Source organism: Citrus clementina, unplaced genomic scaffold (assembly GCF_000493195.1).
Source record: "Citrus clementina cultivar Clemenules unplaced genomic scaffold, Citrus_clementina_v1.0 scaffold_6, whole genome shotgun sequence".
Classification (NCBI taxonomy): Eukaryota; Viridiplantae; Streptophyta; class Magnoliopsida; order Sapindales; family Rutaceae; genus Citrus; species Citrus x clementina.
Window position 1 is genome coordinate 20,023,754 of NW_006262139.1, and position 115,749 is coordinate 20,139,502.

The 115,749-nt window shown below is 34.1% G+C and overlaps 14 protein-coding genes and 3 pseudogenes across 22 annotated transcripts; 9 read left to right on the top strand and 8 right to left on the bottom strand.

The window, feature by feature from the left end:
- Positions 1-611: 611 nt before the first annotated feature.
- LOC18038916 (2-Cys peroxiredoxin BAS1, chloroplastic) lies at positions 612-3,838 on the bottom strand. The gene is made up of 7 exons (XM_006430024.2): positions 3,452-3,838; positions 3,238-3,315; positions 3,052-3,133; positions 2,883-2,962; positions 2,459-2,584; positions 1,189-1,302; positions 612-1,019 (listed from the first exon to the last, which is right to left on the bottom strand). The coding sequence occupies exons 1-7, from the start codon at positions 3,668-3,670 to the stop codon at positions 903-905; spliced, it is 816 nt and encodes a 271-aa protein (XP_006430087.1). The 5' UTR covers positions 3,671-3,838; the 3' UTR covers positions 612-902.
- Positions 3,839-4,012: 174 nt separating this feature from the next.
- LOC18038917 (transcription termination factor MTEF1, chloroplastic) lies at positions 4,013-5,228 on the top strand. The gene has a single exon (XM_006430026.2). The coding sequence runs from the start codon at positions 4,197-4,199 to the stop codon at positions 5,205-5,207; it is 1,011 nt and encodes a 336-aa protein (XP_006430089.1). The 5' UTR covers positions 4,013-4,196; the 3' UTR covers positions 5,208-5,228.
- A 3,664-nt stretch (positions 5,229-8,892) lies between these two features.
- Positions 8,893-13,431, top strand: LOC18038605 (transcription factor E2FA). Of its 3 annotated transcripts, none has more exons than XM_006430028.2 (14): positions 8,893-9,255; positions 9,846-10,062; positions 10,164-10,217; positions 10,304-10,389; positions 10,469-10,557; positions 10,654-10,708; positions 10,949-11,001; positions 11,086-11,136; positions 11,235-11,283; positions 11,390-11,455; positions 11,547-11,623; positions 11,776-12,007; positions 12,593-12,659; positions 12,766-13,431. In XM_006430028.2, the coding sequence occupies exons 1-14, from the start codon at positions 9,049-9,051 to the stop codon at positions 12,897-12,899; spliced, it is 1,437 nt and encodes a 478-aa protein (XP_006430091.1). In that variant the 5' UTR covers positions 8,893-9,048; the 3' UTR covers positions 12,900-13,431. The 3 variants fall into 3 exon arrangements, with proteins under 3 accessions (XP_006430091.1, XP_024038058.1, XP_024038059.1); XM_024182290.1 differs by having other exon boundaries at positions 12,763-13,430; XM_024182291.1 differs by having other exon boundaries at positions 9,846-10,038; positions 12,763-13,430.
- Positions 13,432-16,789: 3,358 nt separating this feature from the next.
- On the bottom strand, positions 16,790-19,284 carry LOC18038606 (putative HVA22-like protein g). Of its 2 annotated transcripts, none has more exons than XM_024181955.1 (7): positions 18,904-19,284; positions 18,589-18,664; positions 18,360-18,458; positions 17,933-17,989; positions 17,776-17,839; positions 17,465-17,680; positions 16,790-17,230 (listed from the first exon to the last, which is right to left on the bottom strand). In XM_024181955.1, exons 2-7 carry the CDS (start codon positions 18,618-18,620, stop codon positions 16,916-16,918), a joined length of 783 nt encoding a protein of 260 aa, XP_024037723.1. In that variant the 5' UTR covers positions 18,621-18,664; positions 18,904-19,284; the 3' UTR covers positions 16,790-16,915. The 2 variants fall into 2 exon arrangements, with proteins under 2 accessions (XP_024037723.1, XP_006430094.1); XM_006430031.2 differs by having other exon boundaries at positions 18,744-19,284.
- Positions 19,285-30,062: 10,778 nt separating this feature from the next.
- LOC18038310 (lipid droplet-associated hydrolase) lies at positions 30,063-35,858 on the top strand. 2 transcript variants are annotated; one of them, XM_024181431.1, is made up of 13 exons: positions 30,063-30,142; positions 30,232-30,315; positions 30,406-30,479; positions 30,576-30,647; positions 30,746-30,774; positions 31,671-31,749; positions 32,103-32,170; positions 32,417-32,476; positions 32,760-32,842; positions 33,153-33,300; positions 33,603-33,653; positions 34,455-34,559; positions 35,341-35,858. In XM_024181431.1, the coding sequence occupies exons 1-13, from the start codon at positions 30,075-30,077 to the stop codon at positions 35,485-35,487; spliced, it is 1,068 nt and encodes a 355-aa protein (XP_024037199.1). In that variant the 5' UTR covers positions 30,063-30,074; the 3' UTR covers positions 35,488-35,858. The 2 variants fall into 2 exon arrangements, with proteins under 2 accessions (XP_024037199.1, XP_024037200.1); XM_024181432.1 differs by having other exon boundaries at positions 31,671-31,721; positions 32,103-32,153; positions 35,341-35,856.
- A 1,640-nt stretch (positions 35,859-37,498) lies between these two features.
- On the top strand, positions 37,499-38,402 carry LOC18038311. Its single transcript, XM_024182259.1, has 2 exons — positions 37,499-38,234; positions 38,359-38,402. Exon 1 carries the CDS (start codon positions 37,603-37,605, stop codon positions 38,215-38,217), a length of 615 nt encoding a protein of 204 aa, XP_024038027.1. The 5' UTR covers positions 37,499-37,602; the 3' UTR covers positions 38,218-38,234; positions 38,359-38,402.
- A 10,738-nt stretch (positions 38,403-49,140) lies between these two features.
- Positions 49,141-50,192, bottom strand: LOC18038436 (transcription repressor OFP15). Its single transcript, XM_006430037.2, has one exon. The coding sequence runs from the start codon at positions 49,992-49,994 to the stop codon at positions 49,188-49,190; it is 807 nt and encodes a 268-aa protein (XP_006430100.1). The 5' UTR covers positions 49,995-50,192; the 3' UTR covers positions 49,141-49,187.
- Positions 50,193-64,979: 14,787 nt separating this feature from the next.
- On the bottom strand, positions 64,980-66,471 carry LOC18038469 (annotated as a pseudogene).
- A 1,778-nt stretch (positions 66,472-68,249) lies between these two features.
- On the bottom strand, positions 68,250-72,265 carry LOC18038470 (ubiquitin-conjugating enzyme E2 variant 1D). The gene is made up of 4 exons (XM_006430041.2): positions 72,015-72,265; positions 69,893-70,032; positions 69,041-69,166; positions 68,250-68,940 (listed from the first exon to the last, which is right to left on the bottom strand). Exons 1-4 carry the CDS (start codon positions 72,046-72,048, stop codon positions 68,800-68,802), a joined length of 441 nt encoding a protein of 146 aa, XP_006430104.1. The 5' UTR covers positions 72,049-72,265; the 3' UTR covers positions 68,250-68,799.
- A 2,639-nt stretch (positions 72,266-74,904) lies between these two features.
- LOC18038471 (serine/arginine-rich splicing factor 4) lies at positions 74,905-82,690 on the top strand. Of its 3 annotated transcripts, none has more exons than XR_002904880.1 (5): positions 74,905-75,049; positions 75,807-78,011; positions 80,187-80,252; positions 82,268-82,350; positions 82,654-82,690. XR_002904880.1 is itself a non-coding variant. In XM_006430042.2 (2 exons), the coding sequence occupies exon 2, from the start codon at positions 75,807-75,809 to the stop codon at positions 77,862-77,864; it is 2,058 nt and encodes a 685-aa protein (XP_006430105.1). In that variant the 5' UTR covers positions 74,905-75,049; the 3' UTR covers positions 77,865-78,271. The 3 variants fall into 3 exon arrangements, 1 of the variants encoding a protein (XP_006430105.1); XR_002904881.1 differs by having other exon boundaries at positions 82,268-82,345; positions 82,654-82,667; XM_006430042.2 differs by lacking the exons at positions 80,187-80,252; positions 82,268-82,350; positions 82,654-82,690 and having other exon boundaries at positions 75,807-78,271.
- Positions 82,613-83,943, bottom strand: LOC18038475. Its single transcript, XM_006430043.2, has 2 exons — positions 83,278-83,943; positions 82,613-83,166 (listed from the first exon to the last, which is right to left on the bottom strand). The coding sequence occupies exon 2, from the start codon at positions 83,125-83,127 to the stop codon at positions 82,780-82,782; it is 348 nt and encodes a 115-aa protein (XP_006430106.1). The 5' UTR covers positions 83,128-83,166; positions 83,278-83,943; the 3' UTR covers positions 82,613-82,779.
- An 11,113-nt stretch (positions 83,944-95,056) lies between these two features.
- On the top strand, positions 95,057-99,664 carry LOC18038485 (TLD domain-containing protein 1). Of its 3 annotated transcripts, none has more exons than XM_024182067.1 (8): positions 95,057-95,315; positions 95,390-95,492; positions 95,623-95,727; positions 95,809-95,894; positions 96,519-96,760; positions 97,205-97,394; positions 97,897-98,080; positions 99,106-99,365. In XM_024182067.1, exons 1-8 carry the CDS (start codon positions 95,263-95,265, stop codon positions 99,268-99,270), a joined length of 1,128 nt encoding a protein of 375 aa, XP_024037835.1. In that variant the 5' UTR covers positions 95,057-95,262; the 3' UTR covers positions 99,271-99,365. The 3 variants fall into 3 exon arrangements, with proteins under 3 accessions (XP_024037835.1, XP_024037834.1, XP_024037836.1); XM_024182066.1 differs by having other exon boundaries at positions 95,058-95,315; positions 99,099-99,664; XM_024182068.1 differs by lacking the exons at positions 95,057-95,315; positions 95,390-95,492 and having other exon boundaries at positions 95,635-95,727; positions 96,524-96,760; positions 99,099-99,664.
- Positions 99,665-100,413: 749 nt separating this feature from the next.
- On the bottom strand, positions 100,414-101,111 carry LOC18038486 (40S ribosomal protein S17). Its single transcript, XM_006430047.2, has one exon. It carries the CDS (start codon positions 100,997-100,999, stop codon positions 100,574-100,576), a length of 426 nt encoding a protein of 141 aa, XP_006430110.1. The 5' UTR covers positions 101,000-101,111; the 3' UTR covers positions 100,414-100,573.
- Positions 101,112-107,278: 6,167 nt separating this feature from the next.
- Positions 107,279-108,730, top strand: LOC18038754 (tropinone reductase-like 1). Its single transcript, XM_006430049.2, has 2 exons — positions 107,279-107,532; positions 107,700-108,730. Exons 1-2 carry the CDS (start codon positions 107,498-107,500, stop codon positions 108,481-108,483), a joined length of 819 nt encoding a protein of 272 aa, XP_006430112.1. The 5' UTR covers positions 107,279-107,497; the 3' UTR covers positions 108,484-108,730.
- Positions 108,731-109,596: 866 nt separating this feature from the next.
- Positions 109,597-110,513, top strand: LOC18038755 (annotated as a pseudogene).
- Positions 110,514-110,792: 279 nt separating this feature from the next.
- LOC18039951 (tropinone reductase-like 1) lies at positions 110,793-113,080 on the top strand. Its single transcript, XM_006430051.2, has 2 exons — positions 110,793-112,073; positions 112,196-113,080. The coding sequence occupies exons 1-2, from the start codon at positions 112,039-112,041 to the stop codon at positions 112,983-112,985; spliced, it is 825 nt and encodes a 274-aa protein (XP_006430114.1). The 5' UTR covers positions 110,793-112,038; the 3' UTR covers positions 112,986-113,080.
- Positions 113,081-113,273: 193 nt separating this feature from the next.
- Positions 113,274-115,749, bottom strand: part of LOC112097400 — a 4,520-nt pseudogene continuing 2,044 nt past the window's right edge.

A 115,749-nucleotide genomic window follows, 5' to 3' on the forward strand; every position in this document is an offset into this window, starting at 1 on the left:
CACCAACCCAATCGATATATTGATTGCTTACAAAACATTTCACATTTAAACCATAAATTATTATTATTATTATTATTAAAAAAAATACAAATGAGAATTTCCTAAACAATCAAACAGCTACACCAAGACACAAAGATGTCAAAGAAGTTCGTCTGTCCATCTCTCGACTGCAAATTCATCGACCATCATATTAAAATTGAATTGATGGAATCTATGTGGGACGCATGATAAGAATAAGATGTTATCTCCAGTTATATTTTGATTACTTTGATCTGCTGTGATCCATCGAAGATTCGCTGTGGTCAACTCATCAATAGTCAATCAATCTAAGGCTAGGATTCAGTTGCAGACAACTTAAAAGAACTTATAATACTACTTCCTATAATTGGCAGGCGTATCTATCTTCACTTACTAGGTGTTGAATCTCAGATTTATTTGATTGGCATGCAAGTCATAAAAAATAGAAGTATGATCCCCACAGCTTAAAAGTAATTTTCCTTATCATATTTCACACGCTTGATACTTTAATTTCAATTTTAACAGCCAATGAATTTGTTTCTCGGCCATGGATAAAAAATCACAATCTACACTTCCAAAGGGATCAGCTTTCATTTTCTTTTAATTTTGTTTATTTATTTATTTATTTTTGCATCCAATTGGCCAACATACGATTCACAGTAACATTGATAACATGAAGAGGACAATAACAAGAGATTGTGTTGTGTCTGCATTACAAAGGAAGTAAAGAGATGGACAAATCCAGTCCAATGCATTTATTCCCCACAGGCTGCTCCGCAAAACTAACAGTAAGTAGCAAAATCACATTACATGGAAAAACAAAACTCATCTACACCTCCCTAATAGACATAGATATGCATACGAGGTTCCAATGCTAACCCCTCTTATATAGCTGCAAAGTACTCCTTGCTGAGTTTTGGGTCTGGCTTCATGGATTTGTCCCCGGGCTTCCATCCTGCTGGGCAAACTTCATCTGGGTTCTCCTGCACGTACTGCAAGGCCTGCAGCGAATTTTTGCCGCAACGGAATCAATTAAAGATCAAATTAAATGTTAGAACACTAATAAAAGAAGATTTTTCTAAGTAATTTTAAGAGGTAAATCTTAAAAAAGATTAGTAAGTTCTACTGATATTAGTCAATCTCAGTCTGTCTTGATCAGATATAGTTTACCTGAAGTGTTCTCAGTGTCTCGTCAACACTCCTACCAATGGCAAGGTTGTTAATGGTTGAGTGCTGGATGACTCCTTCTTTGTCAATAATAAAGAGTCCTCTCAATGCAATTCCCTGTGATAAGACTGAAATGTTAGTAAATAGGCAACAAGGTTCTCTGACTATCTAACCGCAGAAATTGAAGTTACAGTGGGAAGTCCCAAAATTGGAATTGGAACACAGACAGACCTGCTCCGGAAGTAGTCTAATACATCAACAGTTCAACAGGAATCGGAACTAACAGTGTAACTAAAGAAAACCCGGCACTGGTGTTTCCTAGTAAATGACATCTGACAAGTGTCTGGACAGCTTATCCCTCCATTTCTCAATGACCAATATTACTTCATGGATCTTAGAGGAACCCCTCTTGCATAATCATATAGATCATTCAACAAATTTTCTAAGATATCATTCTGATTAAGGGGCATTCAAATTGTTAACTTTACGGCAGCATCTTTAGTGTGCCCTTGATTGAGGGAAGTGTGATTTTTGATAACTAAGTTGAAGATTTCTGTCACGTGTGCTACTGTCGTGGGAAGAGATTTTTCATTTCATAGAAACTATTGTTGCCATTCAGTCTCAGTGCCGCTCACATATAGAAAGAACATTTAGGTGCTGAAACATTTAACGCCAGAAAAAATTAAATGCTGAAAAGTGAAAATGAGCATAGCAAAGGAAATAGTGATCCTTTCTGTTGCTACATCATGTTGTAGCTTGTTGATCAATATAGATTCCCATGTAGAAGAAAATGATGGCTGCTATTGGACAGTGAGACGATAAATAGCTAACACTTGTTTGCACAATAGAACTCAATATGCAGGACAGAGGCAAATCCAGAAAGTCAGGTTTTAGGGTACAACAAGCAAATTCTTTTGCTCATAAGAAAATGTACAAGAAGAATAATACAAAAACTTATTAGAACAAAATCTATCCTGATGGCCATGTCACCTCTCACAAATGGAAATGCAGCATTATGGAAAACTTATTTCCTTGCTCCAATTGGCATGCGATAGAGTAGTAGTAATTGACTCCCATATTCCAACAGCAAGTATAAGCATTTGCTAATATTACTTTTCTAAATCATACAAACGACATTAACCATGACACTAGAGATAGAAAGCTAAATTGATCAATCCACAACTTGGTCATCGCTAGAAATAGTTGATTTAGTTATTTGTAAACTGTTATTTTAGGTTAAAAACCAAGTGAAAATTAGTTATGATTTTTTTACCTGATCAGGGATCAGAATACCATAGGATTTTGAAATTGATTTGGTGATATCAGCAATTAGTGGGTACTTCAAATCACCAAGACCACCTGACTTTCTGTCTGTTTGGACCCATGCCAAGTGTGAAAACTACAAAAAAGATGTAAGAGACCATCAGCATTCAGAAACAATTTCAGACTTTGGTTTAAAAACCAATCTAAGCATTCAGACAAGCATAAATGTCTCGTATCATTATTTTGCTCAAGTACGCAGCAACTACTCACTTAAGGGAAAATCTGTATCCGCTAAACTGCAGTATTACTAGGGAACTCTAATAGTTTTTTATGTATGCAATGAAATATACGCACACAAAAAACTTAATAACTACGAGAAAGCATGCAACCAGCCACCAATTGAGCATTTGATAATTTTTTCGTAGCTAACTTACCACACTGTCAGTTGAGACACCCAATATCTCTGTGTTTAGCTTCTCAAATTCAGCATATCGGTCACTGAAAGCAGTGATTTCTGCATGAAAAAATTCAAAGATCAGAAAATTTTTATTGTCCACTCTCATCTAAGCTTCAACTTCAATCTTGTTCAGAGTTAGAGGAAACCTGTGGGGCAAACAAATGTGAAGTCCAACGGGTAGAAAAAGAGAATCACATATTTCTTCCCAATGTAATCCGAAAGCTTGACCTGAACCAACACTAAAGCAAGTCAAAAAAGGGACAAAATTCAAATTTTCAACTCGTATAACATTCTCATTTCTTTATTATTATTATTATTTTTAAATAATGTACATTGATAAACTCTTGATCGAAAACAGCCTCTGCAGCAAAATCAGGTGCCGTGTTGCCCACCAATGGTGGTATTTCAACCTGTAAAAGGAGGCCATAGGTTGTTACTTCACTAATCTCGTTATTAATTATTATAAAAGGAGAAAGAAACTAATTAAGTCAATAACATTCCATAAAATTTAGAAATTTGAGAACATGTATAATTGGAATGACTTACGGATGCTTTGACAACGAAGGACTTGCGAGAACGGGACCTGCGGGAAAGAGAAACGGGGCGGGGGACCTGGGACTGGAGGGGATTGCGGAGGCCGGAGAAGGAGCGGGGAATGGTTAGGTTTTGAGAAGGGGAGATTGAGGAAGAAGAGAAAGCCTTGGGGTTAGAGGAAATGAGAGCGGCTGTTGCCGTGGCAGCAGCAGAAGCAGCTGAGCAAGCCATTGTTTTTGTTGTTGTATTCTTGTTCAGCTGGAGTCAACGAACGGGGCGAAAACAAAGTGTGGCTATCTGTTGCTCAAAATCATCAGTCTCATGAAGAAGTTAAAGAGATTGAAAATGGTGGGTGAGTGAAAGGATAGGGCTTTTTTGTTTGGGTTTGGTGCCTTGGGTTTCCCCGGCTCCACATGCTTTGGGTTTAACCGGAAATCTAGGTCGCCTTTTGAGCTCTAGGGTATATTCGTCATTTTATGTAGCATCCAATGGGCCGCTAACCGTTCAGCCCATGTAGTAGCAATAATAACTCAAGAACGGTACAAATCATCCACAAACTTCTTGAACCCTCTTCGGATTTTCAGATAGCACTGACAACACGCCCATCTCACTCTCTTCAAATCACATTTCTTGTTGTCTTATCCTTTAAGCAAATCACACTCCCCTCCTCAATATCCCTCTCAACCCGAAAAAGCACAAAACAGAGAGGCTGAAAATATTGATAATACTGACCCTCACAATCCAACATGTAGCAGCAATGCAAGACTCTCACACACTCTGCTCTACATTTTCCCACCCAAAGCTCCATTTTCCCTCCACCCACCATGATTTTCCCTCACTCTCTCGCCCGAGAAACCTCAACTCCCACGTCCACTTCCCCTCACTTTCTACCAAAACAATCACCCCTATCCCTTCTCCTCCTATACCCCCCAAAATTACACAAACACCCTCCATCTCCCCACCCCCAAATAGTCCCCACTCGGAATTCCAAGAAAAAATGCTCTACCTCGACTCCATCGGTGTTGACTTCTTCTCCTTAATCAACGACCACCCTCCGATCGTCTCCACATCTCTGAACGACATCAAATCAACCGTTGACTTAATCACCTCCTTGGACTTCGCTGCTGCCGAGTTCCGCCGAATCGTCTCCATGTGCCCAGAAATTTTAACTTCCCGAGCCTCCGACATCCTCCCTGTCTTCACCTTCCTCCTCAGAGAGGCCAAAGTAAACGGCTCTGATTTGAAAAGGGTTATCAGCAGACGGCCCAGATTACTCGTCAGCGCCGTGAAAACCCGGCTGCGACCCACTTTGTATTTCCTGCAGAGCATGGGAATCGCCGAGGTAAACAAACACACCTACTTACTCTCCTGTAGCGTTGAAGATAAACTCATTCCTCGATTACAGTATTTCCAAAAAATGGGGTTCTCTAAGAGAGAAGCTACGGCGATGTTTCGCCGATTCCCGCAGCTGTTTAATTATAGTGTTAAGGATAATTACGAGCCAAAATTGAATTACTTTGTAGTGGAAATGGGAAGGGATTTGAAAGAGTTGAAGGAATTCCCGCAGTATTTTTCGTTTAGTTTGGAGAATAGGATTAAGCCTAGACACCAAGCTTGTGTAGATAAGGGAGTGTGTTTCCCTCTTAATGTATTGCTAAAGACTAGTGAGGCACAGTTCCATCGCAGATTGGGTGTCTGTTGTAATTCTTCCATGCCCTTGACAAAGTCTCCATTGTCGCCTATAAAATGTCTTATTGATTCAATGTAGAGTAAAAGTTGTTATATTTAATGTTATTGAGCTTTGGTTCATTTTGTATGTTATTTGGTTGTTTCTGAAATTGAATTATTAACTGATTGACTGTTAAATTCGACTACCCAATATGAGTTTCCTGTCTGGACTCTTTCAATGGGAAATTATACAAGTCTCATAGTTGATTAATTGTTAATTTGCTATGTCGTACATTGGCAGTCCCTCGTGTGCTTTTATTTGTTGAAAACTCATGATAGACATATCTTTGATGATGTTTGATCTTTAGAAAATGGAGCCAGTGTTTAAATATTGCGTCATAAGATTGAGACTAGAATGGAGTCTTAATTTTCATGTTTTCAAGTTGGCGACAAATGCAAGAGTACTCATGGGTTCTCCTTTTGACTTTGAGAAATGTGTGTGGTGTTCTTGTAAGTCTAATCGAGTGCTTCCAACTGACAATGAGGAAATCTGTCGTTCTAAATATAGATTGTGGAAAAGTGTTAGGATCTGCTTCTTTCAGTTTTCTGAATTTGATGTTTAAAGAGAGTTTTATACCATGTGCAACCCTGGATTGCAGTCACTAACCCCTATACTCTTATTGGCAAAAAGTTACCCGAGTTTTTCTGTTCGTTCAGCTTTGTACGAACCTTGAGATAGAAAGGTTTCTGTAGAAACTAGAATGTGTGCAAGACAAGGAAAGATCTTTTAAAATTCGCATATGCTTTAATATGTTTTCATGAGACCTAGCTATTTACTTGTATTCTCATATATATGAGTGGTTAACCGGACAGGCAGACAGAAAAGCTTGTTTGAGTCCAACCTGGTCGTTAGTCTCCTTTGCCACTGGTACCTTGTAAGCATTGTATGTTTTTTTGTTGCAATGTCCACAATTTTTTTCATTTCTGACTTTCATTGCAATTTCCAAATTTTAAGCAATAAATCTAAATTAAAACATAGAATCGCGACCATTATGACATGACTGTTACAAAAGGGATTCTACCCACCGCTGCTGTGAGGTAGGTGGAAGTAGGGGTGGGCGTAAACCCACAACTCATGGGTTTATCAAAACCCAAACTAAATTAAATAGTTTGGGTTGGGTAAATCATGAAAATGGATTAGATGTGGATTTTATATAGAAAACTATTTCATTATGGGTTGGGTATGGTTTACCCATGGGTCATGGACAAAACCAAAACACTCAAATTTTTCAAATAAAATAAATGAAAACAAAATAAATAAACACAAATAAGTAAAAGGCTACCATTAAATTTTTTACGGCGTGATAAATTGTCAACAGTTAAAAAATGAAAATAACATGTAAAAATAAATTTAAATTAAATTTAAATTAAATAAATATTGTTGTAAATAACATAATTTTTTTTCTTATTTACAAAAGTAATTCCTCCCACATGGAAGGATCATCATAGAAAGAGCAGGAGACTCTACTAGTGATCAATAATAACTCGGCTTGGACTGGGTCCGATATGTTAGATGACAACTAATTTTTTGTCAATAATTGAATGTAATGCCCATATTAGGCCCTGTACAAAACTTTGCTTATCATATAATAAAATTAGAACATAAAACATACACACTATATAATATCATAATGTAAATAAAATTAAGCATATAAGTAGACAACATAACGTAAAACTACTAAAACGATAAATAAAAACAAATATTGCATAATTAAATAAATAACAAGTGGTAAAATTTATTATTAGATTGTTAATGTCATGTTTGTGAAAGTTTATTATTAAAGTGTATGTTCTTATTTATTGAGAAATAATAATTTTTGTGATTAAACTTTATTTTTATTTTATAGTATTCTTTAATTTAAGGATTAAGTTATTGAAAAATTTATAATTTTTATCCACTATATTTTTTTATATTTTAATATCAATTTAATGATTAATAACAATTAATAATTATTATAATTTTGATATAATTAAATTTTATTAAAATAAAAATTATTTTGATAATAAAATTCAAACCAAACCCAAACCAAACCAAATATTTGGTTTAGATTGAGTTAAAAATATTTGAATTAATTTAGGTTGGATCTAAATTTTTATAATTTAATTTGAATTAAGTTAAAATTCAACTCAAACCAATCCATGCCCACCTTTAGGTGGAAGTGTCTGCTGCCTTTAAAAATCGAATTCCATGGTGAATTTTATGTAACTCTCGCGTGAATTAAAGTGGAGTCAATATGTCTTTGAACCGACGGAGACTTCTTTCTCTGCTTTTGCCAGGAATAAATGGCAACTTTTCAAAACCAAAAAAAAAAAAAATGTATTTATAGCTGGTCAATCCAATATGTCACAGCTGTCATCGTGATTCTTGAGTATCTTTTCTTTTTCATGAACTGAACAAATTTCCCGTATCTATAAAAAATTGAGGTCGTTCTATGATTTCTATTTTTAGTCTATTAACAATATTTTTTTTTTTAAGTGAGCATCGGCGCTCTCTCCTCCACCAGATGACGTGGCAGAGTCATTTAGCTGATCGGACGTGGGGCAGCAAGTCAAGATTAGGCATTTTGCCACTTGTCATGATCCTCGAAGCAGTAGCACCAATATTTCCGTGTGCCGCGTGGTCCCTTAACCATTCTAGGGTTTTGTTGAGACGCGAGGGTGGGATGTTTGGAATAGTGAGTGCCTAATAATCGCACGTGCTTAGGACAAGAAGAAAGGCGCGTATTCGCCGATTCGTTTGTATAATTTTCCCCCTTTTTTTATTATTGTTATTGACCTTTTTTTGTCGTGATTTTGTACGAATTGCCCAAAGTTTTGATTATTTGTAATTATTTCATAATATGCTGATGTTTCTCACTTCCTGCGAAAACATCACATTTTAGCTAATATTTGTGCAACCGTACCCGCAGTTAACAAATCAAATTGTTTTACTTTTTTGAGGTCAACATGTATATCTAATTCGTTTTATTTGTGACAATACCATTAAAAGAAATTGTGAAATTCATCTTAATTTTCTATGAGGTAGTCTAAAACATAAAATTAAGAAGTTAAATTATAAAATTTGTTGAAATATTCAAAAGTAATTTAATGACGCAGTTAATCATCATTTTAAAAGTTGTATATGTATAGTTCTATTTAATATAAAATTTGTCAAATATGATTGTACAAAAGTGCATGGTCAAAGAATCTGATGTATAAACTTTTCAATAGCTAAATAGTTATCCAATCACAAAATCATAACATGAAAACTATCATAATATAATAATTGACACTTACTTATTTTTGAATTACTTCAATTTTAACACGTGTAACTTTTAAAATCATAACATGAAGACTATCTTTTTTTATTTGAAAAATTATTGGTGACAAAAGCGTTAATGTTAAAATATTTAATTTTATTAGCCTCTTAAAAGACCAACAAAAGATGTATAAATAATTACAAATAATGAGAAAATGACCAAAAGAAATATATAATTTTCTCACGTGACGTCAAAGCGAAAGAATTGCATCTCAATCTCAAATATGCGTAAGATCAATAGAAGTTTTCTTTAGTTCAACTTCTTATATCATCACTTAAATTTCTAAAAGAAATAAGAACACAAAAGTAAAGGGGTTACTACAGGATTTCACGAAAATAAGGAGGCAAAAAACCAAAATAAAGAAATAACAAAACAAAATAACGTTAATATTAATATTAATTTTTTTCCGTAAAACTTCCCTCCACATCTATCCGAACTAAAATTCCCTCCTTCCCTCGTTTTCTTCTCTCGTTCTCCCCATCCAAACCCCTCCCTCTCTAGATCTTATTTCTCCCCAGTTTCTCATCCCACTTCCTCTCTTTCTCTCATATTTTCGTTTTCTTCTCGCCATCTCTCATCCCAATGTCCGGCGCATCCCGAGCCCCCTACCGAACCGCGCCGCCACCGCCAAATCCGCCTCGTTCGGGGCCGATCGTCCCACCAATAAAGCGCCACCTTGCTTTTGTCACTACTAAGCCGCCTTTTGTTCCTTCCGATGATTACCATCGCTTCTCGAACACTCGCAGAGCCGCCGATCAGGAACCTGAAGCAATTGTTGTTAGATCTCCTGTCAGTTTTTTTAGCCATTTTAACTTCAATTTACTTTTTTCTCGTTTCCTTTCAGTGGCTTAATTTGTAATTATTGAACGACTTTTTCACTTTTGAACTTATTGCTTGTTCAGTTTGATGTATTGCATAATTGTGTTGATTTGAAGTTTGTTTCGTTTGGCAAAAAAACTCGTGTGCTATAGATTGGTTTTTTTTTTTCAATTTAATTTATCCATACTCAATTTAATACGTTCTTATCTGTTTTCATTCGAGTTGACTATGAGCTAATCATTGACTAGTTTGTGTCGTTGTTAGGATTTCATCTTCAATTTTGTAATTTTAGGTTATCTGCTTGATTACTTACTCAAATTTGTTAGAGCAAGAAAATGCTTGTTTGATTGATTAATTCGAAATGCTATGGGTGCTAATGATAAACAATATGGTTGGCTGTGAAAGTGTCTAAACCATAATTGTCCTGATTTTAACAATGCAAAACTTTCATGACTCAGTCGAATGTTCATCACTTACTCTGAACATTTAAGTAGCTTGTGCTCAAGTGCATCAACTGCCTGTTGTTAGTACAATGCTTGAATTCTGTCTGTGATTCTCAGCAATTAAAGAGGAAGAATGGAATGGAAGACAATGAGGTTGAGACCAGTGAGTGGGTTGGCAGTCCTGGATTGACAAACATATCTAACGGTCCCTTCCACACACCTGTATCTGCAAAAGGGGGAAGGGTAAACAACAGGTCAAAGGGAATAAAGGGAAATAGATCGACTCCTCAGACACCAGTGTCGAATGCTGGTGAGAAAATTTCTTATCATTTAGGTTCTCTCATCTCTTACACCTTACATACATCCTTTGATGTGACTGTTTACCAAACTTAGTCCTTGAAGATGAGCTAAAGCAATTTTCATGTTAATTTGCAGGTTCGCCTTCTGCTCTTACTCCAGCCGGCAGCTGCCGTTATGACAGTTCCTTGGGTAATTCTGAACGTTTTGGCATCTACAATAACTTCTTGTATTCTATATTTTCATGTACGGTAAGGATAACTTGCTTGATTTTTCAGGTCTTCTAACAAAGAAGTTCATTAATCTGATTAAGCATGCTGAAGACGGTATACTTGACCTGAATAAAGCTGCAGAAACTTTAGAGGTGATCATCTGGCTTATTGATCATCTATGTTGTTGAAACACTCCCAATCCTAAGTTCATTCTTTTTTGAATTAAAACAGGTGCAAAAGAGGAGAATATACGACATAACAAATGTATTGGAAGGAATTGGTCTGATTGAAAAGAAGCTCAAGAACAGAATACGTTGGAAGTATGTTTCTGAAAATTTTAAGAATTTGATGTTGTTTCCTTCTATATTAGTTTGTTGTTTCATTAGAACTTATGAAGGATTGGTCAAAATGATTAGGGGACTTGATAATTCAATTCCAGGAGAGGTAGATGCCGATGCCTCCATATTACAGGTATCTGAAAGTAAAAATTTGCTTTGTAAAGCGGCAACAACTTCTTAAGTTTACTATATTATGATTACTATGTTTCTTCTTTCTTCTATCTCAGTTTGTAATGTTGCATAGAATATCTAACAATTGCTGGTGATCCTGTTGTTGAAGCATGGAACAAGGATTGATTAAAAGAGAAATAGGAATCTCTTTTAGTGGCTTTTTCAGATGGACCGTATTTTATCTTATTGTCTTTTCCTGCAGGCTGATATTGATAATCTTTCCATGGAAGAGCTCAGAGTAGACGAACAAACAAGGTCCCTTGTTCTTTTGTTGAAGCAGTAACATTTTGCTGTTTATAATCTTTTCACTAGTGCTGATGCTTCCAGGAAATATTTCAGGGAACTGAGGGAAAGGTTGAGGGAACTAATTGAAAATGAGAACAATCGGAAGTAAACTCTTCTTCCCCACCATGTATTCTGATCCTGTTTATACGTTTAACTGGTATTAATATGCACTCAATGAGATGATTGTGTCTCAATTATTTCAGGTGGCTTTTTGTGACTGAAGAAGATATCAAGAACCTGCATTGCTTCCAGGTTAGTTTGTGCTACATTCTTTTATAATCATATCCCTCCTTGAAACCAATATCAAAGGTTCTTTAGCTTATCTGAAATTACACTTCTTATTCATTGCTTCTGGCAGAATCAGACCCTGATAGCAATCAAAGCTCCACAGGGAACAACTCTTGAAGTCCCTGATCCTGATGAAGTAAGTTGAGCTGAACATTTGAAAGGAAGTTACCGTTGTTTCACTTATCATGCCATTGATGCAAGTTCAATTGTTGGTCCTATGTATACAGGCTGTTGATTACCCTCAGAGGAGATACCGCATAATTCTTAGAAGCACAATGGGTCCCATTGATGTATACCTCGTTAGGTAATTTCCCCTTCCAGTCAGGGTGAAAATATCTGCTATTGCACATATCATTACCTTGACTGCCATCTGATGTTAGAGGATTTGGGATCCCTGCTTTGATATTCTTTAATTTCTCTGTTCTTTGTATTTAAGACACCCCTTTTGGCTTTCAGTCGATTTGAAGAGAAGTTTGAGGAGACGAATAGTGTTGAGCCACCTGCAAGCGTTCCACCTGTTTCCAGTTCAGATTCTAATGAAAACCAAGTGAAGGAGATAATCAATGTGGACAGAGCTGGAAATGAAACTGAAGCTCAGGCACAACAGGCTCATCAAATTTACTCTGATCTTAATTCTTCACAGGAGGTTGTTGGTGGAATGATGAAAATTGTTCCTTCAGATGTTGATGTAAGTGCACTTTTTTTATTACAGTTGTTAGTCCTCGTAACAATAAATTAAAGAAACCGTATATTCGTAAGGGAAAATATTCTTTGGGAGAAGATATTTTATTAGTTCAAGACTTCAAGTAATAAGCAACTAATTATCATTTCAAATAAGGTTCAGGTTTTGAATGAGTTTGCCAATATTCTTCAAATGGTTTTGCATAGGTTTGAAGTCAAGTAGTCAATTTCTGGCTCATGTTAGTTATCTGAAGATGCAGCCCAATGAGGCCACACTTGCCAATGTTTTATGAATGATGCAAGCCTGATGGTGTTCTTAATACTTAATTTGCAGTTGTCTGTCGGTTTCTAAAGTTCCTATATGCCAACTAGGCACTGGATGAATCTAAGTAATCTGGTCATCCTAAAGATATGATGTTTTTTAGTCCCAAATTCTTGCTAACTATGTGTAAGAAGAAAAGGATAAATGAATTTCCAAAAGTTTATTTCTGTGTTTTTTTCTTCACAATTCCTAATATACAAAAGATATGATATTTTGTTACTTTTCTGTAACATTAAATCATCTAACTTAAGTCTGTCATTGTTGTTGCAGAATGATGCTGATTATTGGCTTCTATCAGATGCTGATGTTAGTATCACAGATATGTGGAAGACAGACTGTATCCTTCATCTAAATTTTTGCTCTTCTTTCTTCTATCTGTATCTCTTGTTTCCTTCTTTCGGTTCACAACTTGATTGTTGAATCCCTGACTCAAACCGTAGCAGGTGCTGAATGGGATGGAGTGAATATGTTGCATGCTGAATTTGGAATGTCAGATGCCTGTACCCCAACGCCACAAACTCCCCCATCTAGGATAACAGAAGTTCCATCTACTGACTTTAACCCTATTCACAGATGATATTTATTTGCTAAAATCAAGTGACTCGTGTAGGTGCCCCTTCGGCAACTTTCCATGTCGTTCATTTAAGGGTACCATTGAGTTGCATGACAGTTGTATACTGGAAAGTTGGTAGATGCTGCAGAGGAAGTTACTGCCGTATTGCACAGCTATTGAGTAAAATTTTTGACCCATGGTTTATTTTCAAATAAACTTATTCTTGCTTGGAATTTTGATAAAGTAGCAGATTTCAGGGAGGAAAAAAACAACATATAAAACACAGTAAAACTGCCTGTGGAATATCATTGTAGCAGCATTGATTCTGTGTGGAGAATGAAGTAAGCCACACCTAAATGTCATGAAACAGACATGCAATGGAATTGCTGCCTGGGACAATGTCAGGTCAGTGAAAATTTCTGCCCTGGATTGCCCTAATTGTAAGTTAGCAAACATTTGTTATATCTTTAATGTAATTGATATACCATTATGGTGATAGAGGCTATTGTTTAGTCATTTTTTTAACTCTAATTGAATTTCATGTTTACATTTCCAATGGTTACAGATTCTAATAATGTTTACACTAGGATGTCTGCTTCAGATTTTAGTCTTGATCATATATTAGGATGTGGATGAGCAGAGCTCAGGGCTGCAAAAAAAAAAACCAAAATCAACCTCATTCTCCATTGTTTTTGTCCGCACTTAACTTATCCCCATCTTCCCCCCCCCCCGCGCCCACGCCACCGAGAAGTCGTTTTCATATTAGGACTCCTTTTGACACATTCTCTACAAAGCAGTTCAGTGTTGTCCACCCACGTGGACGAAGTGGACCTAATGTGTATGGTTATCAAACTATTATGGTGTTTGATGATAATATAATATCCAAACGCCGGTATTCTTTGCAACTTGGCTTCCCTGGGAGAGGAATTCTGATACGACCTGTTGATAAGTATTAAATAAGCAACAGGATTAAGAGATAAATATGCTTTTTAGGACCTTTGAATTAAGAGAAGATCATAAGAGTGCGCTTAAAATTAAGGTATTATGGTTTTACCGTTGTTTTTTAATGCAAAATAGCATCACTAGAGAGTGGGTGTTTATTAAACATTTTGGGTGTGTTTAAAATTAAATCGAAGGCACATCAATTAGAGAGTACCAAAAAGACGAGATTAAATATGGATCTCTATTAAGGAATTTTGGCGTGAGAGGTGAATGGAAACGATGGCTCAAGAAATAGAAATAAAATGTGTGTGATTCATGCTACATGTCACGGGGTGAGTATTTTGTGCAGTAAATCTGTGCGGTATTTAAATAACTCTAACACGGAAGTTGATAAATAAACCTATCGAACTTCTTAAACTAGGTAAGTAAGGATGCTTGTAGTAAAACTAAAAAGAAAAGAGAGCAATTAGCTAAAGAGAATTTATTACTCACAAGAGAGTGTACAAGTGTATTCAAGAGAGTTTGTGAGTTTTACAAATATGCTTAAGTTATTTGTCGTGTTGTGTGTCCATAATGATAAGTTCCTCTATTTATAGGGGAGGCTTGTCCATTGAAGAGAATTTCATGCAACTTGAGCAACTTGTTACAAAAATTTAGATATTTCTAAGTATACATAAGTGTGGAAGGTTCTAGATATGATGTGTTAAGAGTGCATTGTAAAATTTTAAAAATTGGGTCAAGCTAGCACACCTTAACTTAAATTTGGGCTCTTAGGCCTAGAATCTTAGGCAGTTGGGTTGGAATTTTAGACGGCCCGTTACATACTGCTGCTTAAGGAATTGAAGGGCATTTTGGAAGTTGCCATTTGGTGTACAGCTTAGTACCGTGAAAGCTTATCTTTCTCCACGTTGGATTCCCAAATATGGTCCTATGTTGTACACACATCACATCACTTTTTAGCACCGTCGCCATTTAAGATAATGCTGAGTTACATTATATGTAAATTATACAAATCTAAAAATTGTATCCAATAATTCAAGTGTTATTTGATTGGACACATTTATTGAGTTATTGAGTACAACTCTTGGACTGAACGTAAATTACAAATAATATAACTTAGCCACAATCTTTTATTTATTATGTTTTTGCTTTTTTATATATATCATAAATAATTTACACAAAAAGTTATATTTTTATAAATTATCATATTATGATTCTTTTATTCGGATACGCGAACCTTTCCTTTTCATTGCCTTGCTTGAGACATCTTTATGATAATGATGCAAGAATCAAGCAAGAAACACATAATAAAAATAATAATGCCGAAAATAATTTTTTAAAAAATATTCGTTGGTGTACGAATTCTATGTAGAACAATTACAACACTTACGAGGCTCAATGAGTTGAATAAATCAACAATATGCGAAAAACAATGAAAGAGAAAGGACAAGTCTATGAGCCCCTCAAGATTGACCAAATCATATATGATGGTATTTGTTTACAAGCTTGGAATAAGTGGCCATCAATTGCGTGATTTGTTTTGTCAAATCCTTTCTTCGTTTCTTTTTTAAGTTATTGTTTTGTATAAATCATTTCTTTCGAGTTTGAAAATACCTCGATCGAAATGAGCAGGAGTGGGCTACCACTCTCTCTCCTCTCTGCACGTGGCTGCATATCACTGGGTTTTCTGATATCAGCACTGAACACTACATTAAAAATAAAAAGAAAAAGGAATTTGCTCTCAGAATACGGTATAATATATAGTATAGCTCAAGCGCTCAAGGTCTTTAATGCTTGTATGATATCTCTAATGGGTTATCTCAGTTGGTCGTTAGTCATCTACTTATACATCATCAAATCACCGTTAATACATTATGTAAACTATTAGATTGTAGTTTTTTTTTTAACAATTATTATAGAATAAAGCAATTTTTTTTTTTAAAAAAAAAAAGGATGGAAGGGAGTCCAAATCCATTAGCATTTCCCTCTGCAAGTGGCCAGTGGGTGAAGATGTGGCTGCCAGAAAACGACGAACTTTCAAGAACATCAGATTTCCGCGTTCTCCATGTGTTAATTTATAAAGTTTATTTAATCTCTTTCCGCTTTTGATATTGTTTTACCACGACGGCGTCATATTCCAAATTATTATAAATATATTAAAAAAAAAAAGTATCATATTCATATTCACTGTCATCTTGTCACCCACTCTTAGTCGAAAAGTTAACTAACTATTACAACTCGTTAACTTATTGATTTATATGTGAGAAATGTCGAGCAATAAATCGATCTGGCACGGTAAATAAGGAGCAAAATCACGCTCCGGTCGGGGCAGCAAGCAGAGAGTAAAGTACATCAATTCGGTGATAAAGAAAGAAGACGAAATAAACAAGAAAACAAAACAAAGACAATGCGAACAAATGGACCAAAAAAACCCGCGTGAACAAAACACAGTGACAACGTCAGCGTATAATAATTGCAACCCCAGACACACAGATTTGCTCTTGTCTCACTTCGCCACTCACCAAAAACCATGGCCTCACCGCCGTCACCGCCACCGTCACTCGGTCGCAGAAACTCCATATCAACCACCGTACCACTCCCCACAAAACTGAGTCTCCCGGCCAAGTCATCAAATTACTCTTACGACGACGTTTCAGCATCATCATTCGAGCTCATATCCTTAAAATCACCCTCCTCGTCATACACTTCCCTCAAGGACCTTCTCCCTTCGTCCGGCTTCAACTCGCCCACCGCCACAGGTTCTGCTGCCAACTCCACCTACGAAATCTCCATCCGCAACCGCCTAGTCAAACAAGCCGCCTGGGCTTACCTCCAGCCCATGTCCGCCTCCCCGGACTCCTCCACCGGCTCCCACTTCCTATGCCGTATCTGGATCAAAATCTCCTCCGCGTGTTTTCAATTAATCAGTCGCATGCTCAGTGTATTCCGTGTAAAAGAAACAGAATTTTGACTAAATAAAAAAATTAACTAATTTTTTATCATTAAAGAAAGAATTGTGGGTTTTTTTTTTCCTTCTTTTTTCATCTGTACAATTGATCAAGCAGAGCAATTGACGTGCAATCTTTTTGGCGCCAATTCTAGTGCTGTGGTTTCTGACGCCGGAGCCTTTGGCGAGCTTGGAGGAGACTTTCGTTGGGCGTGCCTGGCGTGGTGGGCGAGTCTGGGATGTAACCGTCTTCGGGGGAACCGGGTTCCGATGTGACCCGCATGTTGACTTGCGCGAGATTGGATTTCGTCGGCTCCGACACGGCCCGGTTGATTGTGCTGGACCGCGGGGATCCGAATCCGAATTTGGACTTGCCCGGTTTTGGGGTTCTGGGTGAGTTAAACCCGTTTTCCGGTAGCGGCGGCGCGCTCGGTGCATGCTGCTTCTCACCGTTGCGTTTCTGATTCTGCAAATTATTTTAAGTTTGTGTGGTAGTTTTGGTTACAAGTTAAATTGAACACGCAACTTGTGAACTTAACTAACTATCAACACTAGTATTTATTATTGAAGAGTGTAATTCTGGTATTGCGTATGAGAGAACTGACGATAAAATTGTTTGCTTCGTTTTGGGTTGCTTTCACTTGGAAGCATGAACTTGGCTTCGAGTTAGTGATCATTTCCATAATTGTGAAAATTTTACCTCATGGGCAGGGGCGTTAGAGAACCTAGCAGATTGGCCAGCCAAGAACTTGATTATGTCAAAGAATTTCTCTTGACTCAGTTGTGCGCAATTTTGCCAATAGTAAATAGCCAGATCCCACAGTCTTGCTCTCAATTCCAGAATCCTTCTATCAATGTCTGTTTCGTGCTTCGACACGTAAGGCCTCAACACACTTTGATAAACAAACCCAGTTCCCTGCATCATCAAAACCAAAGTTGCCAGTTACAGATATGTTCGCTTTGCTTCTATTTCTTGTATTTACCAGATAGAGTTTGCTGTTTTCTAATAACCTGTGTCTTTGGAGACCACAAGTAGATGAAAAATGCCAGCTTCAGCTCTCCATACATCGGAAACCTTTCACGTGAAACAAGCACAAAGTTGTAAATGTAATTTTCTATTGCGAAAAAAAATGTGCAAGATTTGCAGAGGAGTATCGAGTGTGCATACCATGAAGCAATTGCATCAAGAAACCTCTCAAGAACTGTCAACATTGCCACAAGGATCCTGCAAAATTGTAGAGAAATAAGTCATTTGCCGAAGCCTGAAAGGTGATCTGGGCAAGTTACTCGATTGGATGGTGTCTAATCAATTCATCTCTACTTCCAGCTACATCATAAATTCAGAATATAGTAATAAATTCTTCTTTTGAATTCGTTAACCCGACATGTAAGAAGATGATCAAAAAAATAAATACAATCTGAAATTACCAATCAAAGTTTCCGGTAGAAAAATAATTGCGGAACCTAACTCCCATACTATTCAAGGCATTCTGGCATTGATGGTCTCAACTTCTTTTCATAGAATTAATTATTGACTATTTCTAACAGATTAAGAAGAAGAAAAAAACAAACCAAATACCAAAGATTAATCTTACCAATATTTGCACCAGAACCTGAGTTGGTCTATCTCAACCCTGTTCTTCTCCACAATTTTATAGCATTCAAACGCTGGATATGCGTAACCAAAAACCAATCTGGCATCCAAAAATGATAGTTAAAAAATGAAGTTCCAAGAAATGAATCCCAAAAATAAAAGTATATGGAGAAACAAAAAAATTAAAAACATGATAAAGAAAAAAACTTCAATGAAAGTTCATATATTACATAAGACATCTAGTGATGAAATCTCCCAACATCTTTGATTCTTTGTGTTAACGATTTAATACCCGCCAAAAATTTCCTGAAACAAACAACACAAAATCGTCTTTTTTATATTCAATGCACTTTTTCAAATTAAACCAGAGACAAAAACAAGAAACCTGTGATCTACGGCAGAAACGATCAAAATCTTGAACAAATGGACATTTGACGAGTTCAAACGCCGCGTCCGAATGAAGAAAAAGTAATAACAGTCAAATTCAAGAAACAAAAATGTTGTGAAAGAGATTGGAAAATTCTTTAGAAGAAGCGTTGTTCAACCTTTAAGAGACGGATCCCTGATTCTTCAAAACAGAACAGAGAGCCCAGAAACTTGACATAAAAGTAAAAAAAGTTTATAGGGAATGTGGGTACTTATATATAAATATAATAGGCGACTGCAAGTTATTATCAAAATGCTATTTATTTAATTAATAAAAATGAAGAACTGAATCAGGCACAAACAAAGAAGCGACTGCATTAAAGAGAAATTAAAAAAAATGAAAGAGAGGGGGGATCTTCTTTCTCTTGCACCAGACGCTTCTTTGTTGTTTATTTTATTTTTTTTTACACGCAAATCAGCGAGGAGGGGATTTCTTGGGATTCTTCAAACGGGTTTACCGGTTTGGCAGTTAAAGGGCCTTATAAGGGTATTTGTGTAATTTCGTAACCAATCTTGCGGTAAAAATAATAGTTCGTGGAGGTTGAAGAAGTAAAAGTTGGAACTAACTATTCATACCGGACTCCTGCCTTTGACGCTTGGCTTTCTTCTCTATCTTCTCGCTTTAAGAAAATTTATCTTGTTTTGGTTTTTAATAAGTTTTAAAATTGATTTTGTTTAATAATATATATCTATTTTTATTTTTAGCTTTTCTTAAAGTGGTGTCCTTAATCTATTTTTACATGGGAACATGGAATACTACTTTGGTTTTTCAACTCATTCATATCTTTTTTTTAAGATTTTAAATAAGAGTAAAAGTAATACGTTACATTGGTTAGATTTAAATTTAATTTTATGACATCGATAATATATTATTTATTTTAAAACTAACCAAGCGTATGACGTATGAGGTAATACTCTCAAAATAATTTAAAATATTGTATTGCTTATTCATGGTCTTACGAAGAACCCTTTTGTTGAAAAAGAAATCAGTGCGAGGGCATCAATGATTCGGACGATGATGGTTAAATTAAAGAAGTTTAGCCGCAAGAAAGGGCAATAATTTGTTAACTTTTGTTCTGTTTGCTTTAGTCTGGGACCCAAGCAAAACCTGTTCCTTCAGAGTCTTCCAATAGAGTAAGGGTATAATGGGCATTTAAGATCTCGTTGACCCATTACTTTCTAACACGTCTCCCTTGATGGTTGCGCACACATACGCTTGCTTGCTTAACAAAAAGGTGATGATGCAATATATATACATGTGTGTGTGTGTGCGCGCGCGCGCTCAATTTTACGCGACTTATTAATATAATAAAAAGAAGGGTAAAAGTCTATTTAGTCATTTTATTTTAAGATTAATGTTCTTTTAGTCTCTGTATTTTTTAAAATACCTCAAAACATCTTTGTCGTTAAAGTATTGATACCTATACCATTACTTTTTATTTCTTTTGACTTACTTTTACAATATTATCCTTTTATAATAATTTTTTTGTTTGGACATTAATAAAAAGAAAATAATTAACTTATCAATTTAACCCTAAAAAAATTATATTAATTTTTTTTATAAGCACCATTTGCACACTTGATAGTTTGCATACAATTTTTGACAATTAAAAATTAACACAATTTTTTTTAATTTTTTAGGGTTAAATTAGTAATTTAATTATTTTCTTTTTTTAATGTAAAAAAAAAATTATTATAAAAGAGTAATATTGTAAAAGTAAGTCAAAAGAAATAAAAAATAACAGTAGAGGTATCAATACTTTAACGACATTGACGTTTTGAGGTATTTTTAAAAATATAGGGATTAAATAAACACTAATTTTAAAATATAAGGACTAAATGAGCTTTTACCGTAAAAAGAATTGATATAAACAAATTGTCGAGGCCAAGAAACTTATTTATTTTCTAGCCAAACATGACGATAAGATTAATTTCACTTCCAAAATTTGTGTACAAATCTAAATTTTAAGGGTTTTCTTTCTTTTTTTTTTTTTTTTTTTAAAAACTCGTAAGTGTGTACCATTACATTATAGTACGCCCTAATTTTTAGTTTCATGCTGATATTCAACATACGTGTGTAATTTTAAAATAATAGAAAAAGTACATAATAGTTGTTTATGAATTAATGTTTAGAAACATAATTGAATGTTCTTAGAAACCTCACTTTTAGTCCAGATTCCACGTCTCTCACATTCACTCATTATTTGTGCTGAAGTAAGATTTTTAAGTTGTTCTTATCTCAATTAATTGTAATAAAATAAGATTTTGCTCATATTTCAATGAATTGTGACAAGGTAAAGAATGCATTAGCTAAATTTTGCTCTCTTTCTTTTAGTTCTCTCACATGAGAGGAAGATTTTCCACCTCTTTTATTTTGTTATATTTGAATTCTCAATCTAAAACCAAAATAAAATATTACTTCTCAAAAAAAAAATTATTATAATGTCTTCGGTTAATTTTCTTTTTCTTTTTCTTTTTTAAATACAACAGTTTCCTATTCATTTCCCGTTTGAAATTTATATAAAAAGAGATGTTGTAATCAATGATGTTAACAGTGATAATATCAAACACTTGGGGTCGTTATGTTAGGTCAACCTATTAACCAAATAATTGTCACCATTCATTCTATATATATATATATGTTCTGAATCCATATAAATTCAGTCAACATATAATTGGTCATACTATGATTTTTTTATTATAAAAAAATTAGCTTTTTAATTGGATGATTTGATGAGTGGGTTAAAATAATCTTCTAGTTGGAGTTATTTTATCAAGAAAATTAAAATAATCTTTAGTTGGGGTTAGTTTAAAAGAAAATTATAATTTGATTGACAAAATAACCACAAAACTTTGACGATGAATTGGACAGCAAAAGATTAGTCAACTAATCTCGGTGGTCTTAAAGGAGGAAAAATAAAAAATAAAAAAAGCATCGTCTGAGTTCTGGAAGAGTGATTAAAATTTCTAATATCATGAGATCATTTTATTGAAGAGTTTTCAACATCACGTAAATAGAATGAAATTTCGCAGTAAATTTCAAAGCATTTGCGATCACTGCTTGCGTCTCGGTATGTAATTAAGCTTATGCTCATTTTATTTGAAGAAGTCAATTAAATTACTCTCTTTTTTTTAACAAAAATGTTACATTTATTACCTTGATCTAAACATGCTTCCTTGAACAAATATATAGCAGGAGACCATGTGTAGTTTCTAGTTTATCCCATTTCTCCACTTAAATTCTCTTTTATCATAAATCATACATGTCTTTTTGGCTTTTATCCAACCCACATGAATCAGAGAATAATATACTTCATGTGTAGAGGACTTTAGGTCATAGAGTTGAGACTTCTTGTGATGGGCCTAGCCAACAACATCTACAGGTTAATAAGTACTAGACTTACTTATTAAATTATAAAATGGTAATATTTGACTTACTTATTTTATCTTGTCAATTCTATTTTTTAGTAAATTTTATTTATTTTTAAAATTATCTTCATTCATCACAATCAATAAATACCCATCTAAAAGAAAGTTTGTAAAAAATAATATTAAAGAAAAAAAGAAAACTGATGAATATGTTTGTAATTTTCAAATTTATAAATTATAATTGCGATAACAAATCTGGAATCCCCCTTCTATATCCTTATTATATGAATTGAAAACAACCATTAACTCTTATTATATGAAATGAAAACAACCATTAACTCTTGCAACACTGAAGATATACAAATACCCTCATTCTAGGGGGAAATAATAATAATAATTGTTGATGCAAATTTTTGCTCAATGTACAACGATTGATTTGTGTTTCGGGCTTTCTTCTAAATCGAATTCTGTGGCTTATTTTTTTTCTTGAGGCGCGTGTCTCAAATTACGTGTCTCCTTGTCGTTAATTGTTCTGCAAAAAGAAACAATTATCAAAGGGTGCTGGGGTTGCTGGCAATAATCCTTCAACGCTCAAGTTAGCCTTTTAAATTTGATTGTAGAGAGAGAATTTAGATAGAGAAGGATAACATTTCCTTTAAATGGAGAGTCTTAGTCTTTATATAGGCAATTTGATCCGTGAGGTGGAGGTGTCATAATGACACGTGGCATTGTCTTAGTGACAAGTGTCTGCAAAACTCATGCATAAAGACACCTGACACTATGTATCAAGCTTGTTCATGACAAGTCTTCTTTGAACATTTGTTCTTGATTTTGAGCTCTTGGCCTTCATCAGCGTTGAGCACTTCGGCTCTTGTGTTGGTTCCCTATAAAGAGGATTGGTTTTGTGGTATTTCACATGTATGCAACTTTTGTATAATATTACTTTCAAGCAGTGGCTGATTATCTAGGCCATTATTTGTAAAAAAAAATGGACCTAGGTCATTCCTTATAAAGAATGGACATATGTCGCTCTTTGTAGAAATATGTTTTTGGCGCTTTGTTGAAAACTCGCCCTTTTGGCATTTTACTTAGAATAAACCTAGGTCATTCTTTATAAAGAGTGGGCCTAAGTCGCTTTCTGTAGAAAAAATGCTTTGACGCTTTGTCGAAAACTCACCCTTTGGGCGTTTTACTTATAATAGGCATAGGTTCTTCTTTATAAATAATGGACTTTTGTCTCTCTTTGTAGAAACACTCATTTACGTTTTGCCGAAAAACCGCCCTTTGGGCATTTACTTAGAATAGATCTAGGTCATTTTTATAGAAAATGGATCTAGGTCTTTCTTCGTAGAAACACTCATTTATGTTTTGTCAGAGAACCACCCCTTGGGCATTTACTTAGAATGGACCTAAGTCAATTTATTCTTTATAAAGAATGAGCCTTGGTTACTTTTTATTGCGCCTATATTTTTCGTGGGTTTTAGGCCTTTCATAATTTGGTCTAACATAGGCTCCCAAAGTCTTACTTTTCAATTTTGAGAAGTGAGACTTTTTTTGTACTTTTTATTAGACTTTTCTTGGGGTTTTCTTATTACGAATTAAATTTCGAGGTTTAAAATTTCTTTAAAGCACCTAGCTCAGTAAAATTGGTCTATAACCAACTTCACATACTTCATTTAATGCTTTGTAGCTCTCTACAATCTATCTTAATTTAACAATTATTGAAAATCATAAAAATAAGGAGTTAGTAAAAGTACCTTTTTAATAGAAATACTTGACTTTCTAAATGGTATGTGAGAATTTTCTTACAGTTCTTTGGCGAGCTACTGCCGAAGCTCTTCGAGTGCTCATCGATCTGATAAGCAATATCAAATCTTTTCTAGAAAGGTCATCCTTTAAAATTGAATTGCTCCAATGGTAAATAATTTTGTAGATAGTGACCCTAATCAATTCTCATAGATACTTGCCCTTAGGCATTTTGGTTGAGATCAACCAAAGCTTTAAACACTCATCCTTAGATGTTTTAGTCAACATTCGCTCTTGGGAGATTTAGTCAATAGTTGCCTTCAAGCTTTTATCGTAATTCGGTTGTGGGCAGTCTCATTTGAAAACTAATTTTAAGTGATTAGACCTAGGTCATTCTTTAAAAGAAAGGACCTAGGTCATTTTATCATAATTTGCTCATGGGCAGTTTCCTTTGAAAACTAATTTTAAGTGATTAGACCTAGGTTGTTCTTTAAAAGAAATGACTTAGGTCCTTTTATCATAATTCGCCCCGTGGGCAATTTAGTAGAACTTCGCCTGTAGGTGCTCTCCTTAGAATGATTTTTCTAAGAATTGGACCTAGGTCATTTTGCACAAGAATAAACTTAGGTCTTTTATTAAAATTCACATGTGGGCACTTTCTATAGAAAATTAATTCCAAGTGATTAAACCTGGATCATTCTTTAAAAGAAATGACCTAGGTCTTTTTATCATAATCTGTCCGTATGTGTTTTCCTTAGAAAATTAATTCTAAATAATTGAATTTAGGTCTATTTTATCGTAATATGCCCGTAGGTGTTTTCTTTAGAAAATTAATTCTAAGTAATTGAACCTAAGTCTCTTTTACCATAATCCGCCCGTAAGCGTTTTCCTTAGAAAATTATATCTAAGTAATTGAACCTATGTCTCTTTTACGATAATCTGCCCGTAGGCATTTTCTTTAAAAAATTAATTCTAAGTAATTGAACCTATGTCTCTTTTACGATAATCCGCACATAGGCATTTTCCTTAGAAAATTAATTCTAAGTAATTGAACCTAGGTCTCTTTTATCATAATCCGCTCGTAGGCGTTTTCCTTAGAAAATTAATTCTAAATAATTGAATCTAGGTCTCTTTTACGATAATCTGCCCGTAGGCGTTTTCCTTATAAAATTAATTCTAAGTATTTGGACTTAGGTCTCTTTTTATCGTAATTCGCTCGTAGACGCTTTCTTTAAAAAATTAATTTCAATTAATTAGACCTAGGTCATTCATGTGTAATGAATTATGCCCTGGCGTTTTGTCGACAACTCGCCATTTGGGTGTTTTACTTAGAACTTTCTTCTAAGAACCTAGGTCACTTTTGTGAAAACGGACCTATGCGTTCATGAATTATGCCTTGGCGTTTTATCTACGACTCACTATTTAGGCTTTTTACTCAGAAATTTCTTATAAGGACGTAGGTCAGTCTTGTGAAAATAGACCTAGGTCGTTTATGTATTATGAATCACACCCTAACATTTTGCTTAGACTCGCCTTTTGGGCATTTTATTTAAAAATTTCTTTTAAGGACCTAGTCACTTTCGCGAAAATTGACCTAGGTCATTTCATATTTTTTTAAGTCACGCCCTTGGCGTTTTGTCGAAAACTTGCCTTTCTAACGCTTTACTTAAAAGTTTCTTCTAAAGACCTAAGTCACTTTTATGAAAATTGACCTCAGTCATTTTTTTTAAGTTGCGCCCTTAGCTTTTTGTCGAAGATTCACCTTTTCGATGTTTTATTTAGAAATTTCTTCTAATGACCTAGGTCACTTTTGTGAAAATTAACCTAGGTCTTTTTTTTTTAAGTCACGCCCTCGACGTTTCGTTGAAAACTCGCATTTTGGGCGCCCTAAGCGTTTTGACGAAAACTCGCATTTTGGACACTTTACTTAAAAATTTCTTCTAACGACCTAAGCTATTTTTGTGAAAATTGACTTAGGCCATTTTTTTTTCCAATCGCGCCCTCAGCGTTTTGACGAAGACTCACCTTTTGGGCACTTTATTTAGAAATTTCTTCTAAGGACCTAGGTCACTTTCGTGAAAATCGACCTTGGTGTTTTATTTTTAAGTCATGTTGTCGGCGTTTTGTCAAATACTCGCCTTTTGGGCGCTTTACTTAGAAATTTCTTCCAAAGACCTATGTCATTTTGTAAGAATTGACCTAGGTCACTTTCTTTTTTGTTTTTGTTTTTAAGTTGCACCCTCGGCGTTTTATTAAAGAGTCGCACTTTGTGCGTTTTAATTAGAAATTTTTTCTAAGTATCTGGGTCTTTTTTGTAAGAATTGACCAAAGTCATTTTTTTTTTTAATTTACGCCTTTGGCGTTTTATCGAAGACTTGTCTTTTAGGTGTTTTGTTTATAAATTTCTTCTAAGGACCTAGGCCACTTTCGTGAAAATTGATGTAGTTCATTTTTTTTTCTAAGTCACACCCTCGGTGTTTTATCGAAAACTCACCTTTTGGGCGCTTTATTTAGAAATTTCTTCGAAGGACCAATCATTTTTGTGAAAATTGATGTATGTCATTTTTTTAAGTCACGCCCTCAGCATTTTGTTAAAGATTCGCCTTTTGGGCATTGTATTTAGAAATTTCTTCTAAGGACCTAGGTCACTTTCGTTAAAATTGATGTAGATCATTTTTTTTAAAGTCACACCCTTGGCATTTTGTTAAAAATTCACCTTTTGGGCGTTGTATTTAGAAATTTCTTCTAAATACCAAGGTCACTTTCGTTAAAATTGACCTATGTCATTTTTTTTAAGTCATGCCCTTGGCGTTTTGTCGAAAACTCACCTTTTGGGCACTTTACTTAGAAATTTCTTCTAAGAACCTATGTAATTTTTGTGAAAAATTGCCTATGTCATTTTTTTCTAATTCGCCCCCTCGGCGTTTTGTCGAAGACTCAATCTTTGGGTATCTTATTTAGAATTTTCTTCTAAGGACCTAGGTCATTTATGTGAAAATTGACCTAAGTCATTTTTTTTCAAGTCATGCCCTTGGCGTTTTTTCGAAGACTCAACCTTTGGGTGTTTTACTTAGAATTTTCTTCTAAGGACCTATGTCATTTATGTGAAAATTGACATATGTCTTTTTTTTTTTTTAAGTCACGTCCTTGGCGTTTTGTTTAGAAATTTCTTCTAAACACTTAGGTTACTTTCGTGAAAATTGACCTCAGTCATTTTTTTTTCTAAGTCACGCCTTCATTGTTTTGTCGAAGACTCACATTTTGGACGCTTTATGTAGAAATTTCTTCTAAGGACCATTCGTTTTTGTGAAAATTAATGTAGGTCATTTTTTTTAAAGTCACGCCCTCAGCATTTTGTTAAAAATTTACCTTTTAGGCGTTGTATTTAGAAATTTCTTCTAAGGACCTAGGTCACTTTCATGAAAATTGACATGTGTCATTTTTTTTAGGTTACGCCCTCGACGTTTTGTCAAAAACGCGCCTTTTGGGCGCTTTACTTAGAAATTTCTTCTAAGGACCTAGGTCATTTTTATGAAAATTGACCTATGTCATTTTTTTCCAATTCGCGCCCTCGATGTTTTGTCAAAAACTTAACTTTTGGGTGTTTTGCTTAGAATTTTCTTCTAAGGACCTAGGTTATTTATGTGAAAATTGACCTAGGTCATTTTTTTTCTTCAAGTCACGCCCTTGGCGTTTTCTCGAAGACTCAACCTTTGGGTGTCTTACTTAGAATTTTCTTCTAAGGACCTAGGTCATTTATGTGAAAATTGACCTAGGTCATTTTTTTCAGGTCCCGCACTTAGCGTTTTGTCGAAGACTCACCATTCAGGTGATATAACGAGACACACTCTTAAGCATTTTGTCAAGACACTCTATTTCAATGATGAAACCGATTGCTGGCCACCGGTACAATTACAACATAAGTTTTTTCTTGAGTCGGGTGAATGTCAAAATTAGTTGTACATCTTTTTATAATTTGTGGCCAACCTCTCCCTTTGTCGTTAAAGTTAGGTTACATAACTATACTTTTCATGTTGTGTAGAAAGATTTAAGTTTTGCCGGCGGTGGAAATTGCAATGCAATTATCGATTCACTACTCAACTCAATCCAGAATTCTTTTTGTTGCAAATAGATCTTCACCTCCTTTAAACTTTTATAATTAGCCAGAAGATCAGAGTCGTTGTAGTTAACATCGACGCCCAAGATAAACCATTTTGGCTTTTTGTTCAAGTCCCCACAGACGGCGCTGATTGTTGATGCAAATTTTTGCTTAATGTACAGCAATTGATTTGTGTCTCGAACTTTCTTCCAAATTGAGTTATGTGGCTTATTTTTTCCTTGAGGTGAGTGTCTCAAATTACGTGTCTTCTTATCGTTAATTGTTCTGCAAAAAGAATCAATTATCAAAGGGTGCCGAAGTTGCCGGCAATAACCCTCCGACGCTCAAGTCAGCCTTTTAAATTTGATTGTAGAGAGAGAATTTAGAGAGAGAAGGACAACATTTCATTACCCTTTTTTTCTTTTACCTTCAAATGGGGAGTCTTAGTCTTTATGTAGACAATTTAATCCGTGGGGTGGAGGTGCCATCATGACACGTGGCATTGTCTTAGTGACAAGTGTCTGCAAAACTCATGCATAAAGACACCTGACACTATGTGTCAAGCTTGTTCATGACAAGTCTTCTTTGAACATTTGTCTTGATATCGAGTTCTTGGCCTTCATCATCGTTGAGCACTTCGGTTCTTGTGTTGGTTCCCTATAAAGAGGATTGGTTTGAGAAATGCAGGTTTATGAGATAAATTGACTGGATCGAATATCATTACTCAAAATTATGCCTCAGGGTGATACTTACAAAAATGTATTGTGGGTTTGGGGTTCTCCATTTAAAGATATTCAAATACTAAAGAGTTGTGCTTGTCTTAGCTATGTACATATAACATGCAGCAAATCATGAGTTTAAGAATTGCTTAAATAAGTGAAGAGGTGGTAAAACAAATAAACAAATCAAATTCGACTCGAATCTTAAAATGAAATAGGTCAAAATTTTGCTGGTTTGAATTCAATTTGCTTATTAAATGAATTTTTAATTTGATTCGTTTAATTTATTTAGTATAATTAATGAACGAGTCGAAACACATCTAGATTCCTTTTCAATCCATCTAATTCATTTATCCTATAATAAACGAATCGAATTGAATATGGATTCGTTTACAATTCTTTTATAAAAATATTAATTTATAAAAAATTTAAAAAAAAACTACAAATTCAACATCCTACAAATTACAAATAATCCAAATCAAATTCTAATAAGTTTAAAACATGTAGTCATCCAAACACCAAGTTATACATCCTTTAAGAATACAAATAACGATAATTAAAATTTAATTTGAATTCATTCATTTATTAAATGAATTATAAATTAACAAAAGAACTAGTGACTTTAAACTCGAATTCGACTCATTTGTTTAGCGAATCCAATTAAATTTATCAATTCATTAAACGAATCAATATTTTCAAATCTAAATCCATTTAATTTATATCGAATTAAATTAAATAAACAAACTTTGATCAAGATTGACACTCGAATTAATAAACCTTTTAACCTTTATTTATGATATTGTACTATATCGTAGTCACTGGCTCGAAGTTGAGAATGATTATACACTTCGGTCGTTGTAAGTTACATCCTTCCATCCTATTTGGAAAATGTTGAAATACTTTCTTTTGGATGCACAAATTTCAACAAAATCACTACAAAGTAAAGACAATTTTTTTATACACTACAAGATAATATCACGTGCATTAATTAGTTTTCTTCTCAAATTGAATTACCTTATTTATTTTTATCAAATTTTGTGTTCATATAGTATTACTCCTTTTTCTTCATCTCTGTATTTTTAACCCGACGAGAGGAGAGAGCTCTAAAGAGAGGAGACCAATTTTCAGAAGTAGTTCAAAGAACGATAAATGCTATCTATATAATGAAGCCCAAATTTGCACGCATTAATTTTAAAATTGATGACAAAAATGACTTTCGATAATATATGTTCCTGTGAGTTGTGTGACAAGTGGACTGGATCACTGGATATTTCGCAAGGACTGAGACCGAGTCCAAAAGATATAAAAGGAATTTCAGTTGCATAGATAATAATTAAATAATGCTGGCAGATTTAAAATGCTACGTGGCCTTGTTTTTTCAACACCCCGACTCCTCAGTCGCTCAAAAATCTCCCATAATTACAGGTACTAATAAATTAGATGGCTCACTAACAAGTTAAGCTGAGTGAGAGGATCCATTTGATTTTCTCTGTGATTTTCTTACTCTGTTTCAGGGCGAGTAGTGGTGATATGGGTTCTGAAAATCTGCTCTCTCAATCTAACAAGTCTGTCAATTTGCGGCTTTCCAATGTGTCCATGTATGAATTTCATCAGACATCAATACCCACTCCCCCCAAAGAAAAGAATTTGTGTTGATAACTGCATTTTGATTTTTGTTTCCTGGCCAGTTACACAGCTGAAGTACTAGAGATTGAAGCTGATGATCCCAAATTGCATGTTTTATTTGTTCCCGGAAACCCAGGTTTGTTTTTGTTCTTGTTGCTGCTGCTGTTGATTCAGTTGTCATAATTAATTAATTCATTAGAATGTAGGACTTAGGTTGGTGGGTGTTTCGCAGGTGTTATTACATTTTATAAGGATTTTGTGCAATCATTATATGAGCATCTTGGAGGAAATGCGTCAATTTCAGGCAAGACTTAATAAGTGTTTCTTTGTCATGATATAGTCTTTCTTTCTTTAACTTTTGGGATATGATTTTTATGCTAATTTGTGATGCATTTAGTACAGCTATTGGGAGTGCAGCTCAAACGAAAAAGGTATATAATTCTTATAATCTTAACTTAAGAATTCTTGATAATGTAAAATGGAAGAAGTATTTACTTGATATTAGTTAACATGAAATCTCTGCATTTTTTATTCATGCGTCTAAGCTGCTGCTAGTTATGCTGATATGTTGAGAAACATACATGGAGCTGGAATTTTGATAACGAAAATGTTTTTGAGATTTTGGTGAAAGTTCTATATTTGGTTCCTCGATTATGCCTTGTCTTACTAGTGATTGTGTTGTGTTAGGAGTATTATTTCAGATTTATTTCCATAATTTAGTGACAAAATTAACCGAAGACAATATGTTTCTCTATGGGCTATGAACTAATCTCTTCATTTAATGATTGCTTGGAAGCTAGAGTACCGACGTAAATACTTTTTTATGAAAGTATCTTTTTTGAATCTCTCTTAAAAACAAAATTGGTAATATGGCATATTTGATAATTTGTCTACATTTTGCTCTGGGGTTTCTAAGTAATCTAAATAAGTAGTGGAGATCACCTATAGTATACGAGTACTATCTGTTTCAGTTTCAAAACAAACTCAGAAACTCTGTCAATCAAGAGATGGTATTGGCGATAAATTTGGTAGAGAGGTTACCAAAACCACTTGAATGTTTTCTTTGTGATCATAATAGTGTAGGCTGCAACCTTCCGGAGATGAAATTTCTCTTCTTTTACTAGTGTATTTTCTTAATGGAAAGAAATAGAGAAAGCTTCATAAATTTAACAACAGTGAGCCGCTTCATCAAAAGAAGCATTAATAGGCAGTTGCAAAGGAATTATATGCAATTCAACTTGTTTTTGTTACTTTGCTTGTTTGATTGGTAGTGCAGCTACCCTTCTAGAACTTGATCTTATATCCTTTTCTTTCACCTTCTTGTCAGAACTATGATCATGGAAGGCTGTTTTCTCTTGACGAACAAGTAGAGCATAAGGTAGCCTTCTGCTTGCCATACCAGCCTGGTAATAGTGACTACTAGTTCATTGCAGTTGCAAATTTATCATTTGTTTGCTAAAAATAATGTTCTGTGGTGGTTAATTGTGAGGACTGTTGCTTTTACAAAATTAAATTTGGACTTTGTTAATTTGTTTGCATGAGTTAGAACAAGTTACTCGCTGATAGTAAGTATTGAGGTACTTTTTGCTCCATGTCTCTAGCTAAATATTTCCCTAAAAATTTGATTAGATCATGTTTGTCTATCTTATTACCTCTAGATGCTTTTCCATTACTCACTTTCTTAGTACTTTTGAGTTGTTCGGTGTAACTCTTCATTATATGGCACTATAATCTCCATTTGATCTTATACTTTTTGCAGATGGACTTCATCAGACAGGAATTACAGAATACAGAAGTTCCTATAGTACTGGTGTGACCATTTATACTGTAATTCATTTTATAGTTCTATACAATGCTGACTTTTTGAATCTATCTTGTCATCTATAAAAGATGACAGTAAAAGGTCAATGCTATTGTAGGATCATGTTAATAGTCTTTCAGCTAAATTGGCTTTAATTAACAATTTTCTGGGTGATTTCACTTAAACACTAACTATATAAAAGAGTTTTTTGTAGTCTAGTTTGGTTTGGTTTTTCAATATTTGGTAGCTGACTTACAGTTCTGTCTCTGAAGGTTGGGCATTCTATCGGTGCATATGTAGCTCTTGAAATGCTAAAGAGGTCTTCAGAAAAGGTGATGATCATATTCAATGAAATTTGATGTTTCAATACACATCATCCTGCTTCGCACATCATGGGGGCATGGGAGGGGGAGGGGAACTGCACAATGAATGATTTTTAAATATATTGTTATTTATAAACAATTTTGGCCCTAAAATTGTATTTTGGAACTTTGGCTCCCTTATTTTGTTGCCTTTTACACCTTCTAACCCCAATTCTAGTTTCCGATTTATCCTTGTCTTACGTGTTTCTAACTTTTAAAACCTTTTCGTGACTACTTAATTTTGCTGCAATAGGTGATATATTACATTGGACTGTATCCATTTTTGGCGCTAATCCGACCATCAGTAACACAATCGATTATTGGGAGAGTTGCAGCGTAATGTTCTTCATCATTATGAGTAACATTACTTCCCCCTATTTACATGCTGTAGTTGTGTGGAGGCTTCCTTTGTGTTTTATAAGCACTAGAGTATTTGTTAATGCATATGTGTTCCTAGTGTGTGTCCATTTTCCACCTCTCACTTTGGGTTCACTTATTGGAACTTTGGGCTGGTACAAGTGATTGGATTGCTGCCTTTATGAATGAGTTTTTATTTGACATTCTCTATGAAAACTTAATGGTCCTTATTCTTCTGAGTTGTTGACCTGACACTAATCTGTGATAAAACAAAATTTGTGAGTTGCAGGTCTAACATTGCATCAACTGCTCTTAGTTACATTATAGCATCTTTGGGAATATTACCTAGTAAAGCATTAAGATTTCTTGTATCTAACTCTTTGGGAAGGTCATGGTCAGCTACTGCAGTAGAGGCTGCTTGCACTCACTTATCACAGGTGAGGTTATTTCAAAAGATTAAAGAGTTGGCTTTTTATCTTGCAAAAACACTGCTCAAGAGAATTTAAATGTTATGTTTTTCTCATTTCTTTTACTGCATTATTAAATCTTTATATGCCTAATAGCTACTTGTCTGTCTCGAAGGACCTTCTAATTATCATCTAATAGAAATGTGATTCCTTCTTAGTTATAATAAAATAATAGATATTTGTGCAGAAGATTAAACTTTAGGTATTTGATCGTAAATGTATTCTACTTCTTGAATTCAAAATAACTTGTTTCAAATTTCATTTCTTTTCAGTATCATGTTATGAGGAATGTACTCTTTATGACAATGACAGAGTTTAAACAGGTAAAATCTTGATTTAGGGATATATTAATTGTACGAGGTAATGATGCGGTATTTTCTTACTATTCAACAATATTTATTTTCATCCTCCATTTTTATGGCCGTGTTCTTCTATGTAGACCATTGTATAAACAACACCATCTTTCTCCAATGACGTTTTACAAATTTTCCATTGTTGCACCACAGATGTTTTACAAATTTGCCAAGTTTTACCCAAAAGTATCTGAAGTTCAATTCTTTTGCTTACTTGTATATTGCATGGTAAAAGATGTCAAAATCCCTACATAGTTCGAATTCAGAAATCGAAGTTGGTACTAGGAAAACCAGTATGTGGGCTTCGATGAAGTCTGCAATGCATATATGGACTCAATGTCCTCTTCCCACTTGGCTTTCATCATGTATAATACTTATAGTTAATTGGCCATGTACATCTCATTCTAACTGTAACCCAGTTCAGTCAAAGTGTTACATTTGAATGCTTATATGACATTTTTTTCAACTCAGTGAATCAGTGAGGAAGAAATATTGAACTCGTAGCTAGTGATAATGTTACTCTTTTGCATAAATGTTATTCTTTTAGTGTGACATTATCTAATAGGATTTCATTAATCGAAACATACATTCATTTAAACTGGTAAAAAGATTAAAATTCTCCTCCTTTTGTGCTTAGTTTTGTGTTATTTTTGCCATGGGTGTTTTCCTGTCATGCAATTTACTTTATTTCTGCAATATGACTGTTTATCAACTTATGAGTAAACAATTTAGATAATAATGCTGTGCTGACTATTGTTCATTGTTTGTTAGCTAACAAAAACTCCAGATTGGGCATTTATGAGAGAAAATCAGAGTAAAATTGCATTTTTGTTTGGTGTTGATGATCACTGGGGTCCACAAGAGCTATATGAAGAGGTAACGATGAATTCATCAATTTTTTTTTTCTTTTCCTTTTTCAAAGATCATTTTATTATGTGAAAAGCTTCATATGCTTTTCATGTATTTAGCACCTTAATATACAAGTAGGAGGAAGTAATATGCATGCAGATTAGATTGAATAGTAGCTTACGTGTTTGACTATGGCCTTGCAATGATACCTCCTCACGTCTTCCCTCCCACCCTCAACCTTTAGCAGTTCATAAGCGACTTGAAGTCTTGAATAACTTATAGTTTGGATAGTACTCAAGGCACTTCTTCATCAAGAAGGGCATTCTAGTTAACCTCATATTTTCACTCACCCCGGTTTTGGGGCATGGCAGCTTGGTATACACTGATGTAATTACTGCTAGATGAGTGGTAACTCACAATGAGTATTTTTCTTACAATAACATTAACTAGTGCTGCATCAATGATATATTGAAAATGTTTGAAGGTATTGCTCGAGCAGTACAATTATAGTGAGAATCCTGATTGTGATGCCACTTATATTTTCACAGTGAAAGTTGTGTATACCGATATGGAGTCCTTCCTTTTCATTTCTTCTCTAAACCGGGAGTACTTGTCGTCCATATGCCTCATCAAATAACATTTTTATTTTGAATACCAGACACATGGTATGATTTTATTGCATGGGCATATTAGAATCGTCCGACCTAAGACTTTTGCTTGATGAGCATGAAATATTGTTCTTTCTTCTAGCATTCTCCCGATGATTGTCTAGGCTCTCTCATTTTTAAGCCTCACTTGGTGCTCACAGATCTCCAAGCAAGTCCCTGATGTTCCTCTAGCAATTGAAAGGCATGGCCACACTCATAATTTTTGTTGCTCCGAGGCTGGTTCAGCATGGGTTGCTTCTCATGTAGCTGGCTTGATAAAGAATAAAATTCCAAGTCTAAGCAAGTAAGGTCAGACTGTTTATTTGCTGCGTATTTCGTTGTCCATGGTTACATTTCTCAAATTGTATTCACTTTGCCAGTAAGTTTCAATTTCCTTCACAGTAAGATTCAATTTTCATAAAATCTATGGACCTTCGCCATGCCATATCATCTCTATAATCATACATTACTATCGATACCATGGTAACAGACAAACATGAACGTTTATACATAAAATCTTAATGAGTGTGAATTGTTACTATGGTATTCGTACCCTGTGGTACAGTTGCCAATTTGATGTTAGAGGCAAACCCAAAGTTATAATTACTTGAGCTCGATCTCTATATCATAAGATTATAGTTGCTCTGCAGGATGAGATCGAGATCAATGATGATGATGTTTGTGCTTGTAATAGAATTATCCTCTAATAATTTTTAAAATCCTCTTATAATTTTTTAATTATTAGAAAGCAGAAACAACAAAGAATGCCAGCAGTATCACAAGTTTTCTGGCAGGAGACTTGGCCACGTTAGCTTTGTAGTTAGTGTCCCGTGACTCTTGGTTTTTTGGACCTAAATAGTTTGTTAATAAAATCCCGAATCGATTACTTTAACACTAATCTTGCTAAAATTATCAACATTGAGGACAAAATGGCGTGCCAGCGTGGGGCGATGATATCATTTTTAACAATTTTCATATTCTTGGTACAATATTAAATGGACAGAAATAATTGCTTAATCAATTATCATTGCATCAGCTAACATAATCCAAAATTCCAGAGTGCAGGATGACGGCAAGATTATTGTAACAAAGATTTGTAACTAATAGAATAATTCTTGAACTTGGGGGATTCGTTGGTTAATTCGCCAGCGAGTCTTTTTGAGCAAATTTCCACGATAACTTTTACGGGACCCAAATTTGTGTGCCTTCAAACGTAACATGTGCGGGGGTGAGTAATTTAGTGACACCCCCCCCACCCCGACCTTTATTAATTTATTTACAAGAACGGCTTTCTTCTTAAGTAGTTAAATGATTCAAAGGGGGAGGGGGGGGGGGGGGGGGGGGGGGGGGGGGGGGGAGAAGAGGGGAAAGAAAAGAGAAAAATTAGAAGAAGATCCATCCAAATTTTGATACTCGGTATTCCTGCACGTTGTGGATACCCGCGTACGGTTAATGGCGGGGGATCCGTTTTGTAAGATCTGAACCGTTGAGAAAAATCCAATGGCTCATAAATAATATTATGATTATACGGACAAATCCATAATCATTCTTGCTGTCACCAATGTCAGTGTAAATGTGTAATTTTCAGGTAACCCCCCCATCAGACCTTACGTTTTTTTTTTTTTTTTTAATTCTTCAATAAATACTTTATCTTAATTTGTTCAACGTGGGAAACATTATTGTGTGTCCCATGGATCATACATTCGTAATATGAATCACCTAAGGGATAAATGACAAGTGGATCCCTCATCCTTTTAAAATTTGCAAATAAAAGTATAATATTTTTATTTATCATATGAGTCCCTAAATCTAAATATCTAAATTTCTCTTGTTCAATTGAATCTTCACCTACACAATGTAAGAGTAAAGAGTTTATAATATAACACATCACTAGAATATGATATGTTAATTAAAGATAGGGAATGACATTCGTCCCACTCCCCAAGATTACGTTAAGAGAGCTGAGAAAGAAAATTTTAAAAGCAAGAAGAAATGAGAAGCTTAACCTCATCTTTAAGGTGCAGTTAAAATACATCTCCTAGGTTTTTTATGTGGGTCTTGATGTGACTTCAGCACTTATCATGAAGGTTATGACTTGTTTGGTTCAAATGGAATAACTGTGCACTTTTTTTTAGAAAAATCATGAATGTTTAGGGATCCAAATGCTGTACTCATCAGTCATGAGGGAATGATCAAAGAGAATCAGAAGAAAATGTGCGGCTGAGATCGAATTGTCATAATTAAAAAAATCGTAGACTAGTCATATATATAATTTATCCATTAGGGACGCTCTGAGCTCACATGCAGAATTTATAGAGACTCTTTCTTTTCCCATTCGTTCCCGTCAGTCAAATACTCAAAATAGCCTTAGCACTTAGCAGCCTCTCTTAAACTCTCTCTCTCTCTCTCTTTCAGTATTGACAATGGCATCAACAACAAGAACAAGGAAGAAGCTAATCGTCAACACAGTTGCTGTGAGCTTAGGTTGCAGCAGCAGCTGCAGGAGGCCAAAGCTCTCATTCCTCTTCCACCCACGACCAAAACCCAAGAAGCAAATTTACCAGCAACACCCTCACCCTCACCCTCACAGCACTAGTAGCGTTTACAACTCATCTTCAAGCTCACGCGAATATTATAATTACGACAGCGCCACCACATTCTCTCCCAACACGGACGATCACGTCGGCGTCGCTGATCATCATTACAGCTGGGACACGACGGTAGTCGAGAAGACACGACCCGTTCGAGGGTTCGGTCGGGTCGGGGGGGAGAGCGTGGCGGTGGAGAAAGACTCCGACGACCCGTATTTGGACTTCAGGCAGTCGATGCTGCAGATGATATTGGAGAAGGAGCTATACTCCAAGGATGATCTGAAAGAGCTGTTGAACTGTTTCTTGCAACTCAACGCACCGTCCCATCATGAGATTATCGTTAGGGCTTTTACTGAGATCTGGAATGGTGTCTTTTCGGTCAGCAAGTCAGCACCAGCTGTCTCTGCTTCGTCCTCCAATTTCGATTACGGATTCAACTGCCGATGAATGTCACGTGAGTTCTGGTCGGTACTGCACGTGTCGCTTTCTTTTTTGTGCTTAATTAGTATGAATGAAGATGATTGCACATATGTGTAGTATGACGAATCGGAATGTCTCTTGACAAATAAAATCTTGTCATCTTTGTAGTGTTGTTATGCAGGCCCTGCCACCGCAAACGGGGGTCGTCTCTACTTACCAGGCGTATTTCTCTAGCTCTAGTTTTTTTTTTTCCTGTTTTAGTATAATGATATATATATTAGTGTATGTATGTACAAAGATTTTGGTGCAAATGTCATTGCAAAAGATCATAGGATATTAAGCTGCTGTTAGTTTCTTCTTAATTAACGACGATTTGGTAAAATTTTTATGGGGAAAGCTGGGTAATGGGTTGGTCAAAATCTTGGGGAGCTCCACTTGCAAGACAAATTTTGGCTGGTGGGAAAAGATAGGTATTGGGATTTGTTTTGACAGTATAGCTTTGGGACCCCCTTGTTATTTATTTATTTATTTATTATTGTAATTACTCATAATCTACGTACCATGGAAATAGAATATTTGAAATTTAAAAACGGTTGGGGAATTATTAATTGGAATTTATTTATTTATTATGGCGTATTAATTAATGTGAGAAATTAATTAAATTAAATGGAAATAAAAGAAATTAAGTGACCAGTTCTGCGTCTGCGGGCACTTTGACATTGTGCATTTTCCAAGGCAAGACTGTAGCAACTGATACCTTGTAATGATAGTTTCCAGTTTACTCAGTACCCTCTTCTGCAAGTCACAACTTACAAATGAGGGGGGACTTTGACCTTTCTCTATTTGCGTCTCTCTTTGGATCTCCTGACTTGGTATAATTTGCTTGCCATACTCCAAAGTAATCTAGTTACTATATATATATATATATGTATGTATATTTCGTAGTCCCCCTCTCATGAGTCTGACGTTTTCTATTTTTTATTTTTGGATACCCTGAAGTGGCTGAGAATTAAATCAAACTAATTTTATATATAGACAATACATTCCTTAAAAGAAAAGTCACGAGTGTGTAATCTTATTAAATTGAAAATATTATATGCAGAGGGGTAATAGCATGATCCTACTGACAAAAATGACAAAGCATACGTGAATCCAAGGACGAGTTACAATTCGGATTTCATATATTTATATCCTCTTTTTATTCTCCCCTTTTGTTTATCCTTTTTTTTTTGAAAAAAAATTATATTTTTCATTAAATAAAGAATCAACAGTACAATGAGTTGCAGTACATTGTCAATACATATTCCAAAGATCTTTAAGAGTAATCAATTAGACTAACCCATATAATCTCACTGAAAAATAAGAAAAAATATGCGTACCCACGAAGTAAAAACTTCCATTCACAGTACGCAAACTAGTCAGGATTCCCTAGCTCTTTTGACATAATCTCCATCATTATAATTAGACTTTTCAACTGATACCAAAATAAATTTATTGTAGAAATTGATCTTACACGGCAATCTTCCTCACAGTCAAAGGAGAAAAAAAAATTGAAGCTGATCTTCCATCCTCGCACCAGAAAGTGAAGGAGGCCAGAACAAAACTACCATCCTCAATCCAAAAAGATGAAGAGGCTGCAACAAAGAAACAAGAAGGACAAGGAAAGGCCACTGGAGAAGGAGAGAAAGAGCTCCTTCTCCAGGGATTGAATGAGGAAAAGATGAGGGAGCAGGAAAGTGTTATGGAAGGATCCTTGATTTAAGAATAACCTAAACAAATATTAAAATATGAATAATCAAAATTTAGTTGCCAAAACATTAATATTTTTCGTTAATTCTTTGCAGATTGGAGGTTATATTCATTTCAAGTTAAATGCGATGTTTCACTACGGCTTTTAATAGAAAACTTGAGAACTTATAAAAGACAGTTAAGAAACCACACATTAGTAGGGAGGGAAAACTGTTTGGTGATCGAAGTCCCTTGCGTTAGATCACGACGTTTTAGATACCATACAGACAAATATTTAGATTATTACAAAAAATATAGAGTTTTTTTGGGTATCATTCTGTCAATAAATTTGATTTGTTAGTCATCGATTGGTAATATTTATTTGATATACAAATTTTGTATCTTTATTTAGAAATATATGATTATTCATATGTGTTATTAGTAGTAGAAGAATGTGAAATATAGTTTAGTAATGTAACACACTTTCGTATACATTGTCTGATATCTAAAATTTTAAATGGACAATTGTCATGAATTCAATTATATATATATATATATATATATGTATGTATGTATGTATGTATGTATGTATGTATGTATGTATGTATGTATGTATGTTTGTATGTATACACACAAATAATTCTCAAGTGCGGACGACCGCTTTTTTTTTTAATGCGGACACTTTTAAATCGTGCGGTTTAAAAGAGTTAATTTTTTAATTAACTATAAAACCGTGGGGTTTAAGAAAGTTAAAAACTAACTCTCTTAAATCCTATAGTTTTAAAGTGTATCGGCATGAAAATAAAATGAGAATACCTGCACTAAAAAATTACTAATATATATATATATAGAGAAAGAGGACATCCTCACTTTTTTAACATATTAAAAATTATATTTTTTGTCTACTAATATATTAAAATCTATATATATATATATATATATATATATATATATATATATATATATATATATATATATATATATATATATATATATATATAATATTGATTACAACTAATTTACAAACATGTTATGCAACGAAGTCTTACAACGTCTCCTATCATTTATTAGATTGAATTTAATGTTGGATTGACGAACGTTAATAAAAAAATTGACCTCGTCCCCAAGTTAGATCATGTTCTTGCGGGAGAGCAAAATAAATTGTTTCGATGAAGATTAAATATAAACAATAGAAGAAGAAACGGATGATGAGTGATGAGTGATGAGTGATGAGTGATGAGTGATGAGTGATGAGTGATGAGTGATGAGAGAGGCGAAGCATTCAATACACAGTCCAATATAGTAAGATTTCGAATTCAGTTTCAATCTATATCGATCTCTCTCTTTCTCCATAACTATTTCATAAATGTGTGTCTGATAAATTAATTATAAAAGAAAAATGAATATGACCTGCTTTGGAGGGTTAAGTCAAAATCAAATCAAAATACACAGAAACCAGGCGATAGGGAATCTTGCTACATGCAAGTTAGCTTCGCTAGTGGAAAACACAAGGGGCCTTCCATTGAAAATGAGAAGCCGATCAGAAATTAACTCTCATTCATTATGACTTGTTATATAAGATCGATGCAACATAAATTGCAAGTCAGTCCAGCTCACACTCTCCTTAAATACTCTGCCTTAAGAACTAATTGGGTTTTGCCCTGTACCTTTGGCTTTGCTTCTTGTATTTGACTTTTTGTGGACATAAAATAATTTTAATTGCTTTTCAATTATGTCATGTTAAGTCTCAATAAGCTGAGACACAAGGGCAATCTTTATCTAATCCATTAACACCTTTCTTTTTATAGTGGGAGACATCAGACATCTCGTTGCTTTTATACGCTGGAAAATAGCGAATTGAAAGTATGATAAGTGAGAAAAATAGAAGTAAATGAAAAAAAAAATGTCATGAAAGATTCCCCTCCTCCCTCCACTTTTAAAGAACAAGATCTGATTCAGCCAACAAAATTAATGGTGCGATAACAGCTTTAACATGAAAGATCAATTTACAGATTATAATAAACAACCGGTTATTGATAAAATATGAGGAACCTAGAAATATCTTCGTCAGTATACAATCGGTTAAGAATATGTGCACCAATAAACTAGAACTACATATAAAGTCACAATTTATGGCCAAAGTTGGCTTTTGCGACTGATACAGTGATGAATCTTTTATAAAAAAAATGATCTTTTACCGCCCGAAAATTTTCATATATGAGCATTGAGAGTTTCAAAATCACCAAAACTTAATATAACTCTCGTCGTCAAATAATGGGCAAAAAGTTGATTCCCAGTAACAACCCATATAAGATAGAAGACTGAGAGTGTATGAAAAAAGGTTACAAATTGAACACGTATATATATATATATATGTAAGAACTAAGGTGCTGAGGGCCATAAGCCATGCATGCAAGAGCCAAGCATGTTACAAGGCACAAAATGATTAAACGTACTGTTCCAGAAAAACAATGATACAAGAAACAAGAAATGATGGAACAATTCGATGTGGGAACACAGATATTGGATATATATGTCTCGACTTGTTGTTCTTTCCAGTTTCTCTTCAGTCAATTTTAAGACTACATGGTATTATTTGATAGAGATGAGGCAAATGATAAAGGTCTGAAGATAAAACTCGAAACTGAAAGTACTTTAACACAGTGAAGTGATCAGGGTCCGCAGCCAAAGCATGGGGGCCTTGAGGCAACGTGTTGCCCAATGATCTGAAACATTTTAATCTGGAGAGTCTTTTCTTTAGCTTGAAGTTTTTTGAGCTCAAGAGCTGAAACTGCACAATGAGTACAACAAAACCCAGTTTTGCAATTTTGTCTCTCCAAAATTTCTATGCCCTAAAGTTGCCTTATTTTTTTTAATGTTCAATTTTATTCCTAATGTATGCTTCTTTCTTTTTTGGCACAGTACAACTTACAAGGCACTTTAGGGCTGGGGAGCGCCTTTCAACCAACAGTATCACGCGGGCCCCTTTTGGCTATGCCAATAGGAGACAAGTGCACAACAAAAGTATGCTACAAATGTTGATAATTTAGCTTTTCACAAAGCATATATTGCTCATCCAAAAGGAAAATATATTTAATTTTTTCGTTCCTTTCGCATAAAATTACATAAGATTGATGATTAGTATCAATTTATGTCATAATAAACTAGTAAAAATTAGGAGTAATCCACATTCCTCAAGTTGCAGTCTCCCTTGTCTTTCAACTCATTATTAAACTAATCTAATAGTTGGGCCTTAGACCATTTTGGGCCTGATATCTTGCTAGATAGGGCCCAATTGTTGATGAGCTTACCCAATTTTTTACCTTCAAAACTTGTGGACAAATTTTTGTGAAGGCAATCAGATCAGAGCCTCGTCGAACCACTTCAAATATCTCACGACTACCAAGGGAGACGTGTTACAGAACACAAATTTTGTAAGTCAGAATGCAAAAAGGATGCAAAAATTTTTAACGTAAATTATAAATTTGTAAGATAAGTAATGATAAATATGTTATGCTGTCTTTTCTTTTCGAGCATAACCCTAAAACTGTTTCAAGGGTGCTCGAAAAAGTGAAAAAAAACGTAATAGCAGCAAAATTTAAATGTTGCTGCAACTGCAGTCTGCAGAGAAGTCATCATTTGGGATGAGACATAGCTTTAGCTTGGAGAACCATATGATGCATGTAGCAATATCAGAATAATTGCTCCTAATGCTGAGTTGTTACATCAAAATAAAAGTTAAAGATCTCACAACGGCCCATAGGTAATGGTGCCGGGCAGTGAGGTTGGTGGACTATATAATGCAAGAATGCATTAATTGGGAAAGAAAATAATGTAATAAAAAAATCTTATCTCCAAAGTTACACGAAAATGACAGCTACCAACACAAACATCAACAATGTTTAATGATCATCACTATGGTAAGTGGTAACTAAGTCACAAACCACAATATCTCATAGCAAGTTAATTAATAACATGAACTCGCCACTTCGGCTTTGGTCGAAGTGGTAGGCTGCTGCCCTTACGAATTTATGAGGATTTTTGTGGGGTTAAATGTTCTTAATATTTAAAAATTATTTTTTTTTTATAAAATACGAGTGAAGTATGGATATCTCTCTTCTGTGAGAGATTATTATAAATATCAGTGTAATATATATTTACTATAATAGTAATTATTGTAAATATTTATATAATACAGTAATATAATGTCTAATCAGTATTAAAAAAAAATAAATAATATGAACTCAGAGTGAGTGAGGGAGAGTCACTATCTTTACCCTATTCCAAAATCAAGAAGATCATATTGGGATCAAGACAAGATTTGCTGCTATTTTTCACTCTTTTTTGTCCCCCCCCCCCCCCCCCCCCCCTACCCAAAAAAAAAAGATCTTGTAAAGGGTAAAAGGAGACACACAAAAAAATAATAAAAAAAAATTTCACTTGCAAAGAAAAATACAGACAAATTAAAGCAATAGTGCAAGGGAGAGTGAAGCTAAGGCTTAAAGCCAATGTACTGATTGATCATTATTGATGGATGCGTACGCCGTGGTCTGTATTCAATAACGCTGTCAATTGAAGTTTCGTAAAGACAATGTCTTGGTGAGCTTACCTAGGGCAAAATTTCTAGTTTCTGTCATTTAACCAATGAGATTTGATTTCTTTTAATATCTTGTCTCTTTTCTTTCTTTCTTTCTTTCTTTTTTCCCTTTCTGAAATAATATCCTCTTTGTAATTCCGGTTTGATTTATGTTCTCAGAGAAATTATCTAATTGATAATCTTTTAAGAGTTTATAACTCATGTTTGACATATCATTTTCACGGGTCTAATTGGATTTTATTTTTTATTCGAATGAACAAGTATTATACATAAAACAAACACAGCACTGATTGTCTTACATTTATTGTGTTATTTTGACACATCTAAGATAAATGTTACTTTAGAAAAACTCATAAATAAAGCTACTCATAAAGAAATTATTGAAATTTTTGCTTTCTTATATTTTGAATAATCCAAACCACAATGACTGTAAGTTCATAGATGGTTCTTACAAGTTGATTACTAAAAACAGCAGTACTCTTTTAATTCCGAAAACTAAGAATAAAATAAAACCACGGCAAAGCTGAATGCTGGCTGATGTGATTTAAAAATTTAGTTTACAAACACCATTTCAACGTTACCCATGCTGATCATTAAACGCACGCACGCAGCAGCCTCTGTAAACGAAATTGTCTTCTCGGCCCACGTTACGCGTTAAATGCAAAGCTCAAACAAAGCTGAGATAATTACTAGACCGACACCAACTTCAGTACCGTTTGGTTAAAATTTTCGTGCAATTTCATTTTTTTTTCTTTTTCTCGGACAATGAGGATGCAATTAATGGGTCATTATCTCAATAATTATCATGCCAATTTTTTTTTTTTTTTGGGAGAAATGTTTATTAAGCCTGCAGAGTAATAGAGCCACGGGGTGGGTTTGTTTGTTTGTCTGGGAAAGGAAATTATTTAAACATAGCTCGGTGCTATTTTTAACTTTGTGACCCATTGGCTGATGTCACAAAAACCGTGGACCGACAACTTGAGGCTTTTTTTTTTTTTTAATTTTTAATTTGCTTGTTACTAATTTAGAATGCTTCTCCGGCGCCGCTGCATAAGGGAGGGCGTGGGTTTGAATTTTTGAGAACCATCGATTGGGTTCGGTTGTTGTTTCGCTGCCAATTAATCCGAATTGAATTCGGAAAATGCTCAAATAAAAATTCATTTAAAATGGTGTTGTTTTGCGTTATTTTTTTATCACTCCGTACGAAAATTAGCGATCCTCTAATAAATGGATGGAAATCAATAACAAAACCAATCAAATTTAATTTGATCTTAAATATAGGTTCAAGATCAGTCCATAATTTTGCATGGTCCTGTCCACATCGACTTTTACAATCTTTGCTAATATTGTCTAACCTAAAAATTTTGCATATATATAGTATTTTACTGTTATTCTCACTTTCCTCAGGAGAGAAGAAGAAGAAGAAGAAGAAGAAGAATCATTATTATATTTATGTGAGTACGTGTGGGAACTAGAGAAAGTGTTGTACGTAAAAATTTTCCCATTTATAGTTTTCTACGAGTAAGAAATTGCTGATTATTTTCGCAGGTAAGAAAATTGCTTTACTTCAGGCCGTGTAGAGTTGGCATATAAAAAAGGGTGGAGTAAGGTTTGATTCATTGATTGAGAGTGACCAAATGGAAAAAGCCATTGCTAGAAATTTTGGGGCAGGGCACTTAATTACATCGCTAAAGCTAGATTAAACCAACTAATTAAGAACCCTATAAGGGTAAGTATTTCAATTTGCATTATCTTTCTTTAACATTTTTTAAGCTATTTCCCACAAGGTACCGATTCATCAAATCACATCAAACATAGAAACCGCAATATAATTTACAGAAAATAGAAACCCTAGCCTCGTTATTTAGTTGTTTTTCTGCGATAAAAGCCCTAGCTTATAATCCGATTGGAGTTGCTTGATTATAGTATAATTAATTAAACTGTGACGCTGCATTAATTAAATTACATCGATCGTTATCTCTTCATAGTTAATTGTAAAATTGAATTTAAAACAGAAGTGGCACAAGGTTTAGAAGCTTCGCTGCTCGAACAAGAATCTTAACTTAGAAATTGACGCCGAGGCATCTATGCAGAGACAATTATCTTGAACATAGAGCGTTGAAAATATTATAATATATAATTTCGATTTTATGCAATGCAAATTGCAACTTTTTGTTATCTCGATCTATTTTTACGTAATATTAATTCATTCATATGTTATTTAATTACCAGTAAAACGATATCAAACTACCTATGTTGACCCTTGACACTACGAAAATTGTTGCTTTGGGGATAGAATTTTTAATTAAATTAACGCCAGATCTTATACCATAAATTGCGGGGAAAAAAAAAATATGATTCATTGTAACATTAGTTCAATCTTTTTTTTTTAATGGTTTGTTTAGATTACTCTAAACAAGAATATGAAAAATATTCCCAAACCATGTTTAGCAAAATCTTAACTTAACTGTGTTTAATGTAACCCATCCTTGGAAACAACTTTTGCTGCTCATTTTTAAAAGCATCTATTCAACAATCAGCATGATAATGCAATGATTTTATATTTTTGCCTAAAAAAATTAAAATAATAATAGTTGTAGTAGTAAATAATAAAATAAATATATGATTTAATATCCCAACGGTCCCTCTTTGCACCACTCAATTAATTTCTGGAAGTGACAATCTGCTGACCCACCAAAGAATATATCATTTATTTCTTGTTTTTCCTCGTAGCATTTAGCTTCTTTGATAGAGAAAGAGAGAGGATAAATAATAATAAGGGAAATTATCATTGGTATACCTTATATTTATTTTGTTATAAAAAATATTATAATATTTTGAGGGTGTATCAATCGTCTATCCTTAGTTGACAAAATGTAACAGCCGACCACCAAACCGTTAGTTGCCGTTTAAGTATGATGACGTCAGAAGGATAATTTGATCTTTTCATATGATACAAGTGATAATTTAAGGGTATACAAGTGATAAAAAGAGAATTTAAAGACATACAAGTGATAATTTTTAAGGGTAAAATCATTAATTCATTGTAATTCCGTTAACTTTCAAATGGCAACTAACGGTTTGGTGGTCAGCTGATATATTTTGTCAACTTAGGATGGACAATTGATACACTCTCAAAGTATTGTAGTATTTTTGATAATAGAGAAAACTAAGGGTATACAAATGATAATTTCCCTAATGATAATAACTGTGAGGATTCAAATTCAGAAGTCAGAACTCTTATGGCCATGGGCACACTATGTTGATAAGGTGATGCCCTAACAATTATTTTCAAATATTCTTGCAGGAAAACAAAGGAGCTTTTTATTTGTTTTATCTGTAATATCTTTAAAGCCAATTCAGAGCTACATGATTAATTTGCAGATATGGGTTTGTTCATATTCTCAACTTTCAGCCATTTTTACTCTCAAAAACTATGAAAAATATCCATGTTTCAGCACAAAATCTAATATGAGTTTTGTTTTTATTTTTATTTTTTATATTTCTTTTTACTTTCTGGGTCTATCACGGTTATTGCAAAAAGACCAAGCCAAAATTCTGCGCTGGAATTGTAGCTATCATGATAAGGACTGTCAAATTCAAAACCTACGGCTACGATCACTTGATCATTGGAAAGGATTTGCAGAGATGTACTTCCAGGTGAAGCATATCTAGTGGTGGATACTACTCCATCACAGTGGATACACGTGCACGTAGGTGATTTGAGTTGCATGAGATCGAGTTTTGATTATTAAAATTGATTTCTCATTAGTTATCCACATGAAAATTAACTCAATAGCATGTCACTACAAGAGAACGCCGTTTAAGCAACCTTTTTAGTTTTTTATTCCCCGTTTGGCATTAGCTTTTGCTTCTAGTTAAGTTGTTAATTTGTCTTATTCAACCCATTTTTATTTTTGAGTTTTCATAGATAAATTCACAATTATCCATTTTTAACAAACTGGTCTCTGACCAGTGACTCCCAATTTCATTTTTAATGGCAACATTGAGAATGTATTCTTCGCCAATGTAGCGGAACTTGAAACCCCAAAAATATTATTCAATCCATGAATTTTTATAAATTTAATTTTTTTCTTTAAACCTTATTTTTTTTTTTCTAAAATAAGTTTTTTAAAATAAAAATATAATAAGATTCCGTCTCTCATAATCAGTTGACACTGTTTATGAGTTGCATATTCTTACGAGAAATGGTCAAATATTAATCCTGGTTATCTTTTCTTAAGATACACACTCTTACAAGAGATAGTAAACATCACCAATCTTGTAGCTGAGTAACTTGGTTTCATCAAGATAGGTGACAAGTTAGGGACCTATTTATGTATACTGTATCTTTGTTTGTCAAAACTTAAAATATAGGGACCCAAAAGTAATTTTTTTTTCTAAAAAAGGAAAAAAAAGTACATAAAACAAAATTTCCCGAAATCCACAATTGTTAAACCCTAACATGATCGCGCGTGTGCATTCCCTACACACGTACAACTGTTTTCTAAGCCCACAGACACACAGAGGGAGGGAGGGAGAGAGGGAAAGAGAGAGAGAGTCATCAAAATCTTTTTTATTCTTTTTTTTTCTTTTTAACTATCATTCATTGCTAAAAACTACTGATAATATACACGATATTAATTTCATAGAACCAAAAAACTTGTAACAATTAAGATGAAGAAGCATCATCATCTTTTTGTCGCTTTTTAATCTCATCATCATCTTCAGCTTCGAATAATGAAGATAAGCAGCAAGGGATTGAAGAAGAATCATCATCATCAGAAGAAGAAGAAGTGTAAAAAGACAAAGGAGATGAAGGAGAACAAGAACGAGAAGCTAATGAAGATGATGAACAGGTAATAAAATCACTGCTAGTACTAGTAGAATTAGCAAAAGCTAAAGCAACAAGTAGGTCGACGAAAGCACCGACAATGTACCCATGATTGCTTTTCCCGTTCATTCTCAAATACCAACACAAAAGCTCTTCAAGATCTTCCCAATCTTTAAGCCCATGAGCTTCCACCATTTCCACCATTGACTTCTTGAAATCAACATAAGGATCTTGTGACTCCATTGAACAAACCAAGCTCTCTTTGTAAGGGAACCCACTTGTTTTAGCTTCTTCAAGAATTGAACTTGTCTCTCCAGGCTCAAAAAACAGCCTCTCTGATCTTAAACCTCGAATGACAGTCTCTACTGGATCCCCGTTTGAGCACTCCTCCGACGCCGTCGAGAAGCTTGCTGTTGCTGACTCTGATGATGTGTTTGTAAACAATGATGACTCAGTCGTTTCAGCATCTAAGTAGGCTAAGTTAATAGTCTTGAACATGGCGCCGTTGGTGCTGTTATTATCATTATAGTTTCTAAAAGAGAGGGTTCTTGTTTGGTGACAAGAAGGCCAAGGCCACGATGATGATGATTTTGCTAACGTGTGTGTGTTTTTGGAGAGAAAAGGAAGCTTCATTTTCTTGCCCATGTTGTGGTTTGATTTGGAAGATTGTAGAAATGAAAATGTTTTGGGTGTTTTAAGCTAGAAGCTATTGTTGATGTTACAAGAGAATTAAATGTTGAGCCAGAAAGGGTTGTGGCTTGTGGTGAAGTGATTTCTGCAGGAGTGGTGTGGTGAGAATAGATAGATTATAGATAGGTGGAGGGAAGTTGGAGTAAGAAGAAGAAAAATGGAGATGGGTACATGGGGTAAAGGGGTTGGTGGGGTCTTTTTCTTTTTATAAAATATCGGTATTAAATTTTGAGCTACTAAATTAAATGCAGTTCAGCTGAGCTCATTCAATATTATAGCTGTTACTTCTGCCCCATTTTCAATTTTTTTTTTTTTTTTACCAGTTATTGTTCGAACAACTCTCTGTCATTTCACCTCTCTATTTCTTTCTTTATTTATTACTAAGTATAGCCAATTAATGTGTTTGTCCTAGGAAAAACTTTGGAAAATTTTTATATTTGACACTTTCCAACTTTTAATATAAAAAATTATTTTACTTCAATTTTTCTTCCAATAACAACTACTTATAAAGTTCTAGGATCAAACTACCCCTAAATTTTCAAAACAAAACACACAAACATTTCGCCCAATATTCACCTAAAAACATCGCCCGAAATATGTTCACATAAAGTTCCTTCACTTCCGGTGTTTCTTGAGTTTCGCCGAGTTCCTTTACTTCCAGCGGCGATTTCCTTCACTTCCAGTAGCATGTGTGAGTTATTTTGCTTTCAACAAGATTCTTTACATACGGTTTCCGTTCCTTAGGTACTTTCTTGATTTTTTTCATGAATTTAGAATAAATTTTTGTTAAAATTGTCTGCTTGGTTCATCATTGATCATAGTTAATCACTAGGATGTATATTGTGTATGAAAATATGAGAGTTTTTTTAAGATTAAGATATCTAATAAATGGCACACCAAGTCTTTGTTTAAATATCTCTAAGAAATTATTGATCTAAACTTACAATTATTTTGAGGTTAAAGAGAAGATTGGTGTATTGGTCAATCAAGAACGTGGATGTTGCTCGTGTTGCTCGTGTTGCCTAAAATTTGGTCATGTTAAGCTTGGGCAAGGCGGGTGGCTTCTCCCCATCACCCAACCAAATGGCCATGCATGGCGTGGGAGGTTGAGCAACGCGGGTGACACGCTTGCGTCGCCCAGCCATGTAAATAGGTGACAACATGATTTAGTTGGGCGATATGTGTTGTTGCCCATGTACCTGCGTCACCCGCTTTCAAGGCGACAACAATTGAATCTGGGCAACAAAATTGTGTCGCTCATGTATCGGACGACGTAGGTACATGAGCAACAACAACTGAATTTGGGCGATAGCATGCTGTCGCCCGAGTTTTTCGATTGTTTCAATTTTATTTTTTTCTTTAAAAATTTATGCTAATGCTGTCCTAATTTATTGTTTAGATATGTCCGACAAGCAGATGCATCCCTAGTCACTGAAGATACCAATCGATTATCATTTCCTATGTTGTGTTTCAAATTTAACGAGATTTACTTTTGTCACTACGCATATACAGACTAAGTTAACTGATACTCAATTTGGGCTATTCAAAAAGTCAATTTTTGGTCATTTTCTAGCCATGGGGGATCCTGGATTTAACGGCAATCTTGTACACTATTTGTTGCTCAGACTAGTCGTAAAACCTAATTTTAGCTATTGTTGAGATTTGCTTAGGAAGAAGATTGCTATGGATATCTTTATGGATGAGATTTTGCAAAAAGAAATATTATTAAACACATACTATTAAGTTGTCTTATTTTATATTCTTATTGTCAATTGATATTTTCAACAGCCACCAAAATCGAGCAATATGCAACTCTCTGGAAAATTGGGCGACACAGTCTGTCGCTCAGGCGACACAACCTGTTACCTAATTTTCCCGAGACTTACATAATGCTTAACTAAACCAAGCAATAGACATTTGTCTGAAAAATCGCGCGACACAGCCTGTTATATGTTTCTGCATGCATATTATATATATATGTATTGACAACATTGTCATCAATAGGATTCTTATGGGAGCGGAATGGGGAGTAGTGTTCAAATGCTGAAGTTTGAATTGATGGCATCAAAGGAAGCTCTCTCGGAACTTTAGGAGTTGCCGTCACATAAATATGAGTGCATCCATAATTAATTGGATTAGAGTTCATACGCATAATCACTCTCACTATTTCATCGTCCATTATGTCTATAGGTAGTGAATCAATAGATTGCGTCGGATGAGTTGATTTCACATTTGTCTTTACTGTGAGGGAATACTCATATAGATTTTTCTTCAGAATTCCATATAACCTTACAATAAATTGTTCAAATGTTGCATCCTTTTAGAAAAAAAATGCATTAACTTTTCCATTCTCATACTTCATACGACCATCCTCCAAAGTCTCCCACGCTCCATCAAAATACATCTTAAGAACTACCGACTCCATTAACCTGATGCAAAATAATAATATTACTTTATTAAAAATACTGCAAACAATAACATTACTGTACTAAATAAATAACTAATTATCAACAAATTTGGGTGATCCAGGTTACAACATTATCTCGCAAGCAACAATATTGTATATTAATACGTCACCCGGGTGACGAATACCAAAATCCAGGCGACATGTACCTGTCGTCCGGGCGACAAGTCATTCGAAGCTTGGGCGACCGTTTTGTCGCTTGGATTTTGGGTTTCGTCTTTAACATCATTCAAAACTCATTTTCATAAGATTTTGCCAAAAATTTACTAATTTATAAACTTATGATCTCATATTAACCATTTAATGTACTCACATTGTAATAAAATGAACAACAGATCTTTTGTATAAACCCAACCAAAAAAATAAGAGATAAAAATTGAAGAAATATTAACCTTTAACTTTTTATTATTCTTTAGTTTGTTGCTTAATTTTGTATTCAATACTTGGATAAATATATTAGTTTGATGAATGTGAGATAAATAAAAGGGAGGTTGAGTGATAGTTGAATAATGTGGGAGAGGTGAAATGAGGAGTGTTTTGGTGGTGTGTGTTAGATGTTCGGCTGTTGGTTAGGAGTTGAATAATATTGGGCGAAATGTTTGTGTGTTTTATTTTGAGAATTTAAGGGTAGTTTAGTCCCAGAACTTTGTAAGTGGTTGCTATTGTAAGAAAAATTAAAGTGATGTCATTTTTTATATTAAAAGTTGGAAAGTGGTCAAATGAGAAAATTTCCCAAAAACTTTGGAGCCATTGGGTGATGTCTATACAGCGCACACATATTTTTCAAAGAATTGTTTGGTAAATTGAAGAAAAACGAGATACCATATATTAAAACTATACTTTCTTTAGAATAAAATATCTCATAATGCATTTGTTAAATCATGAAAATATGTTGTCACTAATTAATTAGAATATAAAAGGACTCTTGAAGAAATCAATTGTATTGAGTATTAATTTGTCATTTTGAAAATAGTTTAATAGTTCTTCAGTCTAATATTAATTTTGAGAGCGCTAATTCGTTTTGTAGATGCAAGATTTAGCATGTTCCTCCTGTGATTCTTTAGAAGATATGATTGTTTAGTCTATGCCTAAGAATTTTTTTTTTTTCCCGGGTAATTTTGCTCCTTTTGCTTCAATGTAATTATTGCTTTAGATCTTAGTACTTGGTAGCTCTTTGGATTGTATTATAGTGTTTAAATTATTCGTAATTCAATGGTTCTAAATTATAATGCTTGAGATAACACGTGACACATCAATTTAGAATAAAAAAACGAACAAGGCTCTTTTCAAAAAAAAAAAAAAAAAAGGATCAAGGCCATAGACCTATCAAATCCTTGATTCTTAGCGAACGCAGTTGCTATATTTCTTTTTTCTCTATCTGATCAAATTATTTTGCAGATAGCGAAGTCCTTATCAACCCTTAAAAGGAAAAATTGTGACTCACAAACCTATAGAAGAAAATGGCAACCACAACACCTGAAATGAAATCAGGCAAAGATTAGACGTGAACGTTTTTTTTTTTTTTTCTTTTTAATGCTAATTTATAATTATAAATCTATTAATTAGACCGCAGAGATGACCAACGCTCTTGAAAATTGACTAAATATAAGAAGTTATATAAACCAACTTTTCTTCTTCTTAAGTTGGGTAAACTAATATTATAATTAACTTGTAAATTTTGATTACCCTTAAAAACTTGTCAAATGTAGTAATTAATTCAGTTGGAACTGCTAGTGATTATAACTTTTTAGTCGCTTAATTTCTACTTAATTTCATCAACTACACAAACCTCTTTTGCTAAGTAAATAGGTGAGTTAAGACATAAGATAAGTATGACGTGTATCTTGAAAGTACGTACTAATATTTTTTTAGATAAAAATTCTCGAAAGTATAAAAATGTTTTGTGTTTGATATGACCGAGAGTTAATTGTAATAGGTATTTATGTCTAATATGACGAAAAAGGAGTTTTAAATAGGATTAAACATTTTAGATTGTGGTATGATAGACTTAATCTAATACAAGTCCTAGTATATATCCGACTAACCATTACTAATTTAAATTGACTAAAAAAGAAAATAAGAATCGCAACTTAATAGAGAGTTTTTGAGAAAATCAAATCTATATGCTAAGAAGACAATACAATTTGGAGGGAAAAGAATAGAATTCAAAACCCAAATCCAAAATCAAACAAGAACAATTAATCAACACACGAGGATGAAACCATCAGTAAGTATTTACGACTGAGAGATCACGTGCCTCCCCAAGCAATCCAGTTAAGAGATTGAGACTTTTATTTGTTTGTTCCCTATTTGATGGGTTAATAAGACTGGATTTTTGTCCACAGTGTTTACGGAAGAAGAGAACCTACTCCACTGGATTCAGTTTGCGCTCTTCATATTTAATGGCTTGTTTGGTATGTACTAAAATTCCAAATCCCCAATCACATTCCTAATTCAAAATCATCTCTTCGTTGTTCGCCAACTGGGCATGTGGCTGGGCAATTTTTTGAGAGCATGATTTTGAGATTCAATTTAATATCATCTAGTTGTGCATTATAAAAGGGGACCATATTTATTGAATCTTTTAGATGGCCCATGCTCTGGTACTTGTACATATCCATAACAATTTTGAAGTTTCCAAATATTTTAATTCATTTATTTAAAGATTGTGAGCACACATACACAGTAATAACGTAATATGTACAGGGGTACACAATCGTTGTAGCTCATGGCTCTGGGGGAAATATTTCATCGAGTAATTTGGAGCACAGCAAAAGCTAGCCTCTATTTTTATCAATTGTTGCAATATAGCGTCGCATTTGCTAAAAGGGAATGAGAAAAAATTAATAATTTAATTTGTGTGAATGGGGTCCGCCTATGTTACAACTGTTGTACGGTGCAACAGTTGTTTGTCCTTATTCAATGTAACCATTCGATTTAAAACTAACCGATCGAATGCTTCAGAGATGGCCACGTTTGTGTTAGAGAATACGGGAGAAGTCGGTTAAGAAAAGGTAAGTTACTTGCATCTGAAAACGCACGTGACTGTTATGTTAAAGGAGTTTGACGAAAAAGAAAGGAGATGATGGTCGAAAGAAGCCCCTGGCAAAAGGCCAAATGGATGAAGGAATCGATTCCCAGAGGTGATTCCTTCATCGGAGAAAGAAAAAATTGGCGAGTCGAAGCTTGAGACATTTTGTGAAGAGGGCTGAAGCGAATGCTATACTGTCACACACTTTTGGCTGGATTCGTCGGAGATTGCAAAAAAGGACTGAAAAGTTTTATCTTTTATCAATTATCACTCGTCCACTCTCTTCTGATCTGTATCTAGGGTTTCTTTGTTTCCCCCCCTCATTTTCTCCTCTTTTTCTTTCTCTCTTATTCTAAATCACAATCCCCATATCTATTCAAATTTCAATATTCCATTTTTCAACTCAAATCAACTCGCCGGGTCTACACAGCCCACCAAGTGAGTCACTCTCATTCTCCTTTTTTCTTTCAAACAAATCATTTCACCCTGTTGTTTTTTTTTTCTTTTGGGCGGTTGTAGTTGTTGATTTTCTTTTAATTTTTATTTTTCTGGTTAAAATAAAAGTCTTTTTGTTTGGTTTTGATTTAGTCCACGACTTGGTCAAACCAAACACTTGACGATCACGAACCATGAAGATGATTTCTTCCTACACGAGCCCCGGTTAGCTTCCGAAGAGAAAATCTATTAGATCAAATTTATATATTAGCAGAATATATAAATTACCACCAACACAATAATGAATGAACGAGGGCATTTAGCTCGGCCAATCTTATCTCTCTCTATTCTTAGCAACAGCAAATGAGACTTTTAGAATTTATGGTCTGCTTCTGCAAAATAGTATCCTCTTCCCTCTTTATGCTTTTTATTTTATTTATTCTCTTTGTATGAATTTATGTTGTTGGTTTGGGCGAAAATCGAAGTTGAGTACAATCGATCTAATTATTGTTACTAGATTCGCGAAGTATTTTAACTTGATAATAAGAAAACAGTGAGATTTTGAATCTGGTGTTGGAGCTTTTTATAATTTAGATGTGTTTAGTTAATTGAGAAAGAATAGACAAAGAACAAATGGATAGAAGGCAAACGAGAAAGAGCGAGATTTAGAGATAACAATAAATCTGCGGAGAAGGCAAAAACCAATAAGAAATCGAGAAAAAATGAATGACTCAAATGAGAAACAAGAAGATAAAAGAAGGGCAACGATAACAACATAGTCAGTGCAAATGAACTCTCAAACGATGGAGGTTTTTGCAGCAGCGGATTTAGCGGCAATCAAAATGGAAAATAGAGACTGGGTCTGCGATTTTGGAGAATTGAATTGAGGGTTTAAGTGATTCGATCAGCACAAGAATTACAACCGGCCACAACGGTTGTAAGTAGCTGGATCAATTATGTAATAATTAATTTCAGCCATTAGATCTGATAAGGAGGCATCCAACGGCTTTGTTGAATTAAAACAAAAACTGTTGCACCATACAACAGTTGTAACATAGGCGGACCCGTGTGAATGACATGACCTACTTCTTGCCAGTTATATAGTAGGACACTTGTAATTTGCAGGGGGTCCTTTTGACAAAAATTTGATTGAAGGAACTTGTACTTCCGAAACACAGTTGAAGTTGATTATTGAAAAGCGAGCTTTTTGTCACGGGACGAGAGGTTTCGAGCCCGTGTGGCACTTCCCCATCTCATACTATGAGAGTAAGTCTAGTGGAAGTAGCATAATATCGACTGGTTTCACCCTATCCTAGACTCACCAAGAGAACGGCTCCAGTTTCCAACCAGTGTGTGTAGGGCTTCGTCTAGACCCCTCTTCAATGTTAAGTTCTCGACTAGTGATAAGCTCTCCAAACTCAACCTGATTGGCCTACCTGAACGCACACCCTTGAAGCATGTCTCCAACATCAACACAACTATTATCGATACTAGCGTACAAACACATATCTTGAGTGTCACGATTGCGATCCGTGACATTTTGCTTTAAAAGTGTATGTGAATGTGATGGACATAAAAATATTAAAATAGTTATATGACATGGAATTGAAGAGAAGGGCCACCTCATCATGTTCTTTTCTTAGCTCGATATGGAATCCCACATCTTAATCTAGAACACTTGGTAACCACGTGCAACTGTTAAGTTAATGGCCAATAAAGAGGAGTCACTTGAAACTCTTCACTCATGGTTGGATTTTTTGAATTAGAATATTAGATACCTAAATGTTTTTAGTGATAAATCCTAACACTTGAAATGTGGTGGAACAATGTGGGTTGGACGAAAGGATCAAAGTCTAATGGTAATTTCATTCGGGAGAAAAATTAATGAGTTGTATTCTACATTGATTAAAAAGAAAAATCACTCGTGTTTCCGAATAAAGTGAAAACTTCTTACTAAATAATTTTTATTTTTTTTAATGTTAGATATACGTGTATCAACGGCCCAACGGCCCAACGGCCCAACCCCACTACAACATGATTTAAAAATTAAATTATTTAATGAAAATCTTAAATTAGTGTTACCATTTGGTAAAAAACTTTAAAAGTCAAATTTAATAAACATTATCAACTTACTATACGTGTCAATACCAAGAGAGCCCATCTTCCTTCATTCTTTCCCCGGAAGCACCTGCCAGAACCAGATCACAATGAAGTTGTTGCAAGTCTTTGATACTAATTGGTTCAATAAAGGTAAAATGTCTTGGGAATAAAAGAGATTAACCTTCAAATGTTGGTTACGAAGGATCGGGCTTGTTACCAATGCCGGTAGCATATTCATTCGTACCACATATGCAAGTGCGCACGTGGTCCATTGACCTTGTTAATTTGGAATTTATAATTAATTAGCAGAGAAATCCATGATTGAAGAAGCAACCAAATCCATCGTTTGGTCAAATAAGAATGTCCGCTTAATTAGTAATTTCTTTGCAGTTTCCTTCTCCCAGTGCAAAAGTCCATAAACTCAATTAAACAAAATTGGTCTTTTGTTGAGGGTACAACATCAACAAAATTCACACAGAAGAAACAAAAAACAGTTCTTAAGTTGCCATCAGACGAGAGATTAGCTATTGAAAACACATTCTTGGAGTTGGAGGCCCACCTCCAAACAGAGGCCATCTGTGAAATGGACCACTGTTATCAGTCTGGGGTACCAACTTGTGAGCCCGTTGCATCACGAAACTCACATTGAAAGAGACCATCACATGCTCAGCTGTGGCTCTGCTTATTTAAACAATTAAATGAAAAAGATCAACGCATCCAAGTCTATTATAACATTACTTCGTACCAATTAAGGCCGTAAGAACGGTATTATATTTGTTTCCCAGGTGTAAACCATGAACTTCAAAATTAGACTTGAAATCATATACCAGGATTTGGATGCACATTGCAGTAGCTCCATCAAGAGGGGAAAAAAAATTCAAAAATCACGACCGTTTTTCCCCCATAACACAATATCCAGCCTTTCGATATTCACAAGTTCTAATAATTGCAATTAGTTGCTCTCAAAATATCTTTCCTTTAAATATGGGAGCAAGTACAAAGATGAGCCAAAGCAGTAAAGGCCTTGTGCCATCCAACTATGCTTATGTGCAAGGGTGCTCTGGCAGGGACCCATACAATGGCTGCTGAAATCATAATCCTGCAAGCAGTTGGTCATGTAGCTATCACAATGAATTTCATCAATCCAACCAGTAAACACAACTTGAGGAACATTTCAGCTCAAGTGGCTTGCATCCACTATAATTTTGGAATTGACAAATCATCAATAGTGATAATTCATCAACTACAAGAAGATTATCAGATTTTGTCCTTAAGCGGCTAAAGTTCATAGATGCTACATACATGCTAGCAACAGTGCCTCGGCCACTGCTATATTTTGATCCATCGAATGCATAATTTCTGTAGGAACTCTTCAGCATTATCATTCCAATTAAAGCCACCATGAAGATTTGATTTCACCCAATAAGGCAATAACACACAAGACTAGACAAAACTTTATCAAACTTTTGGAAACAAACTCAGGAAAATCTAAAGGGTTAAAACAGAAATGGTTATACATAATTTCAGCTGTGCTCTTGAAAATACAATAAAATGAGAAGGTTCCAAAAACATTAGATCAGCACAAAAGATAGGAAACAAGTTCCATCTGTAAATTGACAGGGTAAATGGTCCAATCATATCAACCCCGCACACCTGTATGGTACTCAAAACGGTGAACCAAACTTGGGACTCAGTACCATGTGTAAGCAAGGCCCACCTGCTCTTTTCTATTCTCAATGAGATCTTATCTCTCATCCATTTCATAAGGAAAATGACATGTGGTATTGGAGAAAATGAAAAAGAGATGGGAAGTGTAAATCTCACTCATAAGAAATACTAGGCTTACAACGTTGAGATACAAAATTTGTATTATAAATGAAGCGCACTTGATGTGTCATTCATTGACTGCTGCTCTAAATCTAAAATATTAGATTAATGATGGAGTAAAAGAGTCAGCTATTTCCTAACAAGCAGCAGTCAATGGTTGATAACGCATATTTAGTTTGTGTTACAAAAGTCAGCTATTTCCTAACAAGCAGCTGTCAATGATTGCTAATGCATATTTAGTTTGTGTTACAACGTTATAAGCACTAGCATTTTAGTGATTCCATTCAACAATTAAAGATAAAAATATCAAATTACATAAAATGTTCGAATTTCTTAATTTCCAATCACTGTCATCATAAATTGCCTTATTTACATTTCTAATCATAAGTAATTAAATGTTTAGCATAACATTCAAGCAATAATGTAATTTATTGACAAGAAAAAAATGCAAATCATTCACCATTGAAATGTATTCAGCATCCCCCCCCCCCAAAAAAAAAATGTCTAAGATAAGCAGCTAGAACAGTGAAGCTGTTGACTGTTGAACTTTTTCTTCTGGTTGAGGACTACTAGCTTAAAATCATGACATTCGACTAATATGGTACATAGGATAAATCTAGGAAAAACACTTAGTATTCACATAAAGCTTAACATCCTATAACTAAAATATTTAGGGAAACAACTAGAACATTTAAGTTTTCCAATTTTCCTTCATTGCTTTAGTTCTTCTGTTCATTAAAGAATGCCAAAGAAAATAAGTGAGTCATATAATAAACCAAGCTAAGGTAGAAAATAATTGAGTAATATAACAAACCAAGGTAAGATAGGCCCTACATGCTAATAGAAAGCTCAGAGGATCCTCAAACTAGATAAAGCCTCCAGTCCTAGAAGCATTCAGAGCCCTTGCACTTGCATGAGAAGATCATACTTTCCATTAGTAATTCTCTTCGAAATGACAGTGCGACTAATAAACAATTGTAGGTAAAGAACAGGAAAGATCTTACAGTGGTGTCAGACAAATACATTTCAGGTATAAAGATTACCTTCAAATCTCCAAACAAGGCATCCCACAAAACAGTAAAATTCTTGGTAATGCTCAAAATATCTATGTTAACCTCAAACAGGAATTTATATGCTTACACTCAGCCAATCAAACTCCAGATTTCATTTGTGCTTACCCCACTCTGCCAGGCCACCTGACAAAGGTCATCAACACTAATGCATCTAAACCGTTAGAACAAGTAAAAACTAAAATATTTGTATTATATTATGGTGTCCAACTACAGGCAACAATTTAAGCTTGAAGATGGTTTTCAGATATCTGGGTTTGGAGGCGAGCACAAGTTGGGTTAGTACTCAACCTAACCCCACCATGGGCAAGTTGAGAATTTTCTACCCGTACCATCCCACCAAACCAAAGTATCGGGTTGTGAAAAATTAAAACTAACCTATCCAAATTATTTTGCTCAACTCAAACCCACCTTGAACTGATCCAAGTGGGTTGATGGGGGTTGACTAGGTTGCCAAGTTTTTGTCTGCTATCTGATTTAATATTTCCAACAGAGATGTACCTCAACAAGATATATATGGCCAAGATCAAGTACAACCAGCAAGTTTGGTCATGGAAGCTAATTAGTATGAATGTACATAATCTGAGTTAGCATTTAAACACTAATAATGATTAAATAACTCAAGTAACAGGTACTATAGAGAATTGACAAGTAATTAGGAGTACACAGGTAAAATGCTCTTTGGAACTTAATCAACAAAATGTTCCACACAAACTTCATAAAAACAACAGACCTATCCTTCTTTTAAAGCAAGTATCTTTAAGGCATATAAAGATAACAGAATCCAGCAAAGAGGTAGAATTGACAATCAAAGAAGAAGCTTCCTCCACAAAACGTGACACACACATAAGTCCATTTTTGACAACTAAAAAGCCAGTGGTCCTTACCAGAACCATTAAAGCACACGAAACAGCAGTGAAGCCTGGAGCATAGATCCCACAAGTCAATAACTAGAGAAAGCCATATTTAACTGCCATTGGCATGACGAATATGTAATCACCAAATCATTTGATTAATTCAAGAAAATCTTGATAACACCTGAGAACAATAAAATTAAACATGACAACTCTATCTTCTGCTCCTCTTATTATTAATTCTTGTATTGCTAGGAGCACAGTTCAGAAGCAGATAGATAATATGAAAGTTATGTATTTAAACAATTACAAGTGAGACAGCCAGGATAAAAATGATGAGCAATCAAGAATTAAAGATACCATACAGAGCCTATTACAGAAAATGGAAATAAATTGAATACAACTTGATGAAATCAGCTTATATTAAATTAAAAAATATATACCCTCCAATAATAGGATTGTTTGAGGGAAATAAGATCATTATTGCCAAATTTGAGCCCTCTAAAACTATGCTCAATGTTCATCAAACAAACTTACAAATATAATTTAAACCATCAAAAGAGGCTGAGTCAAGGTACTTTGCTCTTTATTCTTGACAAACACATACTCTAGATGCTATGATAATGAACAATAAAAAATACACTCAGTGTGTGTTATGCACGTTTGATGAAATGATCAACTAGATTTAGCATAAAATGCATCGTTTATGGAACATAAATCCAAGAACAAATGTGGCTTTAAAGTATTCATTTAAGTGACACAAACTTTATTCTGTTATGCACACAACCAGCAGCACCATCATTTAGAATGCCATCATATCATCAATAACCTTCTTTTAATGATTACCAATTTCTGCAACCTTAATTTAACGAAGGCAATTTCAAGGAAAATAACACTTTCCACATGATTTTCTGATATTGAAAACCAGAAAAAAAATTACTAGAAAAATTGTTGTAATGACCAATGATAAATGTTATCAAACAATGATAGACAGCAACTGGGCCAGAGACATGGTCAATAATAGTTCATGATTAGTTACAGTCATGGATCACTGTCGATATTGATTGTGCCCAAAAATGTTGTTGATGATTGTAAGGACAAAATGTGGAATCAATAATGTCACAGATCAATAATAATCACTATTGATGGTGGATATTAATAAAATTCACTAACATTGACCAAAATGATGATGATTGAATGGGAACAACAATGACCACCAGCGGTTATTTGGCAACTATAAGAGTTTCTAATACAATTTCAAAAATAGGTTGTATATTTGCAGAAATCTGACTGGAATTTAAGCATTGATATTTCGTTGACTCTCAAATATTTATTTCCCATGTAGCACCAGAAAAAAACAAAATATATTCTCTCATGCAAATCAGTTAGAGTGAAATAAACAGAACATTAATTCTATTTATTTTACCATTTCCCTTACCACCACTGCTGCCGCCACAGCCAACATCACCAAAGCGCAAAACCATTAGACTTCACTAATCCTACATCCCAGTTATAATCACTAACGTTTTATGCCACTCAACCCATTGGAACTCAAAAAAACTCATCTACAAAGAAAATCAAGAACAACACAATTCCCATCCATGATGCTTTAATCCTATAGTGGAGTTTCTCATACAAATGGTAGTTTTCTAACCAATAATTTTATGATTACAAGGCGATTGAAATCTAGATATTTCACAAGCTTCAACATATATATTTAGGAAAGTCTTGAAAAGGAGAAAATTTCAGTCCCTAATGCTAGGTTCTCCACTCATATCACACAATATCAAGTTCTAAAACTTTAAACGGTAAGTGGCAGATATGTACAAAAAATAGCAATTCAGCTGAAAAGCTACCAGTCATTTTCTGAGAAGATGCTCTCACACAGCTTAGGGAATTGAAACCACAAACAAGTTTTCGACCTTAGGGATTTATCAATAGTTTGTAACTAACCCCAAAAAGACATTTGTTGATGAGTGTTTTTATAAAACTTAGCTTAAGATCTATTTCTGTTATACTAGGAAATCCTCTTGGTCTCACTAGCTGGTCAGTGAGTTTGGACCTCTCACCTCCTGGTTGGAAATCAAGAGTATTCCCCATCGAGCCAACCTAAGATTAATATGAAGATCTACTACTGGCATGTTCTTCATTTTTCCTTGTAACCCCTCCATTTTTGTTAACTTAACCAACTATGTTCTGGAACTATAACATTATAGACGAACCCATACAAAATGAGTTGCTAGAGTTGGATTTTGGAATGCACATTGATGTAGAAAATCTTCTCATCAGTCAGTTTCCCGTTTTGAAGATAACGTGACAGAAGCCCACCATCACAATTACCGAAATATCAACTCTCATCCTGATTCTTTTGAAAAAGAACTCTAAGAAATTTCTTTTAGTTGCTCATTCTAGAAGGCACTTCAAAGTATTGGTTCCGAGCATCACACATACAATCATACTCAATTCGATGGAAGGTAATTTCTAACTATAATTCCGTAGCTCCTAATTGTAAAACCCATGTCGATGAAGGATACCCTATTCCCACATATCTCACACACAGGTAATGGGTTTCATGCTCTCCAAACTCTCCAGAAACATTTCCTGATTGGTGTCTGCAAAAATAATGAATCACAAACCAGATACAATCATTTCCTAAATAAAATTGGTGTCTCCCCTCATTCTAATCATAAGTAATTAAATGTTTAGCATAACCAGATACAATTTCCAATTTCCTGATTGGTGTCTCCCCTCATTCTCAACCGTAACCGCAACCATTTCCTAAATAATTCATGGTGGAATATGAATGCCAATCCAGGAAATACAATCAAGCAAGAAAGTACATTCCAAGTCCACCTTCTATCGTTTACCTACACTCAAGAGACCAATTAAGTGTCATTTGTCTTGTGGATCCACATACCGTGCGCTTCTTGCTAACAAATAAGGAGCTGTGATCCTAGGTCCCCAACTCAGGGCAGGTAGAACTTCTAAAAACCTGAACTTTTTTATTTCACTAGTCCACAGATTTCATGTATACATTCCCTAGATCCAAAAATGAACTAATCATTAGTTTTCAATTCAGGCACATAACAAAATATTGAATGGAAGAAAACATTAAAGGAATGAACTTTGTAGGGCACATGATATAGGTTATAAAGAGAATTAAACTGAACTAAATTTTAATATTGATAATCACCCGAAATGTATACAGAACAGGAACATTATCAACATATGAAAGAAACTATCAACATTCAAGCAGTTCTAAACCATGCAAGACATTAGCGTACTTTTGGAGCTCATAATCGTTCCAAAATGCTTATCTTTAATCTTCAAGAACGCATGCAATGTCAGCAGGCTATCCGATCCGGCTTGGTGGCTCTTCCCAACGACCCGCTCCACACCCAATGCCTTGCAACCCGATCCAATCCCCCATATAAGCCCGTACAAAACCTAATCAAATGCTTCACATCATATACTTTCTCCCCAAAAAACACGCCCACTCGAGTCACAAACTCACTCAATTTCTCAGGCAAGACCCGCTGTGTCAAGCATTTAACCAAATACCCGAAATCATAGGCGCTGTGGAAGGTCACCCATGTAACGTCCTTGTTTAACACAAGCCCTGACGACATCAACAATTCAGCAAATCTTACCGAGTCGATTCCAAATTCACGATTCTTTTCAAAATCAATACCTTGTCGTTTCAACAGCTCAACCGAATCGAGAGCGTGGGCGTGACGCGCGATATCGAAGTCCTTAAAATTGAACTCCCAAATATAATACGTAGAACCCGACCCGAGATCCGGAAGATTCCCTTCCTCGTCCGATAAGGTTAAACCTATTTGGATCAGATTTAACAGATCCACATTTGCCTTGAGTCCATTGTAATTCGCAGCCGGGTCACGGTGACGGATGTTCGAATCGGGTCGGACCACGACGCCAGGGAACTCCGTGTCCATTGAGATTATCGGATATCTGTCAATTAAAGCTCTGATCCTTTCGAACTCGGAGATCAAGTTAAACTCAAATACCTCTCGGATCACGATCCAAGACTTCGGAGGCTGCGGCGGCGGTACGTCTGACATGGCAAGAAATCTTGTCGGATCCTGATCCAATTGATTCAATTCTTGAAAAGGCTTTAATTTTATTTTTTTTTTAGATTTTTTATTTTTTAATAATTTCTAGGGTTTGGTCTCGAGTTTGAGGAAATTCGCAGGAAGTGAAGAGACTACTTTTTTTATAAAGAGAGATGGCGACGTTGGGGGTGGGCCGGTTTAATTTTCAAAGGAGGTAATTTGGGGTAAATAGTAACTTGTGTTTTCTGGTGAGGGAAGGTATAAATGTCGTATTGCGATAAGTACAAGTAAATGAAGCGTTGATGTGCGGTGTTTTTGCCACTAATCCACTGGGTGCCTGTTTTTAATATTGTTATTCTTGCGCGAATTTGGGAGGAGGAGGTGGAGTGGAGCCCACAATTCTCGATGTCGAATTACGCTAATGCCGGTGGCTATCTGAGTGGGTTGTTCGGCTCTTTTTGGGTTTTTCAGCTTAGAGTAATTATGCTGATTGGTTGCAACTAGAATCCAAATTAAATCAAAAGAAGTTAAATAGCAGACTGCAGGCTAGGTGTTTGTTAAATTGATTGACTGAGGATTTACGCAATTGGGTTAATAATGTTTGAAATGAGATAAAGATTATAATATAACAAATTGTTTGATATATAGTTCTTACATTGGGCAAAAGCTATGCTACCCTCTTTATATTTGTATTGGCATGAAATGAAACATCTCCTTGTTTTTACCTTTAAATTGGGTCTAGTCGTGATAGAGTTGGACATGTGATAAAACCTTCAATGACGTAAAATAACAACTAGTACTCATATATTATTTAAGTGCATCACCTAAATTTGTGTTATTATCTTTCAATAGTGTTAAGAAGTGTACGACGGTTCACATAATAGAAGATATTTTACCATCTTCTATTTAATTTTCTCTCTCTTTTGTGGGTTTTTTTTTTTCTTTTTCAGAATTATGAACAAGATGATTCAATTTTGGTTGCAATTTTTAATAATAAAGAAAATAGAATTTTCTACAATTTAAAAAATATTCTGAATTCCATTAACGAAGAGTGTGGTAGAACCCAAAAACGAAAAAAAAAAAAAGAATCAAAAAAATTTTTTTTTGCCATTTAATATGTATGAAAAGCGGCAGAATGGCCACTTGCGGATGCTTTTAGATGTTTTTGTAATAAATTCATAATCCTGTTCAAACATGCAATGAATGCATGCAAGAGCCAAAATTTAGAGTAGTGATAAATTAAAAATTATATGCTAGTTAAAAAAAAAAAATTTAACACTTATTAAACATTGAAAAAGAAAAATTACAAGTATGATGTTTAAATATTATAAAAGGTACATATGATAATTAATAATAGGGTCAGTCTACCTTGCAGATTATATAACTTATCAGATTATACTCACGGTCATGCCGTTGGATCCAAAAACAAATACCTCTATAAACACTAACTAAAACAGTGAGCTAAAATGTTGTGGGCAAAGCCGCTGAAGGAAGTGCTTGAGAAGCGATAAATTTCGTTTGTTTTTGTTCTCTTAAACTAAAAAAAAATACTTCAGTTGTTTCGTAACGTGAAAACGCATGCGGTTGTAAGCTCGTTTTGTTGTGTTTTAAGATAGGGATGAACAAAAATAGTGAGGTGTCAGCCAGTCACTTGATAGGAAAGAACGAAAATCGATGACGAAATTGAGAACGGATGAGGTTGAAGCAAAAGTAAAAGTTCGGCGATGCCGCGGCGGAACCTGTTATTGTTTGTGGCGACTTGTTTTGAGTTTACACATACAATATACATATGCAAAGCGTATTTTTAGAACTGCCTTGGCATCATCTGGTCATATTCAAGCTTATTTTCAAACTTTTCATCTCAAGTCATTGTCGGTCGATTGTCACAAAGCCTTCAATCCGGTGACTTTGACACGATAGACCCAAATAAGTAAATGACTAATGAATTATGAATTACGACTTATGATTGAAACTGAGTCGTATACTTTTCAAACCGTACTGCCCCCTGTTTACTTTTTATCATCAAGGAGCCAACTCAAATAATAGTGATCAGCTGCATCATATCCCATTGGGGGATCAGTGTTACGGATTCCACAGCCCCCCAAAATGAGAGCTCCCCACACACCCACTGGACCAGCCTCTCAACTCAAATAAGCATACACATCCATGTAATGGGGTCCTGTAAGTTACAGTGTCAGTAACTTGCAATGACCCCACGCATGCACAAGTCAAATAAACTCACTAAAATTTGACAAAAGATTCTCTGAGTTGCCTTCATGAAAAATAAATTTTGGGCAACAATGAATAGCATGACAATTGGCTTTCAATCAAATTGAGGCATGTAAGAAGCTGGCAATTGGTCAATTAAAGTACCCTCATTCATATCAACTGGGACAAAAACCTTACTACATTCAGAACATAAACACGGTACTAGTAGTATGCCACTTAGGCATGATGTTCCATGGCACATTACAGGAATAGGAAGGCTTATGCTTGCCGGTAGCATTCCGTAGCAATGTATAAAGCAACAATTTTAATAATGCAAGCATCCAGTGGAGGGGCGGAAGGAAAAAAGGAAAAAAAAAAAAAAGAAGAAGAAGAAGAAAAGACTTCTATACAGAAGCGCAATTAGACCTTAAATACTACTAATGATGGATTTTTCTATTTTTAAATATTTGACACACAGAAAATCCCATTAATCAAACAGCATCCTTCCATTACAGTTTGAAAAAAGAAAAAGAAAGAGACAAAACGATGATGAAGCCATGGAGATGTAATTGGAAAAGGCCCTTTCAGGCATTTCCTTCTATGTTCTTAACATCAACAGGATGAACACAGGAATACAATCTATATATTGCATATTGTAATATGCAATAAGCCCCATGATACCTATATGATCTTAGAAGCTAGAAGTAGGTACCCTCAGGAGGTTGAACCAGCTTCCGATTGTGTGGGGCTGCCATCTCCTTTTTCAGTTGTGTGAGTATATCCTCCATGGTGTACTCTCGCTGCCAATTCACAAGAAGTCCAAACTTTTTAGGTTCCACCTGCAGCAATTGCATTTCAACAAATTCCCACCTTACAACCAAATTATCCAGAAGCTAAAAAAACCAAATGAACAGAATTCAGATCAAATAAGAACAATACCACTCCAGTTTCATGGTTAACACAAGTCATGTTGATTCGTGAATGAAAACGAACACTTGGTGGCTTCTCTGGATAATCTTTATCACAGAACAGCTTCAACTGATAAATTCTACCTTCATGTACAGTCTGGGGCCCAGAAAAGAAAAAAGGAAAGTAATTAACCATGCAAGCTATTGAAACATGACAAATACTCCAAAAAAAATAAATAAATAACAACGCTATCTCGCTTTGGGACAGGTTTTAGATTACAAAAAATTTTCAACAACACAACTGTATAGACAAATGCAGAGTTTCCGACATATTTACTGAATGGGTTGTGCTTTTCTCCAAGTTCGGTAATTTGCAATACTTCAAAAGCACTGACCACACTTTATCTCATGAATAGACAACCAGAACAACAGACTTTTCAATATCTGCCACAGAGTAAGAATTTTTTCTTTCATGTGTACTGTCAGTGTGGCATAACTCAAAACCTATATTACATGCCAACGCCGAGCCACCATTTACAAGGATACTTGAAACTCTGAGGACCCAGGATAAAGATGGCTAAATATAACAATTGGAGTTGCCATGAAAAGAGTAATATGGACCTCATCGATTGTGACCACTCATCCTTTGTACTTCCAAGAACATCAAATATTGAGGCCTTAATGACCTACACATATACCAGTTAGAAGCCACATTCCTTGCCTGTTTGAGTGAAGCCCAGGAGCTCATGTACTGTACATCAATGTACAAGGCATACTGCCTTAAATAGTCTATGTATGTAAATTATGGTCATAGATGCAAAGTTTTGTCTGATGGAAAAACTTAGGACATACGTAACCACCAACTAAACGAAACTATAATTACATTGTGAGGACCGATAATGGTGCCAGTCCAAGAGCGCATGTAAATGTCATCTCCATCATCCATTCCATAGCTGACAGTGCCATCTCCAATACCCTTTTCTCCGCGTTCAAGTTCCTCCAACAATCTGAAGTTCCGAGGGACTGCACAAAAATCTTCAATAGTTAGTAACACCAATAGTGTGCAGTGATAATACACCAGGAAATTTTTATGGAAGTCCTAAATTGTCAAGTGCTTTCAGTCATTAATAATAATAACAAAATGCATATGGTCCAGAGTTCAAGAATTTTATACAACGTCATTAGAGAAATAAAATGTACATGGTTCGGTTTATAAGTGAAAACCACCAAAACATAGAGAAATTTGTGTAGCAGTGAGAAATTGCCCATCCCATACAATGCAGCTGTTCAGGAAGTTATAACTAAAAAACACGTCACAGAAAATCCTATTAAATAAGCACCTGAAATGATTCTTCAAAGATTTACTTGATTATGAGAAAGTAAATGCAAAGATAAGAAGAAGAACATACTAATAAGAATCCATTTGAGCTCAGCCATAGATACATGATAGCCTGGTCACTTTAACCAAAACACCATTATGTTACAGCCCTTTGGAGTTCTTATCTAACTCTTTATCATTTTTGAAGTGCAAAAGTAATATAATATGTAAGATCAAACATCAGCTTGAGACACAAGCTTTCTGTAACACAGACCCATCTATTTTAGCAAACTTCAATTATTTCAATCAACAAGTAACACACATTTTGTTTATTTGGCTTCCTCAAAATACTAATCAAACATCATGACCACCTAATTATCAAAATTTACAAAATTATCCAATGAAGCTTTATAGCATTTAATCATCCAACTGCAAATACTGGCATTTATAATACAAGAGGAAATCATTCACTAGTCAACCTACAATGGTTAACAAGTGTAGAGGTCAAAAACGCAGTTACTTTTTACTTAGATAGAGACCTAGAAAAAAATACATACAGGAGAAAGCTTCAACTGCAAAGACCCAGAAAGTGAATAACTTCATAGGACATAGCACATGGATACTGTTCTCTATTACAATGAGAATAAATATCACTTCCAATTAAGTATCTTATCCTCTAGAATCAAATCAACAAACCACAAAGTAAGCACACGTACGAGTTACATGATCTTTCCATATGGTGGCCACATATTTTATGGGCATGTCTAGGTATGCCACCTATATGAGTAAACTCTCCCAAACTCAAAAGGAACAAGTCACCATCAAGCTTCATTATCAAACTACAAGATATCAAATAAGCTGGATGTATTGCTAACTTCAAACACATATAAATAAACATTAAGATCATCTACGTGTTATATGATCTTTCCACAAAATGACTAATAGGACCAATCTCATATGAGCATGTATTGATCAGCAACCAACAGCAGTACGGGCAAAATCATCCAAAATCAAACAGGAACAAGTCATCATAAAGACTCATCTCAAAGTTACAAGATTGCAAACTTCCAAAGAACCTGTTTTAAGAACAACTTGAAAATCTTAATACACAGCATATGTGCAGACTTCAAATAAAAAAAATCAAAATGAATGCCAACAGACATACACACACATAAGCAAAACAAAATTACAATGAAACCATAAGCTTTAACATTTTACGAACCATCGCATACAAGATTTGATAAAGGCCCTGTCAAAAGAATTTCTTCAACTGACTAAACATACTAATTTTCTTTTAGTAAGCGAAGCAACACTTTTCTAAGCAAAGCCATTTCATCAAGTTAACATTGTAAACGCTTATCAAGTTATTAGTTAGGCGACAATAATCAAATAACATTAAACATATTAACTCAATTTCACCATAAACGTATTAGGTCCATTTAACAATCAAACGTACCAAACCCAGATGCATTTATGCTAAAAAAACAAAAAAAAAAGTTCATAAGACTCCACAAAACCACCCAAAATAAAATTTAAAAAATAATAAAAGCAGTAGTTACGACCCACATGTGAATCAGACAACAAGAACAAAAACCCAGTACAAGAAACACAACAAAACAAGGAGAATAAGTCAATCAAGTGCATAAATAGATTGAACAAAAAGGGCAAGATCAGAGAAGAAACTGACCCACGACACTGGATCCTCCTGAGCCTAGCGTCATGGTTGCGATTTTGATGATGGGTAAGCTGAGATCTAAGAGAGAAAGAAAGGGGGAGAGGGGTCGGAGGAAGAGAAGAGAATCTTTGAGGAAAAGATGAAGGCAAGCAAAGACGAGAATAAAGAGGGGAAATTGAGGGCAATTCAACTGGTGCTCAGTTGCAATATATTATTATTTAAGATATTTGGTTGGGTTGATGGGTCTTGGGTTGTATTTTGGATTGCACTGATAACGTTTTCATCCCTCAAATTTCCTTTTATCTCAAAACTAAGCGCATAACGCGTCCATTTCTATCACGTAGGTCCCTCTTTTTCCTATTAACACGTCAACTTGTCAAATCATTCCACTTTATAGATTAGATGGAATATGGGAATAATTGAACAAGAGTTGATTAAACGGTATACTTCAATTTACTCTTAGTTACAAAGATAATTTTTAATTTATTTCTTAAGAGTGTGAGAATATAATTTATCTCCGTTTATTGTTAAGGAAATAAAGAAATTAATCAACTCACCCCTATTTATCATTATCTTTTGAATAAAAATAAATGATAAATTGGGCATTACATATTTCAAAATAAATTAAAAATTACCATTCTATTTTCGTGATGAATTGAAGTTTTTCCTCAATTAAATTTTAATCTATCCTATAGAAAAGTAGGCTTTATGTAGATAGCTCACGGTTGGACTACTGTTGATGGGCTTAATTTTAGCTATGCTAGGCTTTACGTAAAGTAATAATATTTCATGTGCCCTTGAGGATGATACATTGACACTAAAAATTTAATATCATCAATTCTTTATTAATTTTTAACGTTTATAGATATTTACATTATTTTAGTTGTAATATATCCCACCCCTTCCTATTTCAAATTTAATATATCTTTTAAATTTAACCAATTGAATTCACGACCTATAACTCTTTGAAGATCACATGTTTAGAGGTATATTTGGTTGATAAATTAGTTCATGTAGGCACATGTCTTTCCTCCTAATACTTAGTAGAACACCTCTCTCTATATATTTATACAAAATTTATACCTTGAGCACACACAATGGAGCTGTAGGTAGTCAAGTGAAATATAATCCATAAAATAATTTGATCTATGGATAGTACCAAAGTCATGTACTTTCTATCTTGTGATTGTATGAATATTCATAATTATTATTTTTACAAGGTGTTTATATTTTTTCTCTAATCTTTTGACAGTTCACTTTTAGGTTATATATTTTGTTATACTTTTTACTATTATTTTTTCATCAATTATTTAAAGTTTTGTTTAAAGAAGAATGTTAAAAAATGTTATTATTCTATGAAAAGTCTAAATACGTGCGATGATAGTATAATATGAAAGCATAATGATTAATTTACTTTGTTTTACATGAAAAAATATATATGTTAAAATACCTTCAGAAGGTTTTTCAAATGAGATTGACATTTTCTTCCTTTAATATCGAAAAATGATTTCTCCTTCTTCAAATAACGTCATATTATTTTTATCTCATTATTATTGAAGAGAGTGGAATATTATAACTACAATATTAAAAAAATGGACGGTAGTTACATTTGATAAGAGAAGAATTTGATTAAAATAAAATAAGTTTATTTATATTTAAAGAGTTTTTTGGAATAGAATTTTTTTTTTAATTTTTATATATCACATAAATAAGTAAATAAACATTTGAAGAATAAAATCAAATTGAGTCTTTTTGAAATATTATAGTATTTATTATGTCGAACCTAAAGATAAAAAGGACGAATGGAAGTAAGCATTTATCTTGCCAGATGGGTTCTCATATCTATTCGTTTTAAAATGATTGAAATTCCGTTTGTTAATTGCAGTGCGCTAAATGACGGTCAAAAGTCAATATTGGAGGATACTTACTTTGGTTGTAGCTTCTTAGCTCGGGACTTAATTTGTATAGATGAATAAACTATGTCATTATTTAATAAAATATAGAAAAATAAGGACTTATTGCCTCAAATTAGAATCTTCATTTTTTTTTTAATTTTGTATTTTTTTCTTCATTAAATAGTCTTTTCCAATTATTGGTGGGTTAAAAATTAAACATGGTTCGGTGACGGTCTGGTGGTAGACAGTGCTAAATGACCTCAACAAAATCGTTAAGCGGCCCCTGATGTAGTTGGTGCACCCTAAATAATTTAGTTGATAAATGGATACTTTCTCATCTCTAGTTGAACGCTTATGAGAATATATTTTCGAGTGAATATTTTATATGTAGATTTTTAATTAGGCTTCTGTAGACCTATCTGTAATGTACATATTATTATAATTTTTATAAAAAAAAAAAGTCAAATTATATTGATAATGAAGGATTATTCTTTTGAAAAGAAAATATTAAGGCGCAAGGCCAATAATGAACAGGTGTGGGCATTCTTTGAAACTCGTATGTTTTTTTTTTTTTTTGTCTTTTCAAAAAAATTATTAGAATATGAATAAATTTCTCACTAATATTAATAGTGAGAGTAAAATTCGGAACTAGTCTCGAGAAATTTATGATTTGTATTATAAGTACAGTTATTTTATTTGGAGTCTCATAGCTGATTTCAAATTTATAATAGGAGTAAATATTCAATCTAATCTCAGTAAAATTTTGGTTTCTGTATTTGTATTTAGACTAATGTGAGATGCCGTTAATCAATAATATGTCCGTGGAGTAATTTCTCCTTAGTAAGAAATAATTTCATCAATGATCGTACGGCTACAAAGAGTCCAGACGTGCCACGTGCACATACACACCATCGTCCGATAAGCTAAACAAACTTCTTCCCGAAGGAATGCGTCGAAGGTTATAAGGAACCAAGTTCCGCCAGTTGACCATAAGGCCAGAACAACGACCAAAAGAGTGAGCTAAAACTGTTAACACAAAGGCTGAAAATAGTTCATCTTCAAATCACACTGCTATTGGCCTATTGATATTTCCTGAAATCATTTTACTGGAATATAGGTATAGGGTTCCTGAAATCTGGGAGGGATCTTCAGGTTTGTAATTTCTGTTATCAAAATATCTGTATTGTCATTTGGCTATATTTTTATGCAGATCATCTGTTTGATAAAATTCGTAAGAGAATCAAGTAAAAGAAAAACGAACACTTTCTGCAACATGTATGTATACAGAGATTAAAAACTTTATGGGTACTTTTTCCTTATGGAATTGTTAAAATATTCGACTCTTGTTGCTTTCTTTGATTAAAAAAAAAAAAAATAGCTGCAAATTTCCAAGCACGATTAGTTTCAATGTCAAATGTATTCCATAAGTGATTCATTGAACTGATATTTTTTGGGGCTTGCTCCTGTTGGTATGTGAATCTGCTTGACTAGATCGTTCCCAGCATGGATGCTAATAATAACATTTAGTTGGGTACACTTAGTTTTTCAATTGGAAAAATGAAGACTAAGTAATTAGCTGTAATTGTTGTTGGAATGAGCTGCATTTGCATTATAATTGCAGTGTTAGAGAGATGAATGGTGCATCTTCCAAGTTTGCTACTTCATTAAAAAAAAATATGCATATGTACATATTAGCTGCTAGAATAGAGAGAATCATGCCCTATGATGAAAGAAGGCTATAATTATTTTTTTAGTGTGTTTGTTTTGTAGAAAATGAAGTGTAATTTTTTTTATACTGTGATTAAAATATTCAAGAATCACTTTAGTTTTCTCACACTATTTCTAGATTTTTGGGTCTGCTTGTGGGTAAAACAAGTGAATTTTTTCTTCCAAAATGTTTTGGTTGCAGATGTCTTTGTATATTGGTAATTTATCATCTCACACTTGTAGAGGTGAACTTGAAAGAGTCTTCCAAAGGTTTGGATACTGTAATGTCCGGGTGAAAGATGGATATGGGTTTGTGGTATATGAATCTGCTCCAAATGCAGAGAAAGCTTTGATCACACTACAGGGAAGGGATATCTGTGGGCAGCCATTAACTCTTATGTGGTCTAATAAACAGCCCAGGCCTTATAAAAGATTTTCAAAGGCTGCTAGGTCCTATGAGCCACTATATGGAAGGAGTTCTAATAGACGAGAAGATTATACTGATAGAAGATTGCATTCAAACAGCCGAAAATACTACAAATTTGGTAGAAGGGTTAATTCTGCTGATATGCTTGATGGAGACACTAGCTACCATCAGGACAATATTAAAGATTACATCCAGGAAGAGCATTGTGAATACAGAGAAGATTTGCCTGATGAAGGTGTGAATGATAAACCTAAACCGGTGGACAATGACAGATGGGCTGGACAATTACAGGACCAACCTAATGGCAACAGCATTGAAAATGGTATGGAACTAGACCGGTATGAATGTTACCGTGGATCTGATAGGAGGGATGAGCACAAAATCCATCACATTGCCTATTCTGATGGTTCTCATGTTCAACAAAGCTCTCAGGATGTATTGACGAGGGGTCATCTTTCTGAGGCACCTTTAGACCCTTCTAATCATTCAAAACCCCAGCTAACTTGCTACAGTTGTGGAGGCTCAGGCCACAAAATGCGAAATTGTCCCAGGCAAATTACCTCACAAAGAAAGTTCAAGAGGCTTGGGCATAGGCATGATGATGACATTAAAAGAAGCTGTAGAGCTGAAAGCAATTTGGAAAGATATGAAGCAGGTTCTCAGAGAGAGCAGCGGCCTTATAGGGACTCTATATCAGTTAGTGGACTTGGGGATGAGGGGAAAGCTTCTGGTTCTGGAAGGCATCAAAGGCTGATAAAGAATAGGAGCTCCAGTGAGGCAAAGGAAGGTGTGAGGGCCAGAAAGGACCATGAAGCGAAGAAGCGAAGGAGGAATTTTGGATCTCCAAACAAACACAGTGAAAAGAAAGCAAAAAGGTCAGTTTCATTGTCTCTTCACTCTGACTATGCTGAATCCGGATCACACTCGACTTCTCGTTCTCCGAAACCTGTTCCAAAGTTTGGTTTGCGCTCTAGATCGAGATTGGCATCTTCTAGATCATATTCTTTTACTTCTAATTCAAGGTCCAGTTCAACACCTCACTATTCTAGATCCACCAGCTCTAAGTCTAGATCAAGATCGGACTCCCATAAATCCTTGCCTTTATCTGAGTCCCTTGGCGAGCCTTTACCATCCTCACCAAATAAGGAGCAGTCTAATCTGAAAGGAACTTCAGCTAAGACTGTTATTCCTGAATCTAAGGAAATTCTAGTTGAGCAAGCTCTACCTTGTGACGTTTCAGAGACTGCTGAACTGGAAAATAACACATTGGTGGCGAAAAGTGATAAGGTGGTTTCATCCTCCGAAGTGGAAAATGATATGGATAAAAACCAGCATATGCAGAGGGATTGGAATGACAACCTGATGATTTCAACGTCACTGCTTGACATAGCTAATCACAGTACACATCCGTCTGAGAAAGACACACTTAATGCTAGAAGTCTGTCTTCAGAAACCTTGAAAGAGACAATGGAACATCAAAATTCTGATGTATCGGAGATCGTGCATAAGCCATCATCAATTAAGAACTCTAATTCAGAAGCTCCTGTCAGTTTGCACTCTGCCTGTTCAACAAGCATATCCTCTGATGAGATGTACATGGTTCTGAAGCATTATGGCCTGGAACTTGATGAAAATGAAAGGAATTTACCTCCACAGGCTTATTTTGGTTCTGCTCGCTTATGGCCTTGGGAGATAATCTACTATAGGAGGTTGAAGAAGGGCCCTATATCAATTGAGAATTATGCCAGGCGAGTTGCTCAGAATCAGGAATTTGGAATTGTTGATAAGTATGTAAGAAGCAGTAGTGGATGGGGAGAACTTGGTCAGGACTAATACTTGAAAGATTTTATGTATGATAGCATCTTAGGTTTTTGCTCGACCAGACTCTGAGTATGTTTGGAACCATCTTGCATTTGGAATTGTATTTTTTGGACTTCACATGCTATATTTCTGGTGGATTCTCAAGGAAGCTTTTAACAGGTAACGTTGCAGATGCAGAGTATATTCTATATGGTTATAGTCCTTCGCAAACTGTTTGAATTATGTGAAAAAGCTCTAGTCCTATACTGAATCTTGAGCAGTGTACAAATTCTTAATTACATGAACTTGAGGGGGAAAAAAGAGAAATTTGTTTTACTGTTTTGAGACTACTTTTAAGTTTATTATCTATCTTAATTGCTGCAATTGTTTATTAGCTGACAGGAATTTTTCATATTAATGAAAGCAACTTATCTGCTCAATGCTCAACATATTTGCCTACATGGTTCTCAGTGTTTGTGACTGTGTCTTATTTTCAAAAACATTTTGTGTAGAAATATCATTTGAAGAAAATGTGCCTTCAATAATTTGATATCTTAACCACCATGAACATTGGACTTAAATCTGTCTGTTGCAAACTTCTTGCTGACTCTATTTATTAATTGATAAAAGTTGCTTTGGCTTAGCTTTTTATATGTTGTGTCATGTGCTTTTGATGTGGCATGTATCTAATGAGTGGAGTAGACCATCAAAATATTAACAAAAAAACCAAGGACAATAATTATTGATTTATTAGGTTTCTCTTATTGATTTTACTATTAAAGAGGTTCGTAAAAAGTTGTGATTTTTAATATAGCATGAGGTATATATGCATATTGTATCCGATCTTACAATTTTGTATAAATATTCTTCAATTTCATTGATCTAGCAATAATTCGGAGTCAAGCTGTGTGACGAAATTCATACACAATAATGAAGTTTTTCTTGTATGTGGGATACCACTTGATAATTTTAACAGTAAGGGAAGTACATTATTTAGTAAGAGAGGTTGAACATAAGAAGAAACATTGAAATGAAAAAGGAAAATAGCTTTCATCATGTTGCCAGTAGTAAAGCAAAAGAAGATTCAATACTTAGCACTTATAAGTTTTGACCCATGTGCCTGAGTGTCAACAAATTTTCATCTTCACTATATATATATATATATATATATAATTTTTTTTTGTTCCTCAGAACTTTTTTAGTCCTGTTTCTCTGTTCCCCTCTCTCTGGGGTTGTAAGGTTCTGTTTGGTAACTGGTTGCTCTTTGATTTCGGTGACATGCTAATTCCATGGTTGTATAGGTGAAGCAAAAAAGCATTCAACTTATTGCTTCTGTGTGGGTATGGATTCATTTGAGAGTCTTTGCTCAACTTCTTCAAAAGCTGAGGGTTGATCAAATAGTCATTTGACTTACATCCTGTAATAACTATTTTAGCTGTCATATGAAAAATTTGGGGGTAGAGGTTATCAGCTGCCAGAGACTTTCACTAGATAAATGACATTGATTTAAATAATTAGGTCAACTTAAGCTACATTGATTTAAATAATTGGGTCAACTTAACCTATGTAATTCTTTTCATCTGTTCTATGGTTTTGAAAATTATGTTAGCCAGAGATGAGAAAGAACCCTGAATTGAAGCCCCAGGTATAAATTGATAAAATTGCTTCATATTTTGTGGTTCATGCAATGGTCAAGGAAACTGCCATCTGATGTACAATAAAAGACAGTGTGGCTCAGTATTTTGCAGCTGCAAATGACCTCCATAGAAATTGATTTTAGTTTCATTCTTGTGATGCTGTGGTGACTTGTTTAGAGGATGAATGTACTACTTCATCACAGACAGGGGGTTTGAAAAGTTACCGTTCAATAATGCACATGGCATTTATCTTAAGATTTTCAAGATCTGGTGATGTGATGCAGCAGGAAACAGTAACATCTTTATTGGGTTTTGGGGTTGAAAGACATTTGCATAACCTGAAACCAGTACAGGAATGATTAATGTTGTTTAATTGATGTCCTTTATGGGGATTTTCCCACTTCATGCAATTGACTCTGAATTTATTTTCGAGCCTCTTAATTGATTGCTTCTGTGAGATATTCTAATTGAGCAACTGATGCTGGTTTTGTTTACTTGTTATATGTGTGTATTCTAGATTAAGGGAGTTTGGCGTGATTACTTAGTAGCTGCACTCTGCTGCAGGTTGACAATTGGACAAAGGAAAAAGTAGCATAGCCTTCTATTGTTTCTTATCTGACTTAGATAAATATATTATTACTGTATGTTCTATTTTTCAGTCTCGTGCCTTTCTGACTCAATTGATCATTTGCGGGCCTTCTGGTTGTGTGTCTATCAGGAAAGTTATGGCTTTGCTGGACAGTTAAATACATGACTCGCAGATCAATATATGGGCTCATACAAGGTAGAATCTTTTCTAAACCTTATGTTATCCTTTCTTTTTCTTCTCCCTAAATAAAAGAGTTTGATGTGAAAACTCGAATGTTAACGAGGCATATCGTTTTAGTAACATTATGTCAATCGAATTGATCATGAAACTTAATTAGTCTTATCTATTTTTAAGTAATGTACAGCCTTGATTGAAAAAGATGTAAGTGGAAGGCAGTCTTGGTAAAATATACACCTAGATACTCGCAAATGGTAAAGAGGATTGCAGGTTGTATGCTATATCTTGTTGATAATGATTTGTTGCAGTGTGGAGTATGTCCATAATATATATATATATTTTTTCTTTTTTTGAAAGGAGTGTGTTCATAATTGAGCATGAATGAATATACTCAAACTGATTAAGTATAGAATGATTGTGACTGGCTTAATATTTTTATGCAAGTATCTTGCACTGAAAATCTTCTAGGATTGATTTATATGAACGGTGTCTCTTTTCCTGAGAGCATTTTGTTTAGGCATTTGGCGGTATTGGTTAATTAGCGTTCAAGAAGAGGGGGAGAAAAAGAGAACAAGAGGGGGGGGGGGGGGGGGGGGGAAGGGGGACATAATATAAATTTATATTATTCTAAATTTAGTTGACAAGATTGCCCCAACTTAGTTTCATAATATGCACACTTTTATCCCTCTAATTTCTTTTGAAGAATGCCCCCTTTCTTTTATTTCGCGCTCTTTATGTCTGCTAGTGTCTGTCTGCATGAACTTACAAAGGTTCTGACAAATCACTGGTTCTTTGAGTCCTCATGTGTGCATGTGAGAACATATGTTGTATGCTTTTCATTGTTTTATGAAGTTTATTTGAACTTACATTACAGCATTTATATAAACAACATAGACAATTAAACATCTGTCTATTATTTATTGTCGTTTTCGTTTGTTCTGCTTAAGTATCAGTATAATGTCATGAGGTCTTTTTTTTTTAAAAAAAAAATCTTCCTTATGCTTTTAAGTATGAAATTGCAGACCTAATGATGTATATGTTTGTATGAAAGAGAGAGAAAAGGAGGCATGTGGTGTGAGTGAAGATAGGGGTTGGAAAGAACGCAAAAGACTAAAACAGAATTGAATGGGGAGAAGATGGACAAATGTGATAGAATAGAGAAGAGAAGCACTTACCAATATAGAGATGGCACCAGAAAGGTGGCTTTTAGTGAATGATGAGAAGAGACTGTGAAAAGGAAGGCAAAATAAAGATTCAAAAATACAAGGGGGTTGAAGGGGGAATTTAATTTTGTATTTATCATCTGACGTAATGCTCTCATTATTCTCAACCGTCTCAATTACTCTTGCATTTATGTGTTATTAATTGTCTTTCAATCTAATATAGTCCCCCTTTTTCAATGCATGAACTACCCAACTCTCTTCCCCTTAGTTTACGTATTTACCCCTATGCTTTTCCTAAATATAACTTCTTTGACCTATGTGTAAAATATTTTCCATTTATATATTTTTATATCATTAGATGTTAATGGAAATTAGATTCTTTTTATATGTTCTTAGATAATTTTAGTGATATCTATCTAGTTCTGCCAAGACCGTTACTGTTGTAGATACATTGTGCTTGTAGTCTGAAATTGGTTCTCTCTTGTGAAGGCATTTCCAAACTCACCCTTGATATATATTTAATTTACTTTGTTGACATTGGAATAGAAAATCTATGTGCTTATGATTATACACATTTCAACTGAGTTGTCATTTCTAGTGAGCGGTTCCTGATGCAGAAAAAAATGAGTTTTAAGGTAGCTTCACAGCCATTTGATTTTGACATTTCATAGTCTTTTGGTGGAATGTATGAGTCAAAATAGTTTGGTCCTTGTTACCCTTGTTCTATATGCCAAGCATGTGTGGGCCAAAGCCATCCCAATGCCATCTTATATAACTGCCTTTTTTTAGTACTTCTGTGACAGATTTTACCCATATTTTGGGATCAGGTAAATTCTCTGATTCTTCACTTTTCTTTTTTTGTACTTTCAGTTTCAGTTTGAAGTTTGAACCGAACTTTGTGGGACTGTTGCAGCAGCTGGTATGGCTGGCTGGTCAAATGAAATGGATGTAAGGTAGTTCTTACCCACAAAATAGAACTGGAACCAGAAATCAGCTAACTTGCTCATCAGAAAATTTGGGCAGCTGCAGTTAAACCAGTTTTCATAAACTTATGCTAAAGGGAAGGAAACTTAACCTAGAGATTAAAACATACTCCATTCACCGTGCCCATATGGCCATATTCTACTCTATATGATTAGCAGAAAGGGATAAAAACAGAATAACAGTGCTATTTCGACTCCATCTATTTGCTCTTGTAATATTCTTATTTATAGATTTTTTTTTCCCAACTTCTTTTTTGGTTTTTTTTTCCCCAGCAATTAGAGCAAGAAAAAATGGTGGGGAAATAGCACACTACCTAGACCAAAGAAAGTAAGACAAAAGATTATAGTAAATCCTAGCAAGAACGATATAATTAGCTGAAGACACTGAGACCTCCTACTTCAGCTCCTCCTTGTCACGCGGGTATTGTTGTTGCTGTTGTTGTTTTTATCATGGAGAAAGTCCAGCAAGACAGTGCTCTTGCATTTTGGGCATTTGGGATCATCCTCTGACAGCATCACATACATAAGGCACCTGGGGCAACCTACCAGCACCATGGACGTGGCCTCAGGGCTGTTTGAGTATTGAAGCATGTCTTCTTGGTTCTCTGACGACACGCAGGAGCTTGGCGGGGAGGTTGGCGACACTGTAGCCGATTGGCTTGGTGACTCCATGTGTGGGTTTCCCCTTGGAGGTGACAGGTTCAGCTTCAGGTCTAGTTTTGGCACGTTTCCATTTCTGCGACTCATCTTTGCAGTATGCACACACCTGTATATCCCACCACCTGCCTGCAAGGAGAAAAAAAACAAAACAAAAAAAAAAGGTTGTCAATGATCATTCGGTGACAAGTCAGTGTCAAAGCAGAGTAACTCAAAACCAAAAAGTGTTTTTCTTATTACCTTAAGGTAAAAACTGAAAAGTGCTTTTGCCAACCTGGGGTGGGGGAAAGGAAGAAAAGGGTTCTTAGTCTTCTAAGAAATATGAAGGGAAAACAAGAGTTGGCTAAAAGCTTAAACCAGCACCATTCATAAACAAAATAGTTTTGTTGGTGTTGGTGGGATGAAGCTGAAAATGGGATTATATATAGTGGGGAATTGAAAGGAGAGAGATGGGCTTTCTTTAAAGCTTAATTTAATTATAATGAAGAGGTGGAGGGTGAATGGAAGAGAGAGAAGGAAAAAAAATAAAGAAAAAAGATAATTGAATTGAGGTATTGGTAGAAGAAGAGTGAAAATTTGAGGCCAGGAAATGTATTAATGGTGGGCAAAAATCCCTAGGAGTATGCAGGAGGAGCAAGAGAAAATTGGGTAAGTGAAAAAAATATTATTGCAATTACAAAGTGCAGCAAAAGCATTCATTCATTCATTGCTTTAGGAGTCGGTGTTTATTGTTTTGTTTCAAGTATGTGAGTGAACCCAACGGCTTTTATGGCTAATACCCAGATTTTAAAAATACCAACACCAGCTAAGAATTTAATATCAAACACCAACAATTTAATTGCAACCAATCAAAAGTTGTATAGCAATTAAACCCCTGCAATTTAAATGCCCAACTATAAGCCTTCTCAGCAAAATTGAAATTGAAATTGAAATGGCAACTCACTTAACAGAAGTTAAGTGTCATCGAAAAGAAAACACAACAATCACTGTAGAATCAAAACCATTGGAACACTTTTTTCTTCCTCTTAATGAGAGTCCTGTGTGACATTTAATATTTTTGAAGTTAATTAAAGGCTCAGTGATATTATTTGTTAATTACCATTGACTTTTAATTAGGTGACCATGCAATCAGCATCACTTATACTGCCCATGTGGGAATATTAATTGTATTTAGAAGAGCGTTTCATTTGACATTTATGATTTGATACTGAATTGAATTTATAATTAGATGGTGCCAAAGTTTTTCAACTCTTCTGATTAATTTGATTGCTTTACAGCTACCAAGGGTTTTGAGGTTATTATTGATAAACTAAGAAAATTTTTTTGGGGGATTTCTCGACCTTACGCGCTTCATATTTATTTTGTAGTAACTCAACATTGAATTTCTGTGGGTCAGAGTTGAGAACGTATTTTGTAACATGTTTTACATATTTTAAAATATAAAATATATCATCTTAATGAAGTCTCCATCACCTTTAATCCTGTAAATAGAAATAAAATCGGCATGCATATCAAAATTTGGCAAGCAATCTGGTTGCCCAAAATCATGGTGTCGATTACTCTCTGGCTTTTTAAAGATTGCCCTTGTTCTTAAGAGGGATCAAATCATAAATTAAATCTCCCAACACGGAAGAAACAAATTTTCTTTCTCAATTCTGGTTCTGGCCTAAAAATGACTTGGCCTAGTCCTTACGTTTTTGTTTGGCAGAACCAGACAATGACAAGGATAAATTTTTTTTTTAAAAGAAAAAAATCATATATATATTTGTAAAAGTCTATGAGTCCACGTGGCGAAAAAGATAACAAAAAAATAATAATAATAAAACACAGAATATCAAGAAAAAAAAAAATTGGAAATTCCCTGCTTTGTCATTTTCAATTAAAGTATCCACAGAGAGAAACTCAAAGTCTACGATCGGTTCTCAACTAGGTTTGATTGTAACAAAGGTATATTTCTGAATTCTGAAAAAAGGCATGTACTCGGATACTCTTTGCTTTCATGCTGACACGTGTATATTTTTATATTTTGGTATTTTTATTATTTTCTCTCTCAATGAGGGTCCCCAACAAATTTGCTAAAATACCATTTTTATTTTTTATTATTTATTTTTTGGAGAGCTAGGTTTGATTCGTTTGAAAGAAGAATTTGTTAACCCACCCACCTCAGCAAATTTTATTGCCATGCTGCCCATGCATGCATGCATCATGGCGTGAAGGCAGTAATGACATAATGAATTATTTTAAAAAAAAAAAAACCTTTTTATTAATATGAAATTGTTAGTCAGGTGTCTATCGAAATCTTGTGGGAACTAGTTAGGGGGTGATATTCAAGTTCGATCATGATGCTTTTTAATTAAAATAAAATTAAGTTTGATTATGAAGCTGTTAGCCTTCTAGAGAAGCACTTAAGTGGGCAGATTATGAGGGGTCTAATTGGAGATTTTATCGGTCATTAAATAGGATTAAACCCATGTGTTTTGTTTCATAATGGACCCAAATTCCCATCCGCCGTGCATTAAAATTATTTTCTAATTGTCAATTAATAAAAATATAATTAGTGTTAAGTGTATGTTCGGTATAACTTGTCTAACAGTCAAAATTATTTATTTAATCTTATAAACTCTTTCTAAAATTTTTAATATTTATTTAGTTATATTTCTAATAGATTTTTTGAGAATTAAACAAAGTATTTTGTCTCTACTAACAAAACTTTTAACTTAACGTTTTTGGAAGTAAGGGGTTGTATAGCTTATTTAAAGAGTCTCAATTTATTTCACTATCTTATTTTGTTCTTTTCATAACATAACTTTAAAAATTTTATCCATTAAAATAATTTTATAATACTTAAATAAAAGTTCTCATTAATAATTAAACAACTAAAATATTTTTAGTAAAAGCCTCCATTTATATAAGCAGCACTACTCAAATAAGCTCTATTTAAAAAAGTATACCAAACGAAACATAGCTTAATGATTCCTTATTAAATTATTTGTACTAGAGAATAAATAAAATATTAAATTATTATTACATTAATGGCTTTTTGAATGGTTGAAATTCCATGTAAGCGCCATTTTTAGAGGGCATTCATGATTCATGTGTCAGATTTAATATCAATTGTTGAAACTTAATAACTGATCGATGACCTAAAATTTCTATCGCAATTTACGCAAACTAATTGCAAGTTAATAAATATCTCAACTATAATGTGATATTTATTTATGGCAAGTAGTACCTAATGTGATGAGGGACGTGACATTCTTAGAAGCAATTATTATTACCATTTTTCTTTTTTTTGGGAGAAAGCAATTAAGTTGGTTTTATGATTTGAGCAACAGTTTTATCTTCTAGGCCAGAAAAGCATTTCTTGGAAATTCATTTTCTCCTGTCAAATAAGCAAATTAAGTCCCTTTTCTTAAAGAGGGAAAAAAAAAGTTGAAAATTTTTGAATTAATGAAGGGCTTCAGCTCTTTTTGGTTAATATATAATAAATAGTAAGCTGCTTTCAGTTAATAGCTTTTATGAGGCGCCACCATAAGGCCAAAATCTTCGTTAGAGCTCATCTATCATCATTCTATTTTTAATTTCGAAGCCAGCTTTGGATGAGTATGTATTTATATCAGCTTACTGGTAACATGCCAAAAATCATTGAAATTCGAAATACAAATTAAATTTTTTGCAGGTTATGCTCATGATGCTTTTATGTTAATAAAGAAATTCTAACAAACAGTATAAATTTAGAAAATTTCCGTTGTAAGAGTTCAATTCATTTGGTTTTCAGCCATAAACTTTTGTGATCTGGCTGACTATTTTTCTGATTTTATTTTTAGTAGAATTGAATTTGAAGAAAAAAAGAGAGAGATAGAGGGATATGGAGATAAGATTCATCTCCTCATCTAAGTAAGACCTTCTTCAATAAAAATATTTATATAGTTATCTTAATTTTGACTAAAATGATTACATTGGATATACTTATTTATATCACTTTCAGTTATTGAATCGATTATGGATTAAAGTTGGTCAAACTCTTCAATGTGAGAAATCTTTTCGGTGTTTGCGCATTATTTTTTATATTGAATTTTTGTCACACATATATTGATTTTTTCATGTAATAGATTAATAGGTGTATGTGACAAGAATGGATAAAGAATCAAAGATCTTCTCATGATCTGAGTTCTCATGAGCTTTTAAAGATCTTGTGACATAAGATCAGATGAGGAGAGAATACTAATCCGACAAAAATATTAAAGAGACTGGTTTATAGCTAGGGATGACAATGGGGCAGATATGGGTTGGATCTACTCTGCTCCATATGTAGATCCATAATAAAAAGCAACAAAAAAGAAATAAATATCTATATCTGCTCCAAATCCGAAAAAAAAATTAAAATCCAAATATACTCTAGATCCGTCATGAATTCTAAAACTCAGCAATACAAAAGTAATACTTTTTTAGAATGAAAATTGAAGGCTAAAATGTTTTGATAACAAATAAATTATATAATTTATCTCAAAATATAATAAATATTGTAGTTTATACTTTTACACCAAAACAACAAATAAGAAAGATAATAAAATATTCTTCAAAAGTAATTGCAAGAGTAAGTCAATTTAATATTATATTGTCTCCTTCATCATTCTAATATCCACACACACCCACCCTCATTCTTACAACATTAGATAATGACATATAAATTAAATATGGTTTATATTCAGTGTTTTATTATTTTTATTATGGTCATATTTGACTAAATATATGAATAATTATATTCCTTAAAAATTATTTGGCCAATATAGTAAAATAAATTACCAAGTTGTATTACTTGGCTTGCAATTTGAATATTGCATATACATGCTTTGGGGCTGGTTGACCTTTAAATTTACAAAACTAATCTTTAAGTTTTAAGAGTTTAAATGCATGGTAAATACCACTAATATGCTATGAATAAAATTTATTATCATTATAATTCTACAATTGTTAAGAGACTTTTAAAATAAAATAAAATTAAAAAATGGGTGGATACGGATATGGATTTAGATATTAGGATAGATCCAGACCTGCTCCAGATCCATCTTAGATCCGCACATCAATATCCAAATCTGATTCAAATTCATTTTAAACCGACCCAAATATAATCCGATTGAATTTGGATCACGTGGATCTTGGATAAGATCCAATCCATTGCCATCCCTATTTATACCCCAAAGACACCCAAAAATTTTCTTCATTAATTAAGCTGTGAGAAAATAAATCATTTAAATTAAATAAATAAAAAGAAAAGAAATGTTCGAAATTATTTTGCTCATTAATTTTTCAAGGAAGAGTTGACCCTAATTTTCGGGATCTTCCATTAATTCATACATACATCGATATCGAGCTTTAGCAAAACCTTCTATGGCTATTTAATCAACGTTCATCACATAATCAAATCCATTCACTGCAACCAAAATTTCCAACCATTTTTCAACATGCAACTCATTATTAACTAGTACATGGAAACTAAAATTTATCTTCCTTAACTTCTTAATGAGACTAAAAACTTTTTACACTAAAAAAAAAAATCGATTATCGATGTAGCAATAATTATGTCCGTAAGTACAAGTATATATCCAGATATTACATCTTTTTCTACTCTTTTTTTTTTTTTACATTTATTAAGATTTTTCAGTGTAAAAGGAGATCAACATCAATTCGTGGCAGATGCTGATAAATTTGAAAGGCAAAAGGACACCGTTCGAGAGTTGCATTTTAATCTTAAATTCAGGCATTAATTCTTTTTACAATGGTGTGGTGAATTTATTCGGAAGACTGATGATTCTGATATGTAGTACTGTCGTGCGTTTAAATTTTGGGTGGCAACATTGAGTGAGTGAGACCGTTCCTTATAAAAGACTGAGAGAATTATTAAATTTTTATCAGCTAATAGAATTAATAATTTTGAGAGCCTACACTTTTCTTTCATCAACTACCGATCGAGTACTTAAGCAACTTGAAACATGCGCACTTACTGAATTTAATTTCTTGTTTTGATTATATATATATATATATAAATTACTTATACGGAGCTTAATTACAATTTCGGCTGACGAAATTGAAATGACCTATTCGGTATTCTTAATTTTCAGAAAGTCAATGGTGGATTTACAAAATAAAATATTTTGAGATCAAATTATCACCCATTAAGGGAGCCACTTATAATTTAATCTCTTCCTGCATTTTGCTCACCTTAAGTGCCATTATTGTGGGGAGATATCATACCACATGGCAAAGTGGAAGATTGTGCTGGGTTCTTAATAGCAGAATCAAATTAAAAGCTTCCTCAAAGAAATCAAAACGGGGGAAATTATGTAATTATAATATATATATTTTATTGGGTTTTGAATGCCCAAAATTAAAAAAAGAAAAAAAGAACTACTTGTTTCAATATTTTATGTCACTCTTTTTAAGTTACATATAATTAATAAATACTCCCTTCAGGTTTTGTGCGGTTTCTTTAATACTTCGCAGTAGCTACTAGCTAGCTAGTGAAAATAAACATAAATAATATTATGTTTCTCAAGAAGCATTCCACTTGTTCATTCCAAGTGAGATAGTTTCCATTCATTAATCGATACCAAGGATAGATAAATAATTCTATAAATTATTCAATTGATTTGTTTAACAGATGACCCCAGTACTTAGATTGAAAATAATAGCTGGGAAACTATTATTGAAAAAATATGGTAATACTCAATAAACAGTACAACAGTTATGAAAAATGCAACTTGTTTAATTTATAGAGAGCCAACTCATGCAGATTCAATAGCTATAATGGAGAATATGTACATTGGTTTAATATCATTAATTGTGAACCCAACTGCATTATTCAAGTTCTCAACCCTTCCAACAGACACCAGGAGTTATTGTGTTTTATTTATTTCCCTTGTACACAGTTTGAAGGGTTTTGAACCAGTAACCTTGGACAGGTTAATTATGTGATTTTACATGGTGTACACCATGTTATCTGGCTATTATTTATTGCAGCCTAACACTCAACTAATTTTTAAATTAAATGATTTACTATTAACATGTTATCTTGATTTCACCAGGTACTAGGAAATTATATATTGGATGCAGATATGATATGAAACCATATATTTTTCTTGACTTTAATATAAGTATATATCGGGTCCATGATCAAGTTGTGTTGCCTAACTTTACCAGAAGAGATTCAATTTTCTCTAGCGAAAAATGTCCAAACCTAAATTCCAATGTTAAATATATGGTTCCGGATTCTCTTACAATCACTTATTCTCGCAATCATATAATTAAATGGAGGTAGATACCTCACCTTTTAGTATAAGTAGAGTAGATATCTCTTAAAGATTTTGTGATGATAAAAATTTGTGCTGTATTTCATAGACTTGATCTAGGATGGTGTCATTCTGATTATAAACATGAGTAGTATTCTATAACCCAACTTATATTTAGTGGAGTTAGATATCTATTTAATATGGTAAAGCATGTATAAAGTGATGCTTTATATAAAAATAACCAAATTTGGATTAATTATAAATAATCATAAACTCTACATTGTAATAAGTTATAATTTTTCTACATCGCTTTTTAATCTATAAAAAAAGTTAACTAACAAATTAACCAATAATTACTTATTAGCAAATCAAGAAATAAATATCAGTATGAAAAACTACTATTTTGTAGTATTGCAACAATCTTGCTAATTATTATTTATAAATAAAATAATATCGACCAATTTAAAGCAATTTAATATTCTTGCAACGATCTTACAAATAATTTTTTTGGTGAAATATGAATTTGCCAAATTAATCATAAAAATAAATAATTTTAATTAGTTTTTATTTTATTTTTAAGGCTAATTTGATAAAATTATTTTTTCATTAATAACTCCAAGAATATTATTGCATGGATATTATTGTAAAAGCAAGAAAAGACAAGGGTAGGATTCTTATATAATTACTAGCAAGAGTACTTTGAGACATTTTTTTTAAAATATAAAGAATAAATAGTCGCTTAACTAAAAAAATATGGATTAAATGAGCATTTACCCAATGCAAAATATATATGTTGTATTACACTAAAGATTTACGACGTGATAAAATATTTTCTAAAGTTTTTATGGACAATGATATATTCTTTAAAATTATAACTCAAGTGTTGTACAGTAATTATAGAATTTATATTGAGAGAAAAACATTAAAGATATTGCAAATGTTTAAACTTGACCTTACACATTCCTAATATTATAGAAAAATATGTGTACGAGTTTTTTAAAACTATATCTTTCTCTTTTATCATGTCTATATATGGGATTTGACACGTTACACACTCCAGTAATTAATTATTAATATAATTCATACATTACTTTTATATCACCTGTGTTAAGGTAACTAAGTTAAAACAATAATTTTTACAACTTTACCTCTATTAAATTATAACCTTTTCAAAGTAATAAATTAATTTGATTCCAGCATTATGAAAATATAAAAATTTTACTCTATGTGTGTGTGTGTATAGTGTGCCCGGACATGGTAAATTTTAGGGCATATTAAAAACTATATTTATGCTAAAATATGTCATCATTTTAAAATTTTGATGTCGACTAGACTTAATTTTTACCTGTATATTATACGTATAATTAACATTGAAATTCTTGTGCTTGAAGTTCATGATAATTGTACTACCTGTCTCTGTATTTTTCCTTTTTTTCTTACCAACAAAGCTCCTCGTGTACTTGCAGTGCATGTGTACTTATGTGGTAAAAGATACAAACAGGATAAATGTTAATAATTTCTTAATGTTTATTTCTGATCGATCTTAAGCCCCAGAAGTATCGGTGAAAAGGATATTTCATTGTTCTTTAAGATATCCATTTGCATTTGTATGAAAAAAAATTATTATTATTTTTTTTGAAGATATGAAATTTTTATACTTTATAATTTATAGATGAAACCTTGAATTAAATTTCTCAGCCTATTCCTTATAAATACATGCATTGCATTTACTGACATCCCTACTCTTAATTTAGCCGTTCAATATGGAGAAACAGAAGCATTGAAGAAACGCCATTAACGGATCAACTTCATGCGCCAACAAACCCAGCCAAAAAGGAAAAATAATAATAATTAACATGCGAGAATTCAAATGCATAACTGCTATTAATATGAACATTCAAGTTTTCTGCAGTAGATTTTAATTGTTATTTATTTTTACACTGTGTTTCACTTTAAATGAAATCAGAGAGTTTAATGATGGTTTCAAAGTTTTTAAAGCAACACACACATATAAGTGGAAAACCCAGTTGCATTTTCCTGTGAGATCTTTTAATGTTTCCATTAAAAAGTTTTGAACACCTAGCTATATATTATTTTACCATGCATTTTGAAAATTAACCCATTTGATTTCTTGTACTTGTGATTGAATTATTCTACGTTTGAATGGTCAATATTTAAGCTTCTATATGTACTAAGAAGGGTCCCAATGCCTCACAATTAAGTTGGTATAAAAAAAAAGTACTTATTTTCATTTGTACAGCGATCGATTATGGATATGATATATTTAAGATATTGTACTGATGTTCGTATAACATGATAAAGATAAATTATTTTTAACAACGGCTTTGAGTACTTGACAACTAAATTGTCGGATTTTTTTGTTCTTAATTTAACTCTTTGTGATCAAATGATGATGTCACTTTTACAGATTTAAACTTGCGTATTCAAACCAAGGTAGAAAATTTAATAAAATAGTGGAAGTCAAAAAACTATAAATTAAATAACTTAGAATGAATCATACGATGGTGCAAAAGTATTTTATTTCAAGAACAAAAAAAAAATGAAAATGGCTATCATATTAAGGTGTGCACAATGTAATTTGATTGCAAAAAGATTGATATATATAACTAAATGTTATGACTTAAACATCCTTTTGGATTATTAATATTACCATTATTAATGTAGTAAGTAACTCTAACCAAAGTCTCTGTACTAGTAGAACATTTTTAATTACAAACTATTCTAATAAAATTATGACACAACTGTTAAATTTTCTTTAACATATTGACTTCAAATTGAATACATATGTAATGGGATTTTATTAGATATTCTGTGCATGTTAAGAAAACACCTCCCCATACAACTTTCTGAAGAATCCCACTTAGATTTCAACATGTTTATGGCAGAAGCGTACGTTTGACATGGTTAAGAAGATAATCCATGTTTGATTGCTTGCTTGTAATGGGGATGTGTTTGATCAATTATCACAAAAAAAAATAAAAAAAAAAAAATTCCTCCATTTAAAACTACATCAAATGGATTTATGCACACGTAACGGCACTTGATAGAATATCATCCAACAAATCTTTAAATATATTTAGTGTAGAATCCTAAACTTTATTAAAATTTGAAAAATTTATAAGTTTTAAATAGTATAATGTCATTATACTATTAAACTATGTGATTTAATAACTTTTATGGTCATTACATTATTAAACCATACATTTTAATAAATTTTCCAAAATGCATGGTAAAAAAGATACACGTACACACACTAACAGTTTGGTGGCTTCGTAGAATATTTTTTTTTTTTTTATTACATGAGACTATTGCTCAGATTACAACTCATATTACATGAGAATATAACTGATATGTACAAATCAGACTATAACTGGGACCAACATACATCAAATCTAATGGAGCGCTGCCCAGATTTTAATCCTCTCAAATATTCGAGGGATGTTTACTCCTCGCACTGGGGCAAGGAAGCAGACTGCCTTCACTCAATTTTTATTTGAGGAAGGAAACACCCCCACATGCATTGTGGAGGTTCGAACTGCTGCTCTCCAAGTTGGAGAGCAGCAGCTCTCACCACTCGGCCAAAGGTGAGAGTAGGTTAGGTAAGCTACAAGAATTCCAGTTTGGTAACATTTTAATTTTATTACTGGTTAATTGAGGGATGTTCTTAAATATCAGAATAACCAAAAGAATACAACAACATTTACTAATTGAAATTAATAATTCCGAATAAAGGTTGTTGAAGATATAACTATATATTCACCTTCAAACTTTTAATTCGAAGAATCCTTGAACTTTAATTCCCTCTTCAATTGAGGATTTATTAAGTATGGGTAGTTAATTTATGTTGGGCATGCAAAAAATCTTTAATATTGACAGGCCAAATTCAATGAGCCAAATAAATACACGTGTGAGCCCTACAGAAACAGTATTCATCATGATTAAGTTCATTCATGTAGAGTTGGTTTGCCACATTTCTTTTAGATAAACAAATTTCCAGAGATTGGAAAGCCAGCTTCCTCCTGGCCTTCAATTGCTTAATGTTTCACAAGAATTTACTGCCGAATTTATAGGCTGTTAAATTCGAGGCACCATGAATATTGGTGGATTTAGAAAATTAATTTATTCAGAGTAAAACTACTAATAAAAATTAATAATTTATAAAATTAAATATGAAAAATAAATAATTTTTTGGTTGAGCAGGATCAATTGCCCACACTAGCTTTTATATATGCACATAATTGAAGACAAGAAGTTGGATAACACTACGTGGAAGTAAAATTGTTTATATTAAAAAATTAACTTTAAAGCAGCAACAAGCCCATAAGAGGAAAGCCGACGCTCAAGATTTCAAGCCCAAATGATGAGCCCAATCCGGAGCCTCCTAATGGGCCTCGTGTATGATTTTCAATTCTGCATATGACTTGAATCAACGAATTGTAAGAACGACATTTAAAAGACACGCAATAAACGGTAAGAAATCAGTATAGACAACGAAAGAATAGATTTTCGATTTAGACATTAAGACTAGATATTCGTATTTGCCCTAGAAGGCTAGAACAAAGCAATTCAGGTAGGGGGACATATTTTTTTATTATTATAACGTTACACTGTAATAAGATATTATTAGAAAAAAAGGAGGAGAAAAAGCACACATAAAATGGACTTAGCGTTTAATTATATTTAAATAAAGACGACTTGTCGTCTACAATTTTGAGATATACTACCTGTCCAAAAATATACGAATAGTCGGCTGGGGATTCTTCTAAGAGACGATTTGTTGTCCAAAAATATTTTACGTAGATGATGTGCCTTTTTACTAATATTCAATTTCATCGAATTCTCGCTCGCTTTCACGCAATTGCCGTAAATAATTGAATCATCCTCTCGAAATAGCGAAGAGCCAACGAGGAGCAGAATGGGCAACTCTCAGCCACCTCCTGCAAATCCTTGCTTCGTTTCAGCCTCCAGGTTTCTCGCTTACTTCCTCTCTATCTAAAGAATCTTTACATTTCTTCCCATAAATGTTGATCAATATTTTGTAGATCATTCGCTCAACATGAACTCGAAGACCTCAAGTCACTGTTTAAATCACTGGCCGCTCAGTCACAGAGCAATGGCCGATACATATCTCCGTCAATTTTTCAGGTTCTTTTTTATAACCCCACTTGCTTTTCTTTTTTTCTTTTTTTTTTCCCTTCAATTTCACACCTACGCAGCTACCCTTTTTCTGTCTTTGAGTAATTAATAGTTTTAAGTTGATGTAATCTTGGTTTAGGCATATTTTGGACTCAGTGGTGCTCTTGGGGAGAGAATGTTCAATTTGGTTACGCTGAAACGAAATGATCACAAACTCACCTTCGAAGACCTCGTTGTTGCTAAAGTAAGTCCTTTTGATTATATTGACTTCATAGAATGAACTGTTGATAGGATTGTAAATTATGTTTCTTGTTGTTTGTTGCAGGCTACTTATGAGAAAGGGACAAAAGATGAAATTGAAGAGTTTATATATCAACTATTAGACGTTAACGATGATGGAGTCTTGGGGAGGTAAAAATATAACCAGTTGTCCTCTCTAGTTATTAGAAAAGCCTTATGATTCTGTAAACTGTTATAGGTGGTCTTTGCATATGATTAGTTTTTGAACATGCATCCAGATTGATGTAAAAGGAACTTTTTTTTCGTTAGTGTTAGCGTAGAGAAGAAAAGATATAATTTTCCTGTGGCTAGAAAAAGTTTCCCAGATAGCACAAGTGGAAAAAAAGTTGGTAATGACACAAAATAGAGAAATGAATGATATGAGAAGAGTTTACAGGATGTTATGTTCGTGGTTCTTATTTTATGTTTATTTCTTAATTTTTTGAAAGACTAGGGTAAAATGTAGAGGTTTATGGGATAATTTGGACTAAATTTCACAAAAAAAGTAAATGTAGTCTTCTTACTATTTTTAGATTTAAGCTAGCTTTTGAGAACTCCCAGTTATGCACATGTTCTTAAGATTCTGTATTCATGTTTTCAGAAACAAAGACTTCTTTGCAGATTAGATATCCATCACTTCCTCTATGATTTAATTGTTTTTTTTTTTAATTTTGTGTAAGGTATTTCTTGTTTGTTTGGGTTTCTCTCATTATTTTCTTTTATGATGGATGTGAAATTTTTGGAATCTGATGTCAGGTCAGATCTGGAATCTGTTGTAATTGCAATGTTGGAAATTATATTTTCCATGAAAATTTCTGAACGTGGATCGAATTCCCATCAGGACATTGTAGATGTATTGCTAAATGCTGCAACATTTTCAAAGAATGGTGAAGGAAGCAGTAACAAAAGTATGTCTTTTGAGGATTTTAGGAGTTGGTGTACTCTTATTCCTTCTGCAAGGAAATTCCTTGGAGGCTTATTGACGCCACCAGATCCAGGTTCTTTGCTTCTTCTCAGTTATTAGTGCCCATGCTTATTACTTTATCTATTCATTGCTTCTATCATAGGGTGTACCTAAGTAAGCTATAGGCACACCAACTCCACTTGAACATAAATAATTATAGTACTATTAATAATGTGATGACAGCTTCTAATTTCATCCATTTGCTTCAATCAGCGGCCTCCTGTATGCTTGGTGATATGTAATGCTTCTTTCCCACTGGGCACATTACTTATTTTTTCGCAGGTTTCTGTCTATTTCCTTTATAGTGAATACAGTGCTGCTTGTCTAACTTACAAAAGTGATTATGATTATTGTTTTAGTGTGCTATGGTATGGCCGAAAGATGTTGTATTAACCGGCATTCTAACTTTTATGTATTTGGGACATCTAATCTTAAGTGTGATTGGTTAGTCCTATTTAAATCATTACTTGTTGTGTAGGGAGACCTGGATGTCAAGTTCCTCGATTGCTGTGTTCAGAGAATGTTCATTCCAGTATGTTATTATTGAGGAAGGAATATGCGTGGCATATAGGAGGAGCTCTTTCTCCACATGAGTTGGAAGAATGGAAGCTTTTGTATCATAGTGCTATGAATGGCTTAAGTTTCAACACATTCTTGGGCAGCATTTCGTGAGTGGCTTTCTTTGTTCATGCAATCATCTGATAGCAATACAGATGCCATTAGTTTCTGATTTTGAGTAGTCTATTGTACTGAGCCTTTTGAAGGAATATGCTTTCATGGACCTATTTATCTCAAGTACCTTCTACCTTTTTACTGAATTATCTTGGAAAGTTCTCTATCAATTCTTGACCGCTCATAACCTGCATTTTTTTATGTCCTTGGGGATATGCTAACTTGCTAAGCGATTGGTGGGATGCTATAGTAAGAAGGTATTGGATGCAAAAGTTCTGTAGACAATATCAACAATGCATGTGTATGACTTTTTATGGGTCAAAATAATAATACTATTTTGAAACATTTTTATTTTTATGTTTCTTTATATAATTTTCCCCTTTTCAGCCTAGAAAATAGAAATGCTAAATAAATTCATATGTATGCTAAATACTTTCTAAATAGTATTTTGGAATTTTTTAAATTGGAGTGGATGATAACTGTATGATTGAACTGCAGAAATGATGAAGGGTCAACTGTGTTGATTATTAAGGACAAAGAAGGACACATATATGGAGGTTATGCTTCGCAGCCGTGGGAGAGACATGGTGATTTCTATGGAGACATGAAGTCTTTTCTTTTTCAGCTCTATCCAAAGTTAGCTATTTACAGGCCTACTGGAGCAAACAGTAATCTACAATGGGTATATGTCTACTTGTTCTCATAGATGATGGAAAAGCTTAAATTTAAATTGTGTGTTTCTAGGACTTGCAGTTTATAGTGGCTTTACTTTTGATGTTCAATAGAATAGTCCATCCAGTAATTGAAATGAAGCTTTGCTGGCAGCGATTCACCAGATAGATTCATTGTCTTTTAATAATGGTGCACTATTTGGATAAGACTTTTGGGAACATAGCGATCTCATTTACCTAGGAAGAAATTCTGCATGTTTGGAAAAATGTTATTATTCAGCTGCTTTACATTGTCTACTCTGGAGGAATTTATGATGAGATTGATTATGGCTAGCATTTGTTGTGAAAAAATCAACTGGTTAAAGGGCTTTGCAGTCTGTAATGTAAATCTGCAGCAACTCATTCATTAGAGATATACATGACTGGGTCAAATATCTTTAGTTTCAGATACTTGCTGAAACTTGTGTGTCACAGGAACACTTTATATTATTTTTTGCTAGGAGTGTTACTAGTGTTGTCAGAAATAAGAGTCTGCCTTTCCAACTAATGGGTTCTTAAGTATTATAAAACGTCCTTCCCACTGAAAACAAACTCCACTTCAAGAAATTGAGGCTTCTATAAATTATACCACCAAACACAGGTAATATGAGGATAACTTGTGAAGACAGGTCAGTTATCTCTAATATTATTGGAGAGCTAGATGGTTTTGCCACTTTCTTCTTTCCACATTTTGACGCCCCTTACTGAATGTTCTTAAGCAAATTTTTGGTAGATCTAGTTTTCTAGTAGTGAATTTTTCACATTACAAAAGCCCCATTTTAAAGAACAGGTCCAGGAACATTTCTTTGTCAACCCTTAAATGGGTTATTAAATGCAAGGCCTTATTTCATTTTATTAGTGAAAACGCACCTGTTTAACATTTTGTTATTTGATTGTGTAATGAAATTGCTTAGTCAAGTTTGCACATATGCAGCTGACTTTGCTGTGTGTTCCCAATTATTTATGTTGCTATCAACCTTGTATTGTCAGTGTGCAGCAAATTTCAGTTCAGAGAGCATCCCAAATGGCATTGGTTTTGGTGGACGTGTTAATCACTTTGGTCTTTTCCTCTCGGCAAGCTTTGATAAGGGGCATACGTTCACCAATACCACATTTGGCAACCCTTGTCTTTCCAAGACCAGCCAAATATATCCAGAAGTGATCGAATGCTGGGGAGTTATTAAGAGAGCACAGCAGGAGAGGCAAGATGCTCTCAAGGGTACTGTACTAGAGAGATTTAAGGAGGACCGCCATATGCTCAACATGGTTGGGCTTGCAAATTCAAGTGAGTAATGTTGGAAGGTTTTCAACATTGTATAATTGGGATATCCCACTTTGAATTTGTTCCTCAATGATCAGAAGTCATCTTCTGGATGCCGTCTGGCCTTTTAAACCTTATAGATATCTGCATGTAACTTGTCTCTGGTTTTTTTCATTGGCTACAGTTTCAGATAGATTTCACTATATATTTGCTCTGGTGAAAAACTATGTTCTCTATTAGGAGGTCAATGATTGGTTACCTCTTTGCGCCCTTCTTTTGGGTGGCGCGGGGCACATGCACTGATGTATAGTTTACTTCTGTAATAAAAAGAAAACGAGGGGTGAATATATGATGTTTGATTTGACAATTATCTCCTTGTACACATAACACACTGCAGCAGTTGACATACCATTTTCAAAGATAGTGTTACAACTTCTCACTACACTTCCATTGAGAGCGAGGTTTTTAATATTTTGCTATTGTTGGAAGAAAATGTAAAGATAGAATTACCAATTTACCATCTTTGCTTGTGACTTGCGTGTTTTCAGTGCTAATTTTTTAGCAAACAGCTCTGAATACACAGAATCGAATTTGATGATTGATTTTCTAGCTTCCATCATCATAAAAGGCTACCGTTTTACTTGAATACCATGGCATTACAAGCAACATGGATCCAAAATCATCAACCGCTGAGTGCAAAAACTGCAAAAAGGCTGTTAAGAGTGATAATTCCCCAAAAGAAAGGTAGCATTATCTCACAACAAGCTTTTCACCGCCATGCCCACACAGCATCAAAGTATGTCATTCATAGGACTGACCGGTAAATAATCCCAATGCTACAATAATATGGCAGAGATGAGACACCATTGTACTTTTGCAGCGATGCGATCAACTGAACTGAACCTAGTCTTGATGGAGGTTACAGCACAACCAAACCAATCAATTAAAATTCAATCCCAAGAATAACAAGAGGATATTAGAGGCTAATTCCAGCGTAGTTATTCCTAGATTGTGCAAACTAACAATATCAATAAATAACGCACGTAAGATCAAAAATAGCTGAGGCACAATGTACCCATTCAATATAACATCAAAATTGTTCCAACAAAGACAAAATTAACCATGAACAAATTCGCCAAAATCAAAACATCAAATTAAGTCTTTAAAAATGAAATCTAACAAACACCAACCAAAACCCAACTCTCTAAAACCTCCTCCTGGCTCCGGCAAAGCCGCCGCGTCCGAACTCAACTCCTGGAGCAACCGGGTCGACCCGAACAAGACCCGGGATCTCATTCATACCAAGAGCCTCAAGCATGTCAAGAGTCTCCTTATCGACCTCAATTTGATCAGTCTTGATGGCACTCTCGTCCGGGACAAAGTCCATGCGGCGCTCGCGCTCCTCCTCTTGGAGCTTCAACGAGATGCCGCGAACCGGACCCTTCTGGATCCGTTTCATCAAGTGGGTCGAGAACCCGGCGATCTTGTTACGTAGCCGTTTTGATGGGATGATCGCCACTTCCTCGAGGATCTTCTTGTTCGTGTGGAAGTCAAGGGTCATGCGTGAATAGTAACGCTCGATCACTTGGCGCGAAGATTTCTTCACTGTCTTTGTTCGGACTCGACCCATTTTGGTTGTGCTGCTGAGAGATTGACAATGGCGAATAAGAGAAAGAGAGCTCTGTGCCTGTGCGTGCTTTGTTAGCGTTGCCCAGGTCGGTTAGGGTTAGGGTTTTTGGTGGGTATTTATTACTTATAGGGCGTCTGTTTCGAATGGGCTGTGCTGAAGGTGATTAACACCCAAGATGAGAATATTGGGCCTCGGCCATAAGGTAATGGTGCCCAATCGAGGATGAATGATTTCGATCCGTTTACATTTTTAAGGAGATTTTGACACGTAGCGAGCATCATTTTGTACGAATATGATTAGGAATTTTAGTTTTTTTTTTTTTTTTTAACAAGTTTTGGTAGCGTGACATATATTATGATAGGTTAATTTGAAAATGAAAAAAAAAAATGGAATGACATATATTAAACCTCTACTTATGCCAATATATATAGGATATCGATTTTCTGAGTAATTATAGGATATCGTTGCCAAGTCTTTGAAGGGGACAAAAAGATTTGACTTTGGAGTTAATGCTCTAAATACGGCTTGAAGTAAGCCCGTTGGATACGAAATGTTTGACACCTATCGACAGATTTCAAATTTTTGAATTTGGAGTTTATTATTCAAAGATTAATGTGTAATGAAGTAACGTTTATTATTTGGTCCTCCAAAAAAAAAAAAAAAGTAATCGACGTTTGTTGTTGCCTTATTCTTCATCGTTTGTTTATGGGAAAAAAAGAATGGCGATTTTTATTATTTGTATCTATTTATATTTCTTTAAAATCTAACTATTTTTTGGGCCAACTTTGGTTCTCGGCTCAAACTAGGCTTGGGAAAATAAAAATTTAGATTTTTTCCATTAAAATTATATTTGCACCATAAAAAGCATCCTAATGAATTTTTATTATTTGTATCTATTTATATTTCTTTAAAATCTAACTATTTTTTGGGCCAACTTTGGTTCTCGGCTCAAACTAGGCTTGGGAAAATAAAAATTTAGATTTTTTCCATTAAAATTATATTTGCACCATAAAAAGCATCCTAATGAATTTTAAATCAATTCAACAAGTTCTCCTAATTTTTTATTTTTAGAAAATTTTCAAAAGTTCATAAAGATTTTTTGATCCTCCAAATCGACTCCATTTTTTCTATGGTTTAGTTTTATTAATAGCTACATGTGTGCAAAAAAAATAATTTGTAGTTCAACTCCATTGCGCAATCATCATTTAAAAACCCAATATTATAGTGCCTTCAATTCTAGATCCGATAAAAAAAGATTAGGTTTTTTCCACCAAAACTATATTTGGGCCATAAAATACCCTCCTAAAGTATTTTACATCAATTCATCAAGTTCTCTTAATTTTTCAAAAAAAAATTAAAATTTCATAAAAATTATTTCAGGCCTCCAAATTGACTCTCGTCTTTTCCTATGATTGATTTTCACTATCTACACGCATACAAAAAATAGCTTGAAATTCAACACCATTATGAGATCACTTTTTAAAGTGCCAAAAGTGTTGGCTGTAACCTTGGTTTTCAGCCCAAATTGGGCTCGAACAAAAAAATTAAGTTTTTCTTCCACTAAAAATCCTCTATGGATCATAAAAAAGTCTCTTAAAGACTTTTACATGAATCTAACAACTTTTTCCTAATCTTTCATGATTATTTTAATTTTTCAATTTTTTTTTTTTGAAAGTTGGTGGAAACTATTTCAGGCCTCCAAATCGACTTCTATTTTTTCTATGGTTTAGTTTCATTGTTCTATTAAATGGCAGAACATCAATGAGTTATCTCACCATCTCATCATATTGATGTGGCGGACAATTTCAATCACTCACACACTAGCACGCACGGGAGATAACTCGTTGATGTTTTGCCATTTAATATAGGAATGGGTTCATTAGGTCACCGTCAAATTTATTTTTTTAAAAATTAGTATAACTAAGCCTTAGTGGGTTGTCTTACCACCTTAACATGTTGAATTGGTATGATAATCCCACATAAGTTTTTCTCCCATTGGAGTTATCTTATGTGGCTTAAATGAGAAAGAAAAAATTTTAAAATATATTAGTGGTAATATAACCAATTTGATGTATATATAACATGTGTATTTAAATTTTATGTAACTAACAATTGCATATTAGTACTTCAAAACATATACATATATGACATAACATGTTTGTTGTATGATTGACATGATACTTTAGAAGTATGTTAGAATTTTTTATTATTCCTAAAAAAAATCAATTATCAGTAGTTTTTCCAATAGTTAGAGGATACTTACTTAATTAACTGAAAAAGAGTTTGTAAAACAACTTGCTCATCTTTGATAATGCTTTTTTTCCCTCGATTAATTAATTAGATGTAGTTGTCTTTATTGACTCAACTGACTTTTGATTAAATTTGGTTAAATATTGTACATTAGCTAAAGGTCCTAGCAAGTGTCGATTCTTAGAGACTTTGATAATCATTTTGTGAGGTTGTGAGCTGGTTGAGTATTTGGACTCAAGTGGCAGTTTTGAAGAATTGTAGGGAGTGAAGTGCAGTATGACTTCTGTTCGGGGGTGCTGGTGATATTTGCGTGCTGAGGTGGCAAAAGTTGTTATGTTCGTTATTTCGATTCCTGCTTCAGCAGTATAAAACCAGCTGATCAACAGCCTCTGATATAATTCCTTTTTCTTTTTCAATTCTTTATGGAATGAGCTGAAATTTGCTTCGTTCATTTGCTTGTAATCACTTCTAGATCTTTCGTTGTATTTGATTCATTGTGATTAATAAAGTGAAGCACATTTTTCTTTCTAATCTGGTTCCTTGGTGCTGTTCATTGGTTCTTGGTGTTTGTTCTGGGTTTCTGGTTCTTGGATTGTTCTCGGTTCCAATTGTTATAATTGTTCAAGATTCGTTGTAATTCACGTGTAAAGGCTTTGAAACATCTAACACATTCAACTGAAAATAAGGAGCTCTTCTTCAGTGACTCCAATTGCCAAAAGGTTTTAGCCGTAGTCTTGCCAAAGCCGCTTGTCCCTCTCCCTCCGGTGATTATCGCCACATGCATTCTAACCCGAAAAATTCACAAAATGAAATTCAATGAACTAATTAATTAAGGAGTATTTATCCAACACGGAGCTAAAGTCATCATAGCTGTTGTTCAATACGATCTTTGCCGAGCACTTTGTAAGGAATTTGATTCAGATGAACTAATTTCTTATGTTTGTTGCAATGTCACGAGTGATTCGAATGTTAAAAATATTTTTGATTTTACCAAGTTTGGCAAGCTAGACATTATGTTCAACAACGCTGGCATCATAAGTAATATGGATCGAACAACTTTGGACACCGATAATGAAAAATTAAAAAGGGTTATGATTATAGTTGTTTTTTGGGGTGCAAAGCATACTGCTAGGGTTATGATTTCAGCTAAAATTAAAAGGTGTGCTTCTCTTCACTGCTAATCTTGCTACCGAGACTATTGGCGAGGCTCTGTATGATTATCTCATGTCTAAATATGCAGTGTTAGGGCTTATAAAGAACTTGTGTGTGGAGCTAGGGCAGTATGGCATTAGGGTCAATAGCATTGCTCCTATTGTCAGTGCGACACCATTTTTCCGTAATGCAATGGGCATAGACAAGAAGACGTTTGAAGAACTGCTTTATGCATCGGCTAATCTAAAAGGAGTAGTGTCGAAGGCAGCGGATGTGTGGCGGAGATAGCATTATATTTGAGTAGTGATGAGTCTAAGCCTGTGAGTGGACTTAATAATGTGGTTGATGGAGGTTATAGCATCACCAATGGGAAATTTACGATGCAATCAAAAATTTCTTTTCTTAAGTCAAAGTTTGTACCTAAAAGTAATCGTCCAATAATCGTGCCTTCAACAGCTATCCAACACGGTAGCATGCGGGTTCACTAGTGGACCGAATATATGAACTTTGTTTGTTCTTGACGATATAAAATAATTTGGTATTATTATCTATTTTCTAGTTTTTTATACTTCTATTTTTTTTTCTCCTTCTCTTTTGGATATATAATTTCTTTCTATCTATTAGTTCATAATTTACTATGTTACGTTTTAAGTAGAGAAAGTGAATTTCCTTCCATTAAAGAAGATCTTTGGGTATTCTAAGAGCGCTGCTTCTCATTCTTTTGTATTATTAGCTACATGTGTATGCATATTATTGTGATTTTAATATGATTTGTTGTAGCGTATACTTGACTAGAAGTAAATGAAAAAGGAATAGTGCAAATAATTAAGTATTACATTAATTAAATTCTTTCTCAATGTTTGTGCAATTTTATCTTTTCATTTTTGTTTTTCTAAAGAAAGAATCATCATTTGTCTGTTACAAAAGATGACATGAGTAGCTTCTAGTTTGAATTCAAACGGAAAATCTAACAAAAGAAAAATGTTAAAGAAATTAAAGGCTAATAGAGTGTAGACAAGATAACAATATAGCAATTCAGAATTATTTCATTACTGGTCAATTAACACTATAGTCCCAATTGAATTTACTAATTTTTTCATCGTTGTGTTAAATTTTATTGTTTAACACTTTTAACTATCATTGCTGCTGCCCCTGCCACTACTACTAATAATAATAATAAGCATCCACTTCAAATTGCAAATTTCAAATGAAATGAACAGAAAATCCTAATACAAGAACTAAGAGATGAGACAATAAGTGTTGATTTTTCCATCCGAAGGGTGCTTATTGTTAGGTAGGAACAATATTAATCCTTGCATTGGCCCAACAGTTTTGGACCATCTTATTGTTAGGCATCAAGCCCAATGGGCAAGCCCGAAATTAGAAAAACAAACTTTTGTTTTCTTAAATCTTAAAAATATAAAATATTTTACTGAAATTAATAATAAATTTAAAGTAACCTTTTCAGAGATACCTTTCTACAACTAAACTAAGCTAGGAATTCGAGACAGAGATAGAGGAAATTTTGATATTTAAACTTAAAGCATGTTCGATATCTTGACTGAAATCTTACTTTAACTTAAATTCGTTAAATATTTTAAATTGTTATTTTTTTTAGTTTAATGAGATTATTTTAGTTTTGTGGCGTTTTTATTAAATATAAATAGACTGAATAAAATTTCTAAATTATATTTTTAAAAAAAATATCTTTGTCTAATTAAACTAAGTAATGATACTCACCATATGGCTAAAACCCACTTGAGTCCCACTGAAGTCAAAATAATTTGTTTTAAAGCATAAATAATTAGCATAAATGGGGTTCAAGTAAAATTGAATTTGTTGGTAGAGGGAGTATCATTTCTCAATTATTTTAGTCAGGCCCATAATTTTCCCTAAGTTAAACACAAATTGAGTTGATTATTGCAACAGATGTAAATGTCAAGGAATCGATTCCCTTCACACCAATCACCAATCTTGGAAAAGGTATTTCTTCTGTTTGCATGAATGGGTTTGGGTAGGGTTAAGGTGTGTTAAAAAAAGTATATATGACGTCTTCCTCTCCTATTACTTTAATCAAAGAATTTTTATTTGTATTAATTCTTTATTCTTAATAAAAAAAAATATTTTATTCTTTCTTATAATAGTGTTAACTGTTTTTATGGTGCTCTAACCATTAAAATTTAGATTTCGATAACATCCCTTAATTTTGAGTATATTTATTGAAATTATCATTTTTTTCGGGAAATTATTTGGCACTGAATCAGGGTAGTCCGGAAGAACAGGTTGTTCCGACTCAATACCGTCAAGAGTTTCTGACTATTGCGTGGGAAGAGGTTCATCTTCGAAGTATTTTTTCCTTCCAATATTTTTCTATTGGGGCTTCCCTCATTCCTTTTATCGAGCATAATGATGCGAATCGAGGCTCTAAAAGCTATATTGTCATTTGATCAAACCAGCTCACTTCTTCACTTACCTAATTTTCTTTTACCTGGTGTCATCAAATTTCCCCAAACAATTATAAAGCAACGCAAGTCAAAAACAGCCACCTATACAAATAATCGGAAGAATTCATCCACCTAATTAAAGGCTGGCCTTTCTGCACTATGGTGGAAGTCGCTTTCATGTGCAGTGTTTAAACACGAGTCAAACAAAGCCAGCCATATGTTACGTCGCACGACATGCCCCATAAAGGTAATATTTCACAAATATACTCAACAACAGTTTTGGTATTTTAGTTCAAATCGCAAAAAATGACAATGAAGATGATTAAGAGGACTGATATCCGGCTAAAAAAATCAGATAAGATGGCTGTAAATCATTAAGAGGACTGTCGATTGAGTTAGGTTTATTCATTTAAGTTATAATAAAATAATATTGATCATATTTTAAACTGTCGCCATCTTATCGCTCTTGCGTCCATTTATCATTTTTCAATTGCAAAGTTTCCCCTGAGATTTTAAAAAATTAATTAGAAAGTTCTTAGTTTTCTATAAATACCACATAAAGAATCGAGGAATTACCCCCATAAGCCATACCTAGTTTCTTGTTCCTAACACCCTCTCTGCTTTTAATTAGTTTCAGGTTTTTGAAGAAAAGATGAACGGCCCTTCTTCTGCAGCTCCCTTCAAAAGGTAATTGGCTACCACTTCCAGGATTTTGTACCCTGCAAAAAAAAAAAATACTAAAACAGCATTTGCGTTCTTTTTTCTTTTTTTTTCTTTTTTGGTTCTTGCTATCAAAAAAATGGTTGTCACTCAATCTTTTACAACATTTTGCAATTGTAATATTCCAATTTTAGGTTAGAAGGCAAAGTGGCAATCATCACCGGAGGAGCAAGCGGCATCGGAGCAATGGCGGTTGAACTCTTCCATGAAAATGGCGCCAAAGTTGTTATTGCCGATGTCCAGGATAAGCTTGGCGAAGACCTTGCTGATAAGCTGGGCCAAGATGTTTGCTACATCCATTGTGATATCTCAAATGAAGATGAAGTCATCAATCTCGTTGATACCGCCGTTTCTAAATTTGGAAAGCTCGATATCATGTACAACAATGCAGGAATTCTTGACCGCAGCTTTGGGAGCATTTTGGACACTCCAAAGTCTGATCTAGAACGCTTAATTAATGTAAACACTATAGGTGGTTTCTTAGGAGCCAAGCATGCTGCAAGAGTCATGGTGCCACAGCAAAAAGGTTGCATACTGTTTACAGCTAGTGCTTGTACAGAAATTGCAGGGCTTGGCTCCCCTGCTTATACAATATCCAAATATGGGATTTTAGGACTAGTAAAGTGCTTGTCAGCAGAGCTTGGACAGCATGGAATAAGAGTAAATTGCGTCTCGCCTTATGGTTTGGCGACAGGAATGTCGATGAAAGGTGGAGTCGATCCGGCTCTAATAGAATCATCAATGAGCCAGATGGGTAATCTAAAAGGGCAATTTCTAAAAACTGATGGCATTGCAAATGCTGCCCTCTATTTGGCTAGTGATGAATCAAGTTATGTGAGCGGGCAAAATCTTGTTGTGGATGGAGGATTCAGCGTGGTGAATCCTACAATTATGAGGGCTTACGGTCTTATCAAGTAATCAATTGGAGCTTTAATTTCTAGATGATGGAGGATGCCGTACTCTGCTGCGTACGTGTAATAATGCATTCATTCTGAAAAATAATTCACAAATTTGCTTCCAATTATCATATTTGAAACCACATTTACAATAGTTCAGTTTCCGGCAAATCCATTACTACTTCGGCTAGTTTGGTCTACTATTATGAAAAGAGCTCTATTTTGTTATGTGTATGTCTATTGGAAATCTTATTTGAAGATATCACGGACTCTCTGTGCACTAATACTTCTTGCCATTTGTCAGTAGGCCTATGGTTTGGCCACATGTTTTGACATTAGAGGGAATGCATGGACGTATTTTTTTAAATTTTGGGATTCTACCATTGTATTATTTTCTATTGGAGATGAAATTAAATTTATGTTTTAACGACTAAGAAAATATAACCACTCAAAACAGCAACAATCTTTGTTAAAAAAAGAAAGACTGTTGTATCCTGGCCCTGCTATAAGCAGGACTAAAAGTGAATTTGTATGAAAATTATGATTCCAACTTTTTTTTTCCTACGGAAATATATATAATTAATAGAGATATAATTAATAACAAAATTAAATTAGAATATCATTGTGTTGGAAGCAAGTAAACAACTTCCCAGACCACGTGTATATCCCTTAAAGCATTCAATCTCTGAATTAGTCAAGCCAACTTATCGTTTGGTTCCATGATTCAACCTTCAATCAATTCAATTTCTGTATTTTAGTCTTCTACGAAATTTCTAGGAAATTTCCCTACCCACGAGCTGCGGTCTTCGTCATCCACCAATCTCAAAGTCCTCAGATTGACAAAAGTCAGTATATTCATTTTTTTTTCCCTATAAATTCAGGACAAGAGTGAAGGAAATAATCACACTGCCAAGTGAAGGAAATAATCACAAGCCAAACCTTTTCTTTTAACAATCTTGATTGAGTTTCAGGTTTTTGAGGAAATTTTTTTACACAGGCTTGTAGTACTACTGCAGCAGCACCCTGCGAAAGGTATCAACTAAGCATTCGGTAAGAATTTACTTCAGCATTGTTTAATTCCCCCTGTTTGTTTGTCTGTCTATTGCGCTACTGCTGTATATCTGGAGAATCAAAAATGGTTTTCAAATGTTTGTCCCTCAAAATAGACAATAATATATTGCCAACGTTGTCATCCTACTATAGGTTACAAGGCAGAGTGGCAATCATTACTGGCGGAGCAAGCGGGATCGGAGCATCTGCGGCTCAGCTTTTCCACAAAAATGGAGCCAAAGTTGTCATAGCCGATGTGCAAGATAATCTTGGCCAAGCCCTAGCCGATAAGCTAGGCCACCAGGATGTCTGCTACATCCATTGTGATGTATCAAATGAAAGGGAAGTCATCAATCTTGTTGATACCACCGTTGCTAAATTCGGAAAGCTCGACATCCTGGTCAATAGCGGATGCAATCTTGAGTATCGTGGCTTCGTGAGCATTTTGGACACCCCAAAGTCCGATCTAGAACGTTTACTGGCTGTGAACACAATTGGTGGTTTCTTAGTAGCCAAGCATGCTGCAAGAGTCATGGTGCCACGCCGCAGAGGTTGCATATTGTATACAACGGGTACAGGCACTACTGCTTGTACGGAAATTGAAGGTTTGTGCAATATTCCAGCTAATTATTATGGAGTGTCAAAATTTGGGATCTTGGGACTTGTCAAGAGCTTAGCGGCAGAGCTTGGACGGTATGGAATAAGAGTAGATTGCGTATCGCATACTTATGGCTTGGCAATGGCTGAAGCGATAGCATCAATAGCAAACGCTGCGCTTTACAATATGGCTAAAGTTGATGATACCAGTTATGTGGGTAAGCAAAATCTTCTTGTCAATGGAGGATTCAGATGAGAGTTGTGAATCCGACCCTTTAAGAGAGCTTTCAATCGATGAAAAAAGTTTCTGAGTTTTTTAGCTTCATTTTTCTCATATGTCAATTCAAAATTATGTGAGAATTGAATGATATAATTTTGTAACTCAATCTCTGTTTTTTTTTTTTTTTGGATTTAAGTAGCATTATTAGTTTGGTAAGTTGGGTAATTGCATTTATTAGAAAAGTTAGTGAGTGAAGCTCTTAATTTCTAACACACGTTTTAATTTAAAAAATGAAAAAAAAAAACAATGAAATCCCACTTTTTATATTTGTTGCTCTTCCTGAATGAAAATTACAAAAAAAAAAAAATGATAGTAAAGAAGAACCAAAGAATCTTCATTTAATATCATAAAAAAACTAAAAAAAATTGTAAACATAATTTTTTCACAATAAAGTTTTAATTATTAAATAATTTATTGTTTCATTATCTGCTTATTAGGAGTTTAATTGAAGATATTAAAGTTTATGATTTTCCAGTGTAAAGAAATTTTATTTTGGTTAAATGTTTGTCCTTTTATATAATTTCTTATATTAGAACCATCCTATAAAACCACAAGGCGTGTGAAAAGCACTACTGATAAAGATTTTCAATGCATTAAAAAAAACTGTAGTGTTAGAAGGGTCATGTACAGCCCTTCTTAAAAACCATTAGTACCCCACTTGTTCCTTGACTAAATGCGTTCCTAAAATTATTTACAAAATACTGAGACACAATGTAACATGCTAAGCTGTATTTTGATAAATTCTGTATGCCATTTTGATTCCCTCCCTCCTTCAAACCTATATTATGCCCTTGTTATGTCGAAATATCATTTCTTTTTTAAAAGAAAAGAAACAAAATTGAAATTCTAGATGAATTTTAAGTTTTAATTCTATCAACAATATGGATAATCAATCAAGCTGCTGGTTTTGAAGAGAATGGAAAAAAAAGACAGTGAACAGTTTGTGTGATCTGGGCTTACTGTTGTTATTGTTAAGAAAAAAGCAAATAGTAAGCAAATCAATTTTAGGCATACAATAGCTAATGGGCTTGTAGCCCACTGGTAGCCCATATTTTAAGTGTATGAATTTGATTTTAACATGTGTTGAGATTCTATTTCTTTCTCAATTTTAAAAATTAGTTAAACGTAGACCTCTTTCTCATTAATGTCAATAGTGGATTAGATTCTTTTCAGATTTTACAGGGGTGAAAATTTAGGTTGTGAATTAGAAAGATCTGTGCAAAATATAATTATATTTTATTCACCTCGGCTGGTTTGATTAAATTGAAATGAATGTAAGCGGACTCCATAAGGGAATAGGATCATTTCTTGATTTGATCTCTACTGAGTTTTTTAATATTTTTTTTTATGTGTCTTTTAGTGATAGTATATGAGTAAAATTTAATTTTTTTTATTTTTTTAATTTATTAACAATCAATTAGTAATTGAATTATTTACTCAGGATATGATTAGATCAAGAGAGAATCTTGATCACTCCATCAGATGATATGACTTATAGGGCATTTGACTTTTATTTTTAAATTCCTATTCGAATTTCTAATTCATTTCTCTTAACGCTATAAATCCATGCAAGAATGAAGGGAGAAGGCAGCCCTTTCCCCAGCTTTTACTTCACTCTCAAACTTTCACCTTTGGGTTTTTGAGGAAAATATGGACGGTGTACTCTCCGCGGCACCCCCTAGAAGGTAACTAATTAGTATTCCTTTACAGTTTATGGTCTAAGACCTCAAATAATCCTGAGAGAAATCAATCCGGGTCTCTGGTTCTTAAGAATGATTTGGTCTTGTTAATTGTCATTCGATTTCAGGTTAGAAGGCAAGGTGGCAATAATCACCGGTGGGGCAAGTGGAATTGGAGCAACGACGGTTCAACTTTTCCACGAAAATGGAGCCAAAGTTGTTATAGCAGATGTCCAAGATAGCCTCGGCCAAGCCCTTGCTTATAAGCTAGGCGACAGTGTTTGTTACATCCATTGCGATGTATCAAAGGAAGATGAGATCACCAATCTTGTTGACGCAACAGTGGCTAAATACGGAAAGCTCGATATCATGTACAACAATGCAGGCATCGTTGGCCGTGCTTTTGGGAGCATTTTGGACACTCCAAAGTCTGATCTAGAGCGCATACTGGCCGTTAACACAACTGGTGCTTTCTTAGGAGCCAAACATGCTGCGAGAGTCATGGTGCCGCAGCACAAAGGTTGCATTCTGTTTACAGCTAGTTCTTGTACAGAAACTGCAGGGCTTGGCTCCCCTGCTTATGCAGTGTCCAAATATGGGATTGTAGGACTAGTAAAGTGCTTGGCGGCAGAGCTTGGACAGCATGGAATTAGAGTAAACTGTATCTCACCACATGCCGTGGTGACTCGAATCTCAGATCTCTTTGACCGAGTGGATCCAACAGTGATGGAGGCACAATTGAGGGAGATGGGCAATTTAAAAGGGCAGGTTCTGAAAACTGAGGGCATTGCGAACGCTGCTATCTACCTGGCTAGTGATGAAGCAAATTATGTGAATGGGATTAACCTTGTGGTGGATGGAGGATATAGTGTTGTCAATCCTACCATTCTGAATATGTTGAATGATGCCAATAAGTAATTGTGGTCTAAACCTTGCAGCCGGTTAAGTTGGCTTTGCTCTGTAATTTTATCAATTTGACCCAGGAAGGATTAATAAAGTTGCTCAACTTTGAATTTTTTTTTTTTTAAAAAGGACGGAAAGTAATTGATGAGTTGCATGGCGATGGAATTGAAGATGCAATACTCACCATATTTAATAAACACATTATTAGGTCTAATTTTTTTGAATTATTCAGAAAGGATACAAGTCAAGTGAAGCGTACTATTGATGAATTTATTAAGCACAGCAAGAAACGAAGCTTCATCGTCAAGGTGTTCCAACTACTGGATTAAAGTTAGGTGCCCCCATAATTGTAGGATTCACGACACTGAACCCACAATCAAGTACAAGGTTTCCACCACTCACAGGGAAGTCGCTTTTATTGGAAGAATTTATGCCTTTCGGTTTGAACAGAGACTTTTAATTTAGATTATAGTACGAACTTAAAAGTGCTTTCTACAATTGGGACTTTCTCCAAAAAAACTCGTGGTAAAAAAAAAATAATAATAATAAAGAAAGAGCAGATTTTGCAACACCATCGGCTTTCAGAACTTGTCCTTTTAAATTACCCGTGGCACTCCATTCATTAAACTAAACATTATTCATCTCTGTCACCAACGAAAAGGGGGCCACGCAATTTACTCTTACACCTTGCTGTCCGAGCTCAACTGCCAACCGTTTAACCATTGGTACAATATTATACCATTGCCATGCCCCATAATAATAGGCAGTTGCCATGCATTTAAATATCATCCATTAAAAAATTAAGAATACTGGTGGTAAGTTAGGTGTTTTTACTAACCTTTTAGAAGATACAATTGATAATTATTGGATGAAAATATAAAATTAATTAAATTTTAATTATATATTGCTATACATGCACGTGTGGTAGAAGTTGATTTTTTTTTTTTATGTTATATATATCACGTTATGGAGAAATTTTATAATACATTAAATGTGTCATTTTAGTTATAACAAGCAAATGATGTTATGACATATGTACATTTAGTTTAAAAAACCACCATGCAGGTGTTTCATTTTTTGCTTCTTTACTCTCGGATGTAAGAAGAATAAAAAGACTGAAGAATAAAAGACTTCAATCTCAAATTAATTTACAGTTGATATGTGCTCAAACTTCATTTTCAAATTGATCTGCAATGAATCTTTTATTTATTTATTATTATTATCTTGAACAAATCTTTCTCAAATTTCGGGTGTTAAAATCGTGCCATTTATCATTGCCTCAGTTTCTATTTAATGAATTTCAAATTATTTGCACCAAGAAATATAATTTATGAATAAAGGAATAAATTAAATTGGCCAGAATAATATTTTGTGCATTTTTTAACATTATTTTGTGAATTTAATAGTGAACCAACTTGTAGAATGAATTAACTAGCATCTAAGATAAAAAAGAGGCTAGAAAATGATCAACAGGGAACATGCACGTTACAGATCATTAATGAAGATTATGATTCATCCATAATCTAAATTTTGAATAAACTCAATTCGGTTAATCTGCACAATGTCTGTTCTAGATCTTGTAAGTTTAATAAAAGTAGAAATTGCATTTTTATGTTTCTCCTCACGCAGCGAGTGTGAGAGAGAGAGCAACAAAAGAGAAGCATTTTTTTTTTTAAAGAAGAATGGAGAAAATATTTTTTTTATTATTATGGGACTCACGCTAATTAATTAATTTAAAAATATTTTATGCCAGTTTTAATCACAACATTTAATAAGTACCTCTAATTTAGTAGTTAAATGTCTCAAATTAGGTTCAATATTGTTATCTTCAAACCTGTCCCTTTACTTTTATGTCGCCCATTCTCGATGGGCAGTGCTATCAACACTCGCTTATACGAGCGACTGTTGCAGTCGCTGCCTCAGCTGGCAACACATGTCCCGTTGTTTAAATATCTGTGTCAATTTATCAAGTTAAGAAAACAGTCATCATTGTTCATTTTATTACAATATTTACCATCTACTTGAATGACCAAAGTTACCATAATACCCTTATCCTCTCCACTCTTAGATACCCAGACCAACATTTGCCGATATTGTTTAAATATCTGGTAACATTTGTTCTGTTTAACAGTTACTGTGAAAATATGTTTTAGGAAATAAACAAATAAAATATACTCACAGCTTAAGAGATCCTTGAGCTTGCATGATTTCAATAATAGAATGGGTTTGTTTTGACTTCACCAAGCAGCTTCTCTTCATTCCATTTTTCTGAATAAATTTTGGGCGATTTTCTAAACAGCGCTAAATTGCATCCGAAAAGAAGGAAAAAAGATTCAGTGCTTTGGTTCTTCAGATTCTTGGCAAGAGGTAGAGAATGGTAATTTCGTTTCCAAAAGGGCGTGCAATTTTAAAATAGAAGTAAAATGTGATTCATGTTTTCTTAATTAATTAAAAAAAACGATTGAAACGAAATGGAGAGGCTAGGCTTTTTTAATAGATGAATTGATCTCGTTGAAAGGGCAATAACGAGCAATGGAGAGGTTAGGTTTTTTAATAAGATGGATTGATCTCGCTATGGATTGTATAACCACCTCCTCATTTTATGTTATCATAAATAGCCTAGCCCCTTAGCAGTTCCATTTATGATAACATAAAATGAGAAGGTGTTATACAGCCATAGCGAGAATCAATCCATCTACTTTATTACCAATGTTCTTACTTTTTTCCCTTTTATTAATTTTTAAATTTGTATATCTTTATACATATTTTTATCTTTTTA

Excerpts from the sequence above, each read along its gene's own strand:
- LOC18038916 (XM_006430024.2), bottom strand. The coding sequence starts at position 3,670 with ATGGCTTGCTCAGCTGCTTCTGCTGCTGCCACGGCAACAGCCGCTCTC. Across the intron at positions 3,316-3,451 it reads CCTTCGTTGTCAAAGCATCC|GTTGAAATACCACCATTGGT; the intron begins GTAAGTCATTCC and ends CTCCTTTTACAG. Across the intron at positions 2,585-2,882 it reads GTGTCTCAACTGACAGTGTG|TTTTCACACTTGGCATGGGT; the intron begins GTAAGTTAGCTA and ends TCTTTTTTGTAG.
- LOC18038917 (XM_006430026.2), top strand. The coding sequence starts at position 4,197 with ATGCAAGACTCTCACACACTCTGCTCTACATTTTCCCACCCAAAGCTC.
- LOC18038605 (XM_024182290.1), top strand. The coding sequence starts at position 9,049 with ATGTCCGGCGCATCCCGAGCCCCCTACCGAACCGCGCCGCCACCGCCA. Across the intron at positions 10,558-10,653 it reads AAGAACAGAATACGTTGGAA|GGGACTTGATAATTCAATTC; the intron begins GTATGTTTCTGA and ends CAAAATGATTAG. Across the intron at positions 11,284-11,389 it reads AGAACCTGCATTGCTTCCAG|AATCAGACCCTGATAGCAAT; the intron begins GTTAGTTTGTGC and ends TGCTTCTGGCAG.
- LOC18038606 (XM_024181955.1), bottom strand. The coding sequence starts at position 18,620 with ATGTTGGGAGATTTCATCACTAGATGTCTTAT. Across the intron at positions 17,840-17,932 it reads CTTGATGCAATTGCTTCATG|GTTTCCGATGTATGGAGAGC; the intron begins GTATGCACACTC and ends TTCACGTGAAAG. Across the intron at positions 17,231-17,464 it reads CTAACGCCCCTGCCCATGAG|AATCAGAAACGCAACGGTGA; the intron begins GTAAAATTTTCA and ends AATAATTTGCAG.
- LOC18038310 (XM_024181431.1), top strand. The coding sequence starts at position 30,075 with ATGCTACGTGGCCTTGTTTTTTCAACACCCCGACTCCTCAGTCGCTCA. Across the intron at positions 30,480-30,575 it reads ATTTGTTCCCGGAAACCCAG|GTGTTATTACATTTTATAAG; the intron begins GTTTGTTTTTGT and ends GGTGTTTCGCAG. Across the intron at positions 30,775-31,670 it reads GTGCAGCTCAAACGAAAAAG|AACTATGATCATGGAAGGCT; the intron begins GTATATAATTCT and ends CCTTCTTGTCAG.
- LOC18038311 (XM_024182259.1), top strand. The coding sequence starts at position 37,603 with ATGGCATCAACAACAAGAACAAGGAAGAAGCTAATCGTCAACACAGTT.
- LOC18038436 (XM_006430037.2), bottom strand. The coding sequence starts at position 49,994 with ATGGGCAAGAAAATGAAGCTTCCTTTTCTCTCCAAAAACACACACACG.
- LOC18038470 (XM_006430041.2), bottom strand. The coding sequence starts at position 72,048 with ATGACGCTAGGCTCAGGAGGATCCAGTGTCGTGG. Across the intron at positions 70,033-72,014 it reads AGGAGGATCCAGTGTCGTGG|TCCCTCGGAACTTCAGATTG; the intron begins GTCAGTTTCTTC and ends ATTTTTGTGCAG. Across the intron at positions 69,167-69,892 it reads CCATTATCGGTCCTCACAAT|ACTGTACATGAAGGTAGAAT; the intron begins GTAATTATAGTT and ends TCTGGGCCCCAG.
- LOC18038471 (XM_006430042.2), top strand. The coding sequence starts at position 75,807 with ATGTCTTTGTATATTGGTAATTTATCATCTCACACTTGTAGAGGTGAA.
- LOC18038475 (XM_006430043.2), bottom strand. The coding sequence starts at position 83,127 with ATGAGTCGCAGAAATGGAAACGTGCCAAAACTAGACCTGAAGCTGAAC.
- LOC18038485 (XM_024182066.1), top strand. The coding sequence starts at position 95,263 with ATGGGCAACTCTCAGCCACCTCCTGCAAATCCTTGCTTCGTTTCAGCC. Across the intron at positions 95,728-95,808 it reads AAGACCTCGTTGTTGCTAAA|GCTACTTATGAGAAAGGGAC; the intron begins GTAAGTCCTTTT and ends TGTTTGTTGCAG. Across the intron at positions 95,895-96,518 it reads GATGATGGAGTCTTGGGGAG|GTCAGATCTGGAATCTGTTG; the intron begins GTAAAAATATAA and ends ATCTGATGTCAG.
- LOC18038486 (XM_006430047.2), bottom strand. The coding sequence starts at position 100,999 with ATGGGTCGAGTCCGAACAAAGACAGTGAAGAAATCTTCGCGCCAAGTG.
- LOC18038754 (XM_006430049.2), top strand. The coding sequence starts at position 107,498 with ATGAACGGCCCTTCTTCTGCAGCTCCCTTCAAAAG. Across the intron at positions 107,533-107,699 it reads TCTGCAGCTCCCTTCAAAAG|GTTAGAAGGCAAAGTGGCAA; the intron begins GTAATTGGCTAC and ends TTCCAATTTTAG.
- LOC18039951 (XM_006430051.2), top strand. The coding sequence starts at position 112,039 with ATGGACGGTGTACTCTCCGCGGCACCCCCTAGAAG. Across the intron at positions 112,074-112,195 it reads TCCGCGGCACCCCCTAGAAG|GTTAGAAGGCAAGGTGGCAA; the intron begins GTAACTAATTAG and ends ATTCGATTTCAG.